Source organism: Pinus tabuliformis, chromosome 9, assembly GCF_031772625.1.
Source record: "Pinus tabuliformis cultivar Carrire ecotype Pingquan chromosome 9, CPIR1, whole genome shotgun sequence".
In the NCBI taxonomy this organism is placed as follows: Eukaryota; Viridiplantae; Streptophyta; class Pinopsida; order Pinales; family Pinaceae; genus Pinus; species Pinus tabuliformis.
Window position 1 is genome coordinate 273,325,720 of NC_142307.1, and position 144,179 is coordinate 273,469,898.

The window sequence follows — 144,179 nt, forward strand, 5'->3', positions numbered from 1 at the left end:
TATATGCAAATTTTAGTCATTGTTTGGAACCAATTAATGAGCAAAGAAATATTACTAAATTTTTTTTGTGTTATAAGATACTGTAGATTAGCTACTAATAGTCATATATATGCAAAATTTAGTTGTCATTTGTAATGAAAAATTAATCATTTGCAGTACTCATTTATATTTTTTTGGTAGTTTCATATTCATTATATAAATGACTAATTTAGAAGTTTATATTAATTTCATTTATTTTCATTACTAATAATTATAAACGACTAATTTATTCATATATTCATTTTATTTATGTTCGTCATTAATCAATATAAACTACTAATTTAGTGGTTTTAGATTGATTTTACGTCTTCATTATTAATCAACATAGATCAATTAGTATGATTTTGCAACTAAATTAAAAAAACATCATACAATGTGAATTGGTTCATCTAATATGAAAATTCAAAATTACATATGTTAGTTAAAATATTAAACAATATCAAGTACAACTATAAATAATTTCAACTACAAAAATTATATTATATAAAATGTCGAGTATTACAATGAGTTTCCAACTTAACATTTGTTGGACTATAATTTACACATGAAATGTTGTTTCATCACTATAAAACATAATAATTGTTTGTCAAGTCATTACAAGTGAATTCACCAACTATGAAGACTTGAACATTAGTCTATATGTGCGTGTCTTATGTGGGATATTGACTTTAAGGGTACCACTAGACCAATTATCTTCTCTCTCTTTTTGCATTTGTTGTTGCAGTGTTAGTGTTCTTCTCTTTCTTGAAATCTTGTTGCTTACCGTCAATACTGAGTTCCTTTTTTTGAAAACAAAAGAGCATAGAATGAAAAGTGTAAGACATGAAAGACAATGAACAATAGAATATAAATGAAAGTAGAATATAAAGGATTTATATTAAATATACCTCAACATCAACAATGTTAAAGCCATTCTTCCCCATCAGAGCAAGAAACTCGAACAAGTTTTCTTCATTTGAGCGATAGTGGTCACTATGTGGCCAGATGACTTGTATAAATAAATTAAAGTCACTATAGAAAATAGCAGCTTAGTAACTTAGTATTCAACCTTTAGGGAAAGCTTATGCACAATCATGCCAATTAAGTTACATGCTAAAAATATCAAGCTCTAAATAACTTGTTAAAACAAATAACCTGAGATGTGATGTCTAATCGTTGTCATTTTATTCACAACAACAATTTGTTGTCTAATGCGTGAAATTGGTCAAGTATATAAACAACGTGTTCTTAAATAACAACATGAAAGTAAAATTTTCTAATAATAATGAAAATATTTCAATACAAAAGAGTTAAAAGTATTTCAATCGATATCCTGTCATATTAATTTCATCTTCAAGCTCTGGTTGTTGCTTAAACATACATAATACTGAGTACTTTCAATTTCATAGTTAAAATACAAAGAAAATTTGACAAAAAACATTCAAAATACAATCAAACGACAAAGAGAGGATGTCATGGAATGGGCACTGCAATTATAAAAAAATGGTTTACACGTCCATCAATATTTTATCATGCATTCCTAAAACATTTTCTTTCCCAAAATAACCATGAGGTGAAAGAATCACAACATTAAAAACCATAGGAATACTTACTAGAAACATTTCCAAAGTCGATGGTTGAAGTGCCTGAAGGATCTCCAAAAACAAATGAATCATATCCAAGAAATGATCTCTATACTGTCTCCCCATACTTTTTCCGATCACATTTCATGTAACATACCCACACCAAAGTCAAGTAACAATGAAATGGAGCAATTCACATTTGCTTTATATCTTGTATAGTATAAACTTTGAGTATAAATTTTTGGTGTTATAGCTCCAAATCTCACTCTTATGGTTTTTGATGTTGCACTCATGGCCTAGGGCAACCCCTCCTTCCAGACCTAGTCCTCAAATTTAAAAAACAGTTTTTTATCCCTTATACATGACATTGCCTTGAGTTAAACGCGTGTATACTTGGGTAGGCATATTCCCAAATCGTGTATATGTATTAAAACACTTAAAAAAATAGAAAACTCCTTAATTTCGGGCGGAGATCACAGGTTTTACCTGTTGATCACCTGTTAGTCCCCATGGCCCAACTGTTCCCAACCAACTCCTAACTATAAAAATACTTTGGGAGAGGTATAAAAAGACCTCAATGGGAAGGCCTAAGGGAGGAGAGAAGAGAGAGAATGGTTATTATGCTGAGATGTTTCCCTTGACCAGGTCTGAAGTCCCTTTTGCCTTCTGCACTTCCCCCATTTGTACAGGAAACCCTTGTTTCCTTGTGTGTTGATGTTCATCCACTATTTATGACATCATGGAGTAAGTCATGGAAGGATTTTGTTAAAGGGTTGAGGCTGGACGGATCCAAAAGGAAGCTTTACTTGGAGCCTGCGAAAGGTGACTCAGGTGAAATTATTCTTTTTTTGTACTTTATTTGTCTATAATAAAACAAACACATGTCTTGGTTCCCAATATAAATCTTCTTATGTTTATGATATTCATGTTAGAATACATATGTGAATGGTTGTTTATATTTCATAACTAACTACCTTTCTTTATAACATGAAGATGGTTTCTTTATAACATTTTGTCCACATACTGTTGTGTTCTTTGGAATTTGTGTTTTTGTAGATCAAAGGAGAAAAAAGGGAACTCCAAGAAGGGTTTGCACCCTAAAGGGCCTTCTAAAACTTAGGACCTAAGGTACGCCCTCTTATCATAGAATTTGCTTACAATAGCATAATGGTTGTGTGAATGTGTGTTTCTCTATATAGACAATTTTCAGTCTGTTAGGGTTTCAACCCAAAAGCCCTAGGGGAACATTTCCCTCAACAGAATTGGCTACTCCACTGGGGACAACACTCTTGCTGTTCCTAGTTTGGGTTTTTTCAAGCCAATCAGGGCTCAGCTGCCTGTCTGCTTGCTGTTGCTGTGTGGTTTGTTCTTGAATTCTATGTTTTTCCAGTTTCTTCAGTTTTTTTATTATTTTTCTTGAAAACTTTTATATACGCTGTTATTATTAGTTACAGAATTTTATATACACATGTTTCCTTAAGTGAACCCACATATATGCAGGTTTCCTTAGTTACTGTAGCGTATACATGCAATCTGTACACTAGTACAATTGCGTATATCTTGCAATTTTCAAGATTTGTAAATATTTTTACCTCTGAAGATTTGCTTGATGGTTTGAGTCAGTCTGAAACAGTCACTCTCTAGTATCAGTTGTTTGTTTTATAGCAAGCATCTTGTTCCAAATTCTCTCTGATTGTAAGGGGTATTGGTCTTGTTTTTGTTGTTGCAAGCGTCATCGTTTTTACTTTAGCACGTAAGATTTCTTGCTGGAATCTTGGCTGCTCTGATTCATCAAGGAAGAAACATTGGTCCCAATCTTTGTGTTAAATCTTGCTTTTGGTGACTTTTTTTTTGCTTGACGAAACCGCTTTTGTGACCATCCGCTTCTTTGTTTCATTAAAGTTGTTGATTGACACTTTTTCGAAATTTTTCTTTTTGATATTTTTGGTTTTTTTGCCAAAGCTTTCATTGCTGCTTTTGATTGTTAAGAGCATCCCTAAACACATTTCTTTTTGTTGAGTTTCCGTCCATTGTGTGGTGTCAAATTGCAAAAGTGTTTGTTTCCTATTCTTCAATCACAAAGTTTCAGTTTTGTTGAGAGCATTTTTTAAAAGACTTTTTTCTTTGATGTTGCTTTGAAGAAATTTTTTTGAAAAACTTTGTTTTGCTTTCTTGAACTTTTTTTTCATTTGGTTTCCTTTTAGTGAATGAAAGTGCTTTATGTTTTTCTTGAAACTTGTTTTTAGTGTTTAGACAAAATGAATGGTAACATCTCATATTCCATATAGACATTTTAAGTGGCAAAATAGAAATTGATAAGCTAGCAACTTTCATTTCTTGTTTTTAGAGTAGTTTTGAATCTTGCATCAGCATATATTTGTTGCATTAGGATAGATTTGCATATCTTTTTAGGCATACATAGCTTTGTTAACTTTTGTGAGTGTGAAGCATGAATTAACGAAAATAAAAGAAAAGTTTGTTTTATTGGAAGTTCCTCTTAGCCCTGTAGAAATTGCTTTTCATCGAAAAAAATGAAATCAAGTGCATGTGCATGTAGTTAGGTTTTTATTAATTTATTTTGCGTAAAAAACACCACTAGTTTCACTTTCGTTATCCCGTGACTTAAAGAACAACCAATTTTAAAATCAAGCGCTAACTAAAATTCACTAAAACTTCTTTTTTAAGTTAGATATACCAACAAGTTTTAGGATTTTAGGGCCTTGGATTAGGCGAGTGGGGAGTTAACACTCCAAGGGAATTTAAACGTCAAACGTAGGAGTTTGAATAACGAGTGAAAATCCAATATCATTAGGAAGACTAGGAAAGCTCCAGATCTGTGAGTTAAGCACAAGGGTATGTGAAGACAGGGAAGAGAGATACCCCCTCTCCTACTTGTTTGAACTTACCTCACGACTGTTCTGCTTAGCTTCTGCCACGAGTTGGTAGCCATAGTTGCTACTCCTAGGGATCTACACAGGTGGCTATGGAGGGGAATCTCGTGGCACCTGAGGTCTACGTTGCATCACTCTCAACAATACTACTAGAGGGCACCCTTGCGAAGCTTGGGGGCTTGCACCGACGCAGGTTGTTGTTAGGAGGTCAGTGTAAATTCCTCTGATACCTTCGCTGATAGGACTGGGCCCTCATCATCCCATATTATCTTCGGAAGGCCCCTTAATTCAATTTCTTGTATTTTGGTGGCCGGTCCTAATCACCCAGAGCAGAAATACTTGGAAGTTGTTTGACTAGCTATTATCTTTAGGGACTTTATAGTGTGTGCTATGTGCTCTTAGTTGGCCTAGCTTTCAATTTTTTGAGTCTTTAGTTAGATCATAACAAAAAATTCAAAGTGGCTGACCGATCTCCTAGATGGTCTCGAAGATTTCGTGGTCTTTCACCACCAAGTTTAGAGCCTTCTCCTAGAAGGCGCAGAGGTAATACTACTGGTGGGTTTTGTACCACGGCAGTTGACACATCAGGGATTGATCCTCCTCTCAGGGGAATTAGTGTTCAAGCAAGGCCTGGCACTTCCGCAGAACAAGAGAGGGACACTCTAGTCCTTTATCGAGTTCTCTTTCAAGCGGAGAATAACATAGAGGTAGAAGAATTCTCAGAGTTGTTAGCGGCTCCGAATTCTTCCCTACCATCTAGTCATCCTGACATATTACAATACGTTGGGACTCCGACGCATAGATCGTCAGGTCCAGGTTATGCTACACACTTACCATCGATTACCACTACTGGAAGCATGGCTTCTACTACGAGTGCTACAACTATGTAGACTCCAACATCGATACAAGGAGGAGGAACGATTTCCATCTCCTTTGCTTCCTTGTTTGGATCTTTTGCTAGCACCTCTTTAGTTGGGTCTACCTCCATTCCGTCCATGAGTGGAAATTCCCAAACCCATGCTTTTGGTTCTGGATTCTTCCCATTTGACACCCACTCACAGGGTATTCCATCAATTCCGTTTAGTGCGCTACGCCCATGATGGGCAGATCGGCTTCATTCTAGGGTTTTCCTTTTGGAAGTGGCCATATACCACATTCCAACCTGACAATAGGATACATGCCTTTTTCTTCTATAGGACAAAGCAGCAATCCTTTCCAAGGTTGGACTAACCTTGGGGTCAGTGGCGTGGGAATTGGGAATTCGTCTTACGACCAACAAGGGAATAGGACGTACTCCACAGTTAGCTCGTTTCAAAGTATTCCTCCCTTAGCTTTGGCTTGGAATCCGTATGAGGGGTTATCAACTCCTTATAATCCTTTAGGAGGAAACTTTGATGGCTATGGAGGCTTTGCGGCCGGAGTTGGTCAAACTCCGAATTTTTCTAGATCACAAGGCTTACCTTTTGGTTTAGCCGGTTCTACTGGTTACTTCGGGCAGCCTAGTGCCTTCCAAAATATAGGCCAATGTTTTCAGAACTTTGGGAGTTCTGCCCAATCTGGGTGGAATCCCTAAGGTCCTCCTAGGCTTCCGTTTCTGGAAATGTTGAACTTGCCTGATCTCACTAAGTTAACAAACAACCCAATCAAGTACAATCTGGCATGGCCTCTGGTCCCAACCAAACTCCCTTCAGGCATTCCAAAATTCAAAGGGAAGACCGGTTAATACCTAGGCGACCATGTAACCACATTCCATTTGTGGTGCTCATCTAACTCCCTTATCGATGACTCGATTAGGTTGAGACTGTTTCAATCCACCTTGAATGATAATGTGGCCAAATGGTATATAGAGTTGCCAGGGGGTAGCTTTACATCTTTTGTTGACCTAGCCAATATTTTCTTAAATCATTTCCAGTTACCTGTCCGTTATGATGCCGGAACTAAAATTCTGGCCACTTTTCGTCAGGATAAGGCAACTCACGTTTCTGACCATATTAAGGAATGGAGACAGAGAAAGAGGCTCATTAAAGCTGAAATCCCTCCAGAGTACCTTCTCGAATGGTTTTTGAAATCTTTGCAACCCGAGATCTCTAAGGATGTCTCCATGTCTGGAGTCTATTCTGAGGAGCAAGCCATTTTTAGGGCCCATCAATTAGTATTGATCTACTCTCAGTCTGGGATCCTACAAAAATACTTGCCAGATGCTCCTGGGTCTAAGGTTGACATAGCTATGTCGAAGCCAGGTCCCCACGTAGATGGTATCGCTGGGTCAGTAGACACAAATGCGGTGAACTTGTTGAACCAATTGCAGAAGTTGTCTTTACAAATTGCTTCTAACAACCAAGTCACATCGTCTAACCCTCTAGCTTCACAAACCTCCTCGATTAATTCCATCCAATCTGATAACCCCAAACGAAATCAAAATTCCAATGGGAAAAAGAAAGGATGAGGTAAGAAAAAGAACCGGGATGGGAAGGCTGACGCAAATAAATCTGGAAATAATGCTGGTGGTGGTAGAAATGAGTCTAGAAAGAAAGTCAAGTTTCCATGCAAGTTGTGCAGTGGAGACAATTTAACTCATCTCTGCCCTAATATTGAAGATGCTCAGCGCTTGTTAGGAAAGCAAGGGACTTCTAGTTCTCAAGCTGTGTTAACCAACCCTTTCCCGCAAGGGCAGCAACTTCTTGCTTGTGCAAGTTCAAATCCTGGTACCTCCGCAGGGGGCAACCAGGAAGGGGAAAAATCATCAAATGTTTTCATGATGGGTTCTAACATCCATGTGGCTACTCGGTCACGTGATTATGGTGAAGCTGAAACTTCCAAGGAAAAGACTGTACCGAGAAATACTGACCTTCATATTGAGCGACCCTCTATCGAGACTATACCACGGATACTGAAAGGTTCCGCTAAATGCGCGACTATTAATCCTAAAGCTAGGGCCGCCCAGAATTACTCCATTGTTGAGGATCCGACTTAGAGTCCATGTGCCATGTCCGCTTTAGAGGTTCTCCAGTCATGTCCGGCTCACCGAAGTGCTTTACTTTCCGTGATTGGGGCAGTCGATCCAACTAACTCTTTAGTGCTCACTTTCAACATGTTAAATGTCAAAAAGTGACTCCCTCATCATATGGATTTCCAAATAAAGTCTACATACCGGAAAATTAACATTTTTCATACCGTTATCGATGAAGGAGCTTCCACGTGCATCATGTCAATGTCATGTTGGAAGGCTATTGGATCACCTTCGTCTGTTCCTTCACCTACCTTCTTGACTGCATTTGATGGTCATTATCATAAGCCGTATGGGATTATCTCGGCCTTTCCTATATGTGTTGGGGGGAAGGTTGTTAATATTGAAGTATAAGTCATAGATGCTAACCTAGACTATAATCTCCTCTTAGGAAGGAATTGGGTATACGAAATGGACACTATTGTTTCGACTCTTTTTCATGTCATTTGCTTTCCTCATGAGGGGAAAATCATTAAGGTTGATCAATTGGATTATTGTCTAGTCGATCCTCAAGCAAGCTCTGACTCTACGATTCCTTTAGTGGATAACCCTCGTCCTCCTACTGATAATTTAGGAGTAGGGATGTATTCCTCAATTATGGGTACCTTTGATCTTCCCTCTCCTTTCACTGAAATCAATGTTGTTTCATCATCTAAGGAGTCTCCTCGAGAAGAGTTCTTCTGAACTCGTTATTTTTCAGACCCTTGGACCTTTCCTTCACCTACGACCACATTAGTTGAAGGACAAGTAAATGGAATGGAATTCCCAATATCTATAGCTAATCTTAGATATCAGTCTATCGTTAACTCTGCAGACGACCACTCTACTCCTTTTTCTGAAGAGGAGTTAGATGGTGATGTGGCCTCGGCTTGGAGCCTTTATTCTACCTCTTCCTTGGACTTCTTAGATTCGGTTTTAGCTTCTGAAGAAGCAATCCTCGAAGCAATGATGGGTATATATCAACCTTGGGAAGACTTACACCATCGTTCATACTATCTTCCTCCATTGCAAGAAGTAGAATCTAGATTCTCTAAGCTCTTTACTAGTGATGTTTGTACGGTGTCAAATCCTTTGGCTCCAGCACACGTTCGTGCCAAAGGTAATATGTCGGTGATTTCAAAAACTATACCTATAAAGATCTCTAGGGACCCTAACGTGATCGAGAATCTCTTCATCAGAATTGAATGTTCCCCTGAAGAAATTCAAAATTATACCGAACTATTCAAGGAATTTCGAGATGTATTTGATTTTTCTTATGAAGAAATGTCTGGCATTGATCCTTCTATAATTCAACATGAGATAAAGACGTATGAGAACGCCAAACCGGTTCGTCAAAGGCTTCAGCCGGTTAACCCTAGGAATGCAGCAGCTATCAAAGTTGAAGTTGAGAAGCTGCTAAAGGTAGGTTTCATATACCCTGTTCCTCTTACTGATTGGATTTCTAATCCAGTCGCTATGGATAAAAAGCAAGGAACAATCTGAGCATGCATCGATTTTAGGGACCTAAACAAGGCTTGTCCAAAAGATAATTACCCCACGCCATTCATTGATTAGATTATCGACGAGTTTGTGGTAATGAGATTTTTTCCTTTATGGATGATTTTTAGGGTTATAATCAAATTTCTATCCGTCCTAAAGATCAACATAAGACAACCTTTATATGTCCCTGGGGTACCTTTGCATATAGAAAAATTCCTTTTGGTCTTAAAAATGTTGGAGCCACTTTTCAGCAGGCCATGTCATATGCTTTCCACGACATCAAACATGTCATCGAAGCATACTTGGATGATCTTGCTACTCGTTCTCGAAACAGAACTGATCACAATAGTCATCTTTGAATGGTTTTTGAGAGATGTCATTTTTATAAAATCCGGTTGAATCCCAACATGTGCGTTTTCACGATTACGTCCGATCCGTTGTTAGGGTTCATTGTGTCAAATGAAGGGATTCACGTTGATCCCTTCAAGGTTGAGGCAATAGTTCAGTTGCCTCCCCTGTCCTCAATTCGATAACTTCAAAGTCTTCAAGGGAAGGCTAATTTCTTAAGATGGTTTATAGCGAACTATGTCGAGATCACTAAAGGGTTCATGCATTTGCTATCGAAAGGAGTTCCATTTGTATGGGATGACTTTGTGCAATGATCGTTTGATGCTTTGAAAAAAGCATTAGTCTCTGTCCCACTTTTGAGTCCACCGGATTATGGTAGATACTTCCTTTTATATCTCGCTGCAACAGAATCAACCATTGGTATGGTTCTCGTTCAAGAGGAAGATGCTCTCACAGAGCATGTGATTTATTATTTGAGTTGAAGCTTAATAGGTCATGAACTTCATTATTCTTTGGTTGAGAAATTGGCCTTGGCAGCTGTCCAGCGGCTCTGTCATTATATCCTGCTACGCAAAACTTTTGTCTTAGTGGTGATCAATCCATTCTAGTTTTTCCTCAGTAGGCAAGTGATTAGGGGAAAATATAATCGATGGATAGTCATTTTGCAAGAATTTTATCTCAAGTTCTTGTCTGCCAAGTCTAAGAATTCCATGGTTTTCACTGAGTTAATTTTTGAGCTACCTTGTGGAGAGGATATTATTTATGAGGAAAGTTTTCCTGACGAACATTTATTCCTCATCTCTTCACTCGACCCTTGGTATGGAGATATCATTATTTATCTCCAGACTTCGAAGTGTCCCTCTACTTTGTCCAAGGATGAACGTCGAAAATTACATCACCTGGCCAAAAAGTATGTTATCATTGGTGACACCTTATACCGTCGAGGGATTGATTCAATCCTTTAGCGTTGTTTAGCCATAGAGGAAGTAGAGTTAGTGCTAAATGACTGCCACAGTGGAGCTTGTGGTGGTCATCTAGCTGGGCTTGCTACAACCCAGCGCATCTTACTTGTCGGCTATTTTTTGCCTTCACTCTTTAAAGACTGTGTGGAAGCGGTCAAACGATGTCACCCTTGTCAAATTTTTACTCGGAAGATGCACACGCATCCAGCTCCTCTTTTCCCCGTTGTCACCATCGGTCCCTTTACTAAGTGGGGTATTGATTTTACAACTTGTAATCCGCCTTCAGCAGCGAATCACAAGTACATTATCGTGGATGTAGACTACTTTACAAAGTGGGCTGAAGCCATGCCTACTTATAAGAATGATAGTGAAACGGCAGCGTTGTTCCTTTTTTATCAGGTTATCTCAAGATTCGGTATCCCAAGAGAGATTGTCACTGATCATGGCAGTCATTTCCAGAATCAACTGATGTCTGAATTGGCTCTCAAATTGGGTTTCCGGAAGGAGCATTCATCTCCTTATTATCCTCAAGCCAATGGACAGGTTGAGGCAATCAATAAAAATCTTAAGATGATCCTCCAATAGAAAATTGACAAGAATTGGTCCAATTGGAACGTTATGTTGTATTCGGCTCTTTGGGCATACCGAACCTTCGTAAAGATTGCTACTGGTTTTACACCTTTTCAGTTAGTTTATGGGATGGAATCTATCTTTCCGGTTGAATGTGAAATTCCATCTCTTAAGTTAGCTATTGAGCTCCTTCCAGAGACTTCGAGTCTCGAAGAGTGCCTCCTTCACTTGGAACATCTCGACGAGCAACGTCAAGATGCCACCACGATGAATGAGGCTCATAAGAAAAGGGTTAAAACACAGTATGATAAATCTGTCTGTCCTCGAGTCTTTTCTCAAGGTGACCTTGTCTTGGTCTATGAAAAAGATAAAGACACCTTGGGGGCAGGCAAGCTTAAGCCTATGTGGTACGGTCCTTTCATTATTAAACAAGTTTTAGAAAAAGGGTCGTATGAGTTAATCAATTTTGAGGGAAACAAGCTAGTGGAGCCCCAAAACGGGCTCTACCTAAAGAAGTACTTTGCTTAGTTTTGGCCAGGCAATGGATTCTTTCTACTTTATGTATATTTGTACATATATCGTCAAGAGGCTTTTGATATCAACACTTTTTGGTCTACTGTGTCAGGTGTTGATGGATGATTTGGTCTATTTTGGGTTCGCCGATGGTACTAGTCGACACACTCGGAATCTTGCTTCCACAGCTTGGGTACTCTATTATCCAACTGGTCAATTGATGGTATCAAGAGGCATATGCATCAGTCCTGCTTCAAACAATATGGATGAGTATACTTCCGTTATTAATTTATTATATGAGGCAATCTCTCATGGGATCGACTCGTTCGTAGTTTATCTTGATTCTCAATTGATAGTGTCACAATTAAACAACATTTATCGAGTAAGGGATCCAAGTTTATATCGCGAGTATTTAATGGTGAGGTTGTTGCAAAGTTCATTTAATTATGTTAATTATTTTCACATTCCAAGATCACATAATTGGTGAGCTGATTCTATCGCTAATCAAACATTAGACTGGCACATCAATCATTCATCACAATAAAATCAAGCATCAAAAATTCAAACTATATATATATATATATATATATATATATATATATATATATATATATATATATATATATATATATATATATATATATATATATATATATATATAGATATATATATATATATATCTATCATAAAGCGTCTCGAGTGTACATATGTTTGTCCAAAAATATACAAAATTGGGACTCAAATGCCCATAATCACGTCCAGCATATCTAATGCCCCAGCTCAGGATGAGTGGCTAAGTAGGTAACTATCACATTGGCCACACACCGAAAAGTGCGAACCCAGTCACGTGGCATGCCAACCACATGACATTGCATATCCTCAGGAAGGTCCTCTATGGCAGCCATCGGTACTCGGCAGCTCAGTCTTGCCAAGTGTCGCTAGACGTTATGCAGAGTCTATTCTATATCAGCAACCGCCTCTTCGGTTCCTCGGCCACACCGTCCATGCCGTGGGAACCCATCTGGTCGTACCAACCCAATGTCTGGAACATGATCATCATATCAGTCATTTTAATCTCATCAAAAATATTTTTCAAAATTCATCATTATATTTGAAAAATCCAAAAAAAAAATCATAAAATAAAAAATTCTTACCAATCTCGCCCCATGCTGCATTCGGTGGTAATGCTAGATCAGGATCTCCTTGGAAATCCAGCCCAGCATAGGGGTAGTCATCTACGACGATGATCTGCTCATCCCACTAGGTGAAGAATTCATCGTTAAAGGCAGTCCTTGGGACCTCCTCACCCCCAAACGTTTCATCAAATCAGCCCACCGGCCCATGTGTGGATTGCGTGGGGTGCTGATGGAAACTGCTACCCTCGGGTGGAGTGCGGGAACCTTCTCAGAAAAGAAAGTACACAGGATAGTCCCATATCCAAAGTTTTTGGTCTGTCCACTATTGATAGAAGTGATCTGGCTCTTCATGTTGGCTAGAAGAGGAGTACACCAGTCAAACATAGTAGTGAGACAATCAGTTGTCACGCTCATGGTTAGCTGTGATGCCTGGTGCATAGAGGACGATCTGTTCACTCGAGCTATGGTGAACAAGATTGTCCTCAGTGATAAACTCGCCACATGTGTGATGGAAATCTGGCTCCCAACCTTCTTGGGATGTCTCAGGCAATATATTTGTACGTAGTCCTCTCTCGTGAGACTGCTCTATGTCCTGCCTTGAGAATGTACTACCTCTCCCCTTCGAGAAAGGCCCATGATGAAATAGATATCCTCTAGTGCTACCCTGAGTGGCATCTGGTCAATCATAAAGGATTCCTCCTCGACATCCCAATAATCAATGAGCATCTCAAGTAGACGTGTGTTTGCTTTCATATTCAGTAGTTTGAAGAATTTAAGCAAACCGCATCCCCGTAGGGCATCTAAAGCTTCAGGATCATTCACGACTTCATTATCCACCGCTGTGTGCTCTCTTTCTCGCTAGGTGATTGGCATTCTGAACAAAAATATGATTTTCAACCATTTGTTTTTGTTTAAAAATTGTTCGCGGTGTATACGTGGGTCTCCGTGCACACAATCGTGTATAGGGCCCGCGTGTACACAGGTTTCATATTACCAACCCACGTATACGCTGCGATGAAATTTTGGGAAAAAATTCAACAGTGAAACATTAATTAAAAATCTTAAAACCAGTCACAATCAATTGCAAGCTAAGTATAAGAGTTACCTGGAGGTTTTTGAAGAATTTGAACTGTTGAATTTGGCGTACGGGAAGTTTGCTCCATTTGCTCCAACTCTTTGCTCTCAAACTCAAGTGGTGAAAATGGTGAGTCCAAAATCCTTTTTATAAGTTTTGAAAACGCAAAAAAATTTCAAAATTTTATTTTGTTTGTCCTCATGTGACTTTTAACTTGGGAGCTTGGATTGTCGATAATGGTTTGTTTTTCAAGACATTTCGGACATTTTTTCGATAGTTTCGAGACGGTTCCATGACTACTAACCCATCATGTCAGGTATCGTTTTCTCATTGGCATATAGGTTAGGGACACCATTTTTCCGTTGCATTATGCATACTAGCCTCCATTTGCTGATACATCTGCCATAGGGTCGACCCCATCGTGTTATGGTTCGCAAGCCATCTTCACTCGCCGATCCTTTAAATCATGACACGATGGTAGATCCATCCTTTACATGGGCATCATAGTTAGTACCTCACTAACATTTGTTGCCCATGCTGCTTCGATTTGAGTAGGCTCGGGAGTCCTCTGTAGTCCCGCCATGACTTATGCATTGAAGGCTCATTCCTCCTTGCTTCTTCGCTTCGTTCTGGCCTTATACCCTAGAGGATCCCTTGTGTTGAGTTGTACTATTGCATTGCATGTTGACCATTTGCACCTTTTGGCCTAGAGTCGGCTTCACTTGGACTCGTGTTTAAGCCAACTTTTGACCATGACGATAGCAAAATCAACCTTACATACCTTTGACTTCTGCAACTTGACACACCTTGACCCATGGAAGTAACACACCTTTAAGTGTCTCTAACCAGTTTTCACCTCCCTGCATTGAGCATAGGAACGTTCCATTCCTAGGAACTAGATCATCTGTTTCACCGACACTCATTCTTTCCACTATACCATAGCATTCTTTTATTCTTTTTCAAGCTTAACAAAAAAAGACAAAAAAACTAAATATTCCAAAAAGAGCGGGAACGGGACAGTATTTCCATTTATTGTTGGCAGCTAGAGTCAGTCATGTCGCCCTTGAACAAAGCACTCAAAACAAAGTCTCCTCCATTTGGGTGGGATTTAGTTTGACTTAGCTAAGCCTTAACCTTGTTATTGAGTCAGTTCTCCCCCGATTGGTTATCTCTTCCAATCATATGGAGGGTTCGTTCATGCCTCCTGCATGACGAACTTATACAGAGTCATCATATGCTACCACATAGTCACATTGAGTCATGCTTTTTTTCAAGGGAAGTTAGCCTAAGTCGGCCTCTTTGCGGTGTCTCTTGACTCATTTTTCAGACGTCCATCCCTATTTGTTAGTATCATGTCTATCATCACATCAGTTATATAGGTCCTTTACTCGTGCCGGTTTAAGAAGGTCCCCATTGACTTCTTGCTGGCGGGTCTTGTCTTTATCGACGACGACACCTTGCTCTGAGGATAGGCCTAGAGCTACACCGTGGCCCTATTTTCATTATTATTAGGTAACCTTGTGCTTAACATCGATCAGTATCATGGGTCTTTGACTGAGTGGTTTCCTTGTGTTCGACATCAGCTTACATTATCACACATTTGGATTCATGCAATACATTGGTTTCCATTTGACCCTATTGGTGGATACCTCGCCTCTGTGAAAACTTTCATTATTGGTTGGTTCAGAGGGTTTCTGTCGTGCGCTAGCCACATCTTGTGTACACCATAAACGTACTTCAGTTGGGTTACTACATCTCTTTCATATGATTCCATCCACATTATTGGCCTACGGGTTACACTCACGCTAGATTGATGAAGGATGCCTTAATGCCTTCCTTCTAGTGGATCTTTCCCTATCGACTCCAACTCTTTGCTCTGGGGCAAAGATCTAGAGTCCATTTGGCAGTACCTTGGGATTTGCAGTCATTAGTGGTAGATCCTTCACTATCGACAGTGGGAAACCATCATTGTCTCCTGATCGATAGATTCTTACAGGTGTTCGACTCCAGCTCATCCATTAACACTTTTTAGATTGTATTGGGTACCTTGACGCTCATTATCATTATCGGTGAGTAGTCTCTGTTTGTTAACGGTATACATCAATGACCGGTAATCAAACGATTTCTCACATGTTTGACTTCAAATCATTTATTCCCATGGTGTAGAAATGTACCACGGTGGCTGGTGAAGACCTCAGGTTGTATCAGCATTCATTGGTTCACTTGACAGTTGCTCCTGTTACTGCTAGTTGATACCACTCCGTCTTATATGTTGCAGTTAGTCATGGCGACATTCTATATGCTGGCACCTGAGTTTGTAGTGTAGTACCATCCTATTCCATCATGTTCTATTGGTACCTTTTGGGATCAGTCTTTGATATCAGTGATCTGTTTCATCTTTCAGCATCATTGACAGTCTTATATGTGATATTTAGACATGTACTTGTTCGATCATGATCAGATGATCCATTATATTTTCAGTCATTTATACTTATATACTTAGTGGATCCACTTTTATTCGATATGCGGACATGCTTTACCTTTTCTGAGCATGGGTATGCCCGCCTCAGACAATGTTTCTTTCTGATCTCCTTTTGTGGCTTGGCAGGCTAAATTCTGGTGAAGTCCTCCTCTGTTTTTGATAGATTTCCTTTCCATGTACTTGCTTAATACATTTCAGCCATCATGTACCCCTTCTGGCCTCATATATGAGGGGGCATCTGTTATAGCTCCAAATATCACTCGTATGGTTTGTGATGCTGCACTCATGGCGTAGGGCAACCCCTCCTTCCAGACCTGGTCCTAAAATTTTAAAAAAAGTGTAATATCCCTTATACGCGACATTTTCCTACGTTAAACATGTGTATACGTGGGTAGGCATATTCCCAACCCACGTATATGTATTAAAACACTTAAAAAAATATAAAACTCCTTAATTTCGGGCGGAGATCGCGGGTTTTACCTGTTGATCACCTGTTAGTGTTCGTGGCCCAACTGTTCCCAACCAACTCCTAACTAAAAAACTACTTTGGTATGGGTATAAAAAGACCTCAATGGGAAGGCCTAAGGGAGGAGAGAAGAGAGAGAAAGACTATTATGCTGAGATTTTTCCCCTGACCAGGTCTGAAGTCCCTTGTGCCTTTTGCACTTCCTCCATTTGTATAGGAAACCCTTGTTTCCTTGTGTGTTGATGTTCATCCACTACTTATGACATCATGGAGTAAGTCATGGAAGGAGCTTTTTAAATGGTTGAGGTTGGACGAATCCAGAAGGAAGCTTTTCTTGGAGCCTGTGAAAGGTGAATCAGGTGAAATTATTCCTTTTCTGTACTTTATTTGTCTATAATAAAAGAAACACATGTCTTGGTTCCCGATATAAATCTTCTTTATGTTTATGATATTCATGTTAGAATACATATGTGAATGGTTGTTTATATTTCATAACTAACTACCTTGCTTTATAACATGAAGATGGTTTCTTTATACGATTTTGTCCATATATTGTTGTGTTCTTTGGAATTTGTGGTTTTGCAGATCAAAGGAGAAAAAAGGGAACTCCAAGAAGGGTTTGCACTAAGGTACGCCCTCTTATCATAGAATTTGCTTATAATAGCATAATGGTTGTGTGAATGTGTGTTTCTCTGTATAGACAATTTTCAGTTTGCTTGTGTTTCAACCCAAAAGCCCTAGGGGAACATTTCCCTCAACATTTGGTAACATATTAATTCATATTGAAAGCCTTTCGGTCATGAGAATGTATGAATCAAGTAGAACATCAGAAAAATTGACCTGAATGACGTCCTTTAACAATTTCTACAATATCAATATTTGTCTTCCTATAATATTGGATAGGTAAAAGAACATATCTACAAACGAAAAAGCCATATATTACTTATGATAAAGCTATGTAAATGATGTATTCTTAAGTATCTTTTTAAGATGTCCCTCTACCTTTACCACAACAAATTTTAGCTTGGTTAAACTCTTTTTTCTTTCATTCAACATCAATTTGTGCAAGAATAAATGTCACACATTATTCTTTCCGACTTCTCAACATGCTAGATATGATAAATTGAAAGTCAGATAAAAGAAAGAGAAACCATTTTCTAACCAAAACAAATAAACAAACAATGCCTCTAATAAACTTCACACCTCAGAAATTACTCTGCCACATGCTCAGACTGAAGGTGATATTATTTGAATCATCTTTAGTTCATATTTAATGGGATATTCGTGTTTTTACCATGATTTCAATTTGGTGCTAAAAGAAATATATAAATCCAGGTTATTATCATTGAACTTCAAGTATAATTCAAAAATATAATGTCATTATAAGGTATGGAGAGATAAGCATATTCATAACTAGGATTCTCTATTTTAGTTTGGTTTAAGTTGAGTTGGTATTTGAATATATAGTTTTCTCTAAAAAGTGAAATAGAAAGATGAGAATCGAAATAACCCTGTGAAATTTTAATTTGTTGATGTTATATATCTCTAAAACATCCAGGTCATGATTCTCTACTATTTGATAAAGATTTATTGGCAGAGAATAATAATGAATTAACTATCAAACACAATGATTCAATATATTAACCAAGGAAAGAAAAATGACATGGATTTGGTATTTGTGTGCTGAAAGGAAATCCAACAATGGTTGTGTTCTTTCTTTATCATGAAATAGTATTGAAGACAAATGTTGGTTTAGAAATTGAACTATGTTAGCAATAGGAGATGGTCATGTTGGGTAAGTAAAGGATGAATTGAAGGGCTCAAGATCTAGCTCCAATACATAGTTATCCTTGTCACTACAAAATACAAAATTGTCATCATTTTCTTATCTAGGTGAAAATAAAAGTGAGTTTGTATTTGTGCACTTGTGATAGTATATGATAAGGAGAGAACTAGTGGAAATCAAAGTGTGTTGTACCATCATTTAACCTAAACGAAAACCTATATTCTGTTGTTGAATATAGTGGAAATAAAATGTAAAACCCACTCAACTTGATTTGTACATGACATACGTAATGAACTAGTACAATAGAAGCATAATAACTCATAAATAAGAGATGATAAAAAGGAATAATGGAACATTATTTCCAGCCACATAATTGGCATGAATAAAATTTCCATGGAATTTATCCAAAAAATGAGAAGAACTTATGGCAAAAGAACATATGATTGGTGTTTTGTTCCCTCTTTAACACATGTACCCTAGGGAAGTACATGAGGCCAAATGTCTTAGCATTCCAATTGTGTGGGATATAAAAACAGAAATGTGGAAAAAGACACTTGCCAATTCACAAAATCCCACTCTAAATAATAGAAAATGTTGAGGATAGTAATGATCAAAATAGATCATGTATTAAGATCAAGCCCCTTATTGGTCATGAATTAGCAAGGTGAATGGTAATTTTTACTTGTAAAAAAAATATCATAATTAGTGTAATGACTGTGTGGATCCTTTTGTGAATTCTTTTACATGTATATAATGAAGTATTTGCAGGAGAGAGTGATGAAAGTTCTCCAGGTTTGGTTAGATTGGTTTCTCCTTTCATATGTTTATGTAAATGGATAGAGAGCTACATTTCATCGGTTTGGAAATTCAGGTGTCTCTCCCTTTCATTCAATATGTGGAGATGCCCCATCATTGAAGGACCTAGATAATTTTGAATCCAATATTACAAACATAAAAGATGGATCTGGTCCAAATCAATATGTTGTTATGGTGATTGAGAAGGAGAAACAACTCGAAAATTGTTTAGTATTCCTCTTGTTGAGATTGAAAGATAGTGTAGAAAAAATGGTTTATCTATTTGTGGTGGTAGGGACATAATTCTTTTCCAATTTCTTAGGTTAGAAGAAGAAGAGAAGCATAAGAAATATGAGGTATGGGTATAACTTTGCAATTGGAGGGAAGCATGCAAGAGAAACTGATGCTTATATACAATGGGAGGGGGAAGGTCGAGCATGGGTGAAGAAAGAAAATCCATACTTTATGATGATAAGGACTATATATCATTATCATCATCTAGGAATTTTTTTTAGGAAGAATCATCTTTATAGTCATGGGTTGTGAAATATGAATCTGTGGATGCCTCTTGCAGTGGAACTTTACCAAAAAATGTTGGTGTCATGATGGTAGTGTCACATGATGTGCCCCCAAAAGCTCAAAATATTCCAGAAATTGTCAAGGAAAACTTCTTTCTCTACTCCTTAACTCATATTTCACCCCATCCATGTTTTGATAGACCAATTATTAATATCATAGAATGACCTTTTTTTTAATGAAGGAGTCAAAGGGCTAACAATTAAAGGACATGATCAGTTTTTTTAAATGAATAGTCTTGTCTAACTTGCACGTACTTGGGTTTCAAACTTGTTGCCGAGCCAATGTTATTCACATGTACAAATTTTGAGTATGACCTGGGGTTGAGTTTGAATGAGAGGATTTTTCTTCATACTATTTAGTCAAGTAAAAGAACCAAATTCAGAGTCCGTTTGAATTATGATTCATGAAGCATAATAACAGAGTTAGTGAGCCTAATAGGCCTCATCCTTGTCATGATATGTTGCATTTGAATGGCATGAATGCATGGATTTCAAAAGGTTGAGATATGATATAAATCTTGAGAATTTTGACCAGATAAATAACCCAAACCTGACACTTGAGATATGATATAAATATTGGGAAATTTTAACCAATACAAAACCGAAACCTTAAACCTAATAGTGTGAAATCCATTGTTTGAAGTGTGGCTACTAAAGACAAATTTCTTAAATGCTTTTACAAATTAACATACAAATAATTTATAAAAGCATGGAATTTTCTTGACAATCAAATATCAAACCGGATAACAATTAAAGCGATGGCCTGCAATGACAATCCAAAACCGACAAGACATATTGGGTGAATGTTCAAAACTCATTGGGAACATCCTAACAAGTTGGTCATCTAGAACAACCAAAGATGTTACCTTGCCTCAGAAACATGGAATTAATGATATAGATGAAAAAAAGATAAATAATTAAAATTGACAATTAGAACTAGCGCAAACCAAGAATGATAAACAAAATGAAAATGGGGCAAAATTTCACATACCCACTCCATGAGAGTGGAACCCGCTTCCATACTCGATGTTGCCCAATACTAAGCAGGTCATTCCACTAGTGTCCACATCCTCATATCCACAGTATAATTCATCCTCGTATCCACATACAAATTGCATTGGTCATATCGTTCCGTAAACAAAGAAATAAAATAAAATGAAGGCCAAAAGCCTTTTTACTAGTCAATGGTTTAAATATTTTGAAGGGTGTATTTAAAAGGAAGATCCTCATGCCAATATCCTTGCTTGCTTTGAAACTCTATAATACATCACTTCCTCCAACAAATTTACATATCAAGGATTATCATAATTGAATTCATCAATTAAACAAAGCTCTATCATCTCTAGAGAAGGGGTGCACTAAAGAAAGCTACGTAATACACCAATTTCCCCATCATGAAATTTAGTTATGTCTACATAAACCTTTATATACGGAGATGAGAGAGTGGGGATCTAAGATGTCAGCATATGGGGTTTTTTGAAAGTTCCTATATTTCATTTCAAAACTATAATAAGCAAATTCCACACTTATTTACGAGGTAAAAGAAATAAATATTCATTATGAACATCATGGAAAAAAACCATGAAAAAAATTAATGGTCTTTTCACATCTTATAGTAGGTTAACTTTTTAACTTAGGTAGTGTATATTTTCATTAAGGAATAGATATGAAACAAAGTCTTTACTTAGTTTTGTTTCATATCTATTAGATATACTGAATTTCCAAACATGACATAATAATGAGCCAAAACATAATAGTCAACCTAAGCTACATCAATATATGATTTGTATAATTTTCTTTTTTTGCTATACCCAACAACTAAGTAGCAAATGCAAACATTCTTAAACATTGAAACATGTTGTTCATTTCATATGTAAAATAAAAGTAGAAATTATGTTTTTACCAAGATAAAGTTCTCACCCATTAACAACTATTAGAGATTAGGAAGCCTCTCGAATAAAAATTTGAGAAGACACATATTTCTTTAAGAAAAGGCACAACATATATGACTAGATCATTTAATGATTTAAAGCTCCCCATCATCTCAATCAATATGTCCACAAAGAAATTATATGCATTATCAGGATATGAGTCCATTTCCAGTATGGTCAAATTACTTCCACATTGCATATTGAGTCTCAAGATAGAGCATGAAAAATATTGAAACAATATCCATTAGCTCTCAAATATCTTATCATGTATGCCCCTACATACACATACAAGACAACCTGCATTTACAGTGGTATCTATTTTATCCACATACAACCTGCATTTACACTGGTTTCATTGTAAAGCATTGAAAGTAATAGTAAAATTCAGACTTACATGGTTGTAGTTTGAAGCAATGTGATTGATGAGGTTTTTTATCCATATGCAATGGCTATTTGACGCAAATTCAATGATTCCTCTACTGAGGACCACAAACGCAGGGAGTGCACAGAAGCTCGAATACTGACGATCAAATATTCTTTATGGTTTGGCTAGTCAAGTGGGGCATCCGATGAAATTGGATGAGCATACAACTAAGCTTCAAAAGTGGTCCTATGAAAGTGATTTTAAATGATATCCCTTGGAAGGTCAACATAGTACTCAGTATCATCATACAAAGGAAGACCATATGATCCTATCAAAGTTTGAAGAACCAAGTCACTCTTTTTTAGAAGACCATTTCTACTACCATTTTGAGCAATTATTTTAATGTCAACACTAGGGATCGTTGGCAACACTGGCCCTAAATGTACTTTCCTAGGAACCCCACAAACTAAGGAAGACTGGGTTGGCACCCATCAGTTTTAACATCAACGTGTCAACTTCTTGGATAAAACAAGAGCTTTCGAAAACTATTTTTCTCGCTAGCATTCCTTTTATCTCTTAGAACAAAGACCATTTCATATTCAAGATTGGCCCAGTGAGTGTACTTATATACAATAATTTTTCTTGGTCCATTAGAACTTGAAACAAGTTTGACATTATTGATCATATCTATAAATTCCCCCTCCTTTTGCCATATAGCTACAATAACACTTCGAGACAACTCATTTTCTTTGGGATAAGAACTTGAATCAACATGTATTTCACCACTTGAGTAGATATTTTTCGCCAATCAAATATATGGGCTTACAGTTCAATACATCGAATTTTAATGAAGAAATTCCAAAGAAAATGCACGAGTTCAAGAAATGAAGCATGTGCACACAAGAAGCTTCTAAACAAATTTGCTACCATGCTTTCTTAATCAACGAATTCATTGGTTCTTTGTTTGGCTATATGATGTAAGAAGCCATAGGATGAGAAGACATAATACACAACCATTAGCCTTTTTGGATAAACAATATGTCTGAATGATCAGAAACTATTGGGTTGTGTTATATTCTTTCCACAACTAGCCTACCTAGTTAATCAGGGGGTTATAGGGGGGGGCTCAGAGCCCCCCATTCATTGAGTTGATTGCATAGTGGGGAGGTCACAGGGGCGGCAGAAGCCCCACTATCCACAGGTTTCAGGAGGACGAGTAGCCCCCCACTATGGGACCCAAGGTAGCACCCCATGAAAAATTGTTTTGGACCCTATATTAGGTGGGGCAAGCCTACCTATGGTTTTGTGCATGTTTTTCGCACATGGTTTTGGGCACGATGGTTTTCGGTCCATGGTATTGGATGCTTCAGTATGTATACATATGCATTGTAACATTGAAAGGAACATAATGAAAAATCAATCTGGTAGTCCTGTTTTGGGATCTAGGGGAAATCGCTCTATATATGTGTTTGATGTGTCATGCTCTCACATTGTTTATTTTCTATGTTTCAGAATTCATATGCAGGTAGTTTCTGTAGGGGGTTAAAACTTACATCTGGTATCAGCGTTGTTTCAGCTTCAAGGGGATACCTCAGTTGCTGAGGGGTTTCACTCAGACCTGTGGTAGACCCTGTTCAATGGGAGATCTACAAGATTGATTCTGGTGGTGAAAGAAGATGGTGAGAAATGGAAAGATAGACATCAAGAAATTTAATGGTCAGAGTTTTGAGTTGTGGAAACTCAATATGGAGGATCTGTTGGTGGAAAAAGATAAGTGGATCATGGTAGATCTAGGTACTAAACCAATGGGAGTGTATGATGAAGAATGGAAAAGTTGGATCAGAACGAAAATAGCACAATATGATTGTGTGTCTTAGATTCAATATTGCTGAATGTATTAGGGGAAGTCACGATGAAGGATTTGTGGGGAAAGGTAGGGACTTTGTACCAATATAAGTCTCTAGTGAATAAATTGTTCCTATGGCAAAAGCTATATAACCTAAGAATGAAATATGGAGACTCGGTGACAAAGAATCTGAACACATTTAATATTGTGGTAAGTCAGTTATTAGATGTTGATATTAAAATTTCAGATGAAGATAAGTGCATCAGTTTGTTGCGTTTTATACGAGATTCATGGTATAGTTTGGTTATTGCAATAAGTAGCAATGAAACTGCCTTGAAGTTTAATGAAATAATCTCATCCTTGCTGATGGAGGAGATTAGACATAAAAATATGGAGAGCCAGAATGGTGATGCCTTGTTTATACGAGGATAGTCCAAGAACAAAACCAAAAATAAGTCATTGAGTGGGATATATAAATATAGAGGGACATCTAAATCTCCAGGAAAAACTATAAAGGTGTGTTGCAAATGCAGAAAGGAAGGGCACTACAAAAGGGACTGTAAATCTAAAACTCCTGACAAAGGAAAGGGATATGATGATGCTCCTTCTTCAGAGATGAAAAACACATCTGATGAAGGTTGGGATGTGTACTTGGCTTCTTCAAGTACACATGTAGATCATGAGGCATGGTTGATTGAATTAGGTGCATCCTTTTAATTCACTCCCCATAGAGAGTGGTTCTATGAGTACGAGAAAAATGATGGTGGTGATGTCTTCTCGGGGGACGATAGGAAGGCTAGAATCATTGGTCATGAAAAAGTGAAGTTGAAGTTGCAAGGGGGAATGATTAGAACACTTCCGAGTGTTCTAAATATTTCTGCATTAGCCAGAAATATGATTTCTATAAGCAGGCTGGTTGATGGAGGTGTAAAAATATTGTTCGAGAAAGATAATTGCAAGGTGGTTTAGGGAGAATTGGTATTGATGCAGGGAGTTCAGATTGGAACTCTGTAGAATCTACAAGGTAGAACTATTGTTGATGGGTGAAACAGTTTCCGGTTCCTGAAAGTGGAGTAGAAAATATAGTGGTCTCTGGAGTAAAGAACATGATATGTCATCGAAGGCTTGGACATATTAGAGAGAAGGGCCTCTAAATACTTCATGGTAAAGGCATGGTAGAAGGTATGACTAGTAGCTCTCTGGATTTTGATTTTGTGAAGATTGTGTATATGGGAAACATAATTAGGTGAGCTTCCCTCAAGTGGTAAAAATGTGAAACATGTATTAGATATATTTCATAGTGATGTGTTTGGACCTGTAAAGGTTCCATCACTGGGTAAGTCTATGTACTATGTATCATTTATAAATTACTTCTCAAGGAATACATGGATATATTTCCTCAAGAATAAATTTGAAGTCTTTGACAGGTTTAAAGAATTTAAGTCTTTGCTGGAAAGCCAGACAGAGAAGAAGATAAAGGTGCTAAGGGCAAATAACAGTGGAGAGTTTTGCAACAAGGAATCTAAAGAAATATGTAAGAAGTGTGGTATATCACGACAGAAGACTACTCCATACACACCTAAGAAAAATGGAGTTGCAGAAGGAATGAACAAGACGTTGATGGAAATGGAAAGAAGCATGCTCAATGGTGACGAGTTAGGACAAGGATTCTGGGTAGAGGTGGCGGAGATAGCATGTTACCTGGTTAGGAGATCATTTTGATCAACATTGGAGGATAATACTCCACAAGAGGAATGGACTCGTAAGAAACGCTCTCTTTCACATATGAGGGTATTTGGATGTGATGCACATGTACATGTTCCAAAGCAAAAAAGAACCAAGTTGGATAGTAAATATGAAAAGTGCATCTTTATTGGTTATAAGGATGGTTTAAAGGGTTATAATATTTGGAACCCAGTAACAAGAAAGGTTATGTACAACAGAGATGTGATGTTTAGAGAGGTGAAAGATGTTATTAAACATGAAGTCCCATCAAAGGAACCTGAGATAGAGTTTGAGCTAAAGGAGGAAGAATCAGACTCTACAACAGAAGAGGAATTAGAGGATGAAGAGCCACACACTTTGGTTGTGAGAAGATTAGTTCGAGAAAGAAGGTAGCCAGAAAGGTATATTCCATCTGCCTTCTATTTAAAATTTTCTTTATCTATTACTGATTATGATCTTAGAACTATGAAGGAAGAAGTAGATTCAGAGGATGGAAAACTCTGGAAAGAGGCCATGGTTGATGAAATGATGTCTTTGGACAAAAATGAGGCTTGGGATATGGTGGAGTTTCCGGTTGGAAGGAAACCCATTGGAAAAAAATGGGTGTTCAAGAAGAAGATAGATAGAGAAGGAAATATGGATAAATATAAAGCTCGGTTGGTAGAAAAAGGCTATTCCTAGGTGTTGGGAATTGATTTTCGTGATATTTTTCCTCCTTTTGCCAAGGTAGCTTCTCTTAGATTACTTTTATCCGTTGCTGCTAATTTGATTTTGAGGTAGAACAAATGGATGTGAAGACAACATTTATTCATGGGGATCTGGAAGAAGAGATATACATGAAGCAACCTAAAGGTTTTGCGGTGAAGCGTAAGAAAGAACTGGTATACAAGTTGAAGAAGTCTTTGTATGGGTTAAAACAATCACCATGGATGTGGTATCAAAAATTTGATACATTTATATGAGGACTTGGCTTCACCAGAAGTAAAGCAGATCACTGTGTGTATTTTAAATTAATTGGTCATAGTGTTATTTATCTGGTATTTTATGTGGATGATATGTTTCTAGTTGGAAATGACAAAGAGGAAGCTTTAGCTAAACCAAAGGAAGTATGTCGAGACAATACTACAAAGGTATAATATGGAGGATAGTAAACTTGTGAAGGTTTCTATTTTTGTTGGTATAAAGTTATTTGTTGAACAGTGTGCCAAGAAATAAGAAGAGGAAGAGGACATGTCCCATGTTCCCTATGCAAGTCCAGTCATGGCCTGATGTATGCGATGGTATGTACTAGAAAAAAATTCACATGCAGTGGGAGTATTGAGTAGGTTTATGTCAAAACTAGGAAAGGAGCATTGGACAACAATGAAGAAGGTTTTCAAGTATTTGTGTGGAACTAGTGATTATGGTTTATGCTACCAAGGAATACTAGGATTAGATAGACTCTTTGAAATATATGGCTTTGTTGATGAAAAATGAGATAGAGATCTGGATTAGAGAATATCTACAAGTGGGTATGTTTTTAACCTATTTGGAGGTGCAGTCAGTTGGCTGAGTAGGAAACAATCTATAGTCGCATTATCAACTACAAAGGTAGAATACATGGTAGCCACTCATGAAAGCAAGGAAGCAGTTTGGTTGTAGAGATTGGGTTGAAGTATGGGGTTTGAACCGGGAGCTATAAGTATAGATTGTGATAGCCAAAGTGAAAGTTTCTTGGAAAAGAACCCCACTTACCATTCGAAGACAAAGCACATTGATGTTTATTATCACTTTCTGAAGGATATGATAGAAGATAAAAAGGTGTTACTCGTAAAGGTGGAGACTTTGAAGATACTACATATGCATTGAAGAAATCTATGAGCTTTGAGAAGTTCTCTTGTTGTAGAGAAACAATGGGCGTTGTAAGGCTAGATAAATGACTAAGCTTACTTGTAGCCCCCTGTGGAAAGAAAACAACAAGTGGGAGAATGTTGTGTTGTGTTATATTCTTTCATTCGTTGCAACGATTATGCATCGAGGGTAGAAGCCACCCTTGTTAAAGGGGTTTGAGGGGTGTGGGTAGCCCCCCTCTATGGGGTGCGGGGCAGTGCCTTGGGGAATTTTTTTTTTGACCCTATATTAGGTGGGGTGAACATACATAAGGTTTTGCGCATGGTTCTGGCACATGGTTTTGGCCATGATGGTTTTAAATCCATGGTATTGGATGCTTCAATATGTATATATATGTATTCTAACATGGAAAGGAACATAATGAAAAATCAATCTAGTAGTCCCGGTTTTGGGATCCAGCATAAAATATTTGTGTATATGTGTTTTAAGTGTTATGCTTTCGCATTGTTTATTTTTTGTGTTTTAGAATTCGTACGCAGGTAATTTCCATACGAGTTAAAACCCATAGAAACACCAACATTGACATCAATAAACTTTCTCTTCCAACACCAGTCATCATCTGAATCTAACAAATCAAATGAAGGTCCATGTTTTACCTCACAATGCATTGCACCAGGTAGGACTTTCTCAAATATGAAGTCACTGCTCTCATTTGTTAAAAATAAAGAGTTAAGCTTATATGAACCTAGAGTTCAACAATGACAGAAGTAAGTGATATAGAAACCAAGGAGTTACATCCTTCCTTGCATACCACCGATTCACAGATATCAACAAGGGCCTTTACAAATTCAATGCAAGAAATTGGTCTAGTTACTATCACATCAATATGTGATGGTGAAAATTGAATACTAGAATCACGTTCTATTATTGTGATCAATGGTGATGTTCAATATTAACATGGTTGAACCTCAAAGAAGAATTTTCCCATATCATCAATCCTCTTTAGTTAAGGCTTAGCATTGTCTGGCCCATGTCTCAAGCCAACTTGACACTTGCAATAATAGCCTTTTTTCACTAATTTTAGAGAACCCCAAATATTATAATGTGTTTCTTCTATCTTTGGGATTGAAGCCATGTTTTTCACAACCATGAAATTCTCCAAACTTCTAAACTTGAAGTGATCCTTCTCAGCCTTGATTGTGTAGCGTGTTGATGTTGCATGATTAAGTTTGTAATATCCCTTGACGCCTGTTGTAGCTCTTTCTCGTCCGTCAACTAACATATTAACACCTTCAAAACAGACTCCTTCAAAAGTCACCATAGGTCCTCCAACTTAAAGAGTTGTGACCTTAAATGGTTAAGATATATTAAGATGACTATGTTGAACAAGAACCTCTATAGATGGAAGTGAAACATCAAATATCGTATTCTCACCGTTGTAGAATGGAAACAACCTTTATTTTCCACATGGAATAAAATTAAAAGAAAATTTCCCATATGCATCAAATATTGCATGACAAAGCACTTGATTTGTCCAAGGAGCTTCTTTGAGGGAAATTCACTTCATGTACATCATCTGAATAAAGGTATACATGAACACCTAAAATAAAACTATCTTGAGAAACAAATAAGCCATCCATATCATAACTTTGGGTATAAAAGATGTCATCTATACCAGATTTCCAAAGCCCAACTCCATCTCTCGAGAGCCTTGTTGGACAATTGTTAAGAGAACATGAGAATCACATATTTGAAAGTGGATATTGTAGGAAATATACTCTATAAACCTCAATAATTGTACCTCATTTGTAGCACCATCCTAGCTAGGATCGACATTAGGTATAACCTTGTATATTATTCCTTTGTTTAACAATTGGCTCACAAAGCTCGCTCTTTCCACTTCCTCATTTTGATTTCATGGAGGGCTATTGTGTCCTTTGGAAACTCGTCCTTAAGGAATCTCCAAACTTATTCTGTGTATCAAATGAAGGAAATGAGAGAAAAATGCCATGGCCTCTCCTTTTCGAAGAATAATGTAGTGGGATTTGATATGACCTGATATTTGTATAGTGCTCGAGGATTGATGAAGTTTATCTATTCATGATGGGAAGAAACTAGCCTATATTTCCTTGGAGTAATATTTGTAAATGTGTAACTGCCTCCCTGTGATGTAAACACATCAATAATGAGATCATTTCTGGTGGAAATGAGTTCAATGTTCACATTGGCACGACCTCCATTTATATCTACACAACGTTCTGCTCCAACAACCCCCATCACTCTCCGAAAAATAGTGAATCTAGTGAACTAAAAATAGATGTCTTCTTGACCATTGCAACCATTGCCATCAACTGATACATATTCACCCATTTAAGATATATTCACAAAGTTACGGAATATGAATATTTCCTATGTAAATTTTCCACTAGATAATATTAACATCAAATCCTAAACTGTCTTTTTCATCTTCACATCAAGTCCGAAATTGTCTCATTGATCTTTAGAGAGCTCTTGAAACAGTTTTTCAGAATTGTGTCAAATCTGCACAAATAAATTAAACAAAATATTAATGTATATTGCTTTATTACCAATCAAAATGTTTAAAACAATACAACACCAATAAATTTGTATTTCATCTCCATTGCAAATAACTCACCTTCCTTAGTAGAATGCATATGGCTCGTAGATCTTTTCCAGGTGCTTCAATTTCTGTAACGTATATTTATATTTTATAGATGATTTGGATAACCCCACTATCTGCAATATGACTATCACTTTGTAATGATTTGTTTTATGTAAAAAAAATAAAATTATAATTATAGTAAATAAATAATTCTTTAGATTAAATAATGAATCTACTTCCTGAACAAAGATTATACGTAGAAATTATATGTAAAGTAAAAGTAAAATTTACATGAGTAAATTTTTAACTTTTCAAATTCCACTTATATTCATCAAAATTTCACGCTAGAAACTGAGAGAATCATTACAAATTACATTGTTTGGTGAGCTAACCACTGTGTCCAAACCCCACCCATAATTCTCCATATTATTAACATAGGTCAATTGCTTCAACAATTTTATTGGGTTACCTTACGATCAATGTAGGGATTACATTTTAAATGTTTAAATATTATTTTTAAAAATTCTTGAATTATTATGGGATTTACCACCAAAGAAGCAACCTGATAAACGTTTAAGCCATGCTTTCCTATGTGTTTGGCCATGGGTCCTGGAGTTTCATTCGTAACCATGTCTGTCGATATCTGCAATTTGAATTCAACAAAAAAAATAGGATAATGGTTTTTTGGGTCGAAGTATTGAAGACATATATGGAAGATCTAGTGTCCCAAGAGAAATAAATAATGTAGAGAAGCTCTAAAAAAATCAATTTAAATAATTAAAAAATTTCAAATCTAAGGTTGGAACCATCCATTGTCATCTTTTAGATATAGACAAAAAAATGTAATCTAATAAAAAAATATAGAAATATTCCAGAAAATCTAAAATTAATTATGAAACATTTTTTCACACTTTGTTAAGAGTTACTCACTATTCCAAAAAATCTAAAATTAATTATGAAACATTTTTTCACACTTTGTTAAGAGTTACTCACTGGATCTAGCACAATATCTGGATCGGACAAGAATCAAGATAGTTGACCTTTTCCATAGTACATAACAATTGGATCAATCATTATGCAAGCTAAATAATTGATTTAGATCAACCATAATATTAGAGTAATCAACATGTTTCCTCAAATTTGTCAAACACTGAATTTCGAATAAACCTCGACATTCGTTGATCTGTCAGAAGCTAATCGAACTACCAGACATGTAACCAACATTTGAAGCACCCACCATGTCTCCATTATAAAGAAATTCAAATCTAAAAACCTATTAGTTGTTTTTTCTAGGTTTAAGCAATGCACTGCATCTCCCTTTCTATAGTTCCCAACTAGTTGTCACTAGTCCAATGCCCATAGAATCTGAAATCATTCTAATGGGCACCAAACACATGGATCCCTTGAAAATCCAACACAATCTGGATCAATTTTATCCTCCTAGAGATTTGGATAGATGTTAATTTGGCAGAAATAGTGCCAGATGTAAAACAATGCCTTCACATTGTCAATTATCAAGGCAAGATTATCTATAACCATAACCCCTATGGTTTAGGGAAAAATCATTCAAAACCCCAAATTTACAACTGTTTAAATTATAGCTTATTAAATTATTTGTAATTCAAAGTTTAAATAAAATAATTACAAATTTATTTACTCTTTTTGAAAATAGAAAGCAACTTTTCTTTCAAATACTATTATTTTAACTTTCAATTAATTGAAGTTTATTTTATTTCAATTAATTGAAGTTTATTTTATTTTAATTAATATAATTTTTTTTTGGCTATTTATATGTATTTTTCAAAGTCAATTGTAATTTCAGATTAAAAGTAATATAATTATTGCTCCCATGGGGTAGATCTTGCATAAAAATATAAGCATGTAAACTTAAATGTAAATTCAAACATTTAAACTTAAATGTAAATGTAATATTTAACATTTAACATTGTTAATCTAATGTCGTCCCTATTTTAAAATCAATCTAATTATTATTATATATAAACACAACATAAATTTAAAATATAAAGAGGTTTACCAATAGTTAAAAAAAACGCTATGGTAAATAAATAAAAATATAAATAAACTAGAAGTATGCTAAATAAATAAGACTTTTTTTAATATTTACTCCAAATGTACGGTAAAAAAAACTAGAGGTATGGTAAATAAATAAAACATCTTTTTATCTTTACTTCATTAACCTCTTTATATTTATGAAAACTCAAAAAATAGGTTTTATTTAGTTGGATAGTGAGGCACACATAATTATTAATACCATAGGCCAATTACCATATCTATAAAAGAGGTATGATCAATAAATAAATAGAAAAGAGGTATAAAGATGTATGGTAAATAAATAAAACCTATTTTTATGTTTGCTCCATAAACGTCTTTACACTTACTAACACTAAAAACATAAGTTTTATTTTGGTGAAGCCTATGGGCAAAATACCATGGGCCAAATTATTATTAATACCATGAAAAAAAATAGCATTAACCATAATATTAATATAAAACGATGATTATTATTATTATTATTATATTATAATATTGATATTATTAAATATAACTTTGTTTTAATCCAATATTAAATTTGTTATATTATTTTATATATATATATATATATATATATACTCTATATGTATGGGAGGTAAGAACAAAGACATAAGGTTATCGAGGTGGAGGAGACGGGAGAGGAGGAATAAAAAGAGAGATAGGTATAGAAGGATAAAAGAGGTACACAAATATGGAGGGGGAAGACAGAGGAAGGTGTGAGGGAGACAGTGAGAGGATTGAAAGGTAGAGAGAGAGAGAAAGAGAGAGATGGGGGAAGAGAGATAAATGTAGGAGAGGAAGGGTGAGAGAGGAAGGATGAGAGGGAGGAGCACAGATGGAGGGATAGAGATATGGAGTTGGAGGGGGAGAGAGGGAGGAAAGAAGAAAGACAGAGAGTGAGAAGTGGAGAGAGAGAGGGACAGGCAAGGGAGAGATGGAGAGAAAGAGTGTATGTATAAGGGTGAGATAAAGAGAAATAATGAGAGATAAATATAATGGGGGAGAGAAGGAGACATAAGGAGGGAGGGAGGCATATACTAACATATTTATAGAGAGAAGGACAGAGAGAGAGAGAGAGAGATGTGGGAAGCTGTAGGATTGGAGGGAAAATGGAGAGAGGGTAGAGAGATAGAGAGAGAGAGTGAGAGAAAAGAAGAATGAGAGATAATTTACTTGAGAGAGAGAAGGAGAGTGATCGGGTAAGAGAGAGGATTAGAGGGAAAATAGAGAGAGAGAGAGAGAGAGAGAGAGAGAGAGAGAGAGAGAGAGAGAGAGAGAGAGAGAGAGATGGTGGAAGAGAGAGGGAGGTAGGAGAGAAAGGGAGAGATAGGAAGTACGAGAGAGAAGATTTGAGAGAGAGGAGGAGAGAGGGAGGAGGAGAGAGGGAGAGAGAGAGTGATGGATAGGGAGATGGATTTGGAGGGGCGTAGATGTAGGGAAGTAGAAATATATAAAGAGTGAGAAGTGGAGAGATAGAGGCAGTAACAATGGAGAGATGGAGAGAGAGTGTGTATGTTTGGCTTTGAGATAAAGACAAAGAAGAAAATATGGAGAGAATGGGGGAGAGAAGGAGAGAGGGAGGGATATAGTAACAGAGTTGGAAGATGAAGAGTAAGATAGAAAGAGAGAGAGAGAGAAAGGAAGAGAGAGAGGATGTGAGAGAGTGGAGAGAGGGAGGGAAAGAGAGATGGAGTTGGATGGGGAGAGAGAGAGGTAAGAAGAAATAAATATAGATAGAAAGGTGAAGAGAGAGAGAGAGAGAGAGAGAGAGAGAGAGAGAGAGAGAGAGAGGGATTGATAAAGACGATGGCGACAGAAGGGGAGAGGAAAGAAGTAGGGAAAATAGATAGAATCATGGGGCGGGGAGAGAGAGAGAGAGGTAGATAGATTGAAGAAATAGAGAGGCAAATGGAGATAGAGATATAGATGGAAAGTGAAGAGAGGAAGGAAGAGACAGACGGAGAGTGGGAGGGAGGGACAAAGAGATTGATAGATATGAAGTGAAATAGCATGTATGTTTGGGGGGTTGAGATAGAGTGGAAAATAAGGAGAGATGGAGGGATATAGATATATATATATATATATATATATATATATATATATATATATATATATATATATATATATATATATGTGGGGAGAATATATTTTGTAGATCTGGATAAGCTCGTTATCTGAAATATGGCTAAAACTTTGAAATTACTGATTTTAAGTATTTTTTTTTATAACTATGATAAATAAATAATTCTTTAGGTTAAATAATGAATTTATTTTTTGAAGAAATATTATATGTAGTAACTATATTAAAAGTAAAAGTAAAATTTACATGAGTAAATTTTTAACTTTTCAAATTCCACTTATATTCATCAAAATTTCGAGTAAGAAACATAGAGTATCATTACAACTTACATTGTTTGGTGGAATAACCACTGTGTTTAGAGCCTTCCATAATTCTCCATAGTATTAACACAGGTCAATTGCGTAGGGATTATATTTAAAATGTTTAAATAATATTTTTAAAAATTCTTGAATTGTTATGGGATTTACCACCGAAGAAGCAACCTAATAAATGTTTAAGCCATGATTTCTTACGTGTTTGGCCATGGCTACTAAAGTTTCATTCACAACCATGTCTGCCAATATCTCAACTTGAATTCAACCAAAAAATAACACATTTAAGCAAAAAAAAATAATTGTTTTTTGAGTCGAAGTTTGAGGACATAAATGGAAGATTTGATCTCCCAAGAGAAATAAATAATATAGTAAAAAAATTCAAATAAATATGATTTAAATAATTAAAAAATGTCAAATCTAAATTTGGAACCATCCACTTCATCTTCCACATCAAAAATGTAATCTAATAATAATAATAATATGGAAATACTCTAGAAAATCTAAAATTAATTACAAAATGCTTTTTCACACATTGTTAAGAGTTACTCACCAGATCTAGTTGTCATGTTCCCAAAAATAAATTTCTATATATATATGAATTAAAATGAAAATAAAAAAGAAAAACCTTGTTTAAACCTTACGGCCACATCCCTATATACACATGTTTATGACCATGACTAAGCGAATTCAATTCGCTCTGCACGATGGCACAGCACTATCACTATATAAATTATATGTTTAACCCTTGGCATATACACGATGGCATACACTAAAGCTTTATATGATATATGTTTGATCCTCGGCATCACACTATAGCTGTTATGATATATGTTGAACCTTGGCCTATGGAATTTTACGTTAAAGTCAATGCCTGCCATGTAACGTCCGACGGTCGGGAAGTTTAACCAGACTCCTTTCCGGCGCCAGGTGGATGACAGAGTTTTAATGGTTCTTACCAGCTCTTTGACAGGTGGCCTGGCGCACCTGTGAGGCCATGTGACTCCTTGGGTGCTACGCCGTTGGACTTCCCGCCCTGGACTCCCGCTCATTTCAACGATGGGGATTTGTCGTTCACATCTGAGGGCTCAAAAGCATTCAAGGGTTTGGGGTTTTTTCCATAACCCTTCGGGACACATCTTCGGTTCATTTGGTATGCGAGATAGTCTCGCGGCGCACTCTGATTTCTCGTCCTGAGAATGATTCCTCCACCGCTCGGCCGGTTCCTCCTCTGCACCAAAGGTTATGGTTACTACAACCACAATTGTTTTCAGGTAACTGCTCTTATTTGCCTCTTAACTGTGCATTCCAGTCTTGCTCCGCCATTTAATATATATACTATGCATTTTGTTTTCAGCTCAGGATTTGATTGTGTTACTTTGTTGTGTTCTCGTGCTAACTCCTGACTCATCTGTAGGTGTGCAGGCGGGTCACTGCTACAACCTTCCTACTGTTCGTGGAATGACCGAGCCTCCACCCATTGAATCTTCAGGTATGTCACCATCCCTTAACTGGGAGCGAGACTTGGGGTTTGCTCCGTATGGTAAAATGTTCTGTTCATATGAGTGTCGAATGGAAATTCGCCAGAGGAGTTCCTCATGGCGCTCGTTTCGCTTGTCTTCAGGGTTTTACATTCGGCCCATACTGCTGGGTTATAGTTCACGGCCATCCATTCCATGCTTGGTTCTGTGCAGCGCTTTGGTTATTTAAGGGCTCTTGTTTAGTTAAGTTTCTGGCTTTTATGCCTGGTTGTAATTGTGTATATATTTGAACAATGGTTTCTCGGCCCTCAAGTCAGCCTGACTGAACTGAGTTTAACTCTGGCGATTGAGTACTTACCCCTTCTTTTTTCATGATTATATAATGTCTCAGATTTGCACTTCAGACCTTCATCTTTGCTTATTAGAGATCTGTAATATATTTTACCGGCCTACCGGACATTTACAATACATTGTTTTGCTTGATGTGTTAATGGTTACAGCGACCATTAAGTGTTGTCTTACAGTTCTGCTTATATATGTTTTCCTGAATAATGTGAACATATTACTTCGTTTTCCATACTCGGTCGAGACTGTTCCATTAATGGTCAACTTCTATTTTTAATGTGCCATTATTCTTGTTTGCAGTGTTATAGATTGTTGTTTTTCAACGGTTACAGAGTTGAACTCAATCATATACAGGGTTTAATCATCATAGTATATGCATATGTGTTGCTTGTCGATGTTTGTTTACACCTACAGTAGGGTATGTGGATGTATACCAACGGCTGGATGCACTTGCTCCGATATGGTATACTGTTTATCATTTGTTCAGTTATTTATGTTATTTGTGAACCATTTCATCGTGTGCCTTAGCCGGTTAACCCTGGCGCTTCAACACACGATACATCATGTGAATCTGATACCTGAACCCTCGACTCAGGGGTTCGCTGTGTATTTGTTTATTGTGATCATTATTTAAGCCCTTCCTTGAGCTTGGATTAAAACTAGTTTTCTTTCAATGTTTGCTGGTTCACGGTACCAGAACGAATAATGTATTTCCCAAGTTGTTTCCTTTCTTTCTTTCTGGGCGTTAATCCCTTTAGATATTTGCTATGATGTACTATTCTAAATGAAATTCTAATGTTCTAAATGAAATTCTATTAGTCTCTCTGGACCGCACTAGTATTTCTGTGCTTTATAAACTTCTGCGTATTTATGACAAATAGTATCTACGTATTTACTTAACCTATATCTTGCTTCCTTTTCTCATGGATATTCTACTGTCATAACTTTATTTAGCATTTTAATAGCTAAGAGAGATTCAGGCTCAGACTGTATCTAGTGTACATACTATTATGTATACAGTTTATTTCTAGTTAATATTTGTGGTAAGCTCATACTTGGTCTGCCAGTTACATGAATAGGTACTCCAGAAGTTCACCTGCATTCGAAGCTTGCTCTTGACCACCCAACCTTGAGATCCATCCTCACTTTGGATTCTCCCCCCAAGCCATCTTGCAGGTCTACAACCCTCAACAAGATTCATGCACTACGTGCTTAGGTTATCTGGTCCTTAACATACTTAACCAGTTTTCTTGTTTTCTTTTCTTTCTCTTTGGAATTCCTCCTGTATGTCCCAACAGCCTAGGGGTTCCCCCTTTCTAGGACTTTTCCTGTGTGAAAGGGTAGTTTCTTCAGTTTCATAACTGATTTCTTTTCTTTTAAAAATCCTCCACCCAAAGGCTGCCAGCATTTCAAAAATATATATATTTCCAATATATTTAATTTTAACAATAGGATAATGTCATTATAGTTTCTTTTTTTTTTTTTTAAAGAGAGAAAATGAACAACAACTTTCAAATCAGTTTTTTTACTGCAGTAACACTCCCACATTTACATTTTTCCCGGGGTCATCACATCTCCCCCTCCTGGGATTGGACATCGTCCTGATGTCTATTTCCCTTAAATAAGTCCGGATAGACTTTTCTAATGAGTTCCTCGTCATCCCAAGTAGCCTCATCAGGCCCGTAGTGCTGCCACAACACTTTAACTTGGGTAATAACTCGCTTCCGCAGCCGCACTTCTCTCCGGTCGAGAATGCTCTGTGCTTCGACCAGAACCTCGCCTTCCGGCTCGACCTGCAGAAAACAACAAGTTCAGTCAATTTTTGTTGAGCTTAACCGCTTAAAACAACTAGATTAATTCTGACCCGAACATCTTGCCATCTGATCACATGTTTAGGATCGTACACATATTTTTTTAGAACAAAAACATGGAAAACATTGTGAATCCTAATATGACTTGGCAGGGCAAGTTGGTAAGCCACCGGCCCCACTCTTTCCAAGATCTTGAAAGGGCCAAAATATCGAGGAGCCATCTTGGCGCACCCACTCCATTGCAGTGTGCTCCTTCTAGCTTAGATCCTCACAAACACATGGTCACCAACCTGATATTCTTTGAATCTTCTCCTTCGATTTGCAAAACTTTTTTGTCTATCCTGTGAAGCCTTTAAATTGGCACGCACTCTTTTCATCATATCTTCCATTTCTTTAAGCATTTCCGGACCCAAACTCAGTTTATCCTCAGGTCCACCCCAACTTGAGGGTGTGCAGCATTTCCGCCCATACAAGACCTCAAAGGGACTTAGTTGTGTCGACATATGATATCCATTATTATATGCAAATTCAACCAGGTGTAAATACTCTTCCCATTGGTTTGGTTTCAGCATCACACATGCTCTCAACATATCTTCCACTACCTAGTTCACTCGTTCGGTTTGACCATCGGTCTGTGGGTGATAGGCCGTGCTAAAGTTTAGCTGTGTTCCTAACTCAGAAAATAAAGTTCTCCAAAAAGTGGATGTGAACTTTACATCACGATCTGATATGATTATTTTTGGTAGTCCATGCAGTCTAAACACATTCTGCATAAAAATGTGAGCAATTTGCACAGCCTTATAATTGGACTGCACAGGTATGAAGTGTGCCGCCTTACTCAGCTTATCAACCACCACCATAATGGAATCATTGTCTTTCCTAATTCGTGGCAAACCAGTTATAAAATCCATGGAAATGGTTTCCCATTTCCACTCCGGAATAGGTAAAGGTTGTAGCAGCCCAGCCGGATGCAAATGCTCTGCTTTAATCTGCTGGCACTCCAAGCACCGCGCCAAATACTCGGCTACATTCTTCTTCATTCCTGGCCAATAATATTCTTTCCTAAGTGCAGTGACCATCTTTTGGTATCCTCGGTGTCCAGTGTAGTCGCTGATGTGAAATTCATCCAAAATCACATTCCTAAGGCCATTCTGGCCAGGTACATACAACCTTCTATTAAAATACAACATTCCGGCATCATCTAATGTATATCCTTGTTGTGTTTTTCCATTAACTGATTGTTGTACCTGCTGTTTTATCTGTTGGTATCCAGCATCTCGATCTGCTGCTGTTTTTACTTGCTCAAACAGGGAATTCCACCACTTGCTGATCGAAAGTTCACACAAGCACTGTACCTTTCGACTTAACACATCAGCCACTCGGTTCTCTTTACCTTTTAAGTGTTTAATCTCGAAATCGAATCCACTTAGGAAATCTGCCCAACGATCTTGTCTTGTATTCAGGGTAGGTTGGCTGAAGTAATTTGTCAAGCTGTGATGATCCGTTAATAACAGAAATCTTCTCCCCAGGAGATAATGTCGCCACATTTTCAGCGCATGAATAACAACTGTTAACTCTAAGTCATAAGCAGAGTATTTTTGCTCATGATCCTTTAGTTTTCTTGATTCATACACAATTACTCTCCCTTCCTGCATCAATACTCCTCCCACACCCTCCTTACTTGCGTCAGTACATACCACGTAATCCTTATTAGGATCAGCTATACTCAAAATGGGTGCAGTGGTAAGTAAATGTTTCAATTGTTCAAAGCTCTGCTAACACTCTGGTGTCCACCTAAATACCATCCCTTTCTTTTGTAAGGAGGTGATAGGGTATGCTATCCTCGAGAAACCCTCCACAAATCTTCTATAATAGCCAGCTAGCCCCATAAAAGACCTGATATCAGCTACATCTTTGGGTATGGTCCATTCCATTATAGTCTTTATCTTCTCAGGGTCCACTGCAATCCCTTCACTAGTAATTACATGGCCCAAATATTGGATTTCTTCCTTGAAGAAGTCGCACTTACTAAACTTAGCGTATAGATGATGTTCTCGGAGAGTTTGCAGCACTACCCTAAGGTGTTCCTCATGTTCCTCCCAGGAACGAGAATATATAAGAATATCGTCGATAAATATCAGCACGAATTTGTCCAAAAACCTGTGAAACACGTTGTTCATCAAACACATAAAGGTGGCAGGTGCATTGGTCAAACCGAAAGGTAGCACCACAAATTCGTAGTGCCCGTAGCGTGTTCTAAAAGATATTTTGGCAATGTCTTCTTCTTTAATCCTAATCTGATGATAACCAGATCAGAAATCGATTTTAGAGAACACTTTTTCCCCCTTTACTTGATCAAAAAGTTCATCAATCCGAGGCAGGGGATATTTGTTTTTGATCGTGAGCTTATTCAGCTGACGATAGTCTATGCACATCCGAAGAGTTCCATCTTTCTTTTTAACAAATAACACTGGAGCTCCCCATGGTGATACGCTGGGGCGAATGTAATTCTTATCTAACAGCTCTTGCAGTTGCATCTTTAATTCTGTTAATTCTAGTACACTCATTCGGTATGGTGCCCGTGACACTGGTGCTGCCCCTGGTGTTAGTTCTATAGTAAAATCTATATCCCTTTTAGGGGGCAGTCCCGGTATCTGTTCTGGAAAAACATCCGCAAATTCCTGTACCACTGGAATATTGTCTAGTGCAGATGTTTTGTCTTTCTGGTTTGCATAGTCGACCTGAATAGCGTAAATTTGACATTTCTTTCTGAGACATCTAGCTAGCTGGGATGCCGTAATGGGTCGGATCTGCACGGGATGCTTGATCCCCTGCAATTCCTACTGCTTTCCAAGGTCATATTTGTAATAGATGGCTTTGGTCTTGCAATTTACTAATGACCAGTGTTTCTCTAGCCAATCCATCCCAATCAGGATGTCGTATGAGCCCAATGGAAGTACATTCAGGTCCACTATTATTGGCTGTCCTGCTACGGTTAAAGAGGAGTTATTAATTTTTGCCAAGACTCGTCTCTTGGCTGCCGTAGCCAGTTGTACCAACCATGGATTTCTGAAATTTTCAGATTGTATCTTACACTGTTCTACTATCTTTGGGCTAACATAACTTAAAGTAGCTCCTGGATCAATACGAACAGCTATAGAAAGATTTGAAATTTTACCTTCAAATTCCACCATAGTCGGCTGGTATTCCGCTTGACGATCATCCAAGGTTGCGTTAATCCTTGGTACACTGCGTGCCACCTCCCCAACAGTCGATGCTTCGTGAATCTGAGATATCTGGTCCATTCCTTTCCACTGCGGGCAGTTCTTAACATAATGCGGTCCTCCACAGCCCCAACATTGGACTAGAGGTTTGTTCATACCTTCAATATCCTACCTGGCAGGTTGTTCGCTTACTCTGGTCTCACTAGCTAGCTTAGCCTGGAAGGTACTCTTTGTTACATTTATGATATTTTGTCCTTTGCCAGCACCCTTACTACCATTACCGCAACTCCCTTTGTTATTACCAGCAGTTCTGTTACCCTTTCTTTCATTCCATCTTTTATTTGAAATGTCTCCTTTTTGTTTATTCTGCTGGTAACAGATTCTCGCTTTACGGATAGCCTCATCCATTGTTCTAGGATTGTCAAACTCAATTCGTTCTCTTATATATATAGGTAAGCTACTCACGAATCTCTGCACCTTGGCCTTCTCCTCCTTAATATATGGCACATAGCGAAGCAGGGAAGTGAAGCGGTTGATGAACTCGTCCATAGACTGCTGTCCTAGTCGTAAATCATGGAATTCGCGTGCTTTCTCATCATAGAAACGCTCGGTCAAATATCTCTCCTTGAAGTATTTCTAAAACTTTTCCCATGTTATGATCTGCTCACTTGCTCCTTTAACAATCTTAATTTCTTCCCACCACATGGTTGCTTTTCCCTGTAGCTGGAAGATGGCCAGCCGCGCCTTCAAATTATGGTCATACTCATACAACTGGACATACTTGTTCATGTTAATTAACCATGCCTCCGCCGCTTCTTCCTGTTCCCCATCGAAATGTGGAGGTTTAATTTTCCAAAATTCTCCCTGCAACTCCATCTTCTGTCGTTTTGAGGTTTGTTGTTCCAGTACATTATCAGAATGGTCCTCCTTTTCCTCTGAATTTTCAGGTGCAGTTTGATAATTTCGTTTTTCTGTTACCCTCTATTGTTCTGCACTGGGATTAGCTAATGGTGGGTTTTGTCTGTCCGACAAACTCTTCAGAATTCTTTCCTGCTCCACCGTCAATTGCGCATTATCTTCTCGCAGACGTGCCATCTCATTTTTCAGCTCTTGAACAGTTTCTAATATTGCCAGGTTTGTACTACTGTCTCCTCATCAAGCTGTACCGACAGCTTTGGGTTTTCCCTAGGCACGCAGTCAGCTTCCTGCATTTCTTCTGCTTTCTATTGTTGACTGTTAGCTGATTACTGTTTCTGTATTACCCCATAATTAATAGGACAATAGAGTCGGTCAATTGAATTAATTTTCTCTTATATGTATATGAGATAATCATCCATACAACTGAATCTTACTGCTCCAGAGGCCAGAGTATTGGAACTTGGCTCTGATACCATATTGTCATGTTCCCAAAAATAAATTTCTATATATATGAATTAAAATGAAAATCGAAAAGAAAAACCTTGTTGAAACCTTACGGCCACATCCCTATATACACATGTTTATGACCATGACTAAGCGAATTCAATTCGCTCTGCACGATGGCATAGCCCTATCACTATATAAATTATATCTTTAACCGTTGGCATATACACGATGGCATACACTAAAGCTTTATACGATATATGTTCGATCCTGGGCATAACACTATAGCTGTTATGATATATGTTGAACCTTGGCCTATGGAATTTTACGTTAAAGTCAATGCTTGCCATGTAACGTCCAATGGTCAGGACGTTTAACCGGATTCCTTTCCGGCGTTAGGTGGATGACGGAGTTTTAATGGTTCTTACCAGCTCCTTGACAAGTTTCCTGGCGCACCTGTGAGGCCATGTGACTCCTTGGGTGCTACGCCGTTGGACTTCCCGCCCTAGACTCCTGCTCATTTCAATGATGGCGATATGCCGTTCACATCCGAGGGCTCAAAAGCATTCAAGGGTTTGGGGTTTTTTCCATAACCCTTCGAGACACATCTTCGGTTCATTTGGTATGCGAGACAGTCTCGTGGCGCACTCTGATTGCTCATCCTGAGAATGATTCCTCCACCGCTTGGCCGGTTCCTCCTCTGCACCAAAGGTTATGGTTACTACAGCCACAATTGTTTTCAGGTAACTGCTCTTATTTTCCGCTTAACTGCGCATTCCAGTCTTGCTCCGCCATTTAATATATATACTATGCATTTTGTTTTCAGCTCAGGGTTTGATTGTGTTACTTTGTTGTGTTCTCGTGCTAACTCCTGACTCATATGTAGGTGTGCAGGCGGGTCACTGCTACAACCTTCCTACTGTTCCTGGAATGACCGAGCCTCCACCCATTGAATCTTCAGGTATGCCACCATCCCTTAACTGGGAGTGAGACTTGGGGTTTGCTGCATATGGTAAAATGATTCTGTTCATATGAGTGTCGAATGGAAATTCGCCAGAGGAGCTCCTCATGGCGCTCGTTTCACTTGTCTTCAGGGTTTTACATTCGGCCCATACTGCTGGGTTATAGTTCGCGGCCGTCCATTCCATGCTTGGTTCTGTGCAGCGCTTTGGTTATTTAAGGGCTCTTGTTTAGTTAAGTTTCTGGCTTTTATGCCTGGTTGTAATTGTGTATATATTTGAACAATGGTTTCTCGGCCCTCAAGTCAGCCTGACTGAACTGAGTTTAACTCTGGCGATTGAGTACTTACCCCTTCTTTTTTCATGATTATATAATGTCTCAGATTTGCACTTCAGACCTTCATCTTTGCTTATTAGAGATCTGTAATATATTTTACCGGCCTACCGGACATTTACAATACATTGTTTTGCTTGATGTGCTAATGGTTACAGCGACCATTAAGTGTTAGTCTTACAGTTCTGTTTATATGTGTTTTCCTGAATAATGTGAACATATTACTTCGTTTTCCATACTCGGTCGAGACTGTTCCATTAATGGTCGACTTCTATTTTTAATGTGCCATTATTCTTGTTTGCAGTGTTATAGATTGTTGTTTTTCAACGGTTACAGAGTTGAACTCAATCATATACAGGGTTTAATCATCATGGTATATCCATATGTGTTGCTTGTCGATGTTTGTTTACACCTACAGTAGGGTATGCGGCCGTATACCAACGGCTGGATGCACTCGCTCCGATATGCTATACTGTTTATCATTTGTTTAGTTATTTATGTTATTTGTCAACCGTTTCATCGTGTGCCTTAGCTGGTTAACCCTAGCGCTGCAACACACGATACATCATGTGAATCTAATACCTGAACCCTTGACTCAGGGGTTCGCTGTGTATTTATTTATTGTGATCATTATTTAAGCCCTTCCTTGAGCTTGGATTAAAACTAGTTTTCTTTCAAAGTTTGCTGGTTCACGGCACCGGAACGAATAATGTATTTCCCAAGTTGTTTCCTTTCTTTCTTTCTGGGCGCTAAGCCCTTTAGATATTCGCTATGATGTACTGTTCTAAATGAAATTCTAATGTTCTAAATGAAATTCTATTAGTCTCTCTGGACCGCACTGGTATTTCTGTGCTTTTATAAACTTCTGCGTATTTATGACAGATAGTCTCTACGTATTTACTTAACCTATATCTTGCTGCCTTTTCTAACGGATATTCTACTGTCATAACTTTATTTAGCATTTTAACAACTAAGAGAGATTCAGACTCAGACTATATCTACTGTACATACTATTATGTATACAGTTTATTTCTAGTTAATCTTTGTGTTAAACTCATACCTGGTCTGCGAGTTACATGAATAGGTACTCCAGAAGTTCACCTGCATTCCAAGCTTGCTCTTGACCACCCAACCTTGAGATCCATCATCACTTTGGATTCTCCCCCCGAGCCATCTTGCAGGCCTACAGCCCTCAACAAGATTCATGCACTACGTGCTTGGGTTATCTGGTCCTTACCAGACTTAACCAGTTTTCTTGTTTTCTTTTCTTTCTCTTTGGAATTCCTCCTGTCTGTCCCAACAGCCCAGGGGTTCCCCCTTTCCAGGACTTTTCCTGTGTGAAAGGGTAGTTTCTTCAGTTTCATAACTGATTTCTTTTCTTTTAAAAATCCTCCACCCAGAGGCTGCTAGCCTTTCAAAAATATATATATTTCCAATATATTTAATTTTAACAATAGGATAATGTCATTATAGTTTCTTTTCTTTTTTTTTTTAAAAGAGAAAATGAACAACAACTTTCAAATCAGTTTTTTTACCACAGTAACACTCCCACATTTACATTTTTCCCGGGGTCATCACACTAGTATAGTATCTGGATAGTCCATGAAGCAAGAGAATTGACTTTTCCCATAGTCCATAACCATTGGATCAATGATTTGCAAGCTAGATATTTGATTTAGCTCAACAACAATGTGAGAGTAATCAACATTGGATCAGATGGTTTCCTAAACTTTTTCAAAGACTGACTTTGGAAGAAACCTCCACATCCATTGATCCATGGACAGTGGTTTAAACTGCCAAACATCTAACCAACATCTGAAGCATCCACCATGTCTGCATTACAAGGAAGTTCGATTCAAAAAATATATTTCGCTAGTTCCCAACTAGTTGTTGCTATTTCAATGCCCATGGAATTTGAAATCACTCTCATGGCTGAAATGTCCATTTCTAGAGGCACCAAACACATGGATACACTAAAAATCCAACCTCACGATTTCCATTAGTTTTATCTTCCGAGGGATTTGGATAGGCGTTACCCTGTTAGAAATATTCCCAGATGTAAAACAATGTCTTTGGATTATCAATTATCAAGGCAAGATGACCTATAAACCCTACAGTTTAGGGCAAAATCACTGAAAATTTCAAATTTATGACTCTTTAAATTATTAAATTATTTGTAATTCAAAATTTAAATAAAATAATTACAAATTTCTTTACCCTTTTTGAAAATAGAAAGCAACTTTTTATTCAAATAATATTATTCTAACTTTCAATTAATTGAAATTTATTTTATTTTAATTAATATAAAATTGTTTTTGGTTATTTATACGTATTTTTCAAAGTTATTTTTAATTTCATATTAAAAATAAAATAGTTATTGTGCCCACGGGGTAGATCTGATGTAAAATCGTAAACATGTAAACTTAAATGTAAATGTAATATTTAACATTTAACATTGTTAATCTAATGTTAGCCCTATTTAAAAATCAATCTAATTATTATTACATATAAACACAACACAAATTTAAAATATAAAAAGGTTTACTAATAGTAAAAAAAAAAAGCTTTTATTTTTTATATTTACTCCAAAGGTATGGTAAATAAAAAATAAATAAATAAAATAAAGGTACAGTAAATAAATAAAACCTTTGTTTGTCTTTACTCCATTAACCTCTTTATATTTATGAAAAATAAAAAAATAGGTTTTATTTAGCTGTATCCTGAGGAACACAAAATTATTAATAGCATGGGCCAATTACCATATTTATAAAAGAGGTATCATAAAAAAATAAATATAAAAGAGGTATAAAGATGTATGGTAAATAAATAAAACCATAATTATTAATAGCATGGGCCAATTACCATATTTACAAAAGAAGTATGATAAAAAAATAAATATAAAAGAGGTATAAAGATGTATGGTAAATAAATTAAAACATATCTAATAACATTAGAAATCAACATAGAATTATATACCAATCCTATGGGCTAAATACCGTTGTAAATAAAATACATATGATAAATAAATAAAAATATAAGTAAACAAGAAGTATGGTAAATAAATAAAACCTATTTTTACATTTGCTCCATAAACCTATTTACACTTACTAACACTCAAAAAACAGGTTTTATTTAGGTGAAGCCTATGGGAAAAATACCACTGGCCAAATTATTATTAATACCATCCAAAAAATACTATTAACCGTAATATTAATATTAAAAAATTATTATTATTATTATTATTAAACCTAATATTCATATTAATATATCATAATATTGATATTATCAAATATAATAAATTTGTTTTAATCCAATATTAAATTTGTAATATTATAATATATATTAATATATCATGATATATATTAACTCTATGTATATGGAGGTAAGAACAAAGACAAAGTTACAAAGGTCGAGAGATAGGGGGAGTGAAAAGGGAGAGATGAAGATAAACATAAGGAGAGAAAGGGAGAGAGATGAAGGATGAGAGAGAGGAGGAGAGAGGTAGGGATAAAGATATGGAGTTGGAGGGGGAGAGAGGGATGGAAGAAGAAAGACATAGATAGTGAGAAATGGAGAGAGAGAGGGACTCACAACGGAGAGATGGAGATAAAGAGCATATGTTTAGGGGTAAGATAAAGAGATAAATAAGGAGAAATAGTGAGAAGGGGGAGAGAAGGATACAAAAGGAGAGAGGGAGGTATATAGTAAGATAGGTAGAGAGAGAGAGAGAGAGAGAGAGAGAGAGAGAGAGAGAGAGAGAGAGAGAGAGAGAGGTATGGGGAAGAGATAGGATTGGACGGAAAAGGGGGGAGAGAGAGACAAACAGACAGAGAGTAGAGATAGGTAGAGAGAGTGAGAGAGTGAGAGAAAGGAAGAATGGGAGTTAATACTTAAGAGAGAGAAGGAGAGTGATGCGGTAAGAGAGGATTAGAGAGAGAGAGAGACACACACACACACAAACAAAGATGGGGGAAGAGAGAGGGATCTAGGAGAGAAATGGAGAAAGAGGCAGTACGAGAGAGAATGTTTAAGAGAGAGGAGGAGAGAGGGAAGGAGAGAGGGATGGATAGGGAGATGAAGTTTGAGGAGGGGAGATGGAGGGAAGTAGAAATACATGAAGAGTGAGAAGTGGAGAGAGAAAGAGAGTAACAATAGAGAGATGGACAACGAGTGTGTATGTTTTGGGTTGAGATAAAGACAAAGAAGGAGAGATGGAGAGAATGGGGGAGAGAAGGAGAGAGGGAGGGATATGGTAACAGATTTGGAGGCTGAAGAGTAAAAGAGAGAGAGAGAGAGAGAGAGAGAGAGAGAGAGAGAGAGAGAGAGAGAGAGAGAGAGAGGAGTGAGTGAGGGAAATAGAGATGGATTTCGAGCGGGGAGAGAGATGTAAGAATAAAAAAATATAGAGATAAATGTGGAGAGAGAGAGAGAGAGAGAGAGAGAGAGAGAGTGGAGTGAGTGAGGGAAATAGAGATGGATTTCGAGCGGGGAGAGAGATGTAAGAATAAAAAAATATAGAGATAAATGTGGAGAGAGAGAGAGAGAGAGAGAGAGAGGATGGAGAGAGAGAGAGAGAGAGAGAGGATGGAGAGAGAGGGAGAGAGAAAAGAAGTAGGAAAGAGAGATAGAAGTGGGGGAGAGGGAGAATGGGGAGAGAGAGAGAGAGAGAGAGAGAGAGAGAGAGAGAGGAGGAGGGAGGGATAGCTAGATAGATTGAAGAAATAAAGTTTATGTTTTGGTGGTGATATAGGGGCAAATAGAGATAGAGATATAGATGGAAGGTGAAGAGAGGAAAGAAGAGAGAGACGGAGAGTGGGAGGGAGGGACAAAGAGATTGATAGATATGAATTGAAATAGCATGTGTGTTTGGAGGGTTGAGATAAAGTGGAAAAAAATGATAGATGGAGGGATATATAGATATATATGCGGGGGGAGGGAAGAATATTTCTTGCACTACATACATTGATTTCAATGTAGATGGTGATTTGTAATCCAATTTAATTTCTTGCACTAGGTCCATTGATTTCAGTGCAGATGTTGATTGCTAATGATATTTGATTTCTTTCACTAGATGCATTAATTTCAATGTTGATGGTAATTTATATTCCAATTTGATTGCTTGCACTAGATGCATTGATTTAAAAGTAGATGTTGATTTCTAATAATGTTTGATTGCTTGCACCAAATGCATTGATTTCAATGTAGATGGTGATTTCTAATCTTATTTTATTTCTTGCACTAAATGCATTGATTTCAATGTAGATGGTGATTTCCAATCCTATTTGATTACTTGCACTAGATGCATTGATTTCAGTGTAGATGTTGCTTTATAATCCTATTTGCTTACTTGCACTAGGTGCATTAATTTCATTGTAGATGTTGGCTTGTAATCCAATTTTCTTACATGAACTAGATGATTTTATTTGACTGTAAATGTTGATTTATAATATTATTTGATTGATTTCATTAGATGTAATGGTTTTAGTGTAAATGTTGTTTTCTAATCTTATTTAATTGCTTGAATTAGATTCATTAATTTCAGTGTAAATATTGATTTCTGTTTTGATGTAATTGGATGTATGATGGTAAATTAATTTTAAAGTGGTTGGATTAACATTGTGTGTTGATTTCAGTGCAAGCACAAAAAGTTATTCACAATGTACATTGATTTTTGCGTGACAGTAATTCAACCTATTAATACTGGAGAGAAGGAGAGACAAGGAATGATGTTTAATACAATAGATTAAGCTAAATATTTAAATGGTTTATTGTTTAACCTATCCTTTTCATATAATTGATATGAAAATATGACAAGCAATATGAAAATATGACAAAAGTAAAAGGGGTGACAATAAGAATAATAGAAGAAAAGAGTTTTAGATTAACCGCAATGAATACTATTTGTAATTCACTATATTCTTATTATTCATATTTTCTATCATTCAACACTATTACATTGTCCATTTACATTCAAAATTTATATTTCATCATTTTTCATCATTAAAGCTTTTACCACCACAACAAACTAGGGAAACTAAGAAAATTTAAAATTAAAATATACAGATTAATCTGAGACATATTAGCATATTTGAGATGATTGTATTAATATTAGATGAATTTACTTATTATTGATAAAATTAATCATATTCTCATTAGATTTTCTTTCAATACACATGATTGAAACCAACCTAGATCCATCTTAACTCTGGATCTATCAAGCACTGAGAGGGATCAAATATCTCGAGGTACAAACCTTTCCTCAATTTTGGCACTAAAAAAAGAGGTTTGCACCTCAAGATATGTGATCCCTCTCGTCGCTTGATAGATCCAATGTTAAGATGGAACTAGGTTTGCTTTATTATAAAATTGAGGAAATTACAAATATTTTTGGAAGTAAATTTACATTAAAATAATATTTCCTTACTTTAAATTACATAAATTGATATAAAAATAGCTTCGATCTATCTTAATTTTAGATCTTAATTTTGGATTTACCAAGTGCAGAGGGGATTAAATCTCTTTTCACTTTGAAAAAGGTTTGTATATGAAGATATTTTATGCCTCTAACACTTGGTAAATTAGGAGTAATATGATTGAATTATTAAATATAATTATAATTATTAATTTTGTATTTCACTTTACTTATTTTTATTTTTATAATTTACCCCAACTTTATTTTGCTTAACATTTTTCACATTAAATTTCATTTTACAGAGTTTCCTTAAATTAGATGTTAAAATTGATTTTCAAATAAAATAAACTAGCTATATTTTTTAATATTAAAAGTTATTTTTAATTTGCCCCATGGTGTAGATTAGTTGATGATAGAATGAGTTGTGAAGAGATTTCTTATTATGTTATTGGTTTAAACTTTGATTAGCTCAGTGTGCCACGTGTGAGGCAATGTGGGTATACTTGGAGGTGATTGTGGTAGTGGATATAATATATCCTTAAGTACAAACATGCTATAGTTGTCTATTCTCTCATATACATAAAAATGAAAATAAAAATAATAATCCTATTTTTTTAAATTTTATTTAATGAATTATTTATCAAAATTAGATTTTATTAAAATCAAATCATTTAATTGGAAGTAGTTTAGGTGATGGAAATAAAGGAAACTAATTTTCTTGTAATAATTTTGTAAATTGTATCTCCACTCAAACAATCTCATAGAAAAAAAATTCTTGGCCCCACCCATCAAGTAGGCCACCAAATGTCACCTTGGTGGCCTTCTCTCACTTTTATACTACAATAAGGATATACTTATCTAGGGGGAATCCTTAAATATCAAGCTAATCTAGGTCATTGAGTAATGAAAGGAAGTTCCTTAACGAAGACTAGTGATTTGGAACTACTCACTCTCAAAGTAAAAGGTCAGGGATAAGTGTGTGAATAGTAAAAAAGCCATGAATTATTAACACATTTTGAATGATTTTAATTACACAACTATGCTTATTCAACCAACGAAATTATACTTGGAAAATGAAAGATTAAGCTTGATCAATTAACAATATAACATGAGATGCTAGTGAAGGATATATACAATGGCACAATAAAAATAGAAAATGAATCATAAATTGTCTATACACGTAAGGCATTAGATCATTAATTCATCATATTCATAAGCATTGGAGATTGAGAGTTCATTATCATCATCAAGAGACCATTCCATAATTAAGAGATCATACACCAACGATATTAACTATGTTTGGGACAACAAAGAGTTATATGTTTGCGATGATAAATAAAGGAAATATTCAAACATGTTGTTGTTACTAAGGACAATGAAGACAACAACTTTGAATGTGGACTACTTACACATTTTTAACATTCAAATGTCATCCATTTATCATCATGCAAGTTGCATGAATGAAATTTTGTAGTGGTACTAAGTGAACATTCTTTGATCAATGTTCATACCCTCTCCTTAGCACTACCACTTTGCAAGACAAAGAAGAAATGTGAAATATATGTGCAACCAACTAAATAAATTGGAAAGGATGTTGCAACATATATAGGTGGTCATGTCATGTTGTGAAACGAGGTGTTGGCCCACTCCCCTTTTCAATAATTTGTCAACCTTTGAGCTTGATTCCCTGTGAATGTGACCAAATGATATGACCCTAAATATTCTAATAAGCTCCATAATTTAATCATCCTTTCATCCAATAAATAAGTGTACAGGGAAGTATAACATTTAACCCAATCTAAAACAAGAATCCCCTATGACTTGTAATTTTAGATTGTTGAAGTGATTCAATTAACATGACTAACATAAACAATCAATTCATATTATTGTAGTTTTTGTTAGGCAGTCATATTTTTTTCCTAGGATAAATTTGTTATTTATGTTATCATTTTTAGTAGTATTACTTATTATCTAGTCGTATATTTTAACTGGTGACTAAATTAGTATTTCACTCGGAAAAGTTATGGTGACTAACTTTTTTAGTCACCTAGTCACTAATTTCACCATTTTATACTAGTGAGTGCAACACTAATGATACACTTTGCGACTATCGTGACAACACTTGTATGAAAATGCTTAAATTTTTTTGAATGAGTGTGAAGGATTTTTTCATGGTTAGATAAAATCATTCACACAAAGATAAAACCTATAAGGCACAAAAAAAAAACATATACACATTGTGCAACAACTAGCATGCAAAAATATAACATTTTTCCTTTCTTGCAAAAGGTATGAAAACACATAGAGAAAACACATGGAATGGATTTCAGTGTTTTTGATGGCACTATACCACACCAATGTAGGATCTAAAATCTTGTGCAAGCCAAAATTTTGGAGGGTGTTGTAGAAACGACAACACTTGGAAAAACACTAGTATAATTCCAACTTCTCTTACTCGGTTGACTATTTTTTGCAGGGTCTTATTTCTTCGTGGAGTATTATTTCATCGTCTAGATTAATTTGATCTTTCCACTTGCACTATGAGTAAACATAGTCCCCTTTGTTCCTACATGGTTAAACACGCAATGATAAGATTTAGTAATATCACGATGTTTTGAGTAGGAAAGGGTAGTGAAGTTCACGGGCTTTAAATTTTTAGAGTATAATTTTTCATCTCTAGTGTTACTCCATTGCCATCATACTTAGATAGTACCATGATGAAGTCACTACATGAATAAAAACATTTCTCCATTTCCAGCGAGCCTAGACAGTGCCCCGATGGAATTGCTTGCTTCACATCCATGTGCAGGAAGCCTTTCTCTTCTTTCACCTTTATTTATTCATTTAAGGAGGAAATTTCATCGACCCATTCATTTTATGGGTGGAAGATGGATCCTAAATTATTGAGATCATAAGAGGTTGTTCCTTTAAAGAATCATATAGAGACCTCTAATTTAGGTTCTCATTTGAATTTTCCCCTTTTCTCATCTACTGATTGTACAATTGTGAAAACACTAAAACATGAAGAAATGTGTGGCATAAGGTTTCCATAATAGGTAAAACTATCATGGTTTTACCAAAACTCTCTTTATGAATGGATCATATTTTCCGCCAGAACTTCATCAACTAAAATATATAACTAAAATAAAGAAGGAGAACTGAAGTATTACCAAACGTTGTGGTGTCGGAAGAGTCCTTTCAATTCATCCACACACAAGGAAAAAATGTTCTGACATGACACTTATTTACACAAATGAAAACAAAAAGAAAAGACCAAACATACAAACAACCAAGAAAAGGGACTATGTACAGGGCAAGGAAATACCCTAGATCATCATTGAAAATAACTTTTTAAGCTTTAGCCATTAATAGGGAGAGAGTCAATCTTTCCATCTAGCGGATTGCAAATGAAATGTGTGTTGTCCAATATTTTTGTGAATAGTGAATGGTCCAATCCATAGGGATTGTAACTTAGTGTGTTTTCCTTTGTCCTCATGAGATTTGTTGCACTTCAAGGCTAGGTCACCCACACCAAACTCACTTTTCCCTATATAATTCTTGTGGAACCACATCTTGATATGACTTTGATGAAGAGAAACCTTTTATTTTGCTTTTTTCCTTTCTTCCTATAGCTTATGAAGGGTGTTGATCCTAACCTAAACTAATAAGCATGCCTTGCCTTGGGATTCTTTTCAAAGTTGAAGGGAAGAAAAGTACAAGTTCGTGGGTAGGATGGCTTATTTTCCATACACTAGGAATTAAGGAGACGTGTTCAATGAAGATTTTTCCATGACGTAGTCAGCCCATAGGGATTTCACCAAAGCAAAGTGTTAGTTCCTCTGTAAATTTTTTTGTATTGGGTCCTAATATCAACTAACAGAGATAACATTCCCAAATAATATATTTAGAATTTTAATTTTTTTTTTTTTTTTTTTTTTAAAGAGACATGTCAACTCGTGGTTGAGCAAGGATAGAATCACACATCACCCCACCCTCAAACTAGGTTGAAGAATATGCCTCTCTCAACAACAATATGTCCAAAAAATCTACCCGGGCAACAATAATGTTGAAGTTTACCATAATTTTTCATCAAAAGAAAGAAGCTCAATTGGGAAAACTATTAATATATTTACATCAAGTAATAATATATCTAAACCAAACAACATATCCAAAAATTATTACCAGGCAACAATAATGTTGATGTCTACCGTAACTTTTTCATCAAAGAGAAAGAAGTTCAATTGGGAAAACTCTTAAAATATTTACATCAAGTAATAATATATCTAAACCAAATGCCCAACAAATATATTGTTTAGTTGGAGAGAACCTTGAACGAACTTAGTCTAAACAACCTCCTTTCTAATAGGAACACACTTCTTAAAGTGCCTATAACTCTATACAAATATGACCAATAAGCTCAATAATGCACCAATGTAAGAGAAGTTTTTCTCCTATATTCTAACAAAAGAATGACACGTAAATATACCTAGATTGAGTGTAGTAATTTTTTAATTTATCTAGTTATGAAATTGTGATTTCTAAATGGTAAATTTAATTTTATAATGAATTAGATCTTGAAATATTGGTAGCTTGTAACTGTCTTAGTATCATTGCATGCAAACTTATTCCAAAAAAGATTTATCTAAAAAGTAGTTATACCATTGTTAACCTTTCAATCAAATTAATTAATTAAATAGATATCATATTAACATGTGCTATATAAATATTAGTTATGGTCCAAAGAGGTTGGATCCAATGGTCGAGACCAAGGGGTTTTTCACTATTCGGCAATATGCAATTCCTTTGAAGACTCCCCTAAAGATATGGACCAACTAGAGGTAGTGGCCCATTATTTTGTAGAATTTACTAAATAGTTGTATCTTACTCTCATTTAAATAAATTAACGTTTTTTGAGAATTTGGTCCTAAGAATCCATGGTATTGGCTTGTCACAAATTATATATATAACTCAAACATTAATTATGCCCGACTTGCGATGTGACATTTATGAAATAGTTGTATTCGTTCTCAGTTTGGTTAAATATAAATAATGGTTTTTTGGACATTTGGTGCTAGTGACCCATGGTATTGGGTCATGGTAAATTATACATATACATTTTTATATATTTAATTCATACATAAAATTACCATTCTTTCCCAAGGTTTTTATAATTCCATAGGTTCCTATATTGCACAAAATTACCCTTAATGTTTAAAATTTCTAAATTGGATAAAATTTCCATTAATTCCTAAGGTTGCTTTAATGCTTGAGGTTTCTATATTTCACAAAATCACAATCTTTTATATTTCACAAAATTACCATTAATGTTTAAGGTTTATATATTGCAAGAATTACCATTAATGCGTAAAGATTCTATATTGCACCCAATTGGCCTTATGCATAAGGTTACTATTTTGTCCATAATTACCACTGGGAATTTCACCAGATGTTGTAAAGGAAACGTCGTAAGGCATAAATAAGCGAAGAATTATGTCATCTATGAAATCATCAAAGATAAAATTTATATAAACAAAATTTCTTTTAAAGCTAGAATATAAAGAAAAATGTCAACATGGTGAAAGCAAGAAGTGATCATAGAGACCCTCAAGGAAACTTGGATGAAAAGATAGTAAATTCAGTTACTTTTATCTAATTTTGACTTCATTCATTCATTTCCAAACTCAAGGAAAGAAGAGGGAAAATATGGAATCAGAAAAATCCTAGTCATATAGTTATTTTAAATTGTCTTTGGATGCTAAATAGGACAAATTTTGGACACATGAAATAATATTTTCATGTGTTGGATAAATAAGAACTTTGCAAAAGAGGAATGAAGGTAGGATCTTTCCTTAACTTCATGTATGCAATGTTGCATTTACCTTTAAGGAGAAGGAGTTGCTAAACATAAAATGACCACCTTCACATTCAATGGTAATGGTAGAATCTTTCCTTTTCCTTGGTGTTTACAACGTTGCACTTACATTTAATGTGAAGGAAAGACAATAATTATGTATTTATTTTCAATAATTCAATTACACTATAGTTTGTTCATAAAAGGCTTTTATTAAGCCAAACTTTAGTGTGAACCATTATGAATTTTCATAAAGTTTTGCATTTAAGCTCATCTTGTTTCATCTAAGCATATAAAGAATAAACCTAACCAAAATTATGATTTCATCCCCTTTCTTATTCATATATAAAGAATAAAGTTAAATAAGAAGTTTTAATTTTTTTGTTATATATGTTTAGTGCATCTGATTAAATTCTCACTTAAAAGTATCTCTATCCCTCTCTCCTTCTCACTTGTTTCGTTTCAGGATTGTTAATTTGTTTTGCATGTATTGGTCTCATAAATGTGATTTCTTTTTTTTTCTCCATATGTTAAATGTTGAGTGGCCATTTTTTTATGAGTCGCTTTTCAATGAGTTGGAGGGAAGAAGTTTGCCCTAGAAAATGTCATAATAAGGGAGTTTGAATATTTTCAATGTTGTACTTGAAGTATGAAGTGTTTTGAAAAGTTAAAACTTGAGGCCAGGTTTTTGGAAGTTCACATCTTATAAGTTTTTGCAAAGCAATGCTTATAAATTTCACAATAAAAGGTTTTCAAATATTTTAGTAGAAGTCTTTGGTGTCCCTAGAGAAAAATGTTTTGTGGATAAAGTTGAATGTGTGCTAGTACAATAAAGAAATATTGAATATTCTAGTTATCTCCGCAATAGTGTCGTTGCATTTGTGCTTGACAAACTAGATGAATTTTCCACTTCAAGAGAATTCTCTCTCCCACACATATAATTCCAACAAAATTATTTCAGAGGTGGGGTAGCAACCGATAGGAAATAACATACATTTTTTGCAAAAGAATAAGGTCCCATAGATTGTATGTCAAATCCAAAAAATTCTATGTATATTATGCCAATAAATAACAACGACAATGATAGGCATATTTTATGCATTTATTTTTTCAACTCGGGAAGTGCAGGGCTAAAGCTCCAGGCACCAAAATTTTCATTGTGCCCTAGGAGGTCTACAGTATTTTATTACAATGTTTCCAGATCTAGGGTGTGGCACTCACATTCACTAATATATGTCCTGGCAACGGAAGGCACTTTTGAAATACCTTTCATGAAAAAATGAACGAGGATGCACTAGATGAATCATACAACATAGGTTCGAAGGGCACCTCCTAAGACATTATTTCTAAAGTTGTGCCTAAAATTGGCCTATTTCTTAAAGAGTAATAGATTGTTCTACTTTTGGTAAAACCCAAGCGTCCACTTGCTCTAGGTCTAAATTTTTTATTTGGAAATTTGTAAATTATTCTCCTTCTATAGTAAACATTTTTCAAAGAACAAATTCATACCATTGGAACTATCATTCGAATTCTTAAGAGTAACAACTAGTGAGGCTAAAATCGAGCTTGATAAAATTAAGATTTCTCTATTTCATCTTTTTGGTGAAAATTATAACTCAAAGTTTTGTAGTCTTGTCAAAACTTGGATTTTTGTAATAGAAGAAACAAAATTGCACATGAAAGGCCACCATCTAGAATATTGTCTTCAAAGCTACAACACGAGAAGTGGAGTACTCATCTAGATATGGGTATTCTTATGAGAGGATTCAAAACTTATGAGACATATGTCGATGCTTTCCCTACAGGGGATCAAAATAAACCATATGTACCATTCAATAATGTTATTTAGACAATCATGGAACAACATAGGGAGGATCTGTTTGGCAATAGGGAATTGGTTTTGGGTGCAAGAAAATTTCTTATGGAACAAGGGTACTCACGACATACATGTCTATACTGTAGTGACATGAATGTTGATGTCCCATTCCTACACTAGATATCAATGAAGTGACTATCTCTAATGACATCCACGCCATTCATAACAAAGTGTCTGCATACATAAAATAGATATAAATAAAATTGATGATGTCAAGTGTGATGTTAAAATTATTGGCAATGCGAGTGATATTAAATATATTTACTCCATGTCATGCTATGCATATTGGTTTATTTAGTTTAACTTGAGAGTGGAATTAAGTTATGTCAAATTTTCTCATACTTCTTAGAATTGGGTAGACAAACACATAAGCGTTGAAACTATACTAGTGATTACCCCATTACTATTGTAGTTCTATCCCTTATTAATATTGTTGTTCCCCTATTGTCCCCATATTGTTATTATTGTGCCCCATAGAATCCCTCTATTGTTACGTTGGCTGGGTTATATTGTGACTCCTTAGACTTTTATATATAGAAAGGAGGTTTTGTCATTTGAATCATCAAGGAATCATTCATTTGTGTAATGTAAAGGAGGTTGCCCCCTCAAAGAGGCTGAACTATAAGGCATTGATCTATCTTTTCTATCTTTTTGTGAGCTGGTTTCATAACATTTGGTATTAGAGCTTTGGATTCTAGGGTTTTGGTGCTCCAAATAGGTCATCATGGAATATTCGCTATAACTTTGTTCCTGCGACGTTTCAGAAGTGAAAAATAAAACCCATTTTAGAAGAAATCACATTGAACCTCAACTCCAAATTTCAGAGTTGTTTACGCTATATTTGCAGAGATATGATCTGATGAAGTTGGTCTTTTTGCAGACTCCTGAACTACATTCCAAACAGGTGACCTGGGGAAAATCATCATAACTTTCTCTCTGAGCATCGGATTGAAATTTCATAACAAGGTACAGAAAGAGGACAGGCTTTAGTTTCTTGTATAAATTTTTCAGAGCCAAAGCTCAAAACAGGGACATGTGACATGTTGTACAAGTTCGCTCTACTGAACTAGTCTATAATAGGGTCACTGTGGGACATTTGGTGTAAATATTCTTTGGAGAATCCAATTTGGATCAGACTAGTGGCATTGGAAAGAGGACAGAGAGGGATATTGCAGGTCATAATTTCAGAATTGTATGATTCGAAATTACAGAGATACATCAGAAGCAATATCAAGCTCCTACAAAGTGAAAAAAATGTGTGTAGATTTTTTTAAATTTTTTCTTAAGCTTGGTTTGAAAAATTATTTTGAAGGAATTCAAAGGGCATAGTAGAGCATTATTATCGGTAACTGATGCCCCAAGGAAAGAAAATGTAAACACCTAGAAAGCAACCTGAAAGCTCTAGCATGACTCATGAAGAAGAGGAAGAAATATTATATGATATATCAAAATTACAAGACCAAGTGCAACAAATGTCACTTTGAAAAAATCTAACAGAAGCTAAGATAAGTGGCGTGGAATATATGATAAAGGGCATGGAAGCTAAGATGCATGATTTGAAGATATATTTGAAGAAATATTTGAAGACATAAATGGTATCTTTGAAGACAAATTTGAAGACAGACATGGCAGATTTGAAGACAGATTTGACAAAATTTCTACAAGAAATACTTACTAACGGTGAAGGGTAGTAAAGGAAACTCATGCTACGAACAAAAGAAATGTTAATCATGATTTAATAGACTCTAATGTTGGATCAAAGGCCCACCATATTCCAAAAATCGATATGAGGAAGTTTGATGACAAGGATCCCGCAACATGGATATTACAAACGGAGAAATTTTTCGACCTCAATAATGTGCAAAACACACAAAGGTACGTATTTCAACTTTTGGAACCAAATCCATTTGTATTATATCAATGGTTTTTCTCTCGTAAATAAATTATCACTTGGGCAATTTTTATGAAAGAATTGACATCACATTATGAGGAATACAGAAAGAAACACTCTTTTTATCCAATTGATAAGTCTCAAACAAAAGGGTTCAACAATGGAGCACATTGAGGAGTTCCAAAAATTGAAAATAAGGGTAAAAAATATTCCAGAGGAGCATAGGATTGATGTGTTCATAGGGACTTTAAAGAATAATATCCAACATGATGTTTGCCTTTGGGAACCTGATTCATTAGAGAAGGCATTTAAGTTAGCAAGAAAAATGAAAAGCAAAATTATGGCAACGAGGAAGCATACCACTCACAACTATAAAGATGGAAGTGTTTTTTCCCCTAGTCTTCCACAACCTATAAGGTTGACACCACAACATTTGGAAGAAAAAATATCAAAATGGCTTTGTTACAGTTGTGATAGAAAATACGCTAAAGGTCATAAGTGTGCTGAGAAGAAATTATTCTACATCGATTGTGAAGAGGAAGAAGAAAAGGAGCAAGAAAGGTCAAAAGAAGAGGATATACTCCAGGAACAAAGACTAGATAAAGAAGAAATGAATCTGACCATATCTTGTAATGCATTTGCTAGAATTACCACTCCTCCAACCATCAAGATAGAAGGACAAATCAAGAAGAAAAAGGTAATAGTGTTGATTGATTCAGGAAGTACGCACAATTTTAATCATTGTAAGGTAGCAAAAGAATTGAATTGCTTCCTATATCTAGCACCAGAGTGTCAAGTGATGGTTGCAGATGGAGGAATAATAAATTTCTCTGGAAAGTGCCATAATATCAAGCTATCCATGGGAGAATATGTATTGACTAGCCCAATGCTTTCCATTCCAATGGGAGGTGTTGATGTTGTACTAGGAGTCCAATGGCTACAATCCTTGGGTACAATAGCTTTTAATTTCCAAGAACTTTTCATGAAATTTTATGTGGATGGAAAGGAAGATGAATTAAGGGGTATTATAGGGAAACTGGGAAAGATAATCAGGTCTAATGGTATGACAAAGCTTCTAAAAAAGGAACAAAGAGGTGTAATTGCACAATTATGTTCACTAGATGTTTCCACATCGAAATCATCTATTTCTCCAGATCTCCAAAAAGTCTCAGACAATCATTCCAAGGTATTTGGGATTGCTAAAGGTCTCCCACCTATTAGTGATCATGATCATGCTATTCATCTGATTCTAGGAAGTGTTCCTCCAAACATCAGGCCATACAGATGTCCCTATGCCCAAAAGAGTGAAATTGAACGTATGGTTGCAGAAATGCTAAAGGCTGGTATAATTCAACCTAGTCAAAGTTCTTTCTCTACTCCAGTGGTATTGGTGCATAAGAAGGATGGATCATGGTGCATGCGTCCGAATTATAGGGAGCTTAACAAGCTCACTATTAAAGATAAGTTTCCCATTCCTGTCATTGATGAATTACTAGATGAATTGCATGGATCAATTTACTTCACCAAGTTGGATCTTGATTCAGGATATCATCAAATCATAATGAACACTGAAGACATTCCAAAAACAACATTTAGAACTCATGAGGGTCATTATGAATTTTCGGTCATGCCTTTTGACCCTACCAATGCACCTTTTACATTTCAAGGTTTGATGAATTCCATTTTCAAACCCTTCCTTAGAAAATGTGTATTAGTATTTTTTGATGATATACTAATCTACAAGAAGTCTTGGAAGGATCATGTTGAGCATGTTGACAGGGTGCTACAACTATTGGAGGAGAAACAATTATAGGTAAAAGGATCCAAATGTTTCTTTGGAGTACAAGAGGTGGAATATTTGGGTCATACTGTATCTCATGAAGGAGTTAAGGTAGACCCTAGAAAAATTAATGCCATTAAGGAATGGAAGATCCCCACATCCATAAAGCATCTACAAGGATTTCTCGGGTTGACAGGGTATTATCACAAGTTTGTTAAGAATTATGGGGGAATAGTAACACCTCTAACAACATTATTGAAGAAAGATGGATTTTCATGGACTCTAGACGCAAAAAAGGCCTTCTAACATCTTAAAGAGGCAATGTGCCAAGCACCAGTCTTAGCTACACCAGACTTCACAAAAACCTCTATCGTGGAATGTGATGCTTTAGGAAATGGAATTGGTGCTATTTTAATGCAAGATGAAAGACCCATTGCTTTTGAAAGTCATCCAATCCAGGGAAATTTTTTACACAAAGCTATTTATGAGAAGGAAATGTTGGCAATACTACATGTAGTTAAGAAATGACAATGCTACCTAATAGGAAGACACTTCAAGGTAAAAACTGATCATGATAGCCTTAAATACTTTTAAGAACAAAGATTATCCTCTGAAGAGCACCAAAATTAAGTCACAAAGATGTTGGGTTATGACTTTGAAATCATCTACAAAAAAGGGAAGAAAAATGAGGTGGCAGATGCACTCTCAAGAAAGGATGAGGATGTGGAAGCATTGTTGTGCACCATTTCTATTAACCAACCATATTGGATAAACGAAGCAAGGGAGGAATGGAAGAATGATCAAGAAGTGTGGGCACTTATTCAAAGGTTACAACAAGATTCCAGTACATTTGATACATTTAGCTGGAAAAATGATTCGTTATGGTACAAAGATCACTTATACCTCTGTGAGAATTCCCAACTCAAAAAAAATATTCTTATGGAATTGCACACTTCTCCCTTAGGAGGGCACTCAGGATTTTTAAAAACTTACCATAGGGTTAAGAAGGAATTTTTTTGGGATGGTCCTAAATCGGATATTCAAAAGTTTGTGGCAGAATGTTTGGTTTTCCAACAAAATAAAGTTGAAACAATTAATACCCCAGGTCTATTACAACCTTTATCCATTCCAATCCAACATTGGAAGGAGATTTCAATGGATTTTATCATAGGCTTACCTAAGTCTCAGGGAAAGAGTGTCATCATGGTGGTAGTTGACAGACTTACCAAGTATGCACACTTTTTGTGTATTATCACATCCATTTAAAGCCAGTACAGTTTCTACTACATTTATGGAAACAATTCAAAAGCTACATGGAAATCCAAAGATTATTGTACGTGACAGAGACCCCATTTTCACTGGAAATTTTTGGATGGAATTATTTTCTTATCTCAGTACTCAGTTAGCTCATGGCTCATCTTATCATCCTCAATCTGATGGGAAAACTAAGATAGTAAAAAAATGTTTGGAAGGATATCTTCGTTGCTTTGTATCTGATAAACAGACACAATGGGTCAAATGGTTGCCTCTAGCTAAATGGTCATATAACACTTCCTTCCATACAACAACAAAAATGACCCCATTCATGGCACTTTATGGATATCAGCCATCATCCATCACATCATATTTAAGAGAAAATTCTAAGGTTCAAGTAGTGGAACATCACATCGAGCATCAACAACAAGTCCTCCAACTCTTAAAGGATAAACTCATGTTGGCACAGAATAGAATGAAACAACAGGCAGATCAACATCACAGTGAAAGAAGTTTTGATGTAGGTGATTGGGTATTCCTATGGCTACAACCATATAAATAAATGTCCCTCGAGCAAGCTAAGAATGATAATAAATTATCACCAAAGTATTATGGTTCGTACAAGGTGTTGCAAAAGATTGGTACTATGGCATACAAAATGGAGCTTCCTGCAGCTTCTCAAGTGCACCTAGTTTTCCATGTTTCATGTTTAAAGAAGGTTATAGGTGACAAGCTCACAGTTCAAACAATATTGCTAGATCTTGACGAGGAAGGAAAAATTATATTGGGACCGGAAACAGTCACAGAAACAAGAACTCGACAACTATGAAATCGATCAATTTTGGAGTATCTCATCAAGTGGAAGAACTTATCTGCTGAAGATTACACATGGGAGGATGAGAATGTTATACAGAAGCATTTAGAACTACTCAAGTATTGAGGAAAACACTTTTTTGAAGGAGAGGGGCATGTTAGGTCCCTAAAATACTAGTGATTACCCCATTACAATTGTAGTTGTATCCCTTATTAATATTGATGTGCCCCTAGTATCCCCATATTGTTATTACTGTGCCCCATAGAATCCCTCTATTGTTATTTTTGTGCCTTTATTTTAGTTATTGTTAGGTTGGCTGGGTTATATTGTGACTCCTTAGAATCCTATATATAGAAAGGAGATTTTGTCATTTGAATCATCAAGGAATCATTCATTTGTGTAATGTAAAGGAGGTTGCCCGCTCGAAGAGGCTGAATTCTAAGGTGTTGATCTATATTTTCTATATTTTTGTGAGCTGGTTTCATAACATTTTTGTACTAGAAGAAACAAAATCGCATATGATAGGCCACCATCAAGAATATTGTCATTCAGAGTTGCAACATGAGAAGTAGAGTAGTCATATATATATGGATATTCTTATGAGAGGATTCCAAACTTATGAGACATATGTCGATGCTTTCCCTACAGGGGATCGTAATAAACCATATGTACCATTCAATAACATTATTCCGACAATCCTGGAACAACATGGGAAGGATCTCATTGGCAACAGGGAATTGGTTTTGGGTGAAAGAAAATTTCTTATGGAACAAGGGTACTCACAACATACATGTCTATACTGTAGTGACATGAATGTTGATGTCCCATTCCTACACTAGAAATCAATGAAGTGACTATCTCTAATGACATCCACAACATTCATAACAAAGTGTCTGCATACATAAAATAGATATAAATATCATTGATGATGTCAAGTCTGATGTTAAAATCATTGGAAATGCGAGTGATATTAAATATATTTACTCCATGTCATGCTATGTATATTGTTTTATTTAATTGAACTTGAGAGTGGAATTAAGTTATGTCAAATTTTCTCATACTTCTTAGAAGTGGGCAGAAAAAACACAGAAGCATTGAAACTATTATCCATTAAAATATTGGATTTCAACAAGTCGTGTGCATGATGATACCCATTACAGACCAAAGTTTTGATAAGTATGACAAGGTCAAGTTTAAAAAATGTTCATTCATGAATCATGATACCAACCTTTAGTGTAGGTGGTTTTGAAACTAAAAAATCTAGCTAATTAATAAATTGAAACAAAATTAAACTTGGGATAGTTGTTCAAATATTTAATAATATATCAAAATTTAGAAATTAAAATCTTATAAATCAACATTGAAAACAATAATTGATCATAGGAACGCCCAAAGAAGATTGCATGAGAAGTTAGTTAAGTTACTTGGATCAAATTTTGACTTCATTCATTCATTTCGAACTTATTTATCACTAGAGGAAATGTCACACGGAATCAGTCAAGGGTGCGGACACAGCTGACCTTCCTAGAAGTCTAAGACATTCTAATGACAAACAAAACAAACTGGAGCTATCCTTCTCTAAACATACATTATGATATGAGAAATCAAGTGTTTCGTTCTTACCTCTGTCCAAACGTTGTTGTAGAAGTCCAAGCTTTGTTGATCCGGATGAGCTCCTCCCTTTCTCCAAAACCTGCAATCACCAATAGTCAAACAATTAAATAGCACCTGATTATAACATAAAACAAAGCATATTCAACACATAGACCAAGGAGTACATGAAATAACCCATTAACAACAAGCTATTGAGAAGAATGGACCAATTTGCATTAAAGGTAATCAAAAGGAACCATTACAACCTGAGCCTTGGTGTTGTGCAAGCTCCTTCCAGGGTCCACAAGAGTCTTCCTCTACTTTGACAAAGCTCACCCACTTCCAAATAGAACAAGTAAAGATGACAATCTCTCCTCACAAGCTTCTAAATGGGAGTCGTAATTCCTGCAGCATTTACCCTTAGAAATCTATAGCTTTCCACCTTCTCCCTTCTGGCTCAATGCCTCTTTTTATAGTGCTCAAGAGGAAGTTAATTAGGTCCACCATCAATGGGATAGTCCCCTCTTTGGGTGGGATCACTCCCTTATTGATGGGATAAGTTCCTCTTTGATAGGAGTGCATGAACCATCTGGAGGCGCTCAATACTCATCCAAGAACCTTCTAGAAAGCTCTAGAAATGACCACAAGTAAGTTTTTGAAGATAAAACTTGCGCATTTTAACCTTTTCAGAGGGACGCACCTGCCCCTTTAGATACAGAGCGTCCTTGGACGCAGACCTTATGAACAAAAGGTGCGTACCCGCAGGCAAGGCTTGAGAGAACCTGCGTACCCAAAGATAAACATATTTTATAAGGACTTTCTCTCTTTCTTGGATTTTGACATGAATAGTAGAGGCATAAGACTTGCTCAAAAGGGTAGTATGACTGTTGATTGAGCCATACCGACTGTAAATAGCCATGCTGACATTTTTTAGTGTAACAGATTGCCCCCTAAAGTGCGAAGCCTGGAATAGATTAGGGTTTTGTATTATCTAGGAAGGGTGAAGCGCTTTATCATTTCGAGGATTATCTCGTGGAGAACCTGGTTGGAACCTGCAATTTTCAACACAAAATACATGGATAATATTATATCATCACTGAGGTAGGCATTCCCATACTCAGATAAAAACTTTAACTAACAGACTAACTACTCTGATACAGAAATGATCTCGTAGTACATCATAATCATAGACTTTTGTAGACACAGTATGGGCGCAGCCATCTGTTTATGATTAGTCTACTTAGATAATGAATACAAAACTCCTCGCATCCTGGATGGTAAAGATTTGATCCAGGGTCTTCATTCCTACTTCCCGAATTGGTACGATTCTAGCCATGCGAATAAATGAGTCGATGTCGAACATGGTAGAAACCACTTGATTACCAGTCGATGATGTGAACTGTTAACAAGCGTGAGAGAGACCACCAGTAATGTCAATGGTTCTCAAAGTACCCAGTACAATCCATGAGATGTGAATGAATGAGTTGATGTCGAACATTTCACGGAATCCTTCGATCGAAAGTCAATGATGTAAACTGACGTCAAAGGCGAGAAACCTGCCATTGATGCATGCAGACTTCAAGGCACTGACGATTTCTAAGTCATCTCTCTAGATAATGTGTTGATGTCGATAGACAGAGACCCGTTGTGGGCAAGCCCACAACACGAAATCATTGTTCAAGTTGAAGAAACATTTTTGTAAGGACCGACTCAGGGATGGTCAAATGGATGAAAAGTATTTTGCAGATGAAAGTTTTGTTTGCAGACCTCTTGAACACATAACGACACGACAGATGGTTTGGTGCTAAATAACTCAAAGTTAATGCCCGGAACCCGGTTAAAGACTTTCAAAAGTGGTTTGATTGACTGTGAGGTGAAAGATTTCCCAACCCAGGTGAATGAAAAGTGTCATGTCCAAGAGTGGTAATAAAGCTTCTTTTGAGACAAAAGGTAACAAATAGGCTCATTCTTCTCTCTTTTCCCCCACCATTTCTGGCAAGTAGCTCTTTATTTTTAACAATCTTGAGGAGGATAACATATGCTTGATTATAAGCTCATCCTTCGGATGAGTCCAACCCAGTTTTGATTCGAACCCTAGGAAGGAGTGGTTCGTTCCTGTTTGTAATTGAACAGGTCCTTTACTGTGAAATGTTTAATGAGCCCAGTATAGGAGAAACTCGGCGTTTTTCAATTTTAGAGAGTCTAAAAAACTTAAGAAAACTCCAAGTTGAACTTTTTCGTAAATTTGTGTCCCTCAAGCCCGAAAAAGTATAAAATAATACCTGGGGGAACCGCTTGATCTTGCGACCAAGGAGTACTTTCATAATTAGTGTCACTGACCTGAAAAGTAAAAAGCGATCAAGGACACGTCGTTTTATTTCCGTATCGAGTTTGAAACGACAAAAACATGGCAATCTTTTCCTGATTTTACGGTCAGAAAAGAGCTATAAGGGGACCGTATTTTAATTCTGTTTTAACGAGTGTAAAAGAAACGCTCGGCAATATTTTCATGTTTTAGGAGTCAGAAAAGGGCTTAAAAGATGACTCTGAGGTTTCACTTTTTCGTAAGTTTTAACGAGTTCGAAAAAATGATAAAAATGTACTCATGGTTTTCACTTTTTCATAAGTTTTAATGAGTTCAAAAAAGGGATAAAAATGTACTCATATGGCCGACTTTCAATTTAATTTACGAGCAGGAAAAGACGGAAAGAACTCGGCATTTTCATTTGTTTTACGAGAATGAAAAATAGCAAAATAATCTCGAGATTTTCATGAGTTTAACGAGTCTTGAAAATAACTGAAATTGACTCGAGATAGGTTTCATTTTTACAAAAGCTTGAAACAAAGAAAAACTATGCTTCAAAGTAGTTTTACTTTTATACAAGCTTGAAACAGAGAGAAAATTGTGCTTGATGCCCCCTAAGCATAACTGCTAGAGCGCATGCCCCCAAGCTTCATTTCATTCAACCAGTTGGATGAAATGAAGGTTGAGTTATGAGATCATTTGAAAGACTCGACCCAAAACTGTAAGAAAATTTATGCAAAAAACTGAAATAACTAACCTAAACATACAACCTAACATCTATGAGGTCTAGTCAAACTCTCGACTCAATTAGAGGAGGATTTGTTTCATTTTTTAACGAGCTTGAAACAGGAAAATAACTATGCTCGGATTCAGTTTCATGTTTACGCAAGCTTGAAACGAAAAACTATGCTTGTTATAAGTTCACATGCCCCCAGCATAATGACGCAAAATGAGGTACATGCCCCCCAAGCTTCATTGCATTCAACAAGCATACTTTCAAGATCTTGGAAAGACTCATGGGAGTGGTTTCAATTTTTAACGAGCTTGACACAAGATAAGGAACTGTGCTTGTAACGACTTTCTACAATCTACCTAACAAAAACTTTACTCTAAAAACCTTGATTCATTTTTTAACGAGCTTGACACAAGACAAGGAACTATGCTCTAAAATCCTTGATTCATTTTTTAATGATCTTGACACAAGATAAGGAACTATGCTCATGACTACTCGCTACAATTTACCTATTTAACCTACCCTTGTTTCATTTTTTTAACGAGCTTGACACAAGAAAAGGAACTATGCTCACCAAGTTCGCATGCCCCCAGCATAATGATGCAAAGCGAGGTACATGCCCCCCAGGCTTCATTGCATTCAACCGGCTGGATGAAATGAAGGTTTACTTTCAATATTTAACTTGAAAAGGGAGTTGTTTCATTTTTAAGGAGGTTGACACAAGAAAAGAACTATCCTCATACCTGATTCATTTTTTAACGAGGTTGACTCAGTAACAGGAACTATCCTCAAAACCCTATTTTCTACAATCTACCTACATATCCTAAAATCTAGTTGATTCATTTTTTAATGAGGTTGACTCAGTAAAAGAACTATCCTCATTCTAGCCTGTTTCATTTTTTAACGAGGTTGATACAGGGAAACATTATCCTCGTAACTCCTTGTTTCATTTTTTAATGAGCTTGACACAAGACAAGGAACTATGCTCATGACTTCCAGTTTCATTTTTTAACGAGGTTGGGACTAGAAGAAACTATCCTCACTACTCCTTGTTTCATTTTTTAACGAGGTTGATACAAGAAAAAACTATCCTCGCTACATCCAATTTCATTTTTTAACGAGGTTGAGAGAGGAACAAACTATCCTCGCCCTCCTATTTCATTTTTTAACGAGGTTGATACAGGAAAAACTATCCTCGCACTAGCCTGTTTCATTTTTTAACGAGGTTGATACAGGAAAAAACTATCCTCGTACTCACTGATTCATTTTTTAACGAGGTTGACACAGTAAAAGGAACTATCCTCGCACCTGATTCATTTTTTAACGAGGTTGAGACAGGAACAAACTATCCTCACACCTGATTCATTTTTTAACGAGGTTGAGACAGGAACAAACTATCCTCGCAACATTGATCATGGCTTTCAACTGGAAGAAAGACATGTCAATGGACACACCTTGACCATGGCTTCCAAAAGGTCTTCATCCGAAGGAAGAATAGTTTTTTGGAAGGAACACACGTCAAGGGACTCAAAAGGGATAAGAACATCGTGTTCAAATAATCCCGTAGAGTTTTCCATGTCAATTACCGGATCTAAATCAACAGTGAGAGGCTCACTTACATCGGTAACTGAAAACATGGGACCGGTTGCCACATAATTAACCCGTGGCAGGGTAGATACCACTTTAGAATCAGGAACATTTAGGGGTGTCATATTATTGGTAGCTGAAACAAGACTAGGGAACGAAAACTGGTCTACAGTCACAATACTGCCATTGTGAGGGAAAGACATCACGCGAAAGAGCGTCGATACGACAGCTTTCATTGCATAAACATAGTCTCGCCCAAGGAGTAAATTGAAATTCAAGGGACCTCGAACTACCATAAGATCAATACAGACAGTTTTATCTTCCAAGGTAATAGAAAACTTAGGAAGGATCCCTAAAGGTTCACTAATGGTTCTGTTAAAAGCTTTCCGATTCTGCGTAATAGGTGCAAGCTGAGGGGAACCCAAAGCTTTCCAAACAGTTGAGGATAAAATACTAACAGAAGCACCTTCATCTACCTGAGTACGATGTATGTCCCTACCACCAGCCTTGACAATGATTTGGAAAGGGATGGAGGAAGGAAGACGAGGTTCTGTCAGTCTATTCCAATCAAACGAAAAGACCTCAGTGCTTGGAGGGGGTTCTATAGAAACAGGTGAAATGCCCCCCGGCATAGAAGAATCTGATGTAACAAGAAGAACCTGAGCGGTATGAAGTTCACTCTCCAAAGGGAAAGTGGGATCGACCGAATGTGAAATTGAATCGACCACTTGATCAACTAATGGATCATCAACTTGAGTGACATGAGTTTCACTCTCCAATGGGAGAGTGTGATCGACTATACTTGAATTTAGATCAATCACTCCGTCAGTTGACGGTAGGTTGGGAGAAAGTTTACGGTAACCATTTGGAAATTCTTGCTGTGGAACAGGAAGGTTTTCCAACAATGTTGAGGCTTCATCCATGTGAGGGAAAATGTGAGTTTGATGACTCACTTTGCATAACTTACAAGGAAACCTAACTTTACCCTTTTTCCCAGGGACCTGACTATTACTGGTTGATGGATCAACGGAAAGTTGATGAGATTTTTTCGACCATACTTCCAAGACCTTTGGAATACCAGGACAATTGACAAGGAAGTGGTCACCCTTACAAAGCTTGCAAGGGTATTTGGGTTTACGATGCATGTCGGAATTTTCCTCAACACAACTAACACTTACAGCCACAGTCGGTTGGTTGACTTCTTTCTTATCTTGCTTCTTCTTCTTCTTCTTCTTCTTCCCTTTCTTCTTCTTCTTAGCCTCCTGGTTACTAGTATCAAGGCTTTTACCAGGCGAAGAGGAAGAAATGGAGGAAGAAAAATTAGGCGAAGAAGGTAAAGGGTCAACAGAAGGTTGGTGATGTTGAGATGGTGAACTCTGTTGAGGTGAAGCATCTGGTTGAGATGGAACAATTGGAGTACTTTGGGCCAACGAAGTTAGAAATAACCATATCGGTAATCCTATTGTAAATCCAGGTAATGACAAAGTAGCCATATAAGGAGGACCAACATTTCCAAAGTAAGGAAAAGTTCTAGGATTCTCATTATGAGGGGTTCCTAGGTTGATAAATTTCGGAACATTTGCCATTATATCCAACTTCAGTGAATTTTATTAACAATTTAAAACTAAAATTAACAATTCACAATTCACATCTAACAATTAAAATTCACAATTCACACCTATGGTCTTTAAAAGTAAAAACAAACAAATTAACACGCGCTATCAAATCTAGGAGTCAAACCACACACAAACAGTAGCCTTCCGGACCGAAAACACTAGTTGGTGATGAAATCCAACATCGCCGAATTCAATACAGAAGTGGCGGGTGGAACAATTACCCCGACAACCTGCTTAATGAATAGACCGGCACAAGTTCCTCCACTTCAACCGTCTCGAAGTGAAGCGAACCCCTCGGAAAATCCAAGTGAGTATAACCGACGTCTGCTCCAGGTACAGTGGGATCTTCCCTCCACCGTCACCTTGGGTAGAATCCTAAAGATTATGGTCACTAAGGTTACCAACGGCAACAAGTACACCTGGGGGAACAGTCTAAACTCCAACAGCACGCAAGGGCAGAGTAGCAAGCTCAATCCCCTTACCGGCTCCTTGATAGTAATCCAAGGTTTACCGATAAGTGACCCCTGGCTCCTCGAAAATGGTTAATCCGAGGTTTACCATTTGTAATACGTACTGTCTGGCATTGTTCCCAACGAGGGAGGATGGATCCCCTCACTAGTTCGGACACGAGCTCGTGCTTCTCCTTTAAAAGGAGCTTTCCCAGAGTGTAAATGTAACAATTGGATTTGATTCTATCACAAGATCAGCTACTTGTTTGGTTTTACTGTCTTGGAGAGTTAAGTACTCACCTACTCCAAGACACTAGCCTAAGCTATGTTGGTGTTTCAGAGCCCTAGAAATGTAAAAATTACTAGATGAATTTTAATTAAGCGCTGTGTTATTGAGGCTGTTATTACTCAAATGGGTAAATGGATACGAAACCAATGGTGTGATGACCCGACTCAACCGAATGCAATCGAATATGATAATGTAATCTTTTCAATTCGATGAATCCTAACTAAAGTAAGGAGAGAGTTTCCATTCACTTCCAACGATGCAAAAAATTGATCACTAAGAGAAAATATAGCAAATTCTCTAATGCACTAATTTTATCAAGAAAAACTAATGCAAATCAATTCCAAACCATTTTTTATTTTTATTTTTGTGTAAATTCAAATCAAAGAAAGCTGATTTAAATCTACGATTGATTTTTTCAGAATGTAAACTATGCAATTGTAATCTAAGCACAATTCACTTGAAAAGTATGCAAATGTAATCTATGCACATTTTTCATTCATATTCTGAAAATGAGAATTCTAATTATGCAAATGTGATCTATGCAAGAGAATTCTCAAACACGAGACAATTCTAATGTGATCTAAGAACCAATCAAGTGCAAGTCGAGAAAACTGGGTGAGATTTCCAAAGATCAAAACATAAAAACACTCAAAGGCGATTAACACTCATACACAATTTAGCAAAAACAAAAGAAAAAAGATGCAAAATTGTGAATAGACTGAGACAAACCACCAAGTAATGACCAAAGGAAATCAAATCAAGAATTTCTCAAAAAAGAGACTCAAAACACCCAATTGATGAAAGCTTAAAGCAGGAATGCCAATGAAACAAGCTCAGGTGAAGATCTTTGACAAGAGACTAATGGATCTAGGCAGTAAAAACTAAGAAAAAACAAAATCTAAGAGAAAAAAAGGCAAAAAGTGGAATTTTCTTAAATTTTGGCAGGGGACGCAGGCAACCCGTTAGCACAGGTGCGGGCCCGCTCTGTGCACATAGCAAAAGTGCATCCAGGGACGCACTGTGCAGCACTCAGAGGGTGCGTCCTACTGAAAAACTCAAGAAAACTTAAAATAAAACTAATCCTAAGCTAACCCACCCAGAGACAAGGTCACAGAGCCAAAACCAGAAAAATAAACCAATTTTCTCAAAGCAAAGTTCACACAAAAGAAAAGACTCTTCTCATCAATGGAATCTATCCCTAGAGGAGTCGCCAATTTGTCACACGGAATCAGTCAAGGGTGCGGACACAGTTGACCTTCCTAGAAGTCTAAGACATTCTAATGACAAACAAAACAAACTGGAGCTATCCTTCTCTAAACATACATTATGATATGAGAAATCAAGTGTTTCGTTCTTACCTCTGTCCAAACGCTGTTGTAGAAGTCCAAGCTTTGTTGATCCGGATGAGCTCCTCCCTTTCTCCAAAACCTGCAATCACCAACAGTCAAACAATTAAATAGCACCTGATTATAACATAAAACAAAGCATATTCAACACATAGACCAAGGAGTACATGAAATAACCCATTAACAACAAGCTATTGAGAAGAATGGACCAATTTGCATTAAAGGTAATCAAAAGGAACCATTACAACCTGAGCCTTGGTGTTGTGCAAGCTCCTTCCAGGGTCCACACGAGTCTTCCTCTACTTTGAGAAAGCTCACCCACTTCCAAATAGAACAAGTAAAGATGACAATCTCTCCTCACAAGCTTCTAAATGGGAGTCGTAATTCCTGCAGCATTTACCCTTAGAAATCTATAGCTTTCCACCTTCTCCCTTCTGGCTCAATGCCCCTTTTTATAGTGCTCAAGAGGAAGTTAATCAGGTCCACCATCAATGGGATAGTCCCCTCTTTGGGTGGGATCACTCCCTTATTGATGGGATAAGTTCCTCTTTGATAGGAGTGCATGAACCATCTGGAGGCGCTCAATACTCATCCAAGAACCTTCTAGAAATCTCTAGAAATGACCACAAGTAAGTTTTTGAAGATAAAACTTGCGCATTTTAACCTTTTCAGAGGGATGCACCTGCCCCTTTAGATACAGAGCGTCCTTGGACGCAGACCTTATGAACAAAAGGTGCGTACCTGCAGGCAAGGCTTGAGAGAACCTGCGTACCCAGAGATAAACATATTTTATAAGGACTTTCTCTCTTTCTTGGATTTTGACATGAATAGTAGAGGCATAAGACTTGCTCAAAAGGGTAGTATGACTATTGATTGAGCCATACCGACTGTAAATAGCCATGGTGACATTTTTTAGTGTAACAGGAAAGAATAGGGAAAATATGGAATCTCAAAAATCTTATTCATAAATGAATTTTAGATTGTCATTCCATACTTAATAAGGAAAATTTTGGACAGGAAATTATTCATAATTTTGGACAATAGGAAGGGTCTGGACATAATGGAAAAATATGGTTGAAGCATTGCTAAGGATAGATGATGACTTCACATTCCATGGAAAACGTGGAATGTCTCCTTACGCTTCATGTCTACAATGTTGCATTTACATTTAAGGTGAAGGAAAGACCATTATTCCAATTTCATCCTCTTTCTTATTCGAATTGATAGCATAAATATAAATAAGAATGCATAAGCATTGAAACTTGATTCTTGGTAATGATTTTGTCAATGCATCTCCCATAATTTTTTTTGTACAATACACCATCTATTGTTTTTTATTATCAACTTATACACAAATGAAGTGGTACTATATATCTATATACTAAACATTTCCCTGATACTTTGAATGGTTTGACATTCTTATACATTTTTTGTTGGCACTCTGTAATATTGTGGGTTGATCTTGAGTGAGCCTATTGTATTGCAATAATCTTCTCCACCATTTTAATTCCTTTGAAGTTTGACATGTTGCTATATACTATGATTTTGTAGTGGAATGATAAATTTTAATTTGCTTTCTCACATCCCCATGAAATTGTGCCTCCACTAAGGATAAAATAGAAGCCTGAAGTTGATCTCTTGTTATCAAAGCCACCTTTTCACTCTAACTCAAAATAAAGAGCTTTGGGGATTCTTATGAATTCCCACTTAATGTAATTTGGTGCTTATATTTTGTTTAAAGATATTTGAAATCCTTTTTAGTTGTACCAAATGTTGTGGTCTACGATAACTAGAAAATTGGCTCACAGTGCTTACAACATGTGCAATATGAGGTATACTAGGAACCCTAGCATCCACTTGACTCCCAACATTATTCATATCGAGTTGTTCTCATATAATTCCTCTTATTCTTATGCTTATGAACATTTTTCCAGCAAAATTTTTTATCTACTTGTTGTAGCGGCTACAACCACCCTCTAAAAATATTTCCTTCTCTTTGTTTTGGAGCCTCCCTCCTCAAATCATAGCAACTTGTCTAGAACTACCCAGGTACTTATGTTTTCCTTTGAATTTATCTTTCGCTTTCCAGCTTGTGTTTTCTTACTTTATTTGTTTTCTAACCACAAGATGACCTTCTATGACTTTTTTTCATCTTGTTCTTGCACTGTCTTTGAAAACTACACACTTCTAGAGGGAATCCACCCTTTCTCTCAGGAATTGCGCAATGTAGCCCAATAGTGAGCCTTGGACTAAAATAATTACGTAAATCATCCCAGTAATGAGCTTCAGCTCTAAAACCATGCATACCTAACTAAAAAATTGTTTTTAGTTGTGAAACTGCAAAGAAAAATTCCCTTAGCTGTTGTCTCATGCATGTGCTAGTAAGTTTCTCGCTTCCCCCAGAACTGCACAATTTCTCCATGCATGCATGGCAACCCTTCTCAAAAAAAAAGATAGAAAAAAATAAAAATTAATTCTTAACAAATAGGGACCTATTTTTAGCACTGAGAGTTACACTCGAGCTAATTTGAGAAACTTTCGCCACTTATCACTTCTTCCTAGACTTTTGGCATGCACATCATAAAACCTAAAACAATCAAATTTATTTAATGGACTCCACATGAGCTCATTTTCACATTCGATTTTGGAGCTATGATATTCCTGATGTATCAAGGAACCTTCGGTATGATTGACACAAATTTTCGGGTTAAGTTTTTCTTTTCAAGTGCTTTGCTACTTTTTCTGTCCATTTTGTTTGCTTGGTTTGTGTGATTGTTGTTTTGCATGTTTTATTGAATGACCACTAGAATTCTATTTTTCTTTAACTTCTACAAGTGATGTTTCAAGTCTTTCATTTCCTCTCTTAATTGTCGCATCCATAACCCATTTTCTGAACTAATGATCATCGTTGTGTTGGTTTATGAAATGGGTATGTATTTACCATTAATTTCACCACCTTTTTCCTTGTTTCTTATCTTTTTCATATCTTCATGTGCTAATATATTAATTTATTATGATAAGAAATGGATGAACTAATCACAATTAATATCTAGCCATAGTAACTGACTTTTACTCTCTCTCTTTTTATGCAGAAAAAATGACAAAGGAACAATTATTGTTGTCTGGTGATGGAAAATCATAAACTAGCAAACAGAGGGTAGAATGCGTCAGTTGCGGATATGGCTGACAGTGAATCAGGAGGATCAACGCAAAAAAGGAAAGGTGTCTGAAGTTAGCAATCAGTTCTAAATCCCTTAGGATCGGGAGATCCTGACGGATCGCATTTATTTTTTACCCTTTTTGATTATAAAATAAGACTATTGTAAGAAGAAAGGGGGATCTCTGTTATTTCATATTTTAATTTTAATTTACAGACTTGGTTTTCGAGAGAATAGGATCATATTGTAATGTTACTCAAGTTCAATGATTAATATATAATTGAGTTCTTGTTCACTGGTATTCTCTGAATTAGCTCAGCAATGTTTGCTGGTGGCTAAGGGCCTGGCCTATGGTGGATTAAACTGCTTCTTTGTGTTATACATTTCTGATTCTTCCAAGTGTGATTGGTTTGATAATTTTCCTGCTTTTTGTGATTTTATCTTATTCACTATTTACTATTTTCTTTTATTGAAGGAATATCTTTGCTTTATATGATTTACAGCACTGTCGTTTGATTCAGTTTACCTTCATTGCAGATTAAGTTACCTAGATAATTATTTGGATTGATTTAATCAACTGTAAGAGTTTGGTTATTGCTATTGAACTCTCATATTGATATCATTGCTATTTGTTTTGTTTATTGGAGGTTGAGTATGATTTAGATTGAATCAACTAGGAAGATATGAGTTATTTCTATTGTACTCTCAGTTGATGCTATTGTTAATTGAATGTGTGAGAATTGATTACAATTTTAGTAGAGGATTGAGTCTTGAAGTTTAGATGTTATATTCTGTTTAATGATTGCAATTTGGGTTTATTAGATGCATTCGTTTAATATTGTATTAAAATCCTATAGTTCATTTTAAGAAACATTACTCTCTGAATTGTAACATGCACACATTGTGTACACTCTTGGAATAAAAGGCCTTTCCTGGGTGGATAATTAATGTGGGGCAATTAGGGGTTTTAGAAGACACCTTTTATCAACCAACATTGTGGCACCATTGTCGGGGAGAGTGTCACCATTTATCAAAGGCTAATGTATATCTAATAATTGATATTGGGAAGGAATTGGGTATTCAAAAAGGAAGGTAAGAACCTATGTAATGAGCAAGTAAAGTGCTTGCTCCTCTACCCACTTTTGAGCATAATTACAAAAAATTGAAGTAGGTGTTTGATATTTGTCTGTTCATAGAGAACTGGGTATTAAAAATGGAAGGTAAGAACCTACATAAGGAGCAAGTAAAGTGACTGCTCTGCCGCCCACTTTCCAACAAAATTGCTAGTAACTTAAGGTAGAAGTAAACATTTGAATTATTTTTCATGAATGACTAAGAAGAAAAGACTAGAAAACAATACAATTCCACATCCCAAACCTGAAAAATCTAAGGGACCGATGGCCCTTGGACGATCAATGTTTATCGATGAAATCTTAAGAAAAGGCGAATCTTAGCCATCAATAGGTCCCCGAATGGTTGCTTCCAGACAACCTATTGTCTCCCTTCTAGCCACAAGCTCAACATCTGTAGCCTATGTTGAGGTTCATAGTAAAACTGAAGGGACTAAGCAGAGTTTTCAAGACATTGAAAATTCGCGACCAATTCCATCACAAGAAGGGAATTCTTGTAACATTTGTGGAGGAGGAGAAATGAGAGAAACAGAGGAACCAAGATCCCCTCAGGTAGTAATTGAAGAGACGATGCCCAGTGTCCCAGATCAAGGGAGTGTTATTAGGATAACTCTCACCTCTTCTAAACAACCCAAAGATAACTCTCCAGCTCCAGAAATCCTAGAAGGGCACTGGCATATCTTTGACCAAATGTTCAATAATCCACAAGCACCCTATACTTCTACATTACAGTATCCTATTTTTGACACAACTTTCAATGCCCCCAAAAAAGCTATCCCTCTATAAAATATTCCCACCTTTCATGGACTCACATTATAAGATCTGAATGCATTCCTGTTTGAATTTGACATCCTATGTTGGGGTTATGATTACACCACCGATCCTAGAAACTAAAGCTACTACCCTCCACTTTAAAAGGAGCATCCCTTTATTTTTTTATGGGATTGGGTGGGGGCACTATAAATGATTGGGATCAAATGAAAACCGCTTTCCTTAAAAAATATCAGGATTATTGTAGATCTAGAGAACTAAAAGACGAGATATTCGAAATGGTAGCAAGACCTAGTGAAACTTTGAAAGAATATGTGGATAATTTCCAATATAACCTCCAAAGGTCTCCCTACACAAATCTATCTTTGCCTAATAATGTTCTAAAAGCCATGTTGATTAAGGGAATGAAAGACTAGTGGATAGAGACATTAAATATTATGCGTAAAGGTGAAATCTGTCAAGAATACTATGCTAACATTATTGATTTGTGTATGAAATGCTCATGGGTAGTACAAGACTAAAACTAGCAGAGCGCGATATGATCACCAATGACAACAAAAAATCTAGCAGAAGCATTACTCGTACTCAAATTGGCAACCTACTGGAAGATTTCAAAACAAATATCCTGGGAACCTTGACAACACAATTAGACATCATGCATGCCAAGCATAAGCAAGCCGAAGTAGAAAAAAACCTAGTTATTTTTTTCCCTCTGTTGGGAAATTTATTGGGCTTAAATTGCTTCATTAAATTATCGACTAGGGAAACTCGTAAGCTTGTGATCATGCCAGCAAAATATATGCAGGAGTAGGAAACTAACTCTATGTCTAACTAAATGATTTATGATTCAATATAATATGCAAGGGAAGAGGATCCTAACTAAGGAGGTTCTGGTTGCCCTTCCCTACAGTATCATAGAGAAATCATTGATTACATAAAACTAGAAACTTGAAATGAAGACAATAGAATGAACTTTAATTGTTGCTCAGATTCAAAGAGAGAGAAAGACTAACTTAGTATCTTGATTTTCCTCTCATGTACTAATCCAAACTAAACTAAGATTCATTCATAAGCATAAGAAATGAAATAACTTGAAACATAAAAGAAAAAGAATGAATTTCGATTATCATGTGAATCAAATGGAGAGATAGCCTAACTTAGACTCTTGGTTATCTCCTCATATGTTACTTGAAAAAGAAAAAGAATGAATTTAAATTATCACGCAAATCAAATGGAGAGAGAGAGCCTAACTTAGACCCTTGGATATCTTCCCATATGTTGATAAGATTCTAATTTAAAACTCATTCATCAATCATAAACAAATCCTCAAACATCAAACATCTAAGCAATTAAATGAAATAAGATCTAATATGAAATAACATGTTCCTTTGATCCTTCTAGAGTGAGCTCAATTCTCCTAAGAACAAAGTGACAAGCTATTCTATATACTACATTAAGGCAACTTATATCTAAAACTACATAATGGAAATATATGTACAACTTATATCTAAAACTACATAATGAATATATGTAAAATGAAGCTTTATTCTATTCCATCATAAGTTGGATACAATGCTCCAAGAGTCCTCTTCTTGGAATGGAGGAGGTACTCCTATTTATACAATGAGATGAGATAAAAAACTCATAATGATGATCCACTAATCTCTCTTTTAGTTCCGTACATTTCTCAACCATATAGACACATAACCCTATCCTCCATGATCTCCTCCATGAGGTCCGTGATTTTCTCCATGAGATCATGATCTTTTCCATGAGGCTTATCTTATCAAATTCGAATTTGATCATTCAAGGCTACATAAATATGCCCTGGAAGCTTCCTTTATACCTACACATGTCAAGAAACTCATTCTAATTGTTAGGTATAAGTATAAGCATATTATTTTCTAAAGTTTAGCCATAAATCCACTTAAAAATGTTAAGAATTAATAAACTTTGGAAAAGCATTGTTATGACCCCATAATGAAGTAAATGGAATGATGTGGAGGTGGAATGGAGGTTACATGAAGGTAAAATGTGAAGATATTGGTGAATAATGGAGTGAAAATAGGGACCATTTGGAGGCCCAACATCTCCTCCAAACTGAAGGTATTGCATGTCCTCATGCAATCTATTACATTACTTTTTGGTACTTGAGCTTTGGTTGAAACTCTGCATGATATCAATTACTTAACTTTTGCAAAGCGTTATTTTGATGAACTACAAGTTGGTTGGTTCTTGTGTTTCAACCATATTTTGTTTGTTGTATTCAATGTATGATCTTTGCATATTGATAATGTGATTTTTATTGCAGAGTATTTTTGTTAGAATGCATCATGGTTGGTTCTTGTGTAACAACCATGATTGTATTGGCATCCAATTAACTTTTAAATACTTTTGTCAAAGCCATTTGTATGCTCATGTAATAATGGAAGAGTATTTTTGTTGGAATGCGTCATGGTTGGTTCTTGTGTAACAACCATGATTGTTTTGGAATCCAATTAAATTCTCAATACTTTCGACAAAACCATTTGTATGCTCATGTAATAGTGAATATATTTTGAAGGTAAGTGGGGTTAAGTGGGGTTGTGATATATGAATGTGAATATGAATGTGACAAAGCATGTATGTAAATGTATCCTTCCCCTTAAATGGATGGTTTGGGCAGTTATGTGAAATGGGGAAAGGAAGTGAAGTTTTTCCAAAAATTATTATTCTAACTTTTCAAGGAATTTAATGGTTAAAAGCTAGAAAATATCATACCTTAACTTACCCTTACAAAAATGGATGAGAGTTGTGCATGTGTGGCTGCAAAAACTGTTGTTCATGGTCTTCTTTACTTGGTTGTGAAAATGGTGGATGAAGGATGGATCTGTATTGTCATATCGGCTGTTGGATCCTATGCTACTAGATGATGAATCTGAGGAGTCTACTGAACATGGCTGAAAATTGTATCCGCTGCTGAATCCTCCTATGTTGGATGATGAATCTGATGATTTTGCTGAATATGGCTAAAAATCTATAAGGCTTGGAAGGTATACAAAATATAGAAGTTACATTTCCCTCCCAGCCTTATTGATTGACTTGTCCTCAAGTGATGACAAACTGAAAAACAATGAAAGGAAAGTGGCTTCATCTACTACAAAATATGGGTCTTCAAGTCTTCAACGCTCGATGGCAAAAATCTTACTATGTGATTAAATGTGTTGGTGTCGAACATAGCAAGAAGTTGTTGACTTAATGGCCGTTAATGAATGCCCCTAGCCAACACAAGAGCTCCCACCATTGATTCCAATGGGAGTCAGGATGCCTAACACATCTTTGTAGGTACGAATAAATTTGTCGTGGTCGAGTCACCTACAAGATCCAATGAACAAGGGATATTAATGGACTCCCATTGTTCATCGGCAAGAGTACTTGCCATTAAGGCATGCAAGCCTCTAGGTGTTTTTTCAATGATACTTAGACTCTAGGACTTTGACTCAAGCAGAGTTTTATTGTGGAAATGAAGGGGAATGGTAATGACATGGAAAATGACAATAAGCTTGTAAGGAATGGATGTAAGGAAATGCACGGTGTATGAATATATACTCTTGCTATGAAAAATGGACATGGAGATGGTATGCTTTATGGACATGGACAATTGGTGGAAAATATTTTGAAAAAAGGGAGTGCAAAGTAATGGTTGTGGACATGGATTTGTCTTTTAGAATTTTTCATGAAATTAGTCGTTTGAAGACCAATTGTGCGCACAATGTAATCTCCTTAATGAATACTTGATTGTCCTGTAACCTGTAAAAAAAACTTGGTACAAAGAAAACATAAGTGTGCTCTAGAAGAAATGGCCATTTTCTTCATGATTCTTACGCAAAAATTTCATACCAAATAAAACAAATTAAGGACAGACAAAGTGTTAATTTTGACTTATTCATGATATGAAAAGTAATACTCCTTGTTTTTGTCAGCTAACTTTTGTGCATGGCGAAAAGTTTGGCATTATAGATTTGTTGTGTCCTGCAGATTAGTACGTTATAAAAGCATACACCAATATCAAATTGCCAACTCTAAGCAAGTTAATCAGCGTTTAAATAATCCACCAAATGTTCTTTTAAATTATTCTTCCTAATGTTCCATTATTTATTTTCAAACCTGCGTGAATTTTGTGAAAAGTCTGTTTATTTGTTTGTTTTTTTTATTTATTATTATTATTATTTTATTTTATTTTTGCTTTCATCCAGTTCTTCTAATTCTCATGATTCTCTCAATTTTCATGCCACCAAAGTTTTGTTTTATGCGAAAAACAATCACAAAACACTTAACAATTTTTTTATTTTTTTTTAACAATGTATTTTGTTATTGTATTATAACAACATAATAACAAATTACATAACCAACATAACAATAGTCAAATAACAAGAAATTAGAATTCTATTAATTAATGCAATTATAAAACATATTAATATATTAATATAATTAATATATTAATACAATTTTTATATCAAACATTGATTAATAATTAAATAAAATATATAACAAATTACAATTAACAAATAGTAATATATACAATGAATTTAAAAATATAAATAACAACAAAATACAAATATAATAATAAATTAATATATTAATACAATTAATACATCAATTTATTAATTATAATAACAAACATTAATAAATTTTATGTATAACGAAATCAAAACAAAATAAATAAAAACAAAATAAACCTAAAAATACAAAACAAACCAAAAGAAATGCAAAACATAACAGATGGCAGTTCTCTTGAATATTTTTTTATTGAGCATTCTATACCTCATTGATGGCAGCGCTCTTGAGCTCCTGGCGAGCTAGTAAAATGATTTTGGCACCGAAATATTCAAGAGAAAAGATGTATTTCTTCTTAGAGACCATGTAGCCGAAGCAACGACAGGCACTTTCCTTGAAAGAGATGCATGAGGCCTTGGGCACTGTCCTCTCGATATCATTTTTGTTGTAAAGTTCGTAGTCAAAACCCTTAGGCACACTGATGTTCTTCGACGGATCGTCATCCTGCACAATGATGAGGTGATAGGGCTTAATGTATGGTCTCCACATCTCCAAGAAATCCAAGTTCCGGATTGTGGGTATCACTATGTCCAGCTCCTCCGTCAGGATTGGGGTCGCAGCACTCGAAGTCAAAACTACCATTGTTACTGGATCAACTGACCTACGTGCCAAGAAACAAGACATTAAAGAAAATGAAATACACACAACCCAATCTTCCACAACCCCAAAGGAATTTTCCTCTCAAAGACAATGTTACGTGGCAGAGCCGAGTCAGTTGCATGACCAGAATTTCAATTATGGCAATGTCAATGGTGGTGTTGCGGGTGAAGGTTTGACAGGCACATCTGAAACAAATGCAGATATTACAACATCATCCCTTGTTCCTCCAGATATGGTTAATGCTGGTGAATACCAGAACCAGAACTCTAGAACCATGATGATGAAATCACATAGCATATCAGGGGATATTCTTGCTATGCATCCACCGGTTCCAGTAGCTGCAGATGTTCTAAGGAAAGAGCCAGAGAAGGATAATCTTGATGGTGGAAAATCACTCCCATTGATGTGCCAACAAGTGAGGAGGAGGAGGTATGTCGGATGATGCAAGAGTGCCTTGCCCTGCGAGATAAGTATGTTTTCAGGGAAAAAGTTGTTCCATGGGAGAGAGAAATTACAACGGATCTTAGCACACCAAAACGAAACCCTAAACCATTTTGTTTTGAGGATGAGCCAGCAAGTGAACATAATTTTCAAATGGAGGATGGTGTGGTACATGTTTATCCAAATAAAGAATCAAGGGAAGAACTTTTTCCTATTGCTGATGCAACAAAATTCTTCACTGATGTACATCGGATACTTAGAATCATTTCATTGGGAAATGTTCGTACTTTGTGCCATCATCGACTGCACCTTTTAGAACAGAAGTTTATCCTTCATTTAATGCTAAATGCAGACAGAGAATTCATGGCTCAGAAGAGTGCAACCCATTGCGATTTTTACAATGCTAGAAAAGTTCATACCCATGTACATCACTCGGCATGAATGAACCAGAAACATCTGTTGCGTTTTATCAAATCTAAGCTGAAGAAAGAACCGGATGAGGTGGTTATATTCCGGGATGGAAAATATCTCACCTTAAAGGAAGTTTTTGAGAGTTTGTACTTGACAGGGTATGACCTCAATGTTGATCTCCTGGATGTACATGCAGACAAGAATAAGTTTCACCGATTTGGTTTTTATTTATGTAGTTACCAAAATAGGGTCTCGAAGAACCACGATTTACTCTTAGACGTTTAGGAATTTAAGAAAACGATTTCTGGGTTATATAATTCATTCTATTATGAAAACCACCCATGTCTTCGTTTGTCCAGATTTACCCTGGTTGGATCACAAACGACCTTTCAAAACTGGCGTTTTTAAGGGGTTGCGTTTTGAAGATGATCTTTTTCTCATTCACAAAATTCTTTATTGTCATATTGCAAATTAGTTCTCCAGCAAGAGTATTTTTATTCAAAATAAATCAATAGATTTTCTGATCTTCCTGATCGCATGAAGCACAGGAAGAGAGCATACTAATCACTTGATTCTTTTTTATTCATGCAGGGGGGTTCCAAAAAGGATTGAATTTAAAACTAGCTAAATATTAAAACATAGAAAACTCAATATTAAACTCCTTTGAGAAGATCCTGCTGTCACCAAGTTTCACAAATTATTTTGTCTAAAGAAAAATACTAGAACTGAATTAAATTCCTAATGCCTAATCCCTTAGCACCATACCCGGCAACGACGCCAAATGTTGGGCAATTTATTGGGCTTAAATTGCTTCATTAAATTATCGGCTAGGGAAACTCATAAGCTTTTGATGATGCCAGCAAAATATATGCAGGAGTAGGCAACTAACTCTATTTCTAACTAAATGATTTATGATTCAATATAATATGCAAGGGAAGAGGCTCCTAACTAAGGAGGTCCTGGTTTTCCTTCCCTACAGTATCATAGAGAAATCATTGATTACATAAAACTAGAAACTTGAAATGAGGACAAGAGAATGAACTTTAATTGTTGTTCAGATTCAAAGAAAGAGAAAGACTAACTTAGTCTCTTGATTTTCCTATCATGTACTAATCCAAACTAAACTAAGATTCATTCATAAGCATAAGAAATGAAATAACTTGAAACATAAAAGCAAAAGAATGAATTTCAATTATCATATGAATCAAATGGAGAGATAGCCTAACTTAGAATCTTGGTTATCTCCTCATATGTTACTTGAAAAAGCAAAAGAATGAATTTCAATTATCATGCAAATCAAATGGAGAGAGAGAGCCTAAATTAGACCCTTGGATATCTTCCCATATGTTGATAAGATTCTAATTTAAAACTCATTCTTCAATCATAAACAAATCCTCAAACATCAAACATCTAAGAAATTAAATGAAATAAGATCTAATATGAAATAAAATGTTCCTTTGATCCTTCTAGAGTAAGCTCAATTCTCCTAAGAACAAAGTGACAAGCTATTCCATATACTACATTAAGGCAACTTATATCTAAAACTACATAATGGAAATATATGTACAACTTATATCTAAAACTACATAATGAATATATGTAAAATGAAGCTTTATTCTATTCCATCATAAGTTGGATACAATTCTCCAAGAGTCCTCTTATTGGAATGGAGGAGGTACTCCTATTTATACAATAAGATGAGATAACAAACTCATAATGATGATCCACTAATATCTCTTTTAGTTCCATACATTTCTCAACCATCTAGACACATAACCCTATCCTCCATGATTTCCTCCATGAGGTCCGTGATTTTCTCCATGAGATCATGATCTTTTCCATGAGGCTTATCTTATCAAATTCGAATTTGATCATTCAAGGCCACATAAAGATGCCCTGGAAGCTTCCTTTATACCTACACATGTCAACAAACTCATTCTAATTGTTAGGTATAAGTATAAGGATATTATTTTCTAAAGTTTAGCCATAAATCCACTTAAAAATGTTAAGAATTAATAAACTTTGGAAAATCATTGTTATGACCCCATAATGAAGCAAATGGAATGATGTGGAGGTGGAATGGAGGTGACATGAAGGTAAAATGTGAAGATATTGGTGAATAATGGAGTGAAAATAGGGACCATTTTGAGGCCCAACACCCTCGATGTAGGAAGAAACATAGTCATAAATAATGTCCACTAGATATGGTACATACCTATGCCATATGCACTAAAGATCATGCAATAGAAAGCTGCCCATCACTCCTAGGATTAAAAGTAGTTTTCAAGGAGGGAGAGGAAGAAATGGAACCAGTCTACCTGTTAAATTGGCATTGCCAATGGCAAGCACAAAAAACAGGTATGCCTACTGAACCATCTTCATTCTTTTAGCCCTCAAAATATAATTCTCAGCAATACACAGGAGCTACATGGAAGAACCAACCACCTTTTCCTAATTGGTCACCACAAGAATTTTCTATGCCACCTTGGTCCAATTAATCAAGTCCAAACAATAGTTAGCCAAATTCCTCTTACTTTGCACCATTCTAGTAGAACAATCCATATCCATCGCAATGACCACCCTCCACTTCACAAAACCAAAATTATCAGTCAAGCTAGAAAATACCTACAAACCAACTAGCAGGAAAAATCCCCCTACCTCAACGTACACTACTAGCACCTTACACGTTGCAACAAAATACTCAACCCAATTTATGACCAAAACTCCCAGCCCAACCCAAATCGAATCCCAACAATAGACCAGTCTATTTTTTACAAGTTATTGAAGGGTTGGATCCCAAAACTGAGTTGAGAGAGTGTAATGAATTTAAATTGAGGTCTAGATGAATAATTGAGTTAGAGCGTGATAAAAATATACAATTAGAGGAACCATCACCTATAGAAGAAACACCTCAAATGGAGAAAATCCATGATCAAAATATTACCTCTTCTCCACCATTCCCAAAAATATTTATTATACCTCGCCCAATCAAATATTGTGATTTTTATATCTTGGGAGAAATAAAAAATATTTATGTAAAAATACCCCTCCTTTAGGCCATTCAGGACATTCCAATCTATGCAGAAACCATTAAGGAATTGTGTACCAAGAAGCCTACGAGGAAAATAAAAGCAACATCAATTGTCCACGTAGTCAGAACTTTGTCTGATTTATTATCAAGCAGAGAAACACTGGTGAAATATGAGGACCCAAGAAATCCTATAGTCACATTACAAATAAATGGATGTTCCTTTTCCAATGCATTGGTTGATCTAGGGGCAACCATTAATATTCTCACAACAAGAACCTGTCAAAACCTTGGAATCACAGCCTTAGATACAATGAAGACCTTTCTGGAACTTGTTGAATGATCAATTTTTGAACCAGAAGGGACATTACAGGATGTGATGGTGTCTGTATATTCTTGGGAACACCTAGCATATTTCTTGATTTTTAATCCTAGAAACCGACTAGATGGACATCCTCTAATATTAGGAAGACCTTGGCTAGCGACATCATATGCTTATATAAGTTGTTGAACCAACAATATGACTATAGCAGGAGGAATTAATGTGAATAACCTGCTTTGTATCCTCCAGCTTATCCAAGCCTAACTATAATAAAAACTAGGAAACAAAATGTAATATAGTTAACTAAAAATATTCAATCACCACTAACTGTAGCAGATGCTCTTGAATTTAAGAATCAAACAAAAGATGACATCGTTAACACTTACATTAACCAACCAGCTATTGTATCTCACTTAAAATGTCACATGATCAAAGCAGCCCAAGATAATGAAATTGAAGAAGACCCCTTAAAAGATATCAATGATCCATCAAGATCCGATGTCAAGGGCCATGGATCTGCTCTGACTCGGGAGCACAGACTATGCATGGTAGTCAGATGATCAGATCTGCAGGTAAACCATCAAATCTGGAGCCCAAAAGATTTGGGGGCCTTAAAAAATCCCAGATCGATGGACAAGCAGCTTGCAGGAGGCAAGTTCAGACGAGATCAACTCTGAAGCAGCTTTCGATCGTGAACCAGCTGGATCTAACAGAAGAACCGCATGCATTCCAGATCCAAGTTAATCTTTCCGGCAAAACGACAATGTTATGGGTTTGCGCAACAGATCTTGTGCAGGATCTTCTGCAAAAACTTGAATGCCGGCTGGGGATTCCCTCCTCCTGCCTCAGATTGCTGTATAAGGGTAAGCAGCTTATGCATTCCCTTCCTCTTTCTTTTTATAGCATTCAAAAGGATGTGTCCATTGGGGTTTCTTTCCGTCTAAGAGGTGGTTCATTTGGGCAAACCTCCTCTGCCCCTTCTTTCTCTTACAAAGATGCAGCACGCAAAAATGTTGCCCAACCTCTGTTCTCTTCAAAGGCATCCCATCCACATGAAGATCCAAAGCCGTTTCTGGTAGAAAAATCAGAGGAAATTCCCTCCATCGACTTCTCTAATCCCAGGGTTGAAAGCCGTTACCAGAGCTTTGTAGAATCCGCTCTCATTTGCAGATTTAATGGCTTATGGCCTCGCACAGCAGATCTTTATCAATGGGTCCATACCTCTTGGACTAAAAAGTGTAAAATCTTCTTATGTTCAAAAGGTTTTTTCTTGGTGCTTTTTGAATCAAGCGAAGACTACCAGAAAGCCTTAACGGGAGGCCCTTGGTTCTGGGGTTCAGCTGGGCTTTTTCTAACCCCCTGGTTTCCTGACTTCGACCCCTCTACAGCAGTCATCTCCAAGATCCCCATTTGGGTCAGGCTCCCGAATCTTCCGGCACATTTTTGGGATTTCTCTGTCTTCCTCGCTATTGGAAATACTTTGGGACGATACCTGGCTACAGATACCTCAAGAAGGGAAAATGGTCTCTACACGTATGGCAGACTATGTGCAGAAATAGATATCAGCAAAGGATTGCCGGATCAGATTAATCTCAAGTTTGGAGATTTCCATTGGACTCAACCACTGGATTACGAGAACACAGCCTTCCGTTGTCGCCATTGTCATCAAACAGGGCACCTTCAAAGCACATGTTCACAGCTCAAAGATAAAAAGAAGAATCTGAATCGTAAGCCCAAATCCAAGAGATGGAACCCTTTTGAACCACCCCGTCGGCTGGACGATTTAGGCTTCTCGAGCTCGGAGGAGGAGGAATCTGAGGCAGATGAACAGATTGATGAGGAAATTGAAGCTGATCTACAGAATGAGGAAATTCCGAAGGAAGCCCCCTCGGCTCACCAGGAGGCTCCCCCAATCCAGCAGATTTCTCAGAAACGTACCCATCTCTCTTCGCCCTCAGACTCTGACAAGGATGATCAGCCTTCAGGACAAAATAACCTACAACTTGTCATGACACAGCCAAACTCCACTGGTTGGATAAAAGTGAACAAGGAAAAAGACAAAAAAGGTCGATTTGTAGGAAACAACCCTTCGGGGTAGCCTTTAGATTAGTACCTTCCTTTGTAATCATTTGTTTCTATGACCTGTCACTGGTCTGTCTTTTTGGAGCAAGGTTGATTCCCTATCACCTTCGGCTCCATAGCTGCTCTGTTAAGCCTGTTTCCAGGCCTGATTGTACTATATTTTCATCTCTTAATAGAATTAGCCTTTACTCAGAAAAAAAAAAAAAAAAAGATATCAATGATCAATCAATACCAACAAGAACTGTTTATAACAAAAAACCCACTGCAATTGAGTGAGAGAAAGTCATAAACATTAAAAAAAACCTAATTGATGACTAGCAGCAGAGGCTTATTCAACTCCTTAGAAAATATAAAGATGCTTTCACTTGGGATTACCCGGATATGAAAGAGATTGACCCCCAATTATGTATGCACCACATCTATAGTGAGAAATATGTGAGACCCATTTGAAAACCTCAACGAAGATTAAACCCTAACCTAAAGGATGTTGTTAAATATGAACTACATAAATTGTTAGATGTAAATTTCATCTATCCTATATCTGATAGCAAATGGGTTTCTCCATTAGTTTTGGTTCCTAAAAGGAATGGGAAGTGGCATATAAGTGTTGATTATAGGGAGCTTAATAAAGCAATGCAAAAATATCATTTTCCCCTCCCTTTTATCGACTAGGTTCTAGACACATTGGTAGGTAAAAAGTTCTTCTCTTTCTGAGACGACTTTAGTGGCTATAACCAAATCCAAATTTCCCTTGAAGACCAAGATAAGACTACCTTCACCTGCCCCTAAGGGAAGTTTGCTTATAGGGTATTATCTTTTCAATTGTGCAATGCACCTGCCACAATCCAGAGAACCATACTTAGCATATTTGTAAAATTGATAAATGGGGGACTTGAGGTGTACACGGATGATTTTACACCTTATGGATATGACTTCGAGCTGGCATTACAAACGCTAGAGAAAGTCCTGCAAAGATCCATTGCTACTAGGCTCCATTTAAGCCATGATAAATGAAAAATTATAATGACCAAAGGCCTCATCCTAGGTCATTACATCTCAGCAGTTGGAATCTAAGTAGATCCATCAAAAATTTAGATAATTCTCTTAATACCTACCCCTTGCACTCAAACTGAGGTACGTAGTTTTTTGGGATTTTCTAGATATTATTGGAGATTTATAAAGAAACTCTACCAAATTGTTGAACCATTATATGTTTTGATAGGAAACATCAATTTTATATGGGCTAACAAATGTGACATTGGCTTTGAAGAATTAAACTGGCTAGTATCAACAACCCCAATATTATGGGGCACAAACTGGGATTTACCATTCCAGATTTCATCTGATGTGCCAGATACAGCCATTGGAGCAATTCTCGGCCAGGAGAAAGATAAGAAACCCTATGCGATATACTACATCAGCAAAAATTTAACTCCTGCGAAGTTGAATTACACCATGACCAAGCAATATTTTGTAGCTATAATCTATATTATTAACAAATTTAGACATTATATAACAGGATACCCTATGGTTTTGTATACTGATCACTCTGTTATCAAATATTTAGCTAATAAACCTATTACAAATGGAAGAGTGACACAATGGTTGACTCTTTTGTAAGAATTTGACATAAAAATAAAGGATTGATGACCAAAGGAAAATTTGGTGGCAGACTTCCTATGTCATGTGCCAAAAACAGACGACACAGTAGCAGTAGAAGACCAATTTCCCGATGAGAACCTATTTGCTATAACTGTGAAAACACCGTGGTATGCAGATGTCGTGAATTACTTAGCAGTGGGGAAATTACCCAAGCACCCAACTCCTAGAGAAAGAGAATTAATAGTGCAACGTAGCACTCGGTTCTCCTGGATCGAAGGATACCTATTTCACACAGGACCCGATATGAATATCCACAGATGTGTTAGGGAAGATGAAATCTATGGCATCCTAAAAGCCTACCATGATCGACCATGCAGTGGACACTTTGCAAACCACAGGACTAGACATAACGCCTTATAGATGGGGTATTATTGGCCTACCATTTTTAATGACGCCAAGAAATTTTTCCATGCATGCAATAGCTACCAAAGAATGGGTCACCTTGGCCAGTATGACAAGATGCCCCTGCATCCACAGTTAGTCATCGCGCCTTTTGAACTCTAGGTGTTAGATTTCATTTGCCCAATAAACCCATCATCTAATAAAAAGACATATATATTGGTTTCAATAGAGTAAGTGAATAAATGGGTGGAGGTAGAAGAATTACCAAGGGCAACAGAGGGAATGGTAGTCCACTTTATTTTCCAAATTTTTGTGCACTGTGGCTTGCCAAAAGAAATAATTATGGATGCAGGGCCATAATTTGTAGGCCATAAGATGTTTACAACATTAAAAAATCATCACATATTACACAAAATCACATCTCTATACCACCCGTAGGAAAACAAACAGGTAGAAAGTACTAATAAAGTAATCAAGGCCATACTAAGAAAGACAATCGTCTAACATAGATGTGACTGGGCTACTCGATTGCCAGAAACCCTATGGGCATATCGCATGACCAGGAGGAATACCAAAGGATGCTGCCCATATCAACTAGTGTTTGGAAAAGAAACTATCTTCCCAATAGAATTTGAAATTCAAACATTAAGGATAGCCCAAGAAGTAGGCTTGGATATGAATTAAGCACAACTTAATAGACTACATCAAATTAATGAACTGGATGAAATCCAGATATCAGCTCTTCAACATTCTCAGGGAAAATTTTAAGAACCAACTTAAATTTATATGTATAATAAATGGGCTAATCCCCATGATATATAGGAAAAGTGGAAGGTGATTTTATTAATAATATAATATGTATATATATTTTTTTGGCGAATATCTCACCAGATTATATTATCTTGTACAATGATGGAGAATATTTCACTGAATTATAAAATCGTGTAAGATCTTGGCAAATATTTTACTGAATAATAAAACATTGTGAAGTCTTGGCAAATGTTTTTAAATTATGAAACCATATATGATAATAAGAAAACATATTCATTAAACTGTAATATAGTAACATACATGTTTGGAAAAAAGAAGCTCAATTTTCTCTTTCTACAAACAATGTTTCAAGTTTCAATGGTCATGTTTGTCAAGGTTCTTACAATACACTCTTTCATATCCTTCTATTAGTTTTGATAATATTCCACAACAAATTTTCTGTAAGTGTTGATATTGACAATGAGTCCTGTCAAGGTAGGAGAGATTAATCTTTTCTATACAACTTTTGTCAAGCTACCACTTTTTTCAAGTTATCAAATTTCATTCTTATTCCATTGACTCCAACACGCCAACAAGTAGCAAGCTCCAACTATATTATATAAGAAAGTATTAGGTATCCTAAAGGCTTGAAGGGGATCTAATTGAAAGAAGTGACCATTTTGAGAATCCTTCCAATCAATATATGAATATATAAATGTAGATTTATTATTATTTTAATTGGAAATCTTCAATTAAATAATAAAATTTAGTTGCGTCTCTCCCAATCTAAATTGATTTTTAGCATAATTCACTACCCTCATAGGTCTCACATTTTTTAACAGCATTATAACATGTAGATTAATTTCCTTTTTGGTGAAAAATATCCACCTTTTAGGAAAACATGGTGCAGTGCCTCCAACCCCTACAGATCATTAGGACAAACTAATAATAGCACAGAAGATGAAAGGTTGTACAAACCAACTTAGTTTTCAAACAACTAATCCAACATCAATACCTAAACTTTTTCATGAAGATATCATATTGAGAATGTATTGGTGAGAAATTTTCTGCGACGGTGATGTGGAAAGAGTGATAAGGTTTCATTGTTTTGAATTTTTTTTTGTTAAATCAGAAAAAGTTAAAAACCAATGTTAATGGAGATATTGGTATTTTTTACTAAATTTTGTGAAGTGACTAATGTGTAGCTTTAACCATTCACCTTAAGATGTTTTTACAATATAATTTCCTAAGTCTATTTAATATCTTCATTATCATAAAAACCAACCTATATCCATGGTAACTCCACATCTACCACTCTTAGGGGGATGGAATCTATTTATCCCTCTAAACACTTGGTAGACCCAGAATTAACATGGATCTAAGATGATAGAATTTCCCCTTTAAATAGTCTATGCTCACATGAATATCATGGTATTACCATGGGTCAATACCATGGGTTATCATAAACTTAGAGCTTAAAAATTACTATTAGTAATTTATAAAAACTAATAAAATTAATAATTGTTTTTTATTTTATTTTTTATTTTAAACAAGTTAAAATGTTTAACATCCATTTTTACGCTTGATCCACCAAACCCTGAGAGGGATCAACTATTTTTCACTCTATGCTAGTTTTTGTATCACGATATTTGATCCCTCTCACGGCTTAGTAGATCCGGAGTAAAGATGGATCTATGCTGGTTTAATTCCCCCATTTAAATAGGCTACATTCCATGTGAATACCATACTAATATTAAGGTTAATAATTTTCTTTTGCATTGTATTAATAATAATCTAGCCCATGGTATTTGGCCCATAGTATTTTTCCCGTAGGTTTCACCTAAATATAATACATTTTTTTATTGTTCGTAAATATAAGGTGACTTTAAATATAAAAAAATGTTTTATTTGTTTACCATACATCTTATTTACTTATATTTTTATTAATTTACCATACCTCTTTTACAAATATGGTATTTGGCCCATAGAATTCACTTAAATAAAGCCTCTTTTTTGAGCTTCATAAATAGAAAGAGGGTTATGGACTAAATACAAAAGAGGTTTTATTTATTTACCTACCTCCACTTTATTTATATTTTTATTTGTTTACATCCTTGCATGTATATAAGGTCACTTATGGAGTAAATATAAAATATGTTTTATTTATTTACCATACCTCTCATTTATTATATTTTTATTAATTTACCATACCTATTTTATAAATATGGTATTTGGCCAATAGGATTCACTTAAATAAAACCTATTCTTGAAAATTAGGGCAAATGGAAGGTTGTAAATCCTAATTTTAAGGGCTAAATTTACCTTTTTTACCCTCTCCCTTAAAATAAGGTAGGCTATTTGAGGTGATTTGTAAAAATGTACTATGGTACAAAATATTTGCCCACTAAAAATTTAAAACCCCTTAATTTCGCCTAAGGGCTAACACTCGCCCCTAAAATTTTCCATGAACATACTGCATTGATTCAGCAACAAAGAGAAAAATGGCATGATGCCCTCATCAAGAAAAAGATATTCCATTAAGGTGATTTGGCACTTCTGTATGATTCTAGGTTCCAGGATTTCTTGGGAAAACTCCAGACAGAATGGTTAAGTACCTACAAGATAAAGGAGGTGCACAATAATGGTAGCCTTACATTAACCACCATTGATGAGTCTAGTTACTCTTTTAAAGAAAATGGGCATCGAGTGCACCTCTACCATAAACCGCTTACAAGGGATTCCTTTTGCCAACACATATGTGAAGATCCCACAATATAAAGTCTCGCTGAAGAGGGCAGCTCTTCGTCAGCACCAGTCCAATGAAGAATTTATTTTTGAACTTGTACACAAAATTGTTTTTGCTTTCTTTCTATTTAATTGGATTTTCTTAGAATAAGTAGAGACAATTGTTTTATTTTTTTTTCCTTTGTTGTTCCCTACTGGGAACAACTGTTGTTCCCTGTAAGGAACAACACTTCTTAGTGTGCTTTTTTCTTTGCTATTCCATACAGGGAACAACTGTTGTTCCCTATAGGGAACAACACTCTTTTGTGTGTATGTTGTTTGATGTTCCCTAAAGGGAACAACTTTTGTTCCCTCTAGGGAACAACAGTTTTTCATGTGTATTTTCCTTTACTGTTCCCTACAAGGAAAAATTGTTGTTCCCTCTAGGAAACAACACTTTTTTGTGAGTATTTTCATTTGTTTTCCCCTACACATAATAGTTGTTGTTCCCTATAAGGAACAAAAAATTTTGTTTGTTGTTCCCTACAAGGAAGAACTGTTTTTCCCTACAAGGAACAATACTTTTTACATGCATTTTTCTTTGTAGTTTACTACAGGGAACATCTATTTTTCCCTATTGGGAATAATAATTTTTGTGTGCATTTCCTTTGTTGTTCCTCACAGGGAACAAATGTTGTTCCCTAAAAGGCACAACACTTTTGTGTATTTATTTCTTTGGTGTTCCCTACATGGAACAACACATTCTACATGTATTTTTCCTTTGTGGTTCCTTACAGGGAACAACTGTTGTTCCCTCTAAGGAACAACACTTTTTTTGTGTGTTTTTATTTGTTGTTCCCTATAGGGAACAACACTTCTTGTGTGACTTTTCTTTTTCTTCTCCCTTCAGGAAATAACACCTTGTCAGTATTTTTTTGAGAACGCCCTTTCTTTTGTTTTCATGATCATTCCTAGAACATCCAAGTTCACTCTTTATGATCTTATTTATGGCACAAAAGTATAAATACATATTTAAGGACAACAAGTATGGAGTTTACTGGAACATGCAAATATATTTAATGTTATCATCTTTAACAATATTTCTTTGTATTGATCAAAAAATAAAGGACACAACTATCTATGTCACTTCACTGTCCTCATTTCCACTATAAATCAAACTGATTAATTATCTGTACCATATTGGTTCTCCCCTGTCCCTTATAACTCTCTCTGTTTATTATCAATAAGATTATGGACATACTTTTTTTTCTCTACTGATATGTTCAATCTTCTTTCGCCATCCCTACTCTTGAGGAGTGCTGAGCCACCCTCTATATATAAATAGGAAGTGTTGTTCAATATATATATATATATATATATATATATATATATATATATATATATATATATATATATATATATATTCATTAACAATTGTATGATTTATTTCCACAGATGGAGGATAGGGGGTCTCATCACGACCCAACCTACCATGATCATAAGGTAGGAACAAAGTGGCATTCCCACTATGGCCACCACACCAGGGATATGATCCAATGGATGCATCAGGAAATAAATTCCTTGGAAAAAGAGGTCTCATTAGGAGCTGACTTGACCACTTTTCACTACATCCCAGTGAATTCCAATGTGTTCATCTGGTTACCATGCTAGTACATTGATCTCTACTCTGGATATCATAATGTACTTCCCAAATTGTACATAGAGGACCATGGTTCCAAAGGGTTATAAAGCAACTCTATCGAGTCTATAGACACCTAAAGGCAATAGAAGCTCTGCTAGTGGTATTGAAGTTTTATTTTCTACATCAATAGTTATTATAATGCCCTCTTCTTATGTTTTATCTTTACTACAAAGACATTATGTTCTTAAGTTACCTTGAACTTTTATGCATGCGTTATCTTTTAAATTCAATCACAACAGTTTTAAGTGGAATAACGGTGGTAAAGTATTATTCCCTGCATAAGTTGTCCTTTTCCTTTTTCGTATCACCTCATGACATCTTATGACTTATTGATAATTCTCATTATATGCCTTCTTTTCATCACTCTGATATCCTTTATGATACTTTCATTAATATGTGTACCTTGCCACTTTCATCACCCTTGTACTTCGCCACCAATGTGTTATCCTTTCACTCATTTGGTCGTAAGTGACCTATTATTTTGAAGGGGGACGATGACCTCCAGTATACTTATGCATACGCTGTCATCTTTTTATTTTATTTTGCAGAGCAATATGATATCCCATGATCACAAAGGATGTGGCATTATAAAAGTCCTCGATAATGGTATTTATGTTTATAAATTATCACTTGATATAGCAATTACAACCATTTCTTGTTCCATCACTTGGCTTTATTTGTTGCTATGCTATCTCTGATACATTAATCGTTTGCAGAATCTAAACACCATGTGAGGAAGAATAGTGCACCGAGAACCTTTAACATTGGTTGTCACTGATGAAGCTAGGGAAATTATGGCTTGTGCAGGATGGATAGTGTTATCACCCTAAAATTTTTGTTTCTAAGCTTTGGAATGTTTGCCTTGTTTCTAGTCATAGTCTTATAGGTTTTGAGTCATCTCATCTCAACATGTGTCATTCTCCTTTCCAAAACGTTTCATAGCCTCATTCCATGTCCTAAAAGCCTCACCATGTGTTTTTCATCAGTTGATTCCAAAGGATTCATGTTAGTCTTGGTCTAGTCTTTCCATGGTCGTTTTCATGTCTAAGATATATAAAAGAGTCTGGTTGGTATGGTCAAGTAGGGTCAACACTCCGTTCTTTCCCATCACTGGTCCCACATCACCTAAAATTCCATGTGTCAAAATTGTGTCAAGGTTTTCATAGTGAAAAACTCACTCTAGGTGTTTTCTTAGTGTAGACAGTGTAAAAACCCAGTTTTGCACTACGAAATCACTGAACTAGGAGTTTTCGTAGCGCGCTATGAAACCCCTGAAGCAGCGTGTTTCAGCAGAAAAATTATTTTTACTAGTTAACTTCTAGAAGGTTTCCTCAGAAGCTGAGAACTCGATTTTAAAAACTGAAAGAGGCTTTTATTTCTAACATTCTGAGCTACAGAAAATTCTTTCAGTTTCTTCAAATTCATTCTAAGGTGGGAGGAATTTATGGTCAAGCTTGGTCTTCTGATTTTAGCAGTCTTTTTCAAGATTAGATTCTGGTCACATGAAAAGGTATTTTGTAATTCTGAAGGAGATTTATCTTCATCAACTCTCCAGATACAATAACCTATCTCACTTTCTTCATAGGTGTTTTCAGTTGGGAGGTAGAAAGCTTGCTTTGAAACCCAAAATTCAGAGAATGGATTTTTCCTGTTTGACACGTGTTTTTCAAGGATAGATTCTGGACAGTTGGAGAAGTATTTTAAAAAACCAAGAGAGGTTTTTGTTCTATACATCGTGGAATATAGAAAAAATCCTTTAATTTTGAAAAATGTTTCATGGATGGGGAGATAAAGGCTCTCTCCCATGTGCCATTTTCAGGGATCCTAAACCCAAAAACAGGGAAAAATGTTCCCTAATTTCTAGGGTTTGTCTTCAGCAGTCAGATGACCACGTGGGAGGCTTCATCAAATTTGAGTGATTGAGGTTGCAAGTTTTCAAAGAATGCTTTAAATGCTTAGATAAGTTTTTTGTAATCATGATAAGGAGTTACACTCCTAGTTGTATTAGGTCACTAGCACTCCTAGTTAACAACTAGTTCCAATTAATGGTTTGTTTTATGGTTAGAATAGGTGTCATTGATGGCAAATTCAAATTCCCTTGATGAGGGATAATGGAATCCTAATTGTAAATTCTTTATATAGAGAAAAGGGTTGGAGACTTTTTGGCTCAGCTGCTGCTTTGTGTGCGGAATGTGTATATTTTTAACGTAATGCAGATTTCTACCTAGACAACTCAAGATTCATGAAGATTTCTTGTATGTTCTTGTTATGATGGCATCTTCCAATACTTACATTGCAGTGGTGTTTACTTATGATACTCAGAACGCATCAATGATGCTCTGACATCCTTCATAGATAAACTAACTATGTTTTAATGTTTTATATTTTCATTTCTGCACTTGAACTCTATAATGCCTTGACTTCCATGCTAGGTAGAATGCTTTAGCTTCACTACTCAGGATTCAAAGAGAGTTTTTAATGTCATATTGTCTCATGGCTTTCCTCTTTCACTTACTTGCAGTGGTATGAATACATGTTACTTAGAACTCATCAGTCATGCTCTAACTTCCTTCATGTATTTATAAACTATGTTTCCTGGCATTGTATCTTTGTTTGTTTTATGCATAAAAACTCTCTATGCCCTGAATTCATGTTAAGATGATCTTGCTATGGTATTGAAACATACTTTGACTCTATAGCCCAATGATAGCCATCCTTCATCTTTCAACCTATAAACATATACAATTACAAACCATAAAGTTAGCCATCTATTCATATCTTTAATCTAAATCATTAACCCTTTGAGAGAACCCTCCCAGGCTGAGGAGGCTAAGCCTTAGCTAAAATAATGGTTTGAAATAGTTACACCGAGATAGTTTGATCAACGACCTATCATGGTCCTATTTTGGTGATAGCATTTTGGTGCGTCTACCGGGAGACTGAAGTGTATTCATTCTCGAAATTAAGAGGCTGAACTTCTGAAGGTAGCAGGAGCTCAGACATCTTTTTGAGGCTACAAAACTACCTTGGCGACTCCACACATCGAATAAGAAATTGGAAGGTGGCTCCACTGCTAGAAGATCAGTATCTTGATGAAGTTTCAAGATGAGTTCCACTACAAGAATGAATGTCAGGTATGCTCCTATGAATCAGTCTCATATCCCTGGTTTTCCAAATCCTATGCCAAAGGTTGATTGGTTAGAGGATCTTCCGATATTCAAAGATGAAAAGAAAGAAAATGTTGATCTTCATTTGGTTAGGTTTCATATGCATGTACTCAATCTTAAGGTTCAGTTTCCTGAAGATTGTCTCATGAGGATGTTTATGACCACTTTAGAAGGAAAAGCATGGTCTTGGTATAAAAGTTTGGAAAATGGTTCAATATATCCGCTTGCTAATTTTCATGATGAATTCTATGAGATGTATAAAGAATGTCATCCTTCCTTATTGCTGCTCAAGATTGTTGTAAACATTCTTTAAGTATTATTCAGTATTTGGAGGATTGTTATGATGATGATGAATTTATGGATGAAGAAATTTTAGAGGCTCTTCATAACAATGCATTTCAACACCAAGAAGAAAGTATAACATCCCATGAAATGCAGCATGAAGATCAGCAGGGGTTTACTTATGAAAATCATATTACATCCTCTGAGATTGATGTAGAGATGCAGTAGACTTGTCAGTATTCGGATCATTATCAAGATGAACATGATTACAAACACAAAGAAGAAATGATGGAAGAAATTTTTTATGACCCTCAGGTAGAGGAAAAGGTTGTCCATTGTTGTAATTCCTTGCAGCATCTTACACTAAAGAATGATGATAATAATGAGGAAAATTACCTTGTTTGTTGGAATGATTTAGAAAAGCAGTTGGATAGCTTGTCAAATAAATGTTGTGTAGTTGAGGATCAGTTGTATGAAGATATAGAATGCTATGGGAATCATAAAACTAATCATGTTTTTTTTGACCCTATAGCTGACTACATGGAAAAGATTTATTGTTTAGGCTTCCAGTTATATTTTCATCTTGAAGAACAGTTACACCTCATGTTGCCTTGGTTATTTCAGTATCTTGATTATTTTTGCTTTAAGCACAGTCAAGAGATTCAAGTGTCAGATCAGATCGATGACTGGCTTCATTGGAATTTTCATGTTCCTTGAGATACAAGTGGAGATTGCAGCTGATAGGGTAGGTAGGAATGCGCAAAAAGCTCAAGTTAGGTTGATTGAGCATATGTTTCAGTAGGTGCATTTTGAATTCTTCTTTCAAAAATCATTAAAGGCTTGACGAGCAGATTGGGCAGAAGTTTAAAGTTTTATTCTAGAGGATGGATAGTGGCACTGAAGCTACAAGTTCTTAGTATACCACAAGGGCACACTATCCCTAGTGGATCCACTATTATCACCCTAAAATTTTTGTTTCTAAGCTTTGGAAAGTTTGTCTTGTTTCTATTCATAGTCTTATAGGTTTTGAGTCATCTCATCTCAACAAGTGTCATTCTCTTTTCCAAAATGTTTCATAGCCTCATTCCGTGTCCTAAAAGCCTCACCATGTGTTTTGACATCAGTTTGATTCCAAAGGATTCATGTTAGTCTTGGTCTAGTCTTTCCATGGTTTTTTTCATGTCTAAGATCTACAAAAGAGTCGTGTTGGTATGGTCAAATAGGGTCAACACTCCGTTCTTGCCCATCACTGGTCCCACATCACCTAAAATTCTATGTGTCAAACTTGTGTCAAGGTTTTCATAGTGAAAAACTCACTCTAGGTGTTTTCGTAGTGTAGACAGTGTAAAAAAATAGTTTCGTGCTACGAAATCACTGAACTAGGAGTTTTCGTAGCGCGCTACGAAACCCCTGAAGCGGCGTGTTTCAGCAGAAAAACTGTTTTTACTAGTTAACTTCCAGAAGGCTTCCTGAGCAGCTGAGACCTCAACTTTAACAACTGAAAGAGGCTTTTCTTTCTAAGATTCTGAAATACAGAAAACTCTTTTAGTTTCTTCAAATTCATTCTGAGGTGGAAGGAATTTATGGTTAAAATTGCACTACGAAACTGCTGAAAGTCAAGCTTGGTCTTCTACTTTTAGCAGTCTTTTTCAAGATCAGTTTCTGGTCACATGAAAAGGTATTTTGGAATTATGAAGGAGGTTTCTCTTCACCAACTTCCCAGCTCTAATAATGTATCTCACTTTCTTCATAAGTGTTATTAGTTGGGAGATAATAAGCTTTCTTTGAAACCCAAAATTCAGAGAACGGATTTTTCCTGTTTGAGACGTGTTTTTCAAGGATAGATTCTGGACAGCTGGAGAAGTACTTTAAAAAACCAATAGAGATTTTTGTTCTATACATCATGGAATAAAAAGAACCTCCTTCAGTTTCGAAAAATGTTTCATGGATGAGGAGATAAAGGCTCTGTCCCACATGCCATTTTCAGGGATCCTAAACCTAAAAACAGGGAAAAATGTTCCCTAATTTCTAGGGTTTGTCTTCAGCAGCCAGATGACCACGTGGGAGGCTTCATCAAATTCGACTTCTTGAGGTTACAAGTTTTCAAATAATGCTTTAAATGCTTAGATAATGTTTTTGTAATCATGATAAGGAGTTACACTCGTAGTTGTATTAGGTCACTAGCACTCCTAGTTAACAGCTAGTTCTAATTAATGGTTTGTTTTATGGTTACAATAGGTGTCAGTGATGGAAAATTATAATTATCTTGATGATGGATGATGGAATCCTAGTTTTAAATTATTTATATAGAGAAAGAGATCGAATTAGCAAGGGCTTGGTGACTTTTTGGCTTAGCTGCTGCTCTATGTGCAGATTGTGTATATTTTTATCCTAATGCAGATTTCTACTTAGACAACTAAAGATTCATGAAGAGTTCTTGTATTTTCTTGTTATGATGGCATCTTTTGATACTTACATTGCAGTGGTGTTTACTTATGATACTCAAAACTCATCAATTATGCTCTGACTTCCTTCATAGATAAACTAACTATGTTTTATTGTTTTGTATTTTCATTTCTGCACTTGAACTCTATAATGCCTTGACTTCCATGCTAGGTAGAATGCTTTGGCTTCACTACTCAGGATTCAAAGATAGTTTTTAATGTCATATTATCTCATGGCTTTCCTCTTTCATTTACTTGCAGTGGTATGAATACATGTTACTTAGAACTCATCAATCATTCTCTAACTTCTTTCATGTATTTATAAACTACGTTTCCTTGCATTGTATCTTTGTTTTGTTGATGCATAAAAACTCTCTATGCCCTGACTTCATGTTAAGCTAATCTTGCTATGGTACTAAAACATACTTTGACTCCATAGCCCAATGGTATCCAGCCTTCATCTTTCAACCTATAAACATATACAATTACAAACCATAGAGTTAGCCATCTATTCATATATTTAATCTAATCATTAACCCTTTGAGAGAGCCGTCTCAAGCTGAGGAGGCTAAGCCTTAGCTAAAATATTAGTTTGAAATAGTTACACTAAGATATTCTGATCAGCAGCCTATCAGGGTCTTATTTTGGTGATAACAGATAGCATACTTTATGAGATTTCAACCCCCTATTGTGGAAATTGCCATCGAATTTTTATGGAATCTACGGAATGGACAATCTATGGTAAGAGGTAGGAAAATTACTGTAACAAATGCTGTGATAGCAGAAGTGTCTGGGTTGCCAGCAAAAGGACCAGTATGGGCTAGCAAGTGATTAAAGTTGAATGATGTTATCGAAGTCTTTAAGGATGAAGGAAAGGAGTTAATCACTAAGGGCAAAGGAATTCAACCATCTTCTCTTGGAGATCCATGGGGAGAATTGTCACGAATCACCCAGAACTACATTACCTATGACGAGTGTAAATATGTGGTAATGCCATGACAACTCAAACTTTTAGCAGTTCTAAAATGAAAATGCTCTATTAATTTACCTACATTATTGAATTCATTAATGTAGGACATTGTCGCGAGGCTGAGACGGTCCCAACACATAGAAATAGTAATAAGTAACCATTGTTTGATTAGGTTAATAGCTAGCTATAACCTTGCCAAGCAACAATCAACCTAGGATGATATAATACTAGCCCTCAAAGGAGGTATAGCCTTGCCAGCACCTAACCCTGTGCCAAAAAGAAAGAGGAATTCCCTTTTAGGGAACATACCTCATAAGTGCACATGATCCACAAGGTTGAGGTCAAAACAAGGAGCGTCTGAAAAATCCCCAAGGTAGCGCTAGTCAACCTATAGAATTATCCATCCTAGTAAGTGAACAATACTTGCAGCTAGAGATAGAAAGACAAGAGAACCCTAAATTAGACCATGAGGAAGGAACAGGGAATTCTAGAGATGAACAAAGAAGTGAATTGGGACTTCCCTCAACACCAAATATTAGCCCCTAAGGTGATTTGTTACATGATTTCAAGGCAGCATTGGTCTTGGCCAACATGAATGTTTACATGTAGCCTAAAGGACTGCTCAATCTCATCTCAAGAGAAACGAAATCTCCTGGGAATTTTGGCCATATCATAATTCTATCTCCCTCACGAGATGTAATACACGAAGCGGAAACAGATGCAGAGGCCATTCAAGAAGAAGAGAACTAATCTAGTGACAAGCTCCTAGTGGAAACCGACCAGGTGAGCCTAAGCATAAAAAACATAGGCCGAGAAGAAGAAGCCGAAATAGAAATAATTTGGGAATTTGATAACCAATATGGAGACACGGTCTTATTAGAACAGAGCTAGGGTGAGCAACCAAGCTCTTCAGAAGTGGAAGCTATTAACGAGACTGTCAGTAGAATAGTCCCACCTCTGAAAAGGTATAGAGCCAAATTGAAAAAGCTAAGAAAAGAATAGCAAAAGATCTGCAAAATGGTCAAAACTCTCTAAAAAAATTAGAGAATTCACAACGGGAAAGGTTCCGAACAATACTCTGGAGACAGGAACTGTGGCTATATGAACATATTTATATGAAGGAAGGGCTACAGGGACCCAAACAGAGCCCATACCTACTCAACTAGTGATCAGTCAAAAGGAACATCATGCAATTCTAGTAGACGTAGCTACTCAGAGAGAGGACCTACCCTCTTACATCATAACTACTCAGAAAGAGGATGTACCCTCCTACAGCATGGCTACTCAGATGGAGGTTTGGACCTACCATATTAAATAAATACAAATAGAAGGCATTCCTTCTCATAGCAGAAGTACTAAGAAAAGCATTCAAGCCAAATATGTCATGACACACAATGACCTCGTTATAATAAACCTTTAGGAAGAATTAGCATAAGCTCAGCTTGCATTAGAACGACTTGAACAAGAAACCGTTTCCCAACAAAAATATCAAGAGATGTAGAGACATCTTCGGGAAATGAATGCAATAGAGAGTGAAACTTTCAACGTGTTATCACAAAATCAACCCCTAATAGGTTGTTGATCAGGTGGACCTTGAGTAACTCTTTCAAACTAACTTTTGGTTGAGGCTTAGCCTCCTCTGCTTGAGAGAGCTCTCTCAAAGGGTTAATGATATTCATTTAAGATATGGATAGATGACTAACTCTATGGTTTGGGATTTTATATGTTTATAGGTTGAAATATGGAGACTTGCTACCATTGCGAAATGGATTCAGTGATAGAGATAAGGATAACAAATAGCTCTTCTTATAAGGCTGAGGCTTGTATATACTTCAATGAAAGAGTGGCACATTCAGGAAAGTCTCAATAACTTGAAGTTCATAGGAGTCAGAGCATGTGGGCATGAATTCTGAGTAATGATACATCAAGGTATTCAAAAGGAAAGAAATTAAAGTGATTTATTATAGTTTAATACCTAAAGGAAGTCAGAGCATGAGTAACCATGAATTCTAAGTAATAGGTATTAAAACATTGAAGAAAAACATCCAAAGATAGGAACCAAGAACTCAATTCAACATAGTTTAACACTTAAAGGAAGTCAGAGTATGTTACTCCATGAATTCTGAGTAATAAGAATTAAGAATATGGAAGTAAAGCATAATAAAGATAAAAGATAAAGCTCACTGAAGTACACTAAGAATCTTAGCTTCAGAAAAGTCCAACTACTTCTGTATATATCAGTCCCTGCACAACATTTACAAAAGTAGTATTTTTTTATCACCTTTTCCAACCCTTGTTACATTAGATTTAATCCAATATATAGAGTTCATTACAGGACTTAGATTCCTCCTCCAGCATGAGGGGAATTCAAATTCCTCCTAATTTGACACCTATTGACACTTAAAACAAATTATTAATTACAACTAGCTACTAACTAGCAGCCCTAGTGACCTAATACAACTAGGAGTGTAACTCCTTATTATGACTAAACGACCTCAACTACACATTAAATGCATTCTTTGACAACTGTAACATCATGAATTCAAATTTGATGAAGCCTCCCACATTATCACCTAACTGCTATGTTAGCATTCGAATTTGCCTCAGGCTAAGGAAGGCAAAACTCGAGGCCACATCAAACCACGCTCAGCCTCGTAGCTAGCCCTACGAGGACAGGAGAGGGCTCTCTCCGGTCAATCTCAGCAAAAGGTAATCAAAGAGGCTCGAGATGACTGAATTGATGACTAATTTTAGGCTAGGCATGAAGTACAAGGACTATGGAATTTATTTTTTGAAGTTTTGTTGAATTCAAGGGAAAGGAAAATTTGGGTGCAGGGATGAGGTACAACTTTTGCAGAGGTCTACTTGGGGCAAGATAAGCGATTGTTTTGATGCCTTTAAAGTGATTGAATGAATAGACCTGATAGGTGAGGAGCTAAGGAGAGCAATGAAGTCTCAAGGATTCTCCTTAAACTAAAGAAAACATGGAAAATTAAACAAACTTAAAGGCAGAGCATAGCAAATTTATGGATTCTACCTTAACACTTGATTTGTTTAATTGCAGAAGATTAAATAAGGAAATTGATATACATACACAACTTACAAGTACTGATAGAAACACACCATCAACACATAAGGCCACATGAATCCCAAATAGTGCTGCAAAACGTTGGGCTATCCTTTGCCAAAATTGCAGATAAAATATGTACAATAGTGTATCAAGCTATTCCCAAGAGTCCAACCCTGAAAATGACTAAGAAAATACATAGTATAGGAAAGCTAACACATTCCCTTGCCTATAGGGATCGACCTCATCATCCTAGGAGCTGTTTCAACCAATTCTAAACAAAGCACTACAATCTAGGTAGTCAAAACAACTTGCCTCTATAAGCTAGGAAACCAATTCATTCATTAAATTTTTGCTATTTTATGAATGAATCATCTAGAATAAGTAAATAAGTGTCAATTCAACATAAAGTTACATTAATTACATCAACGAGGGTGAAAAATCCCATCACAAGTCGAAACTGGTCAAACTGGCTTCGTTTCATGAGCTGAAGATGAAAACTTTGCAAAAGATCCTGATGCGTAGCGTGCCTTTCCACCTGCTTTTGGGGCACTTCCCGGCATCCAAATTGAGCTCAGGTTGGCTTTTTGGAAAGCCCTGGATGTCTACTTTCCAACCCAAGGAGAATTTTCCAATTTGATGTCCATTTCCCCCTCCAAAAGTGCATTCTCCCAAAGCTGCTTCCTGTGTGTCCAAAAAGGGGCAGTGAGGTCATTTTTTGCATGTTTTTTGACCTTTTGGGGACCCAAACCTTGATGAAATTCCTTGGAAATAGTTTAGTAGGTGTATTTCATCATGAAAAATCCAAAAATGAAAACCTTTTGTGATTTGGACCTCCCAATCTTATGGGTAGCACACGGCGCGCTACACGTTGAGCCCAAAATCCTGTTTTTAACACAAAAATTTCAAAATTGACAAAATTTTCCCCAAACTTGTTGAAATTTGGGTTGGGAGTCCACAATCAAGTACTATGCTTATTCAAAGAGGCTTCGGCCAAAATCTGAAGACGATCAAGCTCCTTTTGTCTTTTTTTCTTCTTGACCATTTTCCTCAATTTTGACTTAAGACTCCTAATTCGGGCCTTGAAAACCAGGTTCCGTACCTTGTAATGCATAACCATGTGTTTCAATAATGCATGGTCTCTATCGGCCCTTTTCAGCCGTTCCTCCAAGTAGACGTTGACCCTCTCGAGATTAGCCTCTCAATCCTCATTAACCTGTTGCTCTAGAGAGATGAACTCAATTTCTCTATGTTGGGCAACTTGGCGATTCTCACGGATGTTCTGTAGCTCTATGATCATGTGTTGGTCCTCAAGTTGTTTATTCCGCTGCTCTAGATACTTGATATATTAGGTCTTCTCTGATTCTGAAGCTGTCTCATCATGAATAGTAACAAAACCGGATAGCTCACCTGAAGGCCTCTCCTCATGCTTGGGCTTCTTGCTCTTATCCTGTACCTGCGTTTCTACTGTCGAAAGCGAGGCCCCTTCAACACGAGGTGGAGATAACACTAGTTTTGTCAATGAAGTCAACGAGACCCCTTCCACCTCGGGTGGAGATAGTACTCATCGTGTAGATATAAATAATGCGCTGTGACCTCGATGATATTTCACATATGGAGGAGCACTTATATGCTCAGTCTCGGGAATGTCTGGCTGGTGTGAAGGTCCTCCCTCATCATGAACTATCTCAGGAGGTGGCTATAATGGTGCAAAGTAATCATGGGAGATGAAATCTTCCCAAGTAATGCCCTGTTGTGCCAACTGATGCATCACTACAATTTTGATCAATGCATAATGATAGATGTTCTTATGCTAATGTGTTGGGTTCTTCCTCTGTACTAAAGGCACCATCCTCTCTATGTTGCGACACATGAAAAATGGAATGTTCATCATACGTACCCTTGGTAAATTGCATCAAAAAATGGACATGGTACACATAGAGACGTGAGAATCTACCCTCACAACTGAAATATCAAATGATGAGTTTCATCAATGGTGCATATGCATCCCTTAGGAATCTGACAGGAAAAACTGCAGTCAAGTGTCTTATATACCCGGGCTCGATATATGGCTCATAGTGAAATCTGTCTAACTGTTGGGGTTTACTCCATTCTTCTCCTACATTTGGTATCCCAGCGGCCTGAGCAATAATCTCGGGTGACAAGGTGAAATTCACTCTGGCAAGGTTTACATGACCATCCTGCAAATGTAGAACAAATAAACAGACTAGTTCCTGATGCTGTTGGATTTGTGAAATCTGCTCACAGTATTCAAAACATGATTGATACTGAAAACAGTCCATTGCAAGTGGACAAGCTTGCAATTAAGCCAAAGAAGTAGGCTCCTCCCTGACATGCCGACCACCTTTTCCACCTTTGTGATAGCTCCTTGGCACATTTACCTCTAGTATAGAATCACTATCATAATCTTGCTCATAAGCTGACTCGATCTCTGACATGTTATTCAAAAACAAGGTAGCTCGAATATATATATGCTGATATGCAAGTGTGTGCAAAATTGACTGTAGACTTTTTCTTTTTCTCAAAATGTTGTGACCAAGGGGACACAAATATACAAGGGAATTGTTAGGAAAGGGGAAACATTAGGGAAATGGGGACAATGGAAATAAAACAAGGAATCTAGGGAAGGGAAGGGGCATGGAAATCTTGAAGTTTTAGGGTTTGGGATGATGTAGGGTAGGGAAAATATGTTTTTAGTAGAAGGGAGGGGTTAGGATTTGAGGGAGGATATTGTAGGGTTTTATGAGGAATTATTGGGGAAAATATTGGTGAATATAGGGGGTAGGAAACAAAGGAAATAGGAAAACCTTGGCAACATTTATTTTTGAAAACCCTACAGCAATCTTGGCATTTAAATCCTTACAGCAAACTAAAGGATAAGGAGGGTTTTTACACTTGGTTTTTCATGGCAAATATAGCATAATTTTCTTTACATAAACCTTTCAAAACCAACAATGAGCCGTGGATAAAATCCAACCAATGATTTGATGTGTGAGAAGAGGTGTTTGAGTGTGTTTCGGGCAAAGTTCTGGGCATAAACTTCAATGCGCCACGCTCCTCACCCAATGCACCGCGCGCTCCTGATGTGCCTCACCCGTGTAAAATAACACTGGAATTTTTCGCCTGATGCGTAGCGCGCCACTGGTGCATCGTGCGCCCAACCTGATGCATAGCGTGCCCTGAAAATGGCCCAATTTTCTCACAAACTCACAAAATCGCCTAAGAACAATGCTATTTGCTCTTGGAATGTGGAATGGGTTGCAAATGAGGAGAAATTTCTTCATATAGACTCCTTGTTGATTTTTTCTTAACCCAAAACCCATTTTCTTATATTTCGTTGTTGACACTTTTTCAAAATTAATAGGCTTTGACCTTTTTGGTTTCCCCTTTAAAATTGGTTGAAATAATGATTTTATCTTATAATTTTTTGCAGGGATAGCTCTGATATGCTCTGGCAAAGGAGACCAAGGTTGCACTTGAATGATTGAAGAACTGAAAATTTTGACAATTTTTTCAAAAATGAGATGGCGACCTATCTTCAAAACAGAGTTTTGAAGAGATGTCCTAATTCAGCTGTACAATGATGAAAATTATTGAAGTGATGATCTATCAAAGACATCCCTCTGGCCTGCTGGTCTTCTAAGACTTTTCAAGACAAAATTGACTCAACCCTAGACCTAAGACCTCAAAATTAAAGACATGATTATAAATGACCTTTGAAGACTTATTTTAATAAACAGGCCTGAACCAGCAGTGCCAAGCACGAGGGGAATGATTGACACAACCCACTCCATCAAAATTATGGCATGCCTAACGAAATGCAACTGATCAAAAACTGATGGGACACCTAATCATGAAATGCAAAATAGTTTTGATCTCTGACAGAGGGATAACTAGACCGACTCTAACATTGGCTCCAATGGGGATGGTAGCTCCTTGGAGATGCCAAGAACCATAGAGCTTTGGGAGAGCAGAGAATGCCTTCATCCATTGGGCGATGGAGTCATTATTCCGACACAAAATCTTGAGAATTTGACTGAAAAACCAAAAACCGCTTTGACCAAACTAGACTTAAAACTAAAAGATTTAGACAACTGTCGTGAAAAGCTTAGACTAACTAACCTTAATTTTTAGAATTATAGCCTTCACCTCGGGCCCCAGACTGAAGATGATAAGTTAGTTTACATGTGCAATAGAATAAAAGTAAAATGATATGTACAATGATGATGAAATGAGCAGAAAATACTCAGAAGTAGTATCTCTTTAACAACTGACCATTAATCGGCCCTCCAGGACATTCATCTCCATTCATTTCTTTGAGGAGGAAAGAGCTTTGGCCACGATATGCTGTAGTCTTGTAAGGACCCTTCCATAAATTTTCAAATTTGCCATGCTTTCCCTTATCTTCATGTCGAGCATCCCATCTCAAAACTACTTCATCTAGCTAAAATGTGTCCACCTTTGCTTTCCGGTCATAAATCTTTTTGATGCGCTCCTGCAACTTGCAAGTGTTTTGAAATACCTCCTCCCATGTTTGCTGTAAATGAATCATCTGATTAATCCTTCTCTACATAGGATCTTCCTCACTACCCGCTTCTTGAAGCAATTTGACTACCAGGACAGCAAGTGAAGTTGGAAAAACCATGTCTGTTCCGTACACCAATTCGTAAGGAGACATGCCAATAGACTTTTTCTGACTCACCCTATCAGCCCATAATGCATTTATCAACTTCTTGTGCTAGCCCGTTTTACTGATTTCCAACAATTTCTTAATGATATTGACCAAAGATTTATTAGATGACTCCGCCAATCCATTTCCTTGAGGATGGTATGCCGTTGAATGTCCCAAGCTGATATTGTACTTATAACAAAACTCAACCATCCTTTTTGACTTAAATTCTACTGCATTATCTATGATTAACTTACTTGGGCATCCAAAACGTGACAAAATATTGGTTTCAAGAAAAGAGATAATTACCGCATTCGTGGCTTGTCGAGTAGGAATTGCTTCAATCCATTTTGTGAAGTAGTTTGTGGCTGTCAGTATCCATCTATGTTGTCCTGATGATGTCGGATGAATTTCCTTGATGAAATCCAATCCCCAATATTGAAAAGGTGCATTGTCTTCATTTGGTTTGAGAGGCAAAGGCTGTAGTTTCTGCTTCCCTTCGAAAATTTGGAATTCATGACAATTCTTAACAGCCTTATATACGTCTGAAAATAATGAAGGCCAATAATAACCTGCCCTTAGAATCTGTTTCGGTGTGGTTTTCCAAAACAGATGACCTCCACAGTCACCTCTATGAAAGTCTTCCACAAATCTTTTGGCTTCCTCCTCTACCAAACAATTCAATAACATTCCACCAGGATCTTTCCAATACAATGCAGAATTTAGTATGCAGAATTTTGCAGCTTTCAATTTCAATGTTCTACTTTTGTTTCTAGGCATTCCGGGAGGTGAAGGCAAATTCTGAAGTACATATAAAATGTCAGCATACCAAGGAGAGGAAAGAAACATTTCAGATACCTGAACGGATGAATTCTCCTCATCTTCATCAGACATAGCAGCAATCAAATTTATGTCTAGAACTTGCAAATTCATTTCAACCATTAACTTGGCGAGTCCTTGACCTTTGATCAGATGGGCTGGTTTAATCTCCACATCATACTCTAATAACATAGCAATCCACTTACCCCGCCTGCCTTCTTGTTGTAGGGAAAAGTATCCGACTCGGATGACCCTAACCCACTCTAAGGGTGACAGTTCCTTAGCAACAACTGTAAAACAAACTACTTAAGGTTTACTTCTTTATGAAAGCAAAAGAGAGTGGAGAAAGTACTAACCGTTGCCTTGCGCTTAATGTCAAATCCAAACTCTTCTCCTTGGCCGCTTGCTCCTAGCTCTTTGTCCTTTTGCTCGCCCAGCTACAATGAGATCCTGCAAAATAACAAAGAAGGAAACTACAAGAGGCATGCAATCATAACTGGTTCATGGATTAGTGTGAACCAAACATGCAATCATCACAATATATAATTGAAACAAGAGCACATAGAAGAACCTCAATAGCTTTTATTAATGAAGAAATAAAGGTTCTGAGAGTATTACAACCATTGCAGGCTCCAACCGAGCAACACCTCCCAGCAGAAATAATTGCTCTTCTTCACCTCTCTCAAACAATCACCCAATAACTCGAGAATGAAACCAACAGCATATCATTACTTTGCACAAAATTCCAGCCTCCTAAGCTCATAGGAGAGAGCTCAATATATAGATGAATTGAGAAAGGATGAGTCAGGTTGCAACTGATGTGTAGCTGCCTTGTGTCCTCTCTCTCTTCAGTTAATCTTTAGTTGATCTTTAGTTCTTGAGTCCACTTGGTGAACCTTGCTTCCACTTGGAGAAGCAAAGCCTCTGACTCATCACAAGGTGAAATACCTGATCCAAGTGTCATTTTTGGAAGATTCCAAAGCAATGACTCATTGTGCCACATGTCCAAACTCGCCCAACACAGGTGGGCTTTGTTCTACCTGCTTTGCAACGCAGGTACACCATGGAGCAGTTGTGTTTCAGCGCAGAAGCCTAGTGGAGCACCTGCTTTGATTTCAGGATTGCTTGTTTTTGAGTGTTTTCAGGTGGAGAATTGATCTGAGAGCTGTTGATTTGCTGACCTTGTTCCTCTAGGGGTAGGAACATCATGTTTAGGGAACTTTGGATCCCTTGGATTATTGACAATTCATGCTTGTTGCTGTAAGTGTTATAGACATTTTTGTGCCTCGCGACATGGAGCATGAAATGTCAATAATTACAGGGATCCTCAGTCCCTAAACATGTTGTTCTTACCCCTAAAAGAGCAAGGTCATCAAACCACAGCACTTCCAATCAGTTCTCCAGCTGAAAACACTCAAAAACAGGCCATTTTTGGATCATGTCAGCTGCTCCACTGAGCATCTGCGCTGGAATGCAACTGCTCCTCCTTGTACCTACGCTGAGAGTCAAAACTAATGAAGGCTACCTGCGCTGGGCGAGATTGGCCAAGTGGCACAGTCATTCTGCAAGGTGTCAACTGCCCAGGAAGCTTCCAAACTGACACTTGGTTCATGAGATTCGCCCTGTGATGAGTAAGAGGTACTTGATCTCCATGTGTAAGCAAGGATCTCCAAGTGGACTCAAGAACTCAAGTTTAACTGAAGAGGGAGAGGACACAAGGCAGCTTCATGTCAGTCTCAAGCTGACTCATCCTCTCTTCTTCTCTCCTATATATAGAGCTCTTCTATGAGGTCTAGGGAGGCTGGAATTTTGTGTAAAGCAAGGAAGTGTTGGTGGTTTACAGTCAGAGCTATTGGGTGATTGCTTATATAGAGGTGAAGAGGAGACTTCTTGCTACTGGGGAGGTGTTGTTGGATTGGAGCCATTAATGGTTGTAACCTTCTCAGAACCCTGTTACTTCTATCAATAAAGCTTTGAATGTTCTTCTATATACTTGTATTGCATTGATGAATTGTATTTACTTGTATATCTGATTCACTCTAATCCATGCATCAGTTATGAGTACATGTTTCTTGTAGTTTCCTCTCTTGTTTTGTGCAGGATCTGTGTGTAGCTGGACCGGCAAAGGGAGCAAGGAGCTGGGAACAAGAGACAAAAGAGAGAGGATAAGGATCGACAAAAGCGAAAGACACCAGGTTGGTTAATCTTTTCTTCCCTCTCTGTACTTTCATAAAGGAAAATATCAAAGCTTTACTTTCAGTTGTTGCTAAGGACTGTCACCCTTAGAGTAGGGATAGGGTCATCCGAGTCGGATACTTTTCCCCACAACAAACTGGCGACTCCACTGGGGAGCCTAGTATCTTGTTGGTGTTTGTAGTATCTTTGCTATTCATTTCTTGAAGAAAAGAGTACCAAATCGAAAAGCTTTTGACTATATCAAAAGCAAAGTAGAGGGACTGCTACTCTTGCTCATTTACTGAGCAGATTCATGATTTGAATAGCTGATCTACAAAATACTCTTGTACTCTTTGTGATAGCTTTTCATCCTCTTGATCGTCCCTTAGCCTGTACTTGACCTATAGCTTTTTATTTCAGCAAAAACAGTGCATTTTTGAGCTTTTTATGACTCGGAATTCCTTATAAACGCAACTCTCGTGTCTCAGTGCAGGCTGTCCACAGGCAGTCTGCATTGCAGTGCAGGTTCTCCCTTCGGGAACTGTGCTGAGAGTCAAACTGACAGACTAGAGCCTGCGCTGGTCCAGTTAGCCAATGTCTTGCTGAGGTTTCCTATTGTGTCTTAGCCCTGTTTTCACTGATTTTTTGCTGTTGCTTGCTGGTCATTGTACTTGCTGTAAACCACTTTCCTTGACATTATTCCGCCTCAGTTGTGTGATGAAACTGTGAATGTTCTTTCAGTATTTCTTGTTTCAGTTACAGTTTCCCATTGTGAAAAGCGAACTAGTATAGATGTGGCCTCTTAGATCCTGAACTGTAAAAGTGTTTTTGTGATCTTATGAGCTAGTTTTATTACTGTTCATGGTTGTTTGAGTTTGTTTGTTTTTCATTTTATGGTTTGAATCTATACATTTCTAGTGTCTAAACAAGTCGATCATAAGGTGTCTTTTTGGTTGTGGACAAGCTTGTTTATTTCTGCTTGAAATTAGATTTAAAATTATACAGCAGTTTCCTTTCTGTCTTACATCAACATTAAGGATAACGAAAAGAAATACATGCATTGTGCATTTTGCATTTGACTATGTGCTTGACGATTTAGGGAAATTTGCATTTTAGTGTGTGTTCTTTGATCTGTGAGAAAATTTGTGTCTTTCTTTTCCCTCAGTAGATTAAGGTTTTCAAAGTTGAAAGACTGAAAAGTTTTCCTTCTCATCTTAGATTGCATTTAGGAAGTTGTATATATACATCTCGTGGCGATCCTTAAAGGCAAACTGTTAAGCAAGATCAACATTAAAATAAACCCAATTTACATAACAATGCTTTGTAACATAACGCAAACATCTAGAGGTCTAGGTAGAGACGTGTTCCGGCGTCGTTAAACATAGTGACTGTCGATCTCTACGAAGGTGGGTGATTCCTCCTGAGAGTCGGTGGCACTAATACGGGCTTGTGCTCCCGCGTACCGTCGCGTATATTGGGAGACCCCTATAGGCAATTATCCTTTATCCTTAGGAAGCCGTGTCGGCCGCCCTACTGATCGCGATGCAGTGAACACAGCATTCACGAAGATCGACCACCCGTACCGTAAAACGTATTCTGTGGTTTCGCGAAAGGTTTGGCACACCCTCTGCCTAGATCTCCAGAGCAGTTTCTTTTGGCCTTTTTCAAACTCTATAACTGAAAAATTCCAACCGAGCATTTGTCACTTTGGGCTCGTTAATACATCGAAGGCGACTAGAGTCATCTTTAGCTTTTTCTCGACTCTTAAAACATGAAAAAGCAAGTTTGTGTCTAAAAGCGTCGTTAATAAAATTTATTTTAAAGCGGAACATAATCACCTGTTATTCCCACGTTGATCTTTCAGTTGAAAAGTATGGAGCCCACCAACCAAGGAAGTAACCTTGGCGGAAGTCCAAATCCCTTCTCCTCTTGGGGAGATGTTGGTGCGCCTCATATGGCAACATTGTCACTTCCAGGATTGACAATCGTCCTCCCTGTATGGCTCTTTTCAACTAATGTAGTCCAGATCGCCACTAATCCTGAGCAGTCGAATCAACAGTCAGAACAATCTAGAACTACCCACCAGCCTTCCACTTCTTACGATACTTCCTCTAATCCTTCATCTTCGCAAGGTAGAGCTGGCAAAAGTCAGCCTCCCAAGGAGAAGAAGGAAAAGAAGAAGAGAGAAAAGAAGCAGAAGGAGCCTATGGCGAAGGCGACTGGGGGCAAGCAGAAGAAAACTGACAAAAACCCACACACTGCACCGACCGGGCCTAAATCGCCATGTGTCATTTGCAAAGGGAACCACTTCCATCGTGATTGTCCTTGTATTCCCTGGATACTAAAGGACTGGTCCCCAAGGTTGCACAATCTGGTAGCATCAACCTCTGGTAGTCATGTTGATTGCAGTCCGTCAACTAGCGAGAGTGAAGGACGAAGAAGGGGACCAAGATCACCCTGTCTATTGTGTGAAGGCAATCATGCCATCCACAAATGTCCATTCTTACATGAGGCAAAGAGAGTTTTGGAAGATCGCCCGGTTTCACTGTTGCGACTTCCTCCTGGATACCAAAAACTCGCGCCTAATCCCTTAATAGTTGAAAATCCAGTTGACCCGCTCAAGTGGTCAGCTGAAGTGTCGGTCATTGAGAATGAACCTACTGAATCCAGACCAGACGAAAGTCTAAAGGTCGCAACGGCAGTTGACCCGGTTCTTCCTTCAGAGGTTTCATTGTCTAATGACCTCGTCTTTGAAGACCCATCTTCAAATGACACCGTCGCCGAAGAGTCATCTTCATGCGACACCCTCACTGAAGAGAATAAGGATGACACCATCCAGGTTCTTTTCATTAACACCGACTCTGATGAGCGTTAGGGCAATGCGCCCATTCCTTTATCGCAGGAAGGAACATCATCAAGGTCATACCCGGCCGTATATTCGGTCCCACCACCAAGCAACCTGGTTGTATCCTTTGATTGGAATCAACTAGGCAGACCCCGGTTACCAGCCAGTATACCATTCAGAATCATTATCTAGATCTATAGAATGATTATGGCTAGTACTATCATTGATGAAGGGGCGTCTGTGAGTATCCTTTCCTCTATTGCTTGGAAAGCACTGGGTTCCCCGGCGCTTTTACCTGAGTTGAGAAATCTCTCATGTTTTGATGAAGGAACCAGTCGACCATTAGGAATCCTCCCCAATGTACTTGTTACATTGAAAGGGAAGACCGTCAATATGAACGTGTTGGTCGTCCAAGGACCCTTGGATTATAACCTACTCCTTGGACGCGACTATATTTATTGCATGGGAGCGATAGTCTCCTCACTCTTTAGAGTAATGTGTTTTCCACACGAAGGAAGGATGGTCAACCTCGTAGACCAACTTTCATTTCCGGGATCTCGCATCGCAAATAGTCAAATACCAATCCTAAATGGTCTGTTCACTCGAGATACGCCTCCACCCCCAGTCCTCCTTCCCGATGAGTGTGAGTGATTCGGAAAGAAAGACTAGGACCCAGGGGGCATGCACCCTGGTCTACTTTGGGCAGAAGAGACCCCGGATATAAGAAATAATTTCCACAGAAGAATATGACTAGTCCGTACCCCGTTCGTGGAAGGAAGTGGGGTTGTTCTGGAATAGTATTCTTTTGTTAAAGTTATGAGTTTGGCAAAAGAGTCATTCACCTTTGTCTAAAAAAGTGGGCAATGCCCAAGTAGGAATTCCCTTATTGCGACAAGTAGTAATCATCTTTGAATTCAAGCCTCGCCCATTAAAACATATGTTTTGAAGGATAAGCAGGGGCAGCCTCCAAAGAAGGGGACTATATTGTTGTGACAGAGGGTAACCATCTTTGGACAACCCAATGATAGACATCGCTGAAGAAAGAGATTGATTTGCGGCAGCAAATAGAACCCTCTTCGGATAATAAGAAAGAGGCAGGCCTCGTTGAAAAGGGGTAGCCCCGAAATTCTATCCTATACCTGGGGGCATGCAAACTTTTGGAATGTAAGCAAGGGACGACTATTTATTTTTTAAATTTTTAGGTCCTCCCTTTAAACCTGTAGGTCTAACCCTTTAAACTCGTAGGATTAGCCGTTTCCGACCTTACATGAAGAAAGCCTGTGGGGCAAAGGTAAAAACTTGCCAAAATTGGAGCATAGCTTTGTGAGATGAAGCTCCTTAAAAAATAGTTATCTCACAGGAGGCGTTCTTATTATGACTGGTATATCGAGCAGTTTTAGCATATAGTTCATGCTCGTTAAAAAATAAAGGCAAGATTCGAGCAGTTTTACCACGGAATTTAGGCTCGTTAAAAAATAGAAAAGTGTGAGCAAAAGTTTCCACCAGAGTTCAAGCTCATTAAAAAACGAACCGGCAAATAACCTTTTGAGATCGTAAATTCATCAGCCATAAAAGCGTTGGTTGTGTTTGTGTTGTCACCTCCACCGTTCATTTGGCCGATCATTCACCTCCATTTGTGTGTTTACCTCTTTTGAGAAACAGCTGCGAAGAGTGATTTCACCTAGCCATCCTCGTGACACTGCCGTGATTGGAAAATTCCAACCTGTACCTGGAATCTGCTGCTATCCCTGTTTATCACTCGTTCCTCAAAAGACGAGTCTTCTTTGAGCTCTTTTCACTGACTCGTAAAATATGAAAAGTTTGCTGAGTTTTGGCCTTCCAGCTCGTTAAAAGACCAGAACGTTATCCCTCCTCTAGATTTTAATCTTTTTGGACCTGAGGGATTATTGCACAAAAAGATCGAGCGCTTGCTTTGTTCGGCTCGTTAAAAGTACCGAACAGCCATCCCTTCTGTATTGTTTTATACTTTTTCGGACTTAAGGGATTAGCTGACGAAAAAGGGATTATGGAGTTAACTTTCTGTACCTTTTCAGACTCTCTAAAAATGAAAAGGACCGAGTTTTCCTTGTCGTTAGACTCGTTAAAATGATTAAATAGCGACAAACTTGTCTTTAGACGAGAACGAGTTTCCCTATCGCTAAGCTCGTTAAATCATAGCGATGGGCTTGCCCGAAGGGAAGGTTATAGAACAAGCATATGTTATCCTCCTCAAGCTTGACAAAAATAAAGAGGTACTGGTCAGAAATGACTGGGGAAAAATTGGGAGAACATCAAAGTTTAATGGTAGCAAGTCACTCTTGAACATGACACTTTTCCTCCGTACCACATCGGGTTGGGTTGTTTCATTCACCGGTCTCGTCACCATGGTCCTCACCAAACCATCCACATTTGGGGTAATGCTACCGATCCATCGTATCAGTGTCATTATATGTTCAAGAGGGGTCATTCTGAAAGTGTCAACCGTGTCCCATCCACTGCCATACATTATCCTTCATCCATTCATGATCGCCACCCTGAATCATATGTCATAGTTTGTTTTCACCTCCACTAAAATCATTAGCTCCGTTCCGTGTCATTGATGTGGGATTCATTAAGGCCCTCCTTTGACGGATCGCTTCTTGTCGACTTCATCTCATTATCCAAGAAGTTGATCTAGGAACACCCCCCATCAGTACTTTGAAGCTTGCATGCCTCAATGGCAAGTTTCTCACTTTCGGCGACAGGTATACATCAATGACCTTCGACCAGAAGATTTTGCGTGGCGTTCGACGCCAAGTCCTTTATTCACGCCACGTGAATTGTACTGCAGTACCTTGAGGGTCATTATCATTATCGGTGATTCCTCTCGCGCTTGTTAACGGTTTTCATTATTGGCCGGTAATCAAGCGATGTCTTTCCATGTTCGACTTCAGCGCAATTCTCACATGGATCGACTTGTACTTAGAGTGAAGATCGAACGAGTTTGAAGACCCCGGATCTAGTTTCATCCATCCGGGCTGCGATATATATTCAGGAAATATAAAAGCATTTGTCATGTACATCATTGCAGCAGATGATCATCCTATCAAAGGATGATAATTTCAGCAGAAAATTATCAGTCTACCATCAGACGATCGTCTGTCATATGTACCAAAATGTATTTATAAAGCTGAGCATGGGAATGCCCGCCTCAGCTAGATCATGAAAATAGAATGAAAAATAATGTATTGTATTGTATTGTATTACAGGGCGCCTCCTCAGCACTGGAATGAACTTCGGACCCTCTAGATAAAGCATTTCACCCGATAAACGGCCTCATACTTTAGGGGGCAACTGTTATAGACATTTTTGTGCCTCGCGACATGGAGCATGAAATGTCAATAATTACAGGGATCCTCAGTCCCTAAACATGTTGTTCTTACCCCTAAAAGAGCAAGGTCATCAAACCACAGCACTTCTAATCAGTTCTCCACCTGAAAACACTCAAAAACAGGCCATTTTTGGATCATGTCAGCTGCTCCACTGAGCATCTGCGCTGGAATGCAACTGCTCCTCCTTGTACCTGCGCTGAGAGTCAAAACTAATGAAGGCTACCTGCGTTGGGCGAGATTGGCCAAGTGGCACAGTCATTCTGCAAGGTGTCAACTGCCCAGGAAGCTTCCAAACTGACACTTGGTTCATGAGATTTGCCCTGTGATGAGTAAGAGGTACTTGATCTCCATGTGTAAGCAAGGATCTCCAAGTGGACTCAAGAACTGAAGTTTAACTGAAGAGGGAGAGGACACAAGGCAGCTTCATGTCAGTCTCAAGCTGACTCATCCTCTCTTCTTCTCTCCTATATATAGAGCTCTTCTATGAGGTCTAAGGAGGCTGGAATTTTGTGTAAAGCAAGGAAGTGCTGGTGGTTTACAGTCAGAGCTATTGGGTGATTGCTTATATAGAGGTGAAGAGGAGACTTCTTGCTGCTGGGGAGGTGCTGCTGGATTGGAGCCATTAATGGTTGTAACCTTCTCAGAACCCTGTTACTTCTATCAATAAAGCTTTGAATGTTCTTCTATATACTTGTATTGCATTGATGAATTGTATTTACTTGTATATCTGATTCACTCTAATCCATGCATCAGTTATGAGTACATGTTTCTTGTAGTTTCCTCTCTTGTTTTGTGCAGGATCTGTTTGTAGCTGGACCGGAAAAGGGAGCAAGGAGCTGGGAACAAGAGACAAAAGAGAGAGGATAAGGATCGACAAAAGCGAAAGACACCAGGTTGGTTAATCTTTTCTTCCCCCTCTGTACTTTCATAAAGGAAAATATCAAAGCTTTACTTTCAGTTGTTGCTAAGGACTGTCACCCTTAGAGTAGGGATAGGGTCATCCGAGTCGGATACTTTTCCCCACAACAGTAAGGCACAAAATTGTCTATAACAGATGCCCCCTAAAGTATGAGGTCGTTCATCGGGTGAAATGCTTTATTGAGAGGATCCGAAGTTCATTCAATCTGCTGAGAAGTGTCCTGTAATAAGATACAATACAATACATTATTTTTCATACATTTTTCATGATCTAGCTGAGGCGGGCATTCCCATGCTCAGCTTTATAACTACATTTTGGTACATAGAACAGACGATCGTCTGATTGTAGACTGATAATTCTCTGCCGAATTTATCATCCTTTGAAAAGGATGATCATCTGCTGCAATGATGTACATATCAAATGTCTTTATGCCCTGAATATATATCGCAGCCCGGATGGATGAAACTAAATTCGGGGTCTTCAATCTCTTGTGATCTTCACTCGATGTACAAGTCGATCCATGTGAGAATTTCTTGAAGTCGAACATGGAAAGACATCGCTTGATTACCGGTCAATGATGTAAACCGTTAACAAGCGCGAGAGGAATCACCGATAAGGATGATGACCCTCAAGGTACGGCAGTACAATCTACATGGTGGGAATAAAGGACTTGGCGTCGACCACCATGCAAAATCTTCTGGTCGAAGGTCATTGATGTATACCTGTCGCCGGAAGTGAGAAACTTTCCATTGAGGCATGCAAGCTTCAAAGTACTGAGGGGGGTGTTCCTAGATCAACTCCTTGGATAATGAGCTGATGTCGACAAGGAGCGGTCCGTCAAAGGAGGGCCTTAATGAATCCCACATCAGTGACACGGAACGGAGCTAGTGATTGTGATGAGGTGAAAACAAACTGTGATGTATGATTCAGGGTGGCGTTCATGAAGTGGATGAAGGATAATGTATGGCAGTGGGTGGAACACGGTTCACTCTTTACAAAACCACATCTCTTGAACATATAACGACACTGATGTGATGGATTGGTAGCATTACCCCAATTGTGGATGGTGTGGCGAGGACCATGATTCTGCGACCGGTGAATGAAACAACCCAACCCGATGCGGTACGGAGGACAAAGTGTCATGTTCAAGAGCGACTTGCTACCATTAATGCTATGAGGTTCTCCCAATTTTTCCCCAGTCATTGCTGACCAGTACCTCTTTATTTTTGTCAAGCTTGAGGAGGATAACATATGCTTTTTCTATAACCTGCCCTTTGAGCAAGCCCATCGCTATGTTTTAACGAGCCTAGCGATAGGGAAACTCGTTCTCGTCTAAAGACAAGTTTGTCGCTATTTAATCATTTTAACGAGTCTAACGACAAAGAAAACTCGGTTCTTTTCATTTTTAGAGAGTCTGGAAAGGTACGAAAAGTTAGCTCCACAATTCCTTTTTCGTCTTCTAATCCCTTAAGTCCGAAAAAGTATAAAACAATACAGAAGGGATGAATTTTCGATTGCTTTAACAAGCCGAACAAAACAAGCGCTCGATCTTTTTGTGCAATAATCCCTCAGGTCCAAAAAGATTAAAATCTAGAGGAGGGATAGCTTTCTGGTCGCTTTAACGAGCTGGAAGGCCAAAACTCGGCAAACTTTTCATATTTTACGAGTCAGTGAAAAGAGCTCAAAGAAGACTCGTCTTTTGAGGAACGAGTGATGAACAGGGATAGCAGCAGATTCCAGGTACAGGTTGGAATTCTCCAATCACGGCAGTGTCACAAGGATGGCTAAGTGAAATCACTCTTCGTAGCTGTTCCTCAAAAAGGGTAAACAAACATATGGAGGTGAACGATTGGCCAAATGAACGGATGGAGGTGATGGCATATAAACACGACCAAGGGCTTTTAATATGGCTTTCAAAGGTTACATTTCTCGAGGTTGTTTACCGGTTCATTTTTTCTGGGTGAGCTTGAACTGTTAGGGAAAGATTGCTCACAATTTATGTTTATTTTTTAACGAGCATGAACTCCACACAAAAACTGCTCGATTCAGGCGTTTATTTTTTAACGAGCATGAACATTGCTAAAACTGCTCGATTTATACCAGTCTTAATACAAGGAATGCTTTAGGTGAGGTAATCTTATTTAAGGAGCGATACCTCACTAATTACTCCAATTTGGCAGGTTTTAACTTTTTCCCTTCGTCCTTTCTTTATGCAAGCTGGAAACAGCTAATCCTACGAGTTTAACGGGTTAGACCTACAGGTTTAAAGGGAGGACCTAAAAATTTAAAAAATAAATAGTCGTCCCGTGCTTGCACTCCAAAAGGTTTGCATGCCCCCAAGTATAAAGTATAATTTCTAGAGACTGCCCTCTTACTTATTATCCGAAAAATGGTTTTTGTTTGCTGCCACAAACTAAACTCTCTTTTCGGTGATGTCTATCATTAGGTCGCTAAGGATGGTGACTACTTGTTACAGCAATTTCCTCTCTTTCTTTGAAGACTGCCCCTACTTCTCCTTTAAAACATGCTGTTTTAATGGGTGAGGCTTGAAATTCAAAGATGGTGCCTTCTTGCTGTCACAAATAGACCCCCTCCTTAGGAGAGCCCACTTCTTTAGACAAAGGGAGTGATTTTTTCGCTTCAACATAACTTTGACAAAAGAATTTTATCCTAGAACAACCCTCTCTTCCTCTGCCGGACGGGGTACGGACTAGTCCATCCTTCTGCGGAAATTAAATTTATACCTAAGGTTTTCTCTGCCCGAGGCAGGCCAGGGTGCATGCCCCCTGGGTCCCCATTCTTTTCTTCTCGAATTACTCGCATTCATCAGGAAGTAGAACCGGGGGCGGTGGCATTCCTTGAGTGAATAAACCGTTAAGGGATGGTATTTGACTATTTGCAATGCGTGATCCTGGAAATGAAAGTTGGTCTACGAGCTGGACCATTCTTCCTTCGTGCGGAAAACACATGACTCTAAAGAGCGAGGACACTATTGCCTCCATGCAATATATATAGTCTCGTCCAAGGAGTAAGTTATATGCCAAGGGTCCCTGGACGACCATGATGTTCATGCGAACTGTCTTCCCTTTCAATGTAACTGGAACATTGGGGAGAATCCCTAACGGGTGACTGGTTCCTTTATCAAAACCTGATAGATTTCTCATCTCAGGCAAAAGCGTCAGGCAGCCCAGTGCTTTCCAAGCAACAGAGGAAAGGATACTCACAGATGCCCCTTTGTCAATGATAGTTCCAGCCATCACCATTCTGTAGATTTGGACTATGATTCTGAATGGGATACTGGCTGGTAACCGGGGTCTGCCTAGTTGATTCCAATCAAAGGATACAACTAGGTTGCTTGGTGGTGGGACCGAATATATGGCTGGATACGACTCTGACGATGTTCCTTCCTGCGATAAAGGAGTGGGCGCATTGCCCTGATGCTCATCAGAGTCTGTGTTGATGAAAAGAATATGGACGGTCTCATCCTTATCCTCTTCAGTGAGGGTGTCATTTAAAGATGGGTCTTCAATGACGGAGTCATTGGACGATGATACCTCTGAAGGAAGAACCGGGTCAACTGCCGTTTTGACCTTTAGACTTTCGTCTGGTCTGGATTCAGTAGGTTCATTCTCAATGACCGACACTTCAGCTGACCACTTGAGCGGGTCAGCTGAATTTTCAACTATCGAGGCATTAGGCGCGAGTTTTTGGTATCCAGGAGGAAGTCGTAACGGTGAAACCGGGCGATCTTCCAAAACTCTCTTTGCCTCATCTAAGAATGGACATCGGTGGATGGCATGCTCACCTTCACACAACATACAGGGTGATCTTGGTCTCCCTCTTCGTCCTTCACTCTCGCTAGTTGACGGACTGCAATCAACATGACTACCAGAGGTTGATGCTACCGGATCGTGCAACCTTGGGGACCAGTCCCTTAGTATCCGGGGAATACAAGGACAATCATGATGGAAGTGGGTCCCTTTGCAAATGACACATGGCGATTTAGGCCCGGTCGATGCAGTGTGTGGGTTTTTGTCAGCTGTCTTTTGCTTGCCCCCAGTCGCCTTCACCATAGGCTCCTTCTGCTTCTTTTCTCTCTTCTTCTTTTCCTTCTTCTCCATGGGAGGCTGACTTTTGCCAGCTCTACCTCGTGAAGATGAAGGATGAGAGGAAGAATTGTAAGAAGTGGAAGGCTGGTGGGTAGCTCTAGATTGGTCTGACTGTTGATTCGACTGCTCAGGATTAGTGGTGATCTGGACTACATTAATTGAAAAGAGCCATACAGGTAGGCCAATTGTCAATCCTGGTAGTGACAATGTTGCATTATGAGGCGCACCAACATCTCCCCAAGAGGAGAAGGGATTTGGACTTCCGCCAAGGTTACTTCCTTGGTTGGTGGGCTCCATACTTTTCAACTGGAAGATCAACGTGGGAATAACAGGTGATTATGTTCCGCTTAAAATAAATTTTATTAACGACGCTTTTAGACACAAACTTGATTTTTCATGTTTTAAGAGTCAAGAAAAAGCTAAAGATGACTCTAGTCGCCTTCGATGTTTTAACGAGCCCGAAGTGACAAATGCTCGGATGGACTTTTTCAGTTATAGAGTTTGAAAAAGGCCAAAAGGAACTGCTCTGGAGTCCTAGGCAGAGGGTGTGCCAAACTTTTCGCGAAACCACAGAATACGTTTTACGATACGGGTGGTCGATCTTTGTGAATGCTGTGTTCACTGCATCGCGATCAGTAGGGCGGTCGACACGGCTTCCTATGGATAACGGATAATTGCCTATAGGGGTCTCCCAATATATACGTGACGGTACGTGGGAGCACAATTCCGTGTTAGTGCCACCGACTCTCAGGAGGAATCACCCACCTTCGTAGAGATCGACAGTCACTATGTTTAACGACGCCGGAACACGTCTCTACCTAGACCTCTAGATGTTTGCGTTATGTTACAAAGCGTTTTTATGTAAATTGGATTTATTTTAATGTTGATCTTGCTTAACAGTTTGCCTTTAAGGATCACCATGAGATGTATATAACAAATTCCTGAATGCAATCTAAGATGAGAAGCAAACTTTTCAATCTTCCAACTTTGAAAACCTTAACTACTGAGGGAAAAGAAAGGCAAATCTTTTCACACAGATCATAGAGCACACACTAAAATGCAAATTTTTCCTAAATCGTCAAGCACACAGTCAAATGCAAAATGCACAATGCATGTATTTTCTTTTCCCTTTCTTAATGTGGATGGATACAAAAAGAAAGTGGTTATATAACTTTGATTTCGATTTAAAGCGAAAGTAAACAAGTTTGTCCAGCAATCAAAAGACACCTTAAGATTCACTTGCTTAATCACTGGAAATACATGAAATCAAACCATACTAATGAAAGTAAAATGACTAACCAACTATGGACAGCAAACAAGCTAACTCTTTAGACCAGCAAAATGCCTAACACAGGTTCAGATCTAAGAGGCCAAAAGCATGACTAGTTTACTTTTCGTTATGGGAAAATTGTAAATGAGTAAGAAATACAAAGAACAAGTACAATTTCGTTATATAACAGAGGCGGAATGATGGCAAGTAATATTGGTTTCAAAACAAGTACAAGACTGACACTTAGCAGCAAATCTAAGTGAAAACAGGCAAGAGAAAGGAGGAAACCCCAAATGCACTAGGCAAATTTGCGCCAATGCAGGCTTTGCACAGCCAAACTGGCTCTCAGCCCAGGTAGTCCCTTCGGGACCTGCGTTGCAAAGCAGGTAGCCTGTGTACTACCTGCTTTGGAAAACGAGAATTGCGTTTTCACAGTTTCCGGGTCATAATTTTCTCAAAAATGCACGGTTTTTGCTCAAATCAGAGACATTCAGTCAAGCACACTCAAAGGGATGATCAAGAAGGTGCAAAGCTATCACTAAGAGCTTACAAGGATCTTTGTAGATCAGCTCTTCAAATCATGAACTTGCTCAGAAAAGAGCCAGAGTAGCTGCCCCTCTACTTCGCTTTTGATATAGTCAAAAGCTTTTCGATTTGGTACTCTTTGGTTCAGGAAATGAATAGCAAAAATACTACAAACACAATCAAATGAATACGATCCCCAGCGGAGTCGCCAGTTTGTTGTAGGGAAAAGTATCCGACTCGGATGACCCTAACCCACTCTAAGGGTGACAGTTCCTTAGCAACAACTGTAAAACAAACTACTTAAGGTTTACTTCTTTATGAAAGCAAAAGAGAGTGGAGAAAGTACTAACCGTTGCCTTGCGCTTAATGTCGAATCCAAACTCTTCTCCTTGGCTGCTTGCTCCTAGCTCTTTTTCCTTTTGCTCGCCCAGCTACAATGAGATCCTGCAAAATAACAAAGGAGGAAACTACAAGAGGCATGCAATCATAACTGGTTCATGGATTAGTGTGAACCAAACATGCAATCATCACAATATATAATTGAAACAAGAGCACATAGAAGAACCTCAATAGCTTTTATTAATGAAGAAATAAAGGTTCTGAGAGTATTACAACCATTGTAGGCTCCAACCCAGCAACACCTCCCAGCAGAAAGAATTGCTCTTCTTCACCTCTCTCAAACAATCACCCAATAACTCGAGAATGAAACCAACAGCATATCATTACTTTGCACAAAATTCCAGCCTCCTGAGCTCATAGGAGAGAGCTCAATATATAGATGAATTGAGAAAGGATGGGTCAGCTTGCAACTGATGTGTAGCTGCCTTGTGTCCTCTCTCTCTTCAGTTAATCTTTAGTTGATCTTCAGTTCTTGAGTCCACTTGGTGAACCTTGCTTCCACTTGGAGAAACAAAGCCTCTGACTCATCACAAGGCGAAATACCTGATCCAAGTGTCATTTTTAGAAGATTCCAAAGCAATGACTCACTGTGCCACATGTTCAAACTCGCCCAACGCAGGTGGGCTTTGTTCTACCTGCTTTGCAACGCAGGTACACCATGGAGCAGTTGTGTTTCAGCGCAGAAGCCTAGTGGAGCACCTGCTTTGATTTCAAGATTGCTTGTTTTTTAGTGTTTTCAGGTGGAGAACTGATCTGAGAGCTGTTGGTTTGCTGACCTTGTTCCTCTAGGGGTAGGAACATCATGTTTAGGGAACTTTGGATCCCTTGGATTATTGACAATTCATCCTTGTTGCTGTAAGGCACAAAATTGTCTATAACACTTTTGGATCTGCCTGTACTAAAATATCTTTGACTGCTGCATTAGGAACATAAGCTAGAATATGGGAATGCAATATATACACACAGAAATATTTCAAGGCCTTTACAAGCACAAGTGCTTTCTTCTCAATGATGTTATATTTCAATTCTCCATCTCCTATAATCCGACTGAAAAAAGCAATGGGCTTTTCAACACCTTCCCTCTTCTGCATTAATACAACTGCCAAAGTATGCTCAGAAGAAAATGAGAACAAAATAAAATCCTGAGTGTAGTCTGGGCTGATCAAAATAGGATCTGAAGAAAGAGCTAACTTCACTAAATTAAATGATTTCAATACCTCTTCGGTCCACTTTACCTGACTGTCGTTTTTCAGCATGCTCGTGATTTCTCTAAGATGCTCTGCTAGATTTGGAATGAAGCGATGCAGAAAATTCAGTTTACCATTGAAGGACTGTATTTCTTTCTTGTTCCGGGGCTGTTCAATTTTCTGAATGGCTTCAACACGTGCAGGGTCAATACAGATGCCATCTTTAGATATGATGTGGCCAAGAAGTTTTCCCTCATCCATAGCGAAAAGACTCTTTTTCGGATTCAGCGAAATGCCATATTTTCTGCACTTTTGGAAAACAATTTTCAAATGATACAAATGTTCCTCATCATAATTTGAAAACACGGTTAAGTCATCAAGATAAACAACTAAAAATACATCTTTCTCATTGGTGAAAGCCATGTCCATTGCGCGCTGAAAGGTGGATCCTGCATTTTTCAAACCAAACAGAATCTTTGCATAATGAAATGTTCCCCATGGAGTGGTGAATGTTGTCTTATCACGATCATCTTCATGTACTAAAATCTAATTGTATCCTGAATAGCCATCGAGTAGTGACATTCTTGATGCTCCAACTACTCGCTGCAATATATGGTCCATTTTGGGCAACAAATAATTGTCTTTTAAGGACACCTTATTTAAATTTCTGAAGTCAATACATAAACGGATCTCACCTGTTTTCTTCCTTACTGGTACCAAGTTTGATATCCAATCTGAAAATCGGATAGGCACAATGATTCCTAACTTATACAATCTGTTTACCTCTTTTTCAATTGATGGCAGCAGCTTCAGATTGATTCTTCTCAACTTTTGACGAAAAGGCTTGTGATTTGGTTTAATAAGAATATTTTGCTAAATGATATTTGTGTCATATGTTTTTAGATCTGAGTAATCCCATGCAAAAACATCAGAAAATAAAGACAACAATTTCACATAGTCTGCTTTCACCTTTGGTAACAATGACTTTGATAGCTTTACTCGCTTGGGATTCTCAGTTGTCCCAAAGTTTACCTCTTCAACACCTTTTTCAGTCGGTCTTAAGGTCGGTTTGCGGGCCACATCATCTTGTTCAAACAACTCCTCTAAAGGAATCAATCCCTTAGGAATAATGTTGTCTTTAAGTTGCAGCACGTCCATTTGATTTACTTGTATATTATCACTACCATCATCATGTTCAGTATCTATTGAGGTATCTTTGAACTTACCCTTATTTTGCAGAAACTGATTGATTTCTTTATATTATCACTACCATCATCATGTTCAGTATCTATTGAGGTATCTTTGAACTTACCCTTATTTTGCAGAAACTGATTGATTTCTTCATCATCCTAAAAGACTTTCCAACATCGATGATTCTCTGGGACGGTGGGACGATGTTTCACATGAATCGCAAACTTGTTGCTAGAATTCATCGGAATTTTTAAATTGCTTGCTGCTTTAGCAAGTCCATCAGCAACACCATTTTGTATGCGAGGCACACATGTCAAGGTATGATCAGGAAATAACTTCAAAATATCTAAGACTGCATTTCGATATGCCCTCATACGAGGATTCTTGGCCTGAAACTCACCCTTAACTTGCTTTATCACCAACTCGGAATCACCATAGACTGCAATCTTCTTTTCTTTCAGCTTTATAAGAATCTTAATGCCAACAATGAGAGCCTCATATTCTGCCTCATTATTTGAATAGTCAAATGCTAGTTTATAGGAACACACTCTCACCTTGCCTGGAACTTTGTCTTGAGCGGAAAAGGGACTTCGAATCCACACACCAATACCAGCACCATCACTACCTACTGTGCCATCAAAATCCATGGTCCAAAGACCATCTTCATCTTCTTCCAAGTGTTGAAACTGTGTTAACTCTGCCTTTTTTGTTTGCTGCCCCTTATCCTCAGCTGATTACTCCATAGTAGTTGGATTTTCTCCTCTTTCCTTTAACAGAACTTCTCTGAAATTTTCAGTGATCTCTGGTATATCTTCCGCTTGAACTAACTAACTATCTAGACCATTAAAACTATCAGCAAATAAAACAAATGACTCCAAATCTGTATGTACAGAATTTACAGGATGATTGATTGGCTTCTCTTTACTAGTTATCATGTATTTCATCTTTTGCTCTCGATGTAGCTTTCTCATTTGATCGAAGACTAGAATTGTAGCATAAGAAAATTCTAACTGTAGAGTACCCTTCAACTTAGCCCCCCAAGATCTTGAAAGTAGCATACCAAAACGTGGAGGAATGTCCGCCACAACCACATCCATCAAGACATTCTTCGTTGGGATTTGGTCTAAGCTAACAACCAAATCTTTGATGAACCTGATACATCTTACACGGCTGGAATCAAATGAATACAAATCATGATATTTTCTTGTAATGTCTAACCCCAGTTTCTCCATGATCGCCTTTGGCATCAAATTGTGCGAAGCACCCGAATTGAACATAGCACTGTGCAAAACATATGCATGCAATCTCAAACTGATATAAAAGGGAGGAACATCACCATCAGGGGACTCACCATCCAATGTTGGCCCGAATATCAATTTTGGCTGATCATCTTCAACGTTCACCGTGTCAAACATGGGATCAAAATTCAGAATTTTAGAGACTTGACCTCGGTAGCTGCTCTTTTTCATGATTTCAGTCAAAGGAATAGATACTTTTAATTTGGAAATTTCATTTTCCAAACTAAATGCTGAAACTTTGTCGACTTCTTTGACCAGAACTTCTCTCCTATCTTTGATTATATTTTCCTGATTTTTCCTTTCTGCTGCTGATATATTGCTAGTTGTGGGATCAATTGTCTCCTTTCCTTTCTTCTGTGGTATCGGTGAATCCGCCTTTGGTGTTGTAGCTTCTTCTCTTTTCTGAATCAGATTGATAGGCACATCTTGGTTTCTTAATGAATATTGCTTCTGTTGATTGGACAAGGCATTCAAATATCCTCTTTGATAATCATCTAACTCTGCATCATTAGCTAAGATAAAATCTTCAACTTGTTGGGTGCCTGAACTTTCTCCATACTATTCTTCTTCAGTGTTGTAAATGGGTAGATCATCAAGAGTAAAGAAGTGATTTTGGTCCCCTACTACATCAGCATCTTCATCTGAATCTTGACTCACAAAATTATGCAAAAGAGGAATCTTGATCAGTTGCTGGGCTGCCGGATCTTGTACTCTTTGTTCACACTGCTTAATTTTGAACTGAGGTTGTTGCTGGCCACGGTAATTTGGATTACGAATCTACGGTTCTGATTTGTCAAGGTTCATTCTTTTGAACATTTTTTCCATCTCACGAAGCCAAGGCGATTTTGATGTAGATTCTTCCTTTATAGTCACTCTTTTCTCTGCCTTTAACCGTGCTCTCTTGTCATTCAGATTTGCCTCAACATTAACAACAATCTTTTGCATATCTTCTAAAGTAGGTGGATCTCTATCTCGTAATGAATAAGCCATCTCCGGATCAAAACCATCCTGGAATTTGAGAAGCGCTGATTTTCTAGATGGTCTTAAATCATCTGGAATAGCATTATAAACTGTATTGAACCCGATAATATAGTCTTGGACAGACTCACCATGTTTGCGTTTGATATTATTGTACTCGACATGGATCTGAAGTGGATCCTTTCTGAGTTCCCAATGATCTAGAAACTGTCTCTGAAGTTCAGCCAACGTAGGTATACTTCTGGCTCCCAAGCCTCTGAACCATTTTCTTACCTCTCCTCCAAATGTTTGTACAAACAATCGCATAGTTACATTTTCTTCATCAATCTCATATAAATCACAAAAATTTTCCATTTTGTCTATGTGCTGCTGAGCAGACACACTTTGAGGAGTGCCATCAAATAAAGGAATCTTACTCTGATAATCCGCCGGCATATCATGCAAATCTTGAGGAAGAGCGAGAGGAGCAAACCGAGCAGCCATTGCTCTAGGCAGATTTGGTCTGGGAGTAGTTGGTGGAGTAGATGTAACCGAAGTATGAGGAGTATGAGGAGGTGTATGTCGAGGAGAAGCAACGTGAGATGAGGAAGGAGAATTCACTGCAAACTGTTGATATGCGATTATAGGTTGCAGGGGAATAGTGGGAATGAAAGGCGATTCGGTGGGATTTTTCGAAGCGGAAGCTGTGACAACAGAACCAATATTTGCAGATGCAGCTTCTAGGAAATCAGCAAGATTTGCAGCCTGAATGTCACTCTAAAGGTGCCTCAAGATAAAATTTTCAATTAATTTATTATGTTTTTCAACTTTAAGAGTTGTAGGAAAGTCAGGATTTGGAACGAGAGAATCAAGTGCACTTTCGGATTGAGTTTTAAATAGCAACAATTCAAATTTCTCGTCAAAGTAAAGTTCTTCAAGATACTCAAAAATTGCAGGACATGAATAAGATTTAACCAAGGGAGTTGCCGAGCTTTCTTGATGGAGGATTTTTCGAATCAATTTTGGATTTTCGTAAATAGGAGGTGGATCTGGATCAGTATTTTAATCTCGTGTATCTTCCAGAAGCCAGTGTGGAATCGTTCGGAACAATCAAAGGGACACAATAAATTTCAGCCTATCAATTTGCTAGACTCAACCATCCAAGGTCTAGAAAAAAAAAGTGTACTGGGGTAAATACAAATGAAGTGCTACATTCACAATCTCACCGGAGATCAACTGAAGCAGCGTTTATCTACTTTTGCTTATGCATAGCAAAAGCATTTCGAAGGCTACCTGGCATAACTTCAGACTCCGTCTAAGACTTATGAAACAAACACATCGACCAACGAACTATTTCTCCCCATTATGGTTGCCACTATGTTAGCGTTCGAATTTGCCTCAGGCTGAGGAAGGCAAAACTCGAGGCCACATCAAACCACGCTCAACCTCGTAGCTAGCCCTACGAGGACAGGAGAGGGCTCTCTCTGGTCAATCTCGAGAAAAGGTAATCAAAGAGGCTCGATATGACTAAATTGATGACTAATTTTACGCTAGGTATGAAGTACAAGGACTATGGAATTTATATTTTGAAGTTTTGTTGAATTCAAGGGAAAGGCAATTTTGGGTGCAGCGATGAGGTACAGCTTTTGCATAGGTCTACTTGGGGCAAGATAGAAAATTGTTTTGATGCCTTTAAAGTGATTGAATGAATAGAACTAACAGGTGAGGAGCTAAGGAGAGCAAGGAAGTCTCAAGGATTCTCCTTAAACTGAAGAAAACATGGAAAATTAAACAAACTTAAAGGAAGAGCATAGCAAATTTATGGATTCTACCTTAACACTTCATTTGTTTAATTACAGAAGATTAAATAAGGAAAGTGATACACATACACAACTTACAAGTACTGAGAGAAAAACACCATCAACACATAAGGCCATATGAATCTCAAATAGTGCTGCAAAACCCTGGTCTATCCTTTGCCAAAATTGCAGATAAAATATGTACAATAGTGTATTAGGCTATTCCCAAGAGTTCAACCCTGAAAATGACTAAGAAAATACATAATATAGGCAAGCTAACACATTCCCTTGCCTCTAGGGATCGAGCTCATCATCCTAGGAGCTGTTTCAACCAATTCTAAACAAAGCACTACAATCTAGGTAGTCAAAACAACTTGCCTCTATAAGCTAGGAAACCAATTCATTCATTAAATTTTTGCTATTTTATGAATGAATCATCTAGAATAAGTAAATAAGTGTCAATTCAACATAGAATTACATTAACTACATCAACGAGAGTGAAAAATCCCATCACAAGTCAAAACCGGTCAAACTGGCTTCGTTTCATGAGCTGAAGATGAAAACTTTGCAAAAAATCCTGATGCGTAGCGCGCTTGAGCCCTATGCGTAGCGCGCCTTTCCACCTGCTTTTTTGGCACTTCCCGGCATCCAAATTGAGCTCAGGTTGGCTTGTTGGAAAGCCCTGGATGTCTACTTTCCAACCCAAGGGGAATTTCCAATTTGATGTCCATTTTCCCCTCCAAAAGTGCATTCTTCCAAAGTCGCTTCCTGTGTGTCCAAAAAGGGGCAGTGAGGTCATTTTTTGCATGTTTTTTGACCTTTTGGAGACCCAAACCTTGATGAAATGCCTTGGAAATAGCTGAGCAGGTGTATTTCATCATGAAAAATCCAAAAATGCAAACCTTTCGTGATTTTCACCTCCCAATCTTATGGGTAGTGCACGACGCGCTACGCATTGAGCCCAAAAACCTGTTTTTTACATAAAAATTTCAAAATTGACAAAATTTTCCCCAAACTTGTTGAAACTTGGGCTGGGGGTCCGCAATCAAGTACTGTGCTCAGTCAAAGAGGCTTCGGCCAAAATCCGAAGACGATCAAGCTCCTTTTGTCTTTTTTGCTTCTTGACCATTTTCCTCAATTTTCCCTTAAGACTCCTAATTCGCGCCTTGCAAACCATGTTTCGAACCTTGTAATGCATAACCATGTGTTTCAATAATGCATGGTCTCTATCGGCCCTTTTCAGCCGTTCCTCCAAGTAGATTTTGACCCTCTCGAGATTAGCCTCTCGATCCTCATTAACCTGTAGCTCTAGAGAGGTGAACTCAATTTATCTATGTTGGGAAGCTTGGCGATTCTCACAGAGGTTCTGTAGCTCTATGATCATGTGTTGGTCCTCAAGCTATTTATTCGCTTCTCTAGATACCTAATATATTGGGTCTTCTCTGATTCTGAAGTTGTCTCATCATGACTAGTAACAAAACCGAATAGCTCACCTGAAGGCCTCTCCTCATGCTTGGGCTTCTTGCTCTTATCCTGTACATGCGGTGCTGCTGTCGAAAGTGAGGCCCCTTCCACACGAGGTGGAGATAACACTCATTGTGTCAATGAAGTCAATGAGACCCCTTCCACCCTGGGTGGAGATAATACTCGTCGTGTAGATGCAAATAATGCCCTGTGACCTCGCTGATATGTCACATATGGAGGAGCACATATATGCTCAGTCTTAGGAATGTCTGGCTGGTGTGAAGGTCCTCCCTCATCATGAACTATCTCGGGAGGTGGTTGTAATGGTGCAAAGTAATCATGGGAGATGAAATCTTCCCAAGTAATGCCCTGTTGTGCCAACTAATTCATCACTACAATTTTAACCAATGCATAATGATAGATGCTCTTATGTTGATGTGCTAGGCTCTTCCTCTGTACTAAAGGAACCATCCTCTCTATGCTGCGACACATGAAAAATGGAATGTTCATCATACATACCCTGGTAAAATGCATCAAAAAACGGACATGGTACGCATAGAGACGTGAGAATCTTCCCTCGCAACTGAAATATCGAATGATGAGTTTCATCAATGGTGCATACTCATCCCTTAGGAATCTGAAAGGAAAAACTGCAGTAAAGTGTCTTATATACCCGGGCTTGATATATGGCTCATAGTGAAATCTGTCTAACTGCTGGTGTTTACTCCATTCTTCCCCTACATTTGGTACCCCAGTGGCCTGAGCAATAATCTCGGGTGACAAGGTGAAATTCACTCCGGCAAGGTTTACATGACCATCCTGCAAATGTAGAACAAATAAACGAACTAGTTCCCGATGATGCTGGATTTGTGAAATCCGCTCACAGTATTGAAAACATGATTGATACCGAAAACAGTCCATTGCAAGTGGACAAGCTTGCAATTAAGCCAAAGAATTAGGCTCCTCCCTGACATGCCGACCACCTTTGCCCCTTTGTGATACCTCCTTGGCACATTCACCTCTGGTGTAGAATCACTATCATAATCCTGCTCATAAGCTGACTCGGTCTCTAACATGTTCTTTAAAAACAAGGTAGCTTGAATATAAATATAAATATATATATATATATATATATATATATATGCTGATATACAAGTGTGTGCAAAATTGATTGTAGACTTTTTCTTTTTCTCAAAATGTTGTAACCAAGGGGACACAAATATACAAGGGAATTGTTAGGAAAGGGGAAACATTAGGGAAATGGGGACAATGGAAATAAAACAAGGAATCTAGGGAAGGGAAGGGGCATGGAAATCTTGAAGTTTTAGGGTTTGGGATGAGGTAGGGTAGGGAAAATATGTTTGTAGTAGAAGGGAGGGGTTATGATTTAAGGGAGGATAATGTAGGGTTTTATGAGGAATTATTGGGGAAAATATTGGTGAATATAGGGGGTAGGAAACAAAGGAAATAGGAAAACCTTGGCAACATTTATTTTTGAAAACCCTACAGCAATCTTGGCATTTAAATCCTTACAGCAAACTAATGGATAAGGAGGGTTTTTACACTTGGTTTTTCATGGCAAATATAGCATAATTTTCTTTACATAAACCTTTCAAAACCAAGAATGAGCCGTGGATAAAAGCCTACCTGTGATTTGATGCGTGCGAAGAGGTGTTTGAGTGTGTTTTGGGCAAAGCTATGGGCATAAACTTCAATGTGCCGCGCGCCTCACCCAACGCGTTGCGCGCTCCTGATGCACCTCACCCATGTAAAATAACACTGGAATTTGTCGCTTGATGCGTAGCGCGCCACTGGTGCATTGCACGCCCAACCTGATGCATAGCGTGCCCTGGAAACAGCTCGATTTGCTCACAAACTCACAAAATCGAGTAAGAACAATGCTCTTTGCTCTTGGAATGTGGAATGGGTTGCAAATGAGGAGAAATTTCTTCATATAGATTCCTTTTTTATTTTTGCTTAACCCAAAACCCATTTTCTTATATTTGGTTGTTGACACTTTTTCAAAATTAATAGGCTCTGACCTTTTTGGTTTCCCCTTTAAAATTGGTTGAAATAATGATTTTCTCTGATAATTTTTTGTAGGGATAGATCTGATATGCTCTGGCAAAGGAGACCAAGGCTGCACTTGAACAATTGAAGAACTGAAAATTTTGACAATTTTTTCAAAAATGAGATGGCGACCTATCTTCAAAACAGAGTTTTGAAGAGAAGTCCTAATTCAACTGTACAATGATGAAAATTATTGAACTGATGATCTATCAAAGACATTCCCTCTGGCCTGCTGGTCTTCAAATACTTTTCAAGTCAAAATTGACTCAACCCTAGACCTAAGACCTCAGAATTTAAGACATGATTGTAAATGACCTTTGAAGACTTATTTTAATAAACAGACCTGAACCAGCAGTGCCAAGCATGAGGGGAATGAGTGACACAACCCACTCCATCAGATTTATGGCATGCCTAACGAAATGTGACTGATCAAAAACTAATGGGACACCTAATCATGAAATGCAAAAGAGTTTTGATCTCTGATGGAGGGATAACTAGACCGACTCTAACATGTTGATGACAAACCCTAGAAATTAGGGAACATGTTTCCCTATTTTAGGTTTAAGATACTTGAAAGTTGGCACGTGGGACAGAGCCTTTATATCTTCATCCATGAAACATTTTACAAAACTGAAGGAAATTTTTGTATTTCATGTTGTCTAGAAGAAAAACCTCTCCTAGTTTTTTAAAACACTTCTCCAGTTGTTCAGAATCTGTCCTTGAAAAACACGTGCAAAACAAGAAAAATATGTTCTCTGAAATTAGTGTTTCAAAGAAAGCTTAGTATATCCCTATTGAAAACACTTATGAAGAAAGTAAGATAGGTTATTGTATCTGGAGAGTTTATGAAGAAAAACCTCCTTCAAAATTCCAAGATACCTTTTCTTGTGACCACAAACTGGAAAATTCTGGTTTGTGAAAAACTTCACCTACAATAGTTTTGTAGCGCAAGTTTAACCATAAATTCCTCCCACCTCAAAATGAATTTGAATAAACTGAAATAAGTTTTTGTAGTTTAGTATGTTAGGAAGAAAATCCTCTTTCAGTTTTTGAAATTGAGTTCTCAGTTGTCAAGAGACCTTTTGGAAGTTGACTAGTAAAACCAGAAAGCAAATATTTTTACAGGTTGCTTCAAGGATTTCGTAGCGCACTACGAAAAATCCTAGTTTAGAATCCATGATTTCGTAGTGTAGGCAGTGGACATTCTTGATTTTGCACTACGAAAACACCTAGAGTGAGTTTTGCACTATGAAAACCTTGACACAAGTTTGACACATGGAATTTTAGGTGATGTGGGACCAATGATGGACAAGAACGGAGTGTTTACGCTATTTGACCAAACCAACAAGACTCTTTTCTAAATATTAAACACTAAAGCAATGATGGAAAGACTAGACCAAGACTAACACCAATCCTTTGGAATCTTAGTGATGTCAAAACACATGGCGAGGCTTTTAGGACATGGAATGAAGCTGTAAAAAAAAATTTTGGAAAAGAGAATCACAGCTATTGAGATGAGATGACTCAAAACCTATAAGAATATGACTAGAAACAAGGCAAAATTTCCAAAACTTAGAAACAAAAAATTTAGGGTGATAATAGTGGCTCCACTAGGGATAGTGTGCCCTTGTGGTATACTAAGAACTTGTAGCTCCAGTGCCGCTATCCATATTTTAAAATAAAACTTTGAACTTCTCCCCAATTTGCTCCTCAAACCTTTAATGATTTTTGAAGGAAGAATTCAATACTGTGCCTACTGAAACAGATGCTTAATCAACCTACCCTAAGCTTATTTGCACATTCCTACCTACCCTGTCAGCTGAAATCTCCACTTGTAGCATAAGGAACATGAAACTTCCAATGAATCCAGTCGTTGATCTTATCTGACACTTGAATCTTTTGACTATGCTTGAAGTAAAAATAAACTAGATACTGAAATAACCAAGGCAGCATGAGGTGTAACTGTTCTTCAAGATGAAAATATAACTGGAAGCCTAAACAGTAAATATTTTCCATGTAGACAACTATAGGGTCAAAAAACACATGGTTAGTTTGATGATTCTCATAACATTCTATATCTTCAAACAATTGATCCTCAGCTACACAACATTTACTTGATACGCTATCCAACTTCTTTTCTGAATGATTGCCACAAACAATGTAATTTTCCTCATTATTATGATCATTCTTTGATGTAAGATATTGCAAGGAATTACAAAAATGAACAACCTTTTCCTCTACCTGAGGGTTATAAAAAATTTCTTCCAACATTTCTTCTTGGTGTTTGTAATCATTTTCATACTCTTTATTATCAAAAGACTGGCAAGTTTGCTACATCTCTACATCAATCTCGAAGGATGTAATATGATTTTCATAAGTAAAGCCCTGCTGATTTTCATGCTACATTTCATGGGATTTTATACTTTCTTCTTGTTGTTGAAATGTATTGTTATGAAGAGCCTCTAAAATTTATTCATCCCTAAACTTATCATCATCATAACAATCCTTCAAATATTGAATAAAAATTGTAGAATGTTTACAACAATCTTTGACCAGCAATAAGGAGGGATGACACTCTTTATACATGTTACAGAATACATCATGGAAATCAACAAGAGAATATAATGAACCATTTTCCAATATTTTATACCAAGACCATGGTTTTCCTTCTAAAGTGGTCATAAACATCCTCATGAGACAATCTTCAGGGAACTAAACCTTAAGACTTCGTACATGCATATGGAACCTAACCAAATGAAGAGCAGCATTGTCTTTCTTTTCATCTTTCAATATTGGAAGATCATCTAACCAATCAACCTTTGGCATAGGATTTTGAAAACCAGGGATATGAGACTGATTCATAGGGGCATACCTGGCATTCATTCTTGCAATAGAACTCATTTTGAAACTTCATCAAGCTACTGATCTTCTAGCAGTGTAGTCACCTTCCAATTAGTTATTTGATGTGTGGAGTCGCCAAGGTAGTTTTGCGGCCTTAAAAAGATGTCTGAGCTCCTGCTATCCTGAGAAGTTCAGCTTCTTGATTTTGGGAATGAATAGACTTCAGGCTCTCGGTAGATGCACCAAAATGTTATCACAAAATCAACCCCTGATAGGCTGTTGATCAAGTGGACCTTGAGTAACTCATTCAAACTAACTTTTGGCTAAGGCTTAGCCTCCTCAACCTGAGAGGGCTCTCTCAAAGGGTTAATGATATTGATTTAATATATGGATAGATGGCTAACTCTATGGTTTGTGATTTTATATGTTTATAGGTTGAAATATGGAGACTTGCTACCATTGGGCAATGGAGTCAGTGACAGAGATAAGGATAACAAATAGCTCTTCTTATAAAACTGAGGCTTGTATATACTTCAATGAAAGAGTGGCACATTTAGGAAAGTATCAATAACTTGAAGTTCATAGGATTCATAGCATGTGGGCATGAATTCTAAGTAATGATACATCAAGGTATTCAAAAGGAAAGAAATTAAAGTGATTGATCAAAGTTTAATACCTAAAGGAAGTCAAAGCATGAGTCACCATGAATTTTGAGTAATAAGTATTAAAACATTGAAGAAAAAAATCCAAAGATAGGACCCAAGAACTCAATTCACCATAGTTTAACACTTAAAGGAAGTTAGAGAATGTTCTTCCATGAATTCCGAGTAATAAGCATTAAGACTATGGAAGTAAAACATATCAAAGATAAAATATAAAGCTCACTAAAGTACACTAAGAATCTTAACTTCAAAAAAGTACAACTGCTTCTATATATATCAGTCCCTGCACAACATTGACAAAAGTAGTCTTTTTCTATAACCTTTTCGAACCCTTATTACATTAGATTTTATCCAATATATAGAGTTCATTATAGGAGTGTAACTAGTTGTTAACTAGCAGTCCTAGTGACCTAATACAACTAGGAGTGTAACTCCTTATTATGACTAAACCACCTCAAATAAACATTAAATGCATTATTTTACAACTATAACCTCATGAAGTCAAATTTGATGAAGCCTCTCACGTTATCACCTGACTGTTGATGACAAACCCTAGAAATTAGGGAACATGTTTCCCTATTTTTAGGTTTAGGATCCTTAAAAGTTGGCACTCGAGACAGAGCCTTTATCTCCTCATCCATGACACATTTTACAAAACTGAAGGATTTTTTTGTAGTTCATGTTTTCTAGAACAAAAATGTCTCCTGGTTTTTTAAAACACTTCTCTAGCTATTCAGAATTTGTCCTTGAAAAAAACGTGTAAAACATGGAAAATTCGTTCTCCGAAATTAGAGTTTCAAAGAAATATTAGTATATCCCAACTGAAAACACTTATGAAGAAAGAGAGATAGGTTTTTATAGCTGGAGAGTTGATGAAGAAAAACCTCCTTCAAAATTCCAAAATACCTTTTCCTGTGACCAAAAACTATCTTTGAATATCATGTGCAAACTGGAAAATTCTGGTTTGTGAAAAAATGCACCTATAGTAGTTATGTGGTGCAAATTTAACCATAAATTCCTCCCACCTCAGAAAGAATTTGAAGAAACTGAAAGACGTTTTTGTATTTTAGTATGTTATAAAGCAAAGCCTCTTTCAGTTTTTGAAATTCAGTTCTCAGTTGCTCAGGAGACCTTCTCGAAGTTGACTAGTAAAAGGAGAAAACAAATATTTTTACAGGTTGCTTTAGGGGTTTCATAGCACGCTACGAAAACTCCTAGTTCAGAATCCCTGATTTCATAGTGCAACTAGTGCAAATTCTAGGTTTTGCACTATGAAAATAGCTAGAGTGAGTTTTTCACTATGAAAACCTTGACAAAAGTTTGACACATGGAATTTTAGGTGATGTGGGAGCAGTGATGGGCAAGAACGAAGTGTTGACCCTATTTGACCATACCAACAAGACTCTTTTCTAAATCTTAGACACTAAAGTGACCATGGAAAGACTAGACCAATACTAACACCAATTCTTTGGAATCTTAGTGATGTCAAAACACATGGTGAGCCTTCTAGGACATGGAATGAGGCTGTGAAACTTTTTGATTTGGAGAAGAGAATGACACCTATTGAGATGAGATGACTCAAAACCTATAAGACTATGACTAGAAACAAGGCAAACTTTCAAAAACTTAGAAACAAAAATTTTAGGGTGATAACAGGTGCAATAAAAGTTTAATTTGTAGGAGTAAAACTTACTGTCATCATTTGGACTTGTGATCCAAATTATAGCTCCCGCCCCTTCTCTTCCTGTTGATCCATCAAAGTACAATCACTACTAGCTCATTGTCTCTTTTTCATCTTCTTGATGATTTCCTAGTTGTTGATTCTCTGAAAGCATCTCCTCAGATTCACCATCAATTGACTCATTGAAAGGGATGGCTGATCCAAGTCCAGTATCAAATGAATAAATGGGAAAAATTTGAGGTTTGTCCTTGCTGCATACCATATAATCCATTCTGGTCTCCCAATACAATCTCCTTTGCTCACCAAAAATAGGGATAGTAGCATAGGTAACGTCCATCTGCATTGTGCGATTGATTTTTGCTACCCACGATCTTGACAACAGCATCCCAAACTTGGGTGGAATGTCAGCTACAACAATGTCCATGACAATTGTTTTTTCTGGAATTTGTGTTAGACCTACAACAACATCTTTAATTAAACCAATGCATTGAACTC